The sequence below is a fragment of the Calidris pugnax genome, unplaced genomic scaffold (assembly GCF_001431845.1).
Source record: "Calidris pugnax isolate Ruff unplaced genomic scaffold, ASM143184v1 scaffold38, whole genome shotgun sequence".
Taxonomy (NCBI): domain Eukaryota; kingdom Metazoa; phylum Chordata; class Aves; order Charadriiformes; family Scolopacidae; genus Calidris; species Calidris pugnax.
In genome coordinates this window covers 16,534,497-16,678,675 of record NW_015090995.1, presented here as the reverse complement: position 1 = coordinate 16,678,675, position 144,179 = coordinate 16,534,497, and the positions used below count along the sequence as shown (strand labels likewise).

General features: G+C 37.2%; 3 long non-coding RNA genes across 5 annotated transcripts; 1 reads left to right on the top strand and 2 right to left on the bottom strand.

Annotated features, from left to right (window-relative positions):
* Positions 1 to 78,802: 78,802 nt before the first annotated feature.
* On the bottom strand, positions 78,803 to 82,038 carry LOC106895764. The gene is made up of 3 exons (XR_001413506.1): positions 81,639 to 82,038; positions 81,289 to 81,342; positions 78,803 to 78,967 (listed from the first exon to the last, which is right to left on the bottom strand). It is a non-coding gene; the product is annotated as an uncharacterized LOC106895764 (long non-coding RNA).
* A 4,375-nt stretch (positions 82,039 to 86,413) lies between these two features.
* On the top strand, positions 86,414 to 125,407 carry LOC106895758. Of its 3 annotated transcripts, none has more exons than XR_001413500.1 (8): positions 86,414 to 86,505; positions 93,394 to 93,580; positions 111,440 to 111,536; positions 113,475 to 115,442; positions 117,445 to 117,722; positions 118,371 to 119,261; positions 123,901 to 124,058; positions 124,438 to 125,407. It is a non-coding gene; the product is annotated as an uncharacterized LOC106895758 (long non-coding RNA). The 3 variants fall into 3 exon arrangements; XR_001413501.1 differs by having other exon boundaries at positions 113,475 to 117,722; positions 118,371 to 119,021; positions 119,216 to 119,261; XR_001413499.1 differs by having other exon boundaries at positions 113,475 to 117,722.
* On the bottom strand, positions 110,053 to 125,323 carry LOC106895761. Its single transcript, XR_001413504.1, has 3 exons — positions 125,236 to 125,323; positions 123,951 to 124,035; positions 110,053 to 110,175 (listed from the first exon to the last, which is right to left on the bottom strand). It is a non-coding gene; the product is annotated as an uncharacterized LOC106895761 (long non-coding RNA).
* Positions 125,408 to 144,179: the final 18,772 nt, after the last annotated feature.

Below are 144,179 nucleotides of genomic sequence, written 5' to 3'. Positions count from 1 at the left end.
AACAGATGTTCTATTCTTCTTCCACTTTATCTTCAGTGAATCAGCACTGGGAGCAGCCTGGGCAGGGGTCCCTCTGACTTCAAGGAGGACTGTTGCATCAAACACAGTTGTTAGTTGTGCACAAGCTCGGGTAATCTGATGGCTGCCAAAAGTCTGAGGATTGTCAATAAATTCTGTGTGATTCAAATCTCAAGAACTGTCAGAAAGCTTCATAGCTACAGATAATTGTTATTAGCACACTTTGGAAAATACTTTTTTTTGCGTTAGTGGATGGGCCGAGCCCAGTGGTCTGAGATTCAACAATGCCAAGTGCTGGGTGCTGCACTTAGGTCACAACAACCCCATGCAGTGCTTCAGGTTTGCGGAAGAGTGGCTGGAGAGATGCATGGTGGAAAAGGACCTGGGAGTGTTGGTCGACAGCCAGCTGAATATGAGCTTTGTCCCAAAATTGCCAATGCCACACAGCTGGCATTAAAAGCATGGCAGCTCAGACAATCTCTGTTAAGTGGGGTGGCTCTATTTTGTTCAGTGAATATTAAGTACAAGGTGGGCTTGACCATTTCTTTTAAAAGTATCACACTTTGGAGATCATGTCTGATAAAGTATAGAAAGGTCAAGGTGAGGAGTTAATCAGACAGATGTTTCTTGCCCACTTAAGTGTAGTTTGGAATTGGCTTTCTCAAAAGAAGACTTTCTTGTGTGTGAACTAAGTAAACCTGTAAGGCAAACTGCCTGAAAAGCTGAGTTTTAACAGGCTGGAACTTACTCTCTTTATGCTTGATTAATAAAAAATCAAAGCCCGGGCAGAAAGTGAGTGTTGATGATGATCACTTTGTAATGTCCGTAGAGCAAAACGAGGAAATCAGCTATCAGGATACAATATAGGGTGAGGGAACAAAAGCATCTATTTCTGTTATTGCATTGGTTCAAAGTATGACGTCTCAGCTTCTTTCTTACTTGTTTAAGACTGAATAGAGAGGACTGAAACTACTCGTAATTAAATAATAAACTTCAGAGAAATTGATATAATGCACAGAAAGGTACTGGGCATTTTAAAAATAACTAGGGTTCTTAACAGATACATTCACTTGTGAGGAGTCCTGTGTCAGTTATCTATTGAGTTGTATTTTAAATGTTAAAACTTTAATAAAAAACATAAGCCTAATTTTGATCTCCTTGCTGATGTAAAGGTACTAGGGAACACAAACCTTAAGATACAGCAAAGATGAGAAGAAAAGGTTAACTTTTGTGGCAAGGTTGTTTTGAATTGCACAAGAAATGTATAATACTTGAAAGAGGTATTTACGTGCATTGCATTTATTGAAATACTGTATCAAGATCTTTTTCTAAGAGCTCTGTTGGCACACGTGTATCTCTTCTCTGATTTCACTATTTCAATTTACAGTGACACAAGCACTCTTCATTTAATACATTCTAGATAGTACATCAAAAAAGTAATCCTCGAACCCTTAAGCCCCTAAAACCCGTAGCTATGCTGTTAATATATATGTGTGTATATATACATATATATTGGTGGTCTGGAGAGAAGTTCTTGATGAAAATAACTATAATGTTACAATTTTTTTGAGGTAGCAGTCAGTGAAATACATCCTATAAGTAGTAGTCACTGCAATAATTAATTTATATAGCTGTTCGCTAATCTGTACTTGCTTTCTGAAATTAGTTCTCCAATATGGAAAAACCTACTCTCACAGCTAGTTTGAATATTTTTTTCCATCCAGGTTCAGTGAGTGGATTGTTTTTAATTCCTCACAAATAGTTAACAGAATAAAAGGGAAAATATAAACTAAGTATGTAGGAGGAGCCCCTGTGATTTTGGAAGTTTTACAACTGTCATCACAAAACTGAACTATATTTAATGTTTTTTAACTTCCTTCTGTCATTTCTGAATCTTTGAGATAAAATCATAATGAAATAATCAGTGGACTTTTGAGGGTTTTTCTTCACCCGTATCTCCTCTTTCATTTAGCTAATTTATCATGAAAAGGGACTGACTTCACTGAGCATCTGTACCATCAAGACACTCCTAACCAGGAGTTAGCCCAAGAACTATCTGAAAGTTGAAGGCTGTTTCTCTGTTTTTTTTTTTTTTTTCTTGTAGTATTTCTCAGTTCAACGGGAACAAAAAGAAGTTATTGCTGGTACTGCACCTCAGTAGCTGACACCTGATGTATTTCTAGGAAAGCTTTAGCAGAGTTACAGTTTAACATTCTACAGCATCTTACTGAGGGTTTTTTCCAGATTAGACATTTCACACACTGGTTGTTTTCTTCTTTCAGTAGTGTATGAAACATAACAAGGCTGATTGGTATGATAGAATTATAACAAGGCTGATTGGTATGATAGAATTATCCAAATTCTTTCAAAGGAAATTTGTCCAAAAAACCCTCCAAAACAAAAACCACAAACAAAAGTCACAAGCAAAACGCCAAACAAAAAAACCCCACACAAAACCAAATTCAGTAAATAAAAAGGCCACTTCAAAAATCCAATGGAGCAGGTTGGAAAGGCTTTTCAGAAGGGACACCTGATGAGAAAAGCTGAGGAAAAAAAATCCATATATGAAGATGCAATATTAAATATATGCAAAATTTTTTCATGTTAAGTGTGTTGGCTCCCCTAAAAAATTACATATTTCTGAACTCTAAGGAATTTATCTGTACTGAATTCTTTGAAATTTGGAGTTCATCCAGAACTTCGTAGTCTTTTTGGATGTAAAACATTTGTTGGCAATACACACTCTTGCTTTGAGACCAGGAATCATTTTTACATTTGTTTACAAAAATGTATAGGAGGTTTTTATGCCAAAATCTTTCCGAAGGTCTTAGTTTAGAAATAGTGAGCTACCCTTGGGTAATAAAGTTGAACAGGTGATATTCATATGACACAGGCTGTAATGAACAGAATCAAGAGAGGAGATACCAAACACACAGACATCCCTCAGGAAGAGGTAAAAAGCAGAGCCAGGCTGCTGAACTAACACTGCAGTGTTTTTTGTTTCGTTTGTGCAACAGGAGATTGGGGGGACTTAGTGAGAGAGACTCCGCAGAGGGTTACTGATGGACTTGCTCTGAAACACCTACAGAGGTTGAAAAGTCCAAAGCTTTGCATGTATGAGCTAAAAAGAAATATTTGTTTTCTAATTTCTCAATTATTCTTTCTTAACATAAAAAGATACTATTTTCCTTTTAGAACTAATAATGCTAAGTTTTATCCCCTAGACCCAAAACCAGGTGCCAAAATCTGCAGGAGTTAAGTATATGCCTGTATGAGAGCATTCTTGGTATTTGTAACAAATGTTTTAAGGAATTAGTCTGTATAAATAAATAAAATAAAGTCCTTCTCTTCTCTTGGGGTGTCCCCCCTCACCCTGAGTGCTCTTAGAGTTTGGAGCAATAAACTGCTTTTATCCTGTGCTGCAGTTCACTCAAATTTATTTACCGTTAGGAGAAACTCTTCCCTTTACAAAATAATGAAACATAAACACAAGTTTTTGTATTAAGTGTCTTATCTCTATAGAATAGGGGTTCTTTTATTTTTACTTTGAAAAAATATTTGTTTCAAATATTATGATTATGTACTTTTAAAATTGTTCTAAAAAAGGAGTATGAGATACCAGACGTTGACTATTCCCTCTGTTGAGCTTATTTGACCCTCCTGTTCGTACAGCTGGGAAGGGCAGCCAGACTGTTACATGTGGCCAAACCCCAACTGCTCAAGATTTGAGAAATCCCTCCCTAAATTTGTCAGGTTGGGATTTCTTTCTCAAATCCTATATTCTTAGGTGGTTATAGTTAGTTGTTTCTAAAACACCCCGAATAAATTTGATCAGCCAAAACCAAGCCTGTGGTAAAGGCCATACCGCAGAAAAGTACTCTGGAAAGCTGGAGCAAAAAACCTGAACTTAAGAATATGTGGTAGATGCAAAGTTGTAGGAAATTAGGAGGTAGGAATGGGAAAGTCAAAGAGGAGTGTTGAAATAGAAAATAAATCCTGACTATAACCTGAAAATGTTTCAAAATTGTAATAAAAGTATAAAAGTAAAAGCTATCTTGTAATAAACATTCAATACAAGAAAAATTAGATATAAAAGATAAGAATATTAGTTAAAATTTAAATATTTTATAACTTTTTCCAGAGATAGTGGCAAAATATACCATTTATGATTTTTGTATCAGTGTCTAAAAGAGAAAATAAGGACTTCTGAAGTCAGTGCATTCCCAGTCATTTCTTCTAGGCTTTTGATCATGGTGTAAAAATTCAGCTTGTACTGTCTTTGTAGGATCACTTGTAGATGGCTGGCTGAGTTTCAAGTCCTTTTTCTCTTGGGAAGTCAAGTCTTTTCCAGCTTCCTAGTAATTAAGAAGAAAAAAACCAGGTTCCCACTGTGAAGGTAGAGCATATCAGCAGAATTTTTATAACGGTGGAACAGAATGATATTACAAGCTTTGGTAGGACAAAAAAATAAATTAAGTTAGTGCTTTGGTTCTTCATTAGATCGTATTCTGTAGCTACTGATTGCATTCTGGTACAGTTTTTTGTTTTTTGGGTTTTTTTTACTCTTTATTTGAGCCTTTGTATGAGAATGTGTGCATTTATATGTTAAAAGTCCACCTCTTGGAGAACAGCTTGCTTCCTGTACCTTGGCTGTATTTTACTTGAAAAGATAAATAAGTTTTTAAGCTTCTCAGTTGATCTCTAGTTTACAAGTAAGTTCTTTGTGTTCTTCAGTCTTAAAATATATATAAACTAGTTATTCTGAATTCAGTAATAGAGTACTTGACTTAAGGTGTGGTAATTCCATCTTTAGTTTATGTAATGTAATAAAAGAGGCAAAAAGACTCTCTGGACAGCAGAAGACCCCTGTGATAATTCAGAAAATACATGCTACGAGTTAATCCTCCTGTCACAAATTACTGAAGAGAATTGTGAGCCTGGAAAGAGAGTACAGGCAATCTCATATGTGACTGAACTCTCTAAAAAGAATCTCACTGTAGTGCTTTATGTGTTGTATTAGGTCCGAAATATACAGGTGGTAGTGGATTATAAATGTAGGTAGAAAGATGTGCAGCTAAGTCTCCACTGCGATGCTAATTTAAACTGCTGTCTGCAGTAATCACAGTTTGGACCAGAGGGGAAAAAAGTGTTTTCTAAAGAAGCAGTAAGAAATCCCGGAGGAATGAATATTCAATCAGGAGAATATCATGACGTGAAGGATTCTATTTATATTTGTATTGAATTCCTGCTGTGAAAGGAATTGCTACAAGTTTACAGCATCATGTAGAACTTCATGTTTCTTTAGCTGTGAAGGTGCTCAGGTATTTAGGGAGGTTTTTGTTCTCAGTTTGCCGAGAACAGTTTGCTTTGTTTGCAGTAGTTAACTTTGTCTAAAAAAGTTGGCTGTGATTTGCCAAGGAGTCTGACTAACAGCTCCCCTAGGTACAGGAGTAATTCAGACCATAGACAACTCATTTAAGAAGCCTGAAAACATTTCCCAGCCTGTTTGTAATGTTTTTACATCATCTGTATCCTCCTGTCTGAAATGTCTCCATGCCACAATGTTCAGGGTAAGTTGCTGCTTAAAAGAAAGGACTTTTTCCTTGGCTCAATTTTGACCCTTGAAGTTATGGCTCTTATGGATATGAGGTACTGTATGTACTATTTTTGAGGCATGGTCTGAAATCAAATAACCTTATTATACAGTGATCTTTTCTGAAGATTGGCTGAGAAACTTTTTTGTCATTTAGTCCAGTGTGCTGGACTGGAAATGCTCAAAATGCTCTCTAAAGTATCACGTGCATTTAAAAGTAAGGTAAACTAAACCAAAAGGAAGGGAAACATTTCCCTTCTCTGGAGTAAGAAAGCATAAAGAAACAGGCCAGAATATCATATCCAGTACGGGCAGCTACTTCACATGAAGACCAACAGCAAAGAAATAGATGGGATAAACAGAGCAAAAATGAGTGAGTTCCAGTACAGTGATTTATTTAATCTACTTGGCAGCAGGATTTGGACCTTAATATTTAAAACACCACCTCTAGTAGAACTCATTTAGAAATATAAAATAATAAATAAGCATGATAACTATTAAAGCAATAGATGTTGTCTGTAGGATAAGACATATGGATAAAGACATTCAAAGCCTATGATTGTCTTTTTTGTTTTCATAATTGTGCATGGTGCCTGTGACGTATAAAGAATTACCAAACAAAAATGAAAAAATAGCCATTGAAGTAGGAAAAATGTGTTTCTTTGGAGATGATGGCATTGTTACTAGTGAAGAGATTCATAATCTGAGTTGCCTAAGGTGTACCTTTTGCAGGTAAAGTATTGCCTTAATTTCCACCTCCTCCAGGAAAAAAAAAAAGCATGTGCTTTCTTTTCCCTGTATATGTTTCTGGAGAGGCAAAAAAGCAAAATTTAGGAATTTCATGATGGCTTTCATTCTCTCTATTCATGGATGCCTTTTCTAATGTTAGTAAAACTTTTGAGACCTTCCAAGAAAGCTGGGAGAAAGTTATATTCCCTTTTCTGTTTTGAAAATGCACATTTTTTTTTTTTATTGTGGGGTTGGTTTGTGTTTTTTTTTTTAATCACAGCAGTATCAAAATGGTTGCCTGTGTTCTTTGGGGAGTTCTTTAAGGAGACATTTTCTTTTTATGGTCAGAAAATATTTTCCAAATTTTGTGAGAAACAAAGCATTTTGAGTTATTTTTGGTTTCATTAAATCACTGTCAATTAGCCCTTGTTAATTGGGGTTTGTTTTTTTTTTTTTAGTACTGCTACCATTTTTTCCTTTTAGTGAATTTCTAATGTAAGAGCATATTGAGTAGAAAGGATCTAGAAAAAGGTCTAGACTAAAAAAAATTATAAATGCATAAACCATTACTAAGTTACTGAGGATCTTCTACTGCTTAGGAACCTTCTAATGTCTTAGAAGACTTATTCATTGCTGGTTTATATCTACTTGTTCTTTTTCCAACATGGTAATTCTTTTGGTATTTCATCCCCTAGTGTATATCGCCCTTCTGAACTTGTAGGAACCCTACCTTTGGATAGCCTTTATTTGTCTGAGATGAACAAGCCAACGATTTCTAATCCTTGCTCATTTAGTGGATTCTGTTTTCCTGACCCTGCTGTTCCAGAAGTACTTAGTTTTACCATCTGTTACTGTGGTTTTAATACTTCCCTTTTTGTACTTCAGACACCTCTTTGAGGTGTCTATATCTTAGAACAGTATTTTAAATTTCCTCAGCTGCATCCCCCTGTTCTCTTTGGTTTGAATTACAGAAGTGGAACCTTACCCGTTTCAGTTACTTACATACAGCTGAAATTCTTTTTGTTATCCCTTAAGAGAATATCTTTAAACTCTTTTTCCCATGTATTCATTCAGTGATTTGTGGTAATTGTCTCTTGCACTTATAGGTACAGAATGTTAAGATATTTAGATTATTTCAGGTAGTCATAAAAGACTTTCTTGTGGCATGAAGATCTGTAGTGTACATGAAGATGCCATACAGAAGGTTTTACTAACACTCATTTAGGTCGCTCACCAGAGCTGACTCATAAGTTTTGCTGTTTGTGAGTAATGCTGCCATCTCATACACCTGCTACTGTAGGTTTTGTGCTGTTCCACATCATTGTGCATGCTTTATGGCAGTCTGGGCACAGGATTATGTGCTAGAAACCCCAGAATCCTGAGGCATGTAATACATCTACCCCTGACTGGTTTGGATACAAATCCACGTACTTGGAGCCTTTCTAATGAAAGACCAGTGCATACATTTTTTAAAATAAGGAACAGATTTATTAGTTAATAAGCATTCAAAAACATATGCTAGCTATTATAAATGATAGCAGGAATTCAGTGTCAGAATCTGCAATGACAAACTCAATATGATGATCAAATTATGAAATATGTACAGTGTCATCCATTCAATCTTTGTTCAAAGAACTGAGCCAGGAAAGGTCCAAAGATGTTTGGAGGTCAAATGAAAAGTGTGACTTTAATAAAATCATGATATGAAAAACAAATTCTTGCTTGCTGAATAAAACATCTGCCTTCTATTTTGTGTCTGTATGTATGGCCATAGAACAGTGCTGTCTGAAGATATTTAGTACTTTTCAAAAATATAAATCCTTTCATCTTTCCAGGACTTGAGAACTCGGTTTTCCTAGGGAATGCTTATAGATCACTTAAAATTTTTGAGATGTTACTCAGTGGCTGTGATTAGATTTGCTTTTATCTGTTTAAATCAACTTAATGGTTTTTTAAGCCCTAACAGAAAAGGTTTGAAAGTTCAAATATGAACAGTTGCATGCTATCAACATCATATGCTCTTGAATATGTTAATTCTGGAGCAAATAAAAGTTAAATTAATACAGTGACTTCATCCACCTCCAAGTAATCCATGTTTAAAAGTTTTAGTAACGCCAGGTATCTTTATGCTCTCCCAGCTGCAAAAATCTTGTGAATTAAATGTGAATGACTTAATTTTGGTTTTGTTCAGTATCCTTGGGATCATGCAAGTCAATCCTTCAACAGCAGTCTAAAGCTTGTTCAGAAAGTCTTATACTGACAGAAATGGCAGGTTTTTATGGGACTACCTGATTTTACCAAAATATTTTAGGTTGACTATAGCCATCTGAGGAGCTTCACTGCAATGTCAAGCTAAATAACCATAAAGCTTTTTCCTTTGCTCATGTGTCCAGGTTTTCAGTCGTTAGGAGTGGAAGTAGGAGGAGTATATGATGATGTTGATTGACATATATAGGAGAAAATGGATTAATGTGGAGGAGAGAGACTTAAGTATAAGCTTCATAAGTTATTGAAAAGTCTTGGAAATAGAACTACCTATTCTTTTGTGTTTTTTTTTTTTTTCTTTAGAAATAATCTGTACAACTTTGAATGACAGAGATGAAGTGTCAAAATCTGATACTTCATGAAAGGAGGATGGTGAAGGAAAACAAAGAGCAATAATAGAAAATAAGAGAAAGATGTGGATTTTCTTTCCTGTCTGTTTTTGACAGATTCTTTTACTGTCATACTACATTTGCCTTCTAATAAAACAAGATACAAAAGCTGCTATTTTATAGTGTTAGGAAAAGGAGAATTGGCAGTTTTATGTCCCTCGGTGAGACAGAAAACAACACAGAGGGAGAGAGGCAGCCACCTCCTTCCTCTAAAGAGGCTCTCCTCTCCCTATCTTTCTGCCCCTCCCTCTCCCTTTCTATCTTCCCTATCTTTTCTGTGAAGTTTTTGACATCTAATCCAATTACTTTGCAGCTTGTCTTCACCATGCCTTAATTTTCCTTATAGAATGTTTGAAAGCATTGGGTTGCGTATTCTCCTTCTATGGACTGTCTAAACAGTGTCTGTGCCTCTCCCTCTTGAGGACAGTTTTGTGTCAGACACTCACAATGAATAGCAAAAGTCTGTCTTTGACAGGAATACATATACTGACCTTCAATTAAGCTGCAGGTTAAGACAATACTGGAAAATCAATAGCTCATTTTCTGTCTTTTGTGCTCAGATTTTGATGTTTACTAAGATAAAGGATGACAATGCTAAAGGCAGAACTCTTTGCGGAACATCCATTGATGTTGCCACAGGCTCAAGGGCCAGGTATGGCCTAATCTTTGCAAAGCTTCCAAACACCAATATGTCAATAGATGTCAACTGTAGCATTATATGACATCCCCTAGCTTTGAATTTTCATCAAGTAGCATTTTCCGTTCTCCCGTCTTCTGACCCAGAGATTCACAGGAAGGGTCACGAGTAATCAAAACTCAGTTCATTGGAGATTAGAGTTATAGTGAGGAAAATCTGTAGCATGAAGGCTTAAACTGTTTGCATCTAATTTTTAGGTTCAAGCCCTAACTTGCAGGTTCTGGTGCCTGTAAGTTTGATTTTTTTTTTCTTTTTTTTTTTTTTTCTTTTTTTTTTTTTTTCTTTTTTTTTTTTTTTCTTTTTTTTTTTTTTTCTTTTTTTTTTTTTTTCCTTTTACGTGTCTGTGAGAAGGGCAAGTTTTGTTTACCTATGCAATCTATGCAATCTGTGCAATATAAATCTACCCTGATAGCTGCTTCCTTATCTCAGTTCTTCCAGGATCTGTATGGACACCCAGAACGGAGAGGGGACATTGAACTCCACTTTTTGGCACATACCTATCTAGCAAAGTAACTGCTACCTCTAACTAATATTTGCCTAATTGTACACACAACAGCAATGGACTAATTAACCTGTGAGGCCAAAGTTAACGGATGAAGGAAGGAACTTGCTTACAATGACAAAAGAGAAATAATTAGCCAAAAGAGAGATAATTTTGTATACGGTAGGTGTAAATGTGTCTTAATGGACTACTTTTCATTTTGACAGATTTTGAAACAAGAAAACCTTACTTTTAATCCATTTTTTTCCAAAGGAAATACATGAAAAATTTTTATCTTGACAAGAAAACCTATTTAAATATTATGAGCATCTGTTAAAAATGCTTGTAAGAGGTAAAAGGGAAGGACATGACCCTGATGTGAACACATTCAGTCCTGGAGTTTCTCCCTATGCCGTGTCAGAAGAGCTCACATGGTGAGGCTGTCTGCCAGGGAGAGACACAGGGGGGCAGATCCAAGGAAGAAAAAGATGCAAATTGCAAGGACAAAATAGGAGGGGAGAAAGGCTAATTATATGTCTCCCTCCAACTCCCTTTCCCCATCTATTTCTATAATGACAAACTGTTTGACCTTTACTGTAGCTGGAAGTTATTGTAAATAATACACTGGATTTATCATAGATTAATTCATGTAGACAGCAAGTCAGATTTTAATAATAAGAAATTAAGGATTTGCAGAGTATCAAAATGAAAATACTTCTTGTCCTAAATATATCTAAATTTTCACCTGGAAGCTATGGTCATCAGTTCTTACTAAACCTTCACAAACTGGTAATTGCTAACAAATACTATTCAACTATAAAAGTAATATATAAAATTTGATCTTGGGACAATAGTTTAGTATGCTATGCTGTGTTGTATTGGAAACAGTGTTTGGCTTTGCCCTGGTATCTGTGTTATGCCTGCAAGTTAAACATTTGTTAGTGTGTTGACGTGGCTAGCTGGAGTGGTGTTAACTAGCTCTGACTGGCAGCCTCCAGTCCTTGACTAAAGATCTGGTAATTGTGACGTGAGACCCCGAAGCAGAGAAATGTAAAGGTCAGAAAACTTATAATGTCCCGTATAAGCTCCTGGAGGGAGGATTCCCAGGAGACTGTCTGCCTCGTAAGTAGGAGTACGGAGAGAAGTGGAATAGTTGTGTGTGAAGGAAGTGAAATGTAACCATGTTCGTGTATGTGAGTAAGAAATCTTTCGCTCATTTTGTGTTTTGTGCTGGGTCCCAGAGCACCTTTTATTTTCTTTCACATTTTTGCAGGTTAGCATCTCTTCTTTCTTCAAGTCTTTTTTTTTGTGAGCCCTGCACATCACATCCTAAAAAGAATAAAAAAGGGTACAATTCTCCCCAGGCGAGGTTTCTGCCTACCCAATAATCCCACTGACATGCTGCTTTCTGAGGCACTTGCTGTGTGAGATTTTACAGAGGCAGAGCAGCACAGGAGTGCTGGAGGCATTCTTCTAACGAGCTGTCCAGGTTACTTTCAGATTCGCTATTTTATATGCCTCCTTGATTCAGGAGAAGCCAAATACTGGGATCTCCCTACCACTCTTTTCCATGCAGATTTAGAGAGAGAAGAGCCTAGTTCTTTCCTGAACTTTTTTCAGTCTTTAGTTTTCAGTAGTAAAAGTGATAGCCCCATGCACGAGCAATGATTTTTCGTATCTTTTGTATGATGATTCCATTCCCAACAACGTACCCAAGTTCATTTTTTCCGTTACTATCTATTATCTTTTTTAAATTGAAAATAAACTCAGCTTTTCCATTGATCACAGAAAAGCAAGGAAACAAAACTAAATATATTGTTTTCTTCTTTTCCTACAAATCCTGCAGTGATGAGTAAAGTAGAAGCATCATCATGTAGGAATATGAATCCTGGCTAAAACTTTGCTTTGAGCCCTCTAACTCAATTTTTTAATTTTTACTTTGCATGTTCCTGACAGTATCTCCGCAGCTGGTAGAATCCAAATACATTTCCGAAATGGAAATGTAAGCAAGTATCTGTTTCCAATGTAGTTTAGCAGCTGCAACTCAGAAGATAATAGTAAAGTCTTATAAGGACAACTATTGAGACTATTCCTTCCTCAGCTTGATGTGATTTTATGAGAGGTTCTTCAAAATGCATTATACAATGAATTTGATATGAAACTATCACTACTTCAATTAGAACATGATTGCATAGATTAATGCTTTAATTCATCCTTTATATTGGAAGTAGATGAGCAACACAACTGGAATGTGTACTTGAAAATGGAGAAAAATGTGTATGAATTTGAATTTTCTTACTGAGAAGTTTAATGAACCAGGGAAGCAATGATTCGCTCAATAAATGGAATAAAGCTCTGGCTTCTGTAGCTATCACCTGTTACCTCACTCTTCCAGAGGAGAAAAATGAACCTGGTCTTAAGGAGGGGGATATAGAAGGAAAGGAAGGATAAAGTGAATGCAAAGTTGATGTTGGAACTAACATTGAATTTATATTGTTTCCAAGCGAAAAATAAACAGGAAAAACCCTGTCTAGTAGACTTCTGCATATATGATTCTTCATTAAAACTTTATCTACTAAAATTATAATTGAAGTTTAAAGGAGCTAAGTAGTTAATATGTTCACTATAAAATTTTAAGTCTCTTCTTCTAGTGGTTGATTATGAGCAGGTGGGGGGTTTTTTTGCAAATGTTAGTAGTGTAAAAAGCAAGTTTATTTAAAAAATTTTGAACTCCAGAGATCACAGCTAGTTCAGTAGGCATTTACTGCTGGAGACTGGGATTTTGTGGTAAATCAGATAAGTCCCACAGCAGTAAGACCTTCCAGCACAAATACTTTTGTGTGTGGATTTTACTTTCCTTTTGCAAATAGTGGTGCATAGTACTTTTAAATTAACTTTTCACAAACGTGCATGCCAATAAATTAGTCACTGAAATGTGCATGAAAATCAAACACCTCAAACGGATCTGAGCATGGCCTGGGAGAACTGATTTAATAAAATAAGCTGAATATTCTGGTTTACTGTTTTCCTCAAGAAAATTGTTACGCCATGGACAGAACCTTATACTGACAATTTTTATGAGTACGTCTGTAACTCTGAAGTGATGTCTCTGCCTGGGGGGCCTCATGTGTTCAATCATAGCTTATGGAGAGTTTTGGATTATTTTTTTTTTTTTTAAGAAGTGATCGCTTACATGTAAAAATATTTGAGCTTGAGTGAATGCAGTTGCACTCACTTGTGTGTCATTCCAAAGCCTTTGGAGTCTATCAAATGCAGGTTTCTCTGTAGCAGTGGTACAGCTGCACATCTACTCTCCAGCCCAGGCTCTGCACTGGATGAGGCTGTGAGTATTTTTACTTGGTTCGGATCATATCCACTTGGCAGAACTTATTTTGGCACAGTAACCACTTCTGAAGTCCTCTTACTTTGCATCTATCCTGAGGAAGCAAATGGCTGCCTTAGCTAAATTTGTGATAATATGTTTATGTGGTCATGCCTTTACTCCAGCTGTGTTTTGCAATCTGTGTATCTTGTACATCTTTCAGTTGTGAGGCCTCCCAGAAAAGTCTCACTGAAGTACTTTTCCCCAAGGATGAAAAGAGCTCATCACTGAAGCATGCATATTTTATTCCAGATTATTCTGCTATTTCTTTATATGTAAGGCATTTAGAAAAAATAATAGAAGATTCAATTTTTGAAAGTTTTCCTTAAAAATGATGGGATTTGTAATGATGAAATCTCAGAGTTAGCTCTGCAAATGGGATTCAAAGTACCAGTCCTTGACCAAGTCTAAGATCCCAGGCCTAATTTCTTTTTCAGAAGTCAGTTTAAGATGTCCCGTAAAACCTAAAGATAGTGTTTTAATGACACTGTAATTTGGTAGTTTATCTGACAGATCTGAGCAGTCTGACCTAGTTGAAGATGTCCTTGCTCATTGCGGGTGGGTGAACTAGATGACTTTTAAACTTTCCTTCCATCCCAAACTATTTTATGATTGTATCCCAACCGAGTTTTCACTAAATAGAATCCTTTGATGTGTCCAAATTACAGCTAGCAATGACAAAAACACAGGATTTGCCAGGACTACTCCTGGTGAAAAAAATAATCCGAAATTATGAAATGGCAAGACACAGATAATTGTTGCTTATTCCAAAACTATGTAGTAAATTTTATTTTTCTTCGTAAATGTCCAACATTTACAAATCAGCCTATTTGGAAATCCAAAAGTGAAGAAAGCATCCAGATACTTACTAAATATATTTTGGTATTTAAATATAAGCATAGCTTTGCACAGTGAATTAACAGGGTTTAAAAGTACAACTTGAAGGTGTCATTCAAATTCCTATAGAATTAGTAAGTTTAAATTTAAATAAAGTGCATAACAATTTGGAAGTATCATCAACAGCTTTGTATTTAAGGTCTAGATTTTAATTAGTTTTCCACTGAAAGTAACCATAAGAGCTCTAAATTGTACTGGTATAATATTTCACTGGAGTCTCCTTTGTGATCCAACATCTGGAAACTCCTTCCAAACCATTGCCATGTTTTCTGTATAGAGCTGAAAGAAATGGCAAAAGTCTGGAAGTGTTTATTCATACCTACTTCCTGTATCGCCTTCTGTTTGTCCCAAGCAGTTGTGTGGGATTGTAAATAAGGACAAAAGTGTGATCCTTCTATGCTGAATTTGGCAGTTATTTTATTTAAGGCTTCCATGAGTTTTTAAATAGAAAGCTTGTAGAGAGCTTCTGTTGTTCAGCCCACATGCAACTGCTTTTTAACGTTGCTCTGAAATAACAGTTGCACAGATGAATGAAAACTGGGTTAAAATTAAATCAAAGACATTGTGGATAAAATTTGTTCAAAAAACTTGTGATACTCAAGATGATATCCTTTAGTAGGAACATTGTTCTTCAGTGTTTGTCATGCAGACTCACACTTAACACTTTCAGGAGTGACCAACCAATTTGTTCTGGTACAGAAGTTTTTATCCATGATTTTAATTCATGTGTTGCTGTCTAAACTGAGATCAAATTAATACTGATGTTCTCTGACCTCTTCAATTGCACAGTTTAATTATATGCTACTCCTATTAGAATGCAACTGCCTCCCACATCTGGAGCAATGAGGCTGTAAACGGGTTGGACTCATCTGGGCAGGGCATGATGTGCCACCATGAAAATACACTTTAACTGTGGATTATACAGGACCACGCTGTCTCTTATTGAATGCTCAAAAAAAAAGACAAAATACGAAATTAGTGATTTTTGTCAAGCTTCTAAATTCTGTATGGCAGCCTAATCTGAAATTGAGAACTGGTGGGTTTGCATTTTGTTATTTGGTGTCTGATACATGCATGGTGTAATAAGGTCACACTTGCGAAGAAATTTGCTACCTTTTTAAACAGCAGTGGTGGTGTTACTGGAGGCCTCATGGATTACAATTCATAATCTTGTATCCATCTGGAATAGGTGATCGTTGTAGATCTCTTCCAACTGAAATGTGCCGTTCTGTTCCATTCTATATTCTATTCTGTTCTAATACTGTAGGTGACTGACCTGAATAATGAAAACACATTCTTGCCGCAAGTAAATCTCTTTTAAAAAGAATTAAAAAACAGCGACTGCAAATGTGGTATTTACATTTTAACGCACTGAGCGGGAAGTTGCTGAGGATGTATCTCAGAATAAATGGCAAACGTGTAAATCATCTTTGAACAAGCACTGATGGCTCCCTTGTTTCACTTTGTACTATGTCATCCGTTTAGATGTGGTGGGTTTGTTTTGTTGGAGGCATGTTACCCAATATGGTGACTGTTGCTATACTCTATAGCCATGTATTTCTGGGAATCCTGCCGAAGTAAGTTATTAGTTCAAGTCAGATTGTGTGGCTTAGTGATTTTTATTCTTTTAATGTCAACTATTGAGGTGCCAATAAGCCATGAAAAAATGATAGATCATACATGTTCTTGGCTAGAAGGTTTACTGCTGAGTTATTAAAACATACCATTCAAAGACATAGATGAAGTAGGAGTAAATACAATCTGTTTTATCAGCGAGAGGCCAGACATGGAGGCACAAACAATTATGATTATGGAAAGACCTCTGTTTGAAGAGAGACTAAAAAGAATAGGCCATAACAAATACAATAGCAAAGGGAAGTAAACAGCATGGATGACCTGATTTTGTCTGAATTTTACACTGAGTGTATATTTATGAATTAGTAGACTTCTATTCTTTAATTCCTACTGATGTGATTGAAACTATCTTCAATTCTCCTAGAATAGCTGAGCAGTAGAGATCAGCCACACATCAAAAGTACAAAGGAACAGAACTAATGAATACTTTATTTCTAGCATCAGCTGTCCTTTAAGATATTTTTGTGTGTTTTCTGTAATATCGGGATAGTAAATTTAGACTGTTTCTGTGAGATGAAACAGTAATTTTCCTTAGCCTGTGCTGTAGGAGAAATGAGTGCCATAATTCTGTAGACCAGACAGGAAAGTACTGAAGCAATAGTGACCACTAATTTGCCTGCAGTGCTTGAAATTTGGTAGAATGACAGTTAAAGGTAGTGCAGAAAGCCCTTCATGCCTGTAAGAAAAAGAAAGCATGATGGTAGGAGTTCTCATTGCATGCTGCATTTACCAGATGTTTTCCATTGTTTAAACTGTAATAAGGTGAACTTGATTTCTGAGATTCAAGATTTCGGTAGTTGATTTTGCTGAATTGTGGTGATCACAGCAAACAGTATTTGCATACTGAATCCTACCAACCTGCAAGTGTGTGGCCACCTGACCCGGAACACAGAAGCATAGAAGTTCAGTACAAAAAATGGGAGTCTGAATGACATTCTCCTGTACAAGGAGAAAAAGATTTGTACACAGTCCTTTCTTGAGTAGAATTTTTGCCAGATGGAAAGCGTATCTGGTTAAATCCTCACCTGTTAGAAACACTTCTGACAGTGTCTTTAGAACTGTACTTGTTGCTCTGCAATAAATTGCTTGATTTTTCTTTATTAAAGCTATTCTGATTTTTTTTTTTATTTATCCTTTATTGAGCTATCCTTACATGCTATTAGACGCTTTAGTGTTTGGATGTTGGGTTACTTTGTAATTCCTTTGGACAAACTCTCATACTAGATCCATGAACAGCATCTTTTGAGAAACGCAAGTGTATTCTACCAGTCCCATTTATGTATTAGTTCAGTGGTTGTCCTTATAGGCTTTGGGGTTTTATATATATATAACTGGAACACAGTTGGTGTACTTTCTGAGTACAGTCTCACCACATTGAGATTATCCTTTCCATTTTAGCTTCCTGTTTTCTGTCTTCCTGGAAAGAGGAGTAAAATAATTGTCAATAAATTTAGTCTGCAAGATAGGGTCTATTAATTGGTTAATGACAGCAGTAGTTTTATCAACATTTCATCTATACGGATATATTTGACATGTACATATGCATCTTATTTTTTAAATATATGACTAATGAATTTAATCTCCTACTGCTCTGAATAAGCAAATAAAAAAATCAAAATAAGGAACAGTGTTACAAAAATAGTGGAAAGCAGTTATCAAGATGTACTCGAAAAACAAGATGATGATTAAATTTTTCAGTTTTTTCATCTCTAGAAAATGTACTTTAGGAAAAAAATATAGCATAATTGCTGGTTTTTATGTCAGTACTGTCTGTTGCCTTACCTTATTTTCCTTAAATACACAATAACGTGTGTGTGTTTGGAAATCAATGGTATGCCTCCAGAAGACAAAGCTGTCCCCTAGAGATACTTTATATCAGTGGGCAAGGTATCTATCACACATTTACCTAAAACCTGCATGTAGTGGGAAACTATAGTTAGATATTTAGAAAACTTTCTACAACTAAACCAGCAATTTTTTTTTTTTTTTTTTGTATTCTCAGCAGAGGCAAATCACTGGTAATTATAGACAATATTGGTTTCATTTAAGATAAGCCAGTTTCAAGATGACAATCATTATATTTCAGAAAAGGGATTTTACCACTTTAAAAATTACTATCATATTTTAAACTATTTCGTCTCTAGAACTGCTTAGACATAATGAATTATTCTTGTCGCCACAATAACCTTTAAGCCACTGATTCCTAAATTCTTTGGATTACATCCCATTATCTACCATCACCACTTCTCAGACTATCATGGATCCTTATCATAAAACTTTTGATTGAAAATGTTCCAACAGGGATAAGATTTGGATTGGAATAGGCTGTCCGGGGAGGTGGTTGAGTCAGCATCTCTGGATGTGTTTAAGGGACGTTTAGATGGGGTACTGAGGGACATGGTGTAGGGGAGGACTATGTAGAGTAGGGTAGATGGTTGGACTCGATGATCCCAAGGGTCTCTTCCAACCTGAATGATTCTATGATTCTGTGGAGGCCACTTGTGGAATTCTTGTTAAGGTATTGAAAGTATAATTTGGTAACTATAGCCCCAAACTAAGAATCTTACAAATAAGAAGCTATTTGGCTAACAATGGGTTTACTTGTAGCTTTGAGGCATTTCTGAAGTGATATGCTAAACTGACTCTCTAAAGCAATTAAATTCACTTCTACAAAAAATTAAGACTCACTCTCCAGCTGTCACGGCATAACCAGAAGGAAATTACTATCATGGGAAAACTACACTCTTACACCTCCTGGGATTTTCTTCAATTATGTCACAGGGAAGGCACATTGAAATTTATGACATTTTATTCAAATTTACCTTGTTTTCTAATAATGCTTTCAAAAAATTACAATTTATTTGTGGAATTGGATTCCAAGCGCCACTGTAAATCATGTACCTCATCTATTTTTTGTACATCTGTGAATTTGTCGAGTTGCAGTGTGACAGACAACATTTGGTTGAGTTTTGTTCTAAATGTGCATCCTACTTCTTTTATAAAGGAGTGATCAGGCAAGGTGACACTGCCTGGAGAGAGGGGAGACATTGCCTTTCCTGAGCAGACACTGAGCTTTGTCTGGGGAGATGATGCCAGGCAGAAGAGACAGGGTCATAACAGCAAGCTGGGCACTCACAAAGGATCTGTAGACCACGCAGTGCAGGGAACAAGATTTCCAGGCCTCGACAACCTTCTAAATAACCTTCCTTGATCAGCAGGGATTATTAAGATTTTGCCACTATTCAGTGCTTTTGTATTTCTGCCTTATTTTTTATATTTCTGGCTTACTTAGCTATTTTGAATTTTCTCTATAAAAATAAATATTCTGATTTATTTTCTGATAAAGCCTAACTTTTGAATTTAATGCTTTTTAGTCTTTTAAAGAACAACGTGAAGACAAAACTACCTTAGAGGACTGAGTAATTTCTAGTTAAGTTGCAGCTGTTTTTATCCTCCTGATAAATATCTGTTGATAAAATATATCAAAAAGGGAGAAAGCTAATTCAAAATAGATTTAATAATTTATGATATTTTATGAAGTCATTAATATAGAAAAAAAGTGTAGAACTGAAAATTTGCATTATGTCTGTTTTTACAACACATTGAGGGTTTGGGTTGGTTTGTTGGTTTTGTTTGTTTAAGCAGCAGTAGCCTTCACAATAGTTCATTGAAAAACATTGGTAGTTCTTTTATTTTGATTCTGTTTAACTGGATCAGTAGAAATAATCAGGTTTCAAAATTTCCAGTAAGTGATACTCACACGGAAGCAGAGCTGAAGTTTTAGATGTGTGGAGTATGGTTGATCTACACCATGAGTCTCGCCTCTTCTGAAATTGGGCTCAAAAGTTCGGATTTAGTAATTTTTCAGTTTAGCTGGCTGTAGTTTGGTGTTTCTGGATCTTATTTTGCTAAATTTTCTTTCAATCATTTCCCCTTGCTACCATGGTACTGTCATACAAGAACAGCCTTTTTATAATAGAATTATAGCCTTCTGCAAAGATATTGGACAGAGGTTATATATATATATATGTATACATGTCAACGAGCTGCTTTTATATGAGACGGTAGAAAAAAAATTCAGTCTGAGTGTTTGCTCACCCATGTTCAGCAAAGAGCATATCATTTCATTGTGTTTCTCAGCTTAGAGATAGACAGGCTGTTAGCTTGGCCATGCTTTGTTCTTCGGAAGACTCTTGAATTGCCATCAGTCAAGAGAAAGATGCTCATTCACTACATCGGAATTCTTTAATATACCTGGTTTGCCTGTTTTAATCTGCTTTGCTGTGTTATGCTTGCAGCTGAACCTGCATGTAAAGAATGAGGAACTCATGAAGCTCATTATGCTTTATTCAATTTGAAAATTAAATTTTGCAATTTGAGAGTTGTAAATACTTTTGAGAAATGTTGCTTCCTGTAATGGAAAACAACAGGTTCCCACAGTGTTGTTACGAAATAAATTCATATCGTGAATCTTTAATAAGTCATTCAATCTGTTGTGCCCTTGGGCTATTGATACATGAGAATTGTACCCATATTCTGGAAAAAATGTGCAATTTGGAAATCTTTTCTTCTTTTCAAGACATGTAACAATTTGAATCTTATTAAGTTTGCTTGTAATAAACCACAGCTCTTTCAGCCTTTTCTTCTTACAATAAAGCTTCTGAAAGACGGATAGCTTTCTGTCAGATGTTTTCCACCACTAAAACTGCATGTTTGTTTCAGCATTACTGAAAAGAGAGCACAATTCCCTTTAAGTATCACACTTTCAAATATATATTTCTTATATTTTCAGTATCCTTTAGGGTTTTTGGTTGAGTTAGTAATTATCAAATGAGACTTTCAAGAAACTAGACACTGGATAGTCTCTTGCCCATGCACCTTCAAGCTATACATGAAGTATTTATTAGACGAAAGCTGAAAAAAGAAGACCACATGCCTTTTACAGAAGTCTAATGTAGAACTTAATGCATTATCTGTGGATAACAGTACAATTTGAGCCTAACAATACAGTGTACTCTTGCAGCAACTCTTTGAAAGATGCCTTTTTCTTTGTAAAAACAGCTGTATTTTTTGTGTGTTCACATGCAGTCATATTCAAGTGTGTTATATAGTAAGTGGAATTAATAGATTTAAGAAAGTACAAGTGAAGTACTAATTCTTTCAATACCTTGTATATCAAATGAGAGCTGCTATTGTTCCAGAAGTCTTCAGAATGCTTAGACTTGGAAATTAGATCATTAAATTTTATAAATTGTCTACCTGGAGCTAGAAGAAGAAAATATTCATTGGTCTTTTCTGAGATTAAAATTCTTCAGGTAGAAGTTACTCTTAAAATAACTTCTATATTTTTATTTATTCTGTGGACACTGTTCTTTTCAGAATACTCTATAAAAAAAAAAACCACACACAAAAACCAAGGAAAGCACTCTAAGCAACAAGAGCAAAGGTATGACAAGCAGAAGGATAGGTATCAGGTGATTCTAAGTCTTGCAATAATTGTATGTTGTGTAATTCACTGAAGAAGGTACAGGTGATCAGCAGTATTTCCTAGTTGTGTAGCTGGATCATGTTTTGACTTTTTTTTTTTTTTTTTTAAATTGATACTGGCATTATGGAATTCCTCAAACAGTTGCTCATACTCACTATATCATCCTTGGGCCGCTATCTTAGTATTTCTGAACTCAGAGATAAAAAGCATTATCTATATCTCAAATTTTGCACTTTTAACAAATGTTGAACATAGTTACTTTTCTTAATAAGTGGATTCAGAGGCAATTTTTGACCATCAAGGAATCCAGGATCACTTCAGAATGAAATTTGAGAAGTAAAAAAAAAGCAACATTTCGGGTAAAGGAGAATTTCCTTTGGAAGTAAATGATTGGAATGACTTCGCAGATCTTCAGGCAGAGCAATAAGAATATTACCTAGTTAGAACCTTCCATTACCTCAGAAGCAAAAAAAGCCTTAACCATAACTTTTCTTCTAACTTATACATTTTAACTTCAGCATTATGTTTGACTTCGTGCTGAACAACTTCCATTCTGTTGTATCCTATCGGCTTGCTTCTGCTGATGCCCAAAACTTTTTTTGTAAAGCCCAATGTAAGAGCAGCAGAAGACAAACCTAAATTGCTATAATTATCATTATTATGATTAATACTTGCAGTCTGAAAAGCTGTGCTTTAGGAAAGACCAGAGCAACTCTTTACCCAGATAGTGAATGAAAGAGTTCGAGTTAAGAGTACACTTAATCACTATTGTGTGACCGACCAACAAATTATCTTTGAATGGCAATAAATTAATACAGTCGATATCATATAATCTAATATAAATTTGACAAATATGGAAGAGGAAATTTAAATACTCATTTGTGCTGTATGAGACAAATTACCTCAAGGAAATTCAAAGTTTTTCTTTGGACTCTTGCTTGTCCCATCCCTACATAAGGAATATTAAGCTCTGTGTGGTATGATGAGGTGAAAGTTATTTATGACCGTTCTAATGCTTTCGTACGTTAATAACAAAAAAAAGCCTACTGGGAGGAAAATCTTTATTTTTCTTATCAGTACTATATTAATTTCCAGCGTACAAAATATAATGTGCTGCAGTTTAAACAGAACTATCCTGTTGACTGTACTCTGTTTTTGTAGGTAAAAATTTACCTATTGTATTCTTAACATCTCCAGTGGTAGAGACCCTGTGGTCTGGTTATAGAAAACCCTCTGGTTTTCTGTAGTTCAGGGCTTCGTCATTACTGTGAACAAGGTTTTCCCTTCTCTCTCACGTCTAATCCTAGTTTTTTTCACTGCAATTTAAATGCATAAACATGAAAAAACAGATTATTTCCTTCCTCTTTACAAGGGCTCCTTAATTCATAGAGAACTCGAGTCTTTCCTTTCAGCTAAATAATGCGAACTCTCTCTTCTTGTGTGTGTTTCTCTTGACCTCTTATCCATCTCATTGCTCTCTTCCATGCATCTCTTGGAACACAGCATCTGAAACTCCTATTTCAACTGAAATTCTATCCATGCTGTGTAAATAGTGATCCCTTCATATATCTTGCAAGTATTAACTCTTGTTTGTAGATCCTGGTATGATATTTGCCTTCAACAGTATCATGACATTGACTCATACTTTGGTCGCAATCTAAACCAATGCCCAGATTTTGTTCAGAAGAACTTCCACCTAATCTTTGAGTCTTTATTGTGTATTTTCAAAACTGATTAGCCCTACTTCAGAAGCTCCTTCATACACTGAAATTTGCTTTTAGAAGTGCATGTGTAGATGTATGTGAGATTACAGAAGTATGTAAGTGGAATCCCACTTAGTCAGTAGTGACTCTTGATTAAGACTAGGCATAATGCTATTAAAAATTTAGGGAGTTGCAGAGTTTCAGTGTCTTGCCCTTAGTCCAGCAAAATATTTAAAATGCTCTTAGAAGTAAGACTCTGAAATTGCATTGTCAGGCTGAATTAAGTAATTGAGGATAGAAGCAGATCCAAGACTCCTGCACAAGAAACTGAATTCTTGCTCCATGCAAGAAATTGTTGGGGTTTTTGGGTTGCTTTTTTGTTGGTTTTGTTGTTTGGTTTTGGTTGTGGTTTTTTTTTTTTTTTGAAGACAGCATGGGAGGAAAGTATTGGTTAAGTTTGTACTTAATTGTGCAGGTTAAGTTTACATAAAAGTTTTGGTTTATTTGTGCAAACTAAGTTTCAAGCTAGCAGTTGACTATTGTGAGCAGGGAATATGAGTAAGGTATAAACTGCAGAGAAAGAACCTTTGTGTAAGGAGGATGGGCTGGAATCATCTCAATGGCTGTGCCTCAGCATCTCAGCTTCTGACTTCTACACAAGAGTTCTGTTTGTCGTACACTAACAAGCTGAAATCTTCCACTGGGGGCGAATGCTTATATGGAGTCACATTAACTTATGCAGCTATTCACTATGTAAATTGGGGCAAGTTGCTATGGTAACCTGCTGCATAAACCAGCTCTCCCTGCAAGCCGCACAGGCCTGTCGGATGTTGAACCCCGTGGTGTTTGGGATCTGCTTTGATCCCAAGGAGCCAGTGTCAGGAATGTGGAGAAGAGAACAATACTGCATAACCTTCCTCTTCTGTCTGTAATCGGTGAGCATTTTTCCTTTATGCTATGAAACCCACAACCTGCTCTTCCTCTAAAGGGAAAACACTGGCCACGTGTTTATTTTTAATGTTTTTTTTAGTCTTACATGGAAAATAAGGCACATGATAACCTGTGACAATTAACTGTGACCTTCAGTGCTTTGTAATCAGATAAATCTTTATCATTTTTTTCTAGTGAAGAATTGTTTTTTGATTTGCATTAGTCTTTCACTGCAATAACAGAAGTCAAGTTTTCCTAAATTTCTCTAGAAAATACATTTTTGACATATTTGAGACAGAGTGAGCGGACTGTGCTAGTAGTCGAATATTATATAAAAGGCTCTGGAATGGTCAAAAACACAGCAATGCTGTTAAAGCACAAATGCTACATCATTCACATCTTGCTGTTTAAGAGGAGCAATGTTTATAGAAAGGCTTAAGGCTTAGAGCTAGAGTAGTACAAAATATAAAACAAAGCAAGCAACAAAACCACCTGATGAATTGGTACAGGGATTACCTTCATGATACTCTTTTTTCTTTCCAGTCTGTATGCTAATAGCCTTTACTGCACAGACAGCGGTTTTCATTGAATTTCTAGTACAACCTGGGGGTTGCTTCATTTTCAACCAAACTGCTAAGTTTTCTTGTTAACTCATACATAGACAAACCTATCCTCATTTGCAGAGTCCTCTCAACAAATGATGTGCTTTTCTGAAGTGTGCTCATCCCTTTAAGGTCTCACTGGACAGCCCCTCGGTAGGTTTGAAGTGATTTCAACAATCACTGAATTTCACTGAATTTCACTGAATTTCTAGAGTTGGAAGGGACCATAGAGATCATCTAGTCCAACTCCCCTGCTGAAGCAGGATTGCCCAGAGCTAGAGCACGTTACTCAGGACTGCATCCAGGCGGGTTTTGAAAATCTCCAAAGAAGGGGACTCCACAACCTCCCTGGGCAGCCTGTTCCAGGGTTCTGTCACCCTCACCGTGAAGAAGTTTCTCCTCATATTTGAGTGGAACCTCTTATGTTCCAACTTGTGCCCGTTGCCCCTCGTCCTCTCAGTGGGAACCACTGAAAAGAGTCTGGCTCCCTCCTCCTTCAACCCTCCCTTGAGATACTTGTAGGCGTTGATAAGGTCTCCCCTCAGCCTTCTCTTCTCCAGACTAAAGAGTCCCAGCTCTCTCAGTCTCTCCTCATAAGGGAGATGCTCCAATCCCTGAATCATCTTTGTAGCCCTACGCTGGACTCTTTCTAGTAGTTCCCTGTCCCTCTTGAACTGGGGAGCCCAGAACTGGACACAGTACTCCAGTTGTGGCCTCACCAGTGCAGAGTAGAGGGGGAGAATGACTTCCCTTGACCTGCTGGCTACACTCTTCCCTATACAACCCAAGATACCATTGGCCTTCCTGGCCGCAAGAGCACACTGTTTACTCATTGTCATTTTACTGTCCACCAGGACCCCTAGATCTTTCTCTTCAGTAGTTGCCTCTAGCGGGTCCACCCCTAACCTGTACTGGTGCCTGACATTCTTCTTCCCCAGGTGCAGGACCCTACACTTTTCCCTGTTGAACCTCATGAGGTTCTTCTTTGCCCAGCCCTCCAGCCTGTCCAAGTCTCGCTGGATGGCAGCACAGCCCTCCGGGGTGTCAGCCACTCCTCCCAGTTTGGTATCATCAGCAAACTTGCTGAGGATACACTCTGTCCCCTCGTCCAGGTCACTGATGAATATATTAAACAGCACGGGTCCAAGTATTGACCCCTGGGGGACTCCACTGGTTACAGGCTTCCAACTTGAACCTGCTCCATTAATAATTACCCTTTGGGTCCTGTCACACAGCCAGTTCTCAATCCACCTCACTGTCCCCTCATCCAGCCCATACTGCCTCAGTTTCCCAATGAGGATGTTATGGGAGACAGTGTCAAAAGCCTTGCTGAAGTCAAGGTAGATGACATCTGCTGCCCTCCCCTCATCCAACCAACCGGTTATGGCATCATAGAAGGCTATCAGATTGGTCATACATGATTTACCCTTGGTAAACCCGTGTTGCCCACTTCCAATAACCCCCCACTCTTCAACTTGTTTGGAGATGACATCTAGTATGAGTCTCTCCATCACCTTCCCAGGGACAGAGGTGAGACTAACTGGTCTGTAGTTCCCAGGGTCCTCCTTCTTGCCCTTTTTGAAGACTGGAGTGATGTTGGCCTTCCTCCAGTCCTCAGGCACCTCTCCTGTTCTCCACGACTTCTCAAAGATGATCGAGAGTGGTCCAGCGATAACGTCTGCCAGCTCCCTCAGCACTCGTGGGTGCAACCCATCAGGCCCCATGGACTTATGAATGTCCAGTTTGGCCAAGTGGTCCCGAACCTGGCCCTCCTCTACTAGAGGAAAAATTTCCTCTCTCCATACCATCCCCCTTGCCTCTAAGGCCACAGATTCATGAGGGGCAGTCCTAACAGTGAAGACTGAAGAAAAGAAGGCATTCAGCAACTCTGCTTTCTCCGTGTCTTCCACTACTAGGGTGCCCACCTCATCCATCAGTGGGCCCACATTATCCCTCACCTTTCTCTTGCTGTTAACATACTGAAAAAACCCCTTTTTGTTATTGTTAATATTGGTGGCCAAGCTGAGCTCCACTTGAGCCTTGGCCCTTCTAATTTTCCCCCTGCATATCCTCACCGCTTCATGGTATTTCTCCTTATCTGCCAGGCCCTTTTTCCAAAGATTATAAGCCTTCTTTTTGTTCCTGAGTTCCAGCCGAAGCTCTCTATTTAGCCAGGCTGGTCTTCTTCCCTTCCTGCTTGATTTTAGGGACTTGGGAATAGCTTTATCTTGCGCCTTTAAGAGTGCCTCCTTGAAGAATGACCAGCTTTCCTGGGCACCCTTGCCCTCGAGGACCATCTCCCAAGGGACACCCCCAATCATGCTCCTGAAGAGGCCAAAGTCTGCCCTTCGGAAGTCCAGGGTGGCAGTCCTGCTGGCCCCCCGCCTTGCTTCAGTGAGAATTGAAAATTTTATCATTTCATGATCACTTTGTCCAAGACGGCCTCCAACGTTTACATCCCCCACAAGACCTTCCGAGTTAACTATCAGCAGGTCCAGTAGGGCACTTTCCCTGGTCGGTTCCCTCACCAGTTGCGTTAGGAAGTTGTCTTCCACGCATTCCAAGAATCTCCAGGACTGTTGCCTCTCTGCTGTGTTATATTGCCAGCAGATATCAGGGAAATTGAAGTCCCCCATGAGTACAAGGGAGAGTGATCGTGAGGCTTCTGTCACCTGCCTATAGAATACTTCATCAGTCTTTATATCCTGGTTTGGGGGTCTATAACAAACTCCCACCAATCTTACTGGGAATACAGGCTTAGAAAGGCCTTCCTCTGCTGAGTCTCGTTCTTTAAATTTATCAAGCTTAATTTAAAATGAATGTATTATTTGCTTTGTTGTGTTTTGCTCCTCTCCTCCTTCCCTTACCCCATGAGAAGGCTGCTTCAGAATCTCATCCTTCTGGGAGTTATAAACCAGTTTCTTGTTTGTAGTCTAAATTTCTTTTTTGTTTTAATGCTGATGTGACAACGCTATCAGCTTTAACAGTTTCCACCCCACCCACACCCGCAGTGGTTGCTATTGCTAACGTATTTGTAAGTAACAATTGCTTAGTCAATAAATAAACTTTGTTGTGTATTTAAACTGATGCTTAAAGTAATGCTGGAACCCAGGATGCCAACAAATTTTAGCTTGATTTCCCAGCAATAATTTAGCTTAAGTCCTGCAGCTCTGGTGAAAGTAAGAATGTGCTTGGACATTTACGTACAGGTCCATTCCTTTAAGACAGTAGGAGATAAACTGCTCATTAGAGGTCTTGAACATAGCACGACCATTTCTTCTTCTTTCCATTCCTACTTCTCCATCCCAGTTCTATTGGCAGCCTTTAGAAACAATCCAAGACTCCAAGCAGAGTCAAGGCATGTATATAAAATATATATGAGAAACATCACAAGAAGATGCCTAAGAAGAACTGTGGCTCCTATGGTTTGGACAAGACAAGAGAGACCCTCAGGGTTGACTGTAGATCTCAGTATAGGTGCATGATTGTTCTTTCCTTTCTATGTGTGTATAGTTATTGTTCAAAAACAAAGATGTCACACTGGACAAAAGTTGAGAACCTGGTATATGTTATAATGTATTCTCAATGCAGTAATTTTGAGAGAAAACTCAAATCACGTGATCAAAAGTTACTATTTTTCTGTCAATTTGATGCAGAAAGCGTTTAAAAAGAATTTGCTCATTTAATTCATAACAACATGCTGAACCCAAAAGTTAATAGATCGAGGCAGAATAACTTCTGGTTTGTAAATATCTTCACTGACTTGAAGACAATTATACGGACTATTATACATTTTTCTGGTCTTAAAAGGATATCTGAAAAATAGTTCAGACTATACAGTTCAGTGTAACCTTCAGTAGTAAGTGACTGCTGCCTTAGTTGCCATTGTATGTAGTGTTTTTCCATTTTCTGGAAAGGATTGGAATATTACAATTTGCAGCATTAAGCTGAACACGGTTAAAGGCCAAGTGAGTGACAAATGCATCTGGAAATATTTGAAGTGTGCCATCTTTTTCACAAGGACACTTGAAAGAAAATAGCTTTGAAAAGAAAAACAGATAAACTTTGGAACATTCACTTCTTTAATCAGAAGAAATGGACTATATTTAATAAACAAAAATTGTCATCTAGTGGCATAAACAAAAAATAATGTCTAGTTGTTCCAGGACACTGTGCTAGTAAATAGTTTCATTTCACTGTATATAACAGTTCATTTATACACCATCATGTAGCATTTTCTTTACATTTACTACGTTTGATGTTCAAAGAGATGTATTTCTTGTTCAGCAAGGCAAGATCTTTTAGACTCATCTAAAACAAGTGAATTTTAGGGAATAGAAAAATTTTTTAAAATTCAAAACTAGCCTGATTTCACTTCATTTTCAATGAGATGTAGTCTTCTGTAGCCATAAATCAAAGCTAGTTACCATCTCTCAGGATCTGATATTTAAATGATAACTGAGAATATGAGTCTTCAAGGGTCGCATATCCACAGATAGATGTAGACGTAACTGTAGCTATATAGTTATGTCATCAGGTAAAAGTTTGGAGTTTAAATACATTTAAAAATATCTGATCCTTGGAAAAGTAATTATTTTCCAGAGTGATTTGTGTATAATGTGAGGCACACAGAGGTATCTGTGAGTTTGTTGGTTTGCTGCTGATTATTTTTCTTTGAAAAGAGCTTGCCTTAAGTCTCAACTCAAGGAAAATGAAGAAGACCTGGTTTGGAACTGAGCGGTTACAGTATCTTGGAAACCTGGTCAAAGAATTTTCTATATTTTATTTTTCTAACTATAAATCATCTTTATATTTTAGCAGTGAATAACAATACTCTTTAATATACTCAGAAGACAAAAATGAAAATGAAGACTTATTTTCACCTTTCAGTTGAAGTTCAGTAACTAGTTTGCTTTTGGAAAAATCTTTTATCCTTATAGTTATTAGTAGTTAATACTTTATTCAATAACTTGTTTGGCACTGTCGACATGAAAAGCAAAAGGATGCCTTCCTTAACTCAGGAATCCAGTCTTTTTCTGCAGACTAGAAGTTCTTTAGAAGGAATATTTCTATAGAGCCTCATAAATATTCAACTTCTGTTTTTTCAGCTATACGTACAACAATAGTTTTCTGAACTGCTACATTGCATAAATAAGAATATTTTTAAATTAAAACCAAATATGTTGGACACAGGTCTTCCAGCCTTAGGTAGACATCATTCACGTTATGATAGTTACAACTTAATTGTTCTCTTGGCGCAGCAGGGAAGAGACAGGAGAGGCCAGCATTTCACCCTTATGGGGTTGTCTTCAGCAAGGACAGCAGAGAGAACAAAGCACACTGATATATTTGCATTAAAAGTACATTTAACAAACTGTAGGAAAGAAGCAGGTAAAGAATATTTGAATACTTTTACAACCTGATAGTCATTATTTCCAACTTAAATCTCCAGCATCTGATTAAATAGCAGCACTGATTCCATTAAATACGTGTGTGGAATGAGCACACATTTTTAACGTTATGTTCCAGAAATAATTTTCATTAGAAAGAAGGCAAACTTTTGTATCGCGTATAAACTTTTATTTTTCTTTCTTTTGTTCTGAATTTTAATTGGATATTGTTTCTATGAAAGTTATTTCTGTCATGATATGTGCACTTTTGGACAAGGAAAATGTGTCTTCCCACCATTGCTGTCTAAAAGCACAAGGCTTATTGAAACATTTGAATGCACTTCATGAGAAGGATCCTGTTAGGGATCTGCTTTCTCCTTTGTAAAAAGTATTGTTTATTATATTATTAACAACTTATCTTTATTATTGTTTTTTTCACAATAGTAGAAAGTAGTACTTAAATTTTGCTTTTTAACATCAAATGCCACCTCACTCTAAGTTGATATTTTTTTATTCGTTACTTGTATGTCTGATTTTGTTTTATAACAAAATAGGCATCTGAGACTATGTCTTTTTCGATAAGAAAAAAACCCATAAAATATAGATACAAAAAACTGTGTATAACAAACTTTGCCCAAAACTTGGGCAGCTTAAGAGGCTAGATTGTACAAAAATGGGAGGATGCTTTTTTCAGCTTACTTCCCTACTGTAATTTGTAGTTAAGAGTTGGAGTATAAGGAGCGAAGCAGGGAGGCATAAGAGAAGAGTTCAGGGAGGAAAACTAAAAGAGAAAAAACAAAACAGATAAAAGAGGTAAATGCTGAAATGTGTATTATTTCCTTCTGTATATGCTTAATTATATTAACAGTAAGGTTTTAACTTTTTCTCTCAAAAAAGTAATGGACTTTATTCTGTAGTCTGCTATATTAGTTTTATGTGAGGGTGACTTTATTACAGCTTTTGAAATCAGAAACCTCAATTCTATATGGATATCACAAAGCATAGTCTGCATCCACTTTGTGTGAAATCCTGACCCAGTGAAATCGATGGCAAAATTCCCATTGACTTCAAAGGGGGTTGGATTTCACACCCAATCTCCTCTTTCTTTTTTCTTCAGCCTCTCTGCTTTTGCTAAATGGGATCTCTTTTCCCAGATGGACCTTTTAATGCTATGCACAATGATCATTTCAACTTTCTTTTATAAAACGGTGAAAGTCTTCTAAGGAAAATTCTGTCTTTTCTTCTTTTGTTTCTTTTTAGTACAGTACTGACCTCCTCCACAGTAAGGCCAGAGTGCTATCCCCTGATCTGTTGTCTTAACAGTATTTTGTCTCTTTTTTTTTTTTTTAACTCCCAATTTAACAAGGCATGGTTTTCAGAAGTTCACGTGTTAAATATAATTTGGCTGTATATCTAGGGAGCACAGGTTTTAGATAACTGTGTTCCACAATGAATGTTTATATCCACATACAGTCAATTAGACAAACAGCAAAACTGTAAATATATTTTATAACAAATTCTCACCTTACTCATAAGCTCAATTCTGCTCTTTTTTAATTATGTCATGTTACTTTCTTTATACTTCTTTGAGAAATAAACCAAAACTCTTTGTTTACATACTCTTAAACATTTGACCACTAGTGTTATTTTTGGTACTCCATTTATAGGCTGAATTCCCCATTCTTGACGAAGACCACCACCACATTTGCAAGCATTGTGGGTCCTTAATCAACAGATATATGCAGATCTATTAACTGCATATCTAATGTTTAATCTTCGCTGTACTGCCACAACTGAAATACGATGGATAGAGGCTTAGCAACTTCGTCCACCAGTTCCTCAGGACCCCTGGATGCATTTCAACATGCCCCATGGTTTTGTGCACCTTCAGGTTCCTTTAGACAGTCTTGAACCTGACCATCTCCTACAGTGGGTAGTTCTTCATTCTGCCAGTCACTGCCTTTGCCTTCTGCAACTTAGGTGGTGCGGCTGGAGCACTTAATGATGAAGACTGAGACAAAAAAGTCATTGAGTAGCTCAGCCTTCTCTATATCCCAGGTGACCAGGTCTCCCATTTCCTTCTGGAGAGGGCTCACATTTTCCCTAGTGTTCCTGTTATCACTGACATACCTGTAGAAGCTTCTCTTGTTGCCTTTGACATCCCCAGACTGATTTAATTCTATCAGGCCTTTAGCTTTTCTAACCTAATCCATGGCTGCTCAGATAACTTCTCTGTATTCCTCCCAGGCTACCTCTCCTTGCTTCCGCCCTTTGTAGGCTTCCGTTTTGTATTTCAGTCTGTCTGGGAGCTCATTCTTCATCCATGCAGGCCTCCTGGTGTTTTTGCCTGACTTCCTCTTTGTTGGGAGGCATCGCTCCTGAGCTTGGAGGAGCTTCCCTGGGCCCCTCTGCCTTCTAGGGCTTTATCCCGTGGGACTCTGCCAAGCAGATTCCTTGAGGAGGCCAAAGTTTGCTCTTCTAAAATCCAGGGTAGGTAGTGAGCTCGCTGTGCGCCCTCCATGCTGCCCTAAGGATCTTGGACTCCACCAATGCATGGTCACTGCAACCAACGCTGCCCTTGAGCTTCACATCTCTACTTCCTGTTCTTTATTCCCCATGCTATAGAGTTCTTGTTCTTTATTCCCCATGTCTGCAGAGAGTCATTAAAGTTGGACCCTCGATAAAGCTGATTTACTGGCTGGAGCGGCTGATATTCCTTTGTGCTGCACTCCAGGTGCTCTCCTGCTGACCTGTGGTCCTTGTGCAGGCTCTGGGCATCTATTGCTGGCACTGGCATCAAACTGGTAGGAGTAGGACAGATTGAGGTTCCCCTCCCTTGGCAAATCTAGTATGAAGCCCTCTTCATGAGCTTGCAAGCCTCTGACTGAAGATGCTTTTCCCCTTCTCTGACAGATGGACCCCAGTAGACCTGGTTTCTCAAAGCCAGTCTTACAGTCTAAGTAGCCAAACCCTTGGCTGTGGCACCAGTCCTATAGTCATTTGTTGATTTGCCAGATATGACTGGCCCTTTCAAACCCGCTCCCTTTGACCAGGAGGATTATGTTGTGATACCTGTGTTCCAGATTCCCTGACCATCGCTCCCAGGGCTCTGTAATCCTTCTGGAGACTCCTCAGACTGTTCTGGTGGTGTCACTGGTGCCCATGGGAAACAACAGCTGTACGAGGCTTGGTAGTCTCTTGGTGCCATCCCTGATACGTGTCCCCGGCAAGCAGCACACCTTGAGAGAGCACATCAGAACTCTGCCTTTGCCTGTTTATTCAAAGTCATTAACTCTAAACCTTTCCCTTTTTGTACCAAGCTTTTTTTTTTGCATCAGAAGCGCACTTACTAAATAGCTTAAGAAAATACGTGGATAACTCGGATAGTAATTTGAATGCATTTATGGAAGACTGACTTTAATGGGAGTAGATGCTGAACCCTATTATGTAAAGCCTGCTGGTGTCTGTATGGACATGAAGCTCTTAATCATGCAGCTGATAATAGTCCCAAGCTCATCTTTCTGCAATGTTTCCATTCTGCTAGCTATTAAACTTCCTTGAGTTACAGAAAAAAATCTTCTCTAATACACCTCTAAATAGTAGCATCATGGTTTGTCATTTGGCTCTGCATTACCCCAATTTGTTGGGGAATTTCCTCATTGGTTTGGTGGGATTTAGTTTTTTTGTTTTGTTTCATTTACTAGCTATATATGAAGATTATCTCATTTACTGTTACTTTCTCCATTTCTTTTTGTGTTCCCTTCACTTACTTTCAGGCATCTGTATGTCCTTTTCTACTAGTACAATGAAAGCATCACCACAAATGTTAACAATCACAATTTATAACCTTTGCAGCTATCCAATACAAAAATCTGTGCCACAGGCCTGACTGTTAAAAATTCAGATACTCTGATGAAATCAAGAATGTAATGAGATTGTACATAAACCAGTAATGTTCTTAAAATGCCATAGATAAAACAGTGTGGTTTTTTAAAGTTATAGTGTACTTTAAATTATAAGGTATATATATGTTCCTGCAGTTAAATATTATAACTAATTTGCAGTAGGGTTTACAAACAAAAATGTTTTAAAAGAATAGTCTTAATATTGCTTGTGACAGATAAACAGAGTTTGAAGAATGCTTGAATTAGTGCAGACTACCTATACTTTCTATTTTTATTTTGTTTCTATCTTTGAAACCATATGCTCTTCTAAAATTGTCACAGACACGTGCAGAACCATAGCTAGAGGTTAGGTAAGACTTTCTGATAACATTAGCCTTTTTTTTTTTCCGCTTTTTTACAGTTCTCTTGGATTAAAAAGTTTTGTATCTTCTGGTAAGATAATGGTTAAGTGCTATGTATTCCTTCAGCAGGATTTTCATTTTTTTTCTCATTTTGGTTTTAAAAGTTACCTAGCTTATGGGATAGGAGCTATATACTTGCCACAGTTTCGTAGTAATTATGATCACACTGTAATAATTTATTAAATAATGAATGGAATAGCTTACAAGTTTTTGCCATGGCATTCTTAAGTTCTGTATCAAAGTTGCATTCTTTGGAATGGAAGGGATTTGTGAGTATTTCATCCTACTGCTTTAGTTTTTCTACTAATACAAGTAGTTGAACATATTCACCCATTTCTACTATTCTTGAAATATCTGATCCTGTGCAAAGGAATTTTTTTTAGTAGTCAGAAGTGGGACTCAAAGGCTGAATGGGCCTGTTCAGAATGACTAATCAACTGTAGTCAGTAATAACAGTGAGTCAGTAGAAAAGGAGTCTGAAATATCTTAAATAATTTTGACCATCCTTGGAAGCAAAACAACCAGAGATTGTACTACTATTATTTACTTATTTACCATACCTATCTTTGTATGATTTTTATTTTGTTTTAGATACTTCGGGCTTACTAGTGCAAAATTACTAGTAAGTGTGTTAGAAGTATAAGACACATAAATACCTTCATAATAAATTCTATCAAAGGTTGCTTTCTAAAGTAGTTACATTTGCAGTTTGATGGCACTGTAATTGCTGCTGTCTCTAAAACAAAATTACTTTCCTTAGCTGTAAAAAGTCACACACTCTAGAAAAATTCTTAGATAAGAACAAAAATTTACAGATTTATGACCTCACAAGGAATGCTTCTGAAGTGTATCTGGCCCAATGATTCTGTACTTCATAAAATACAAGTTTTAGACAATAAAAGATTCTAAAATTAGATACAAGAGTTCGTAGGAATTCAGACTAGCTGGATTTAACTAGAACGCTATCTATTTCTACTGTGTGTTTAGGGAAATGTTAAAGTTGACCTTTTGCTATCTAGCATGAAAGCATTTACAACTCCATTAAATTGAGGGTGTGTGTTTCAACTAGTCTCTGGCTTTCTCTGAGACATCTAATTTTACCAGCGTTTACTTCAGTTGGAAATAAAAATAGTTGTATCAGTAAACTAGATACATGAGTTAATGTGTCCAGATTATGAAACATGTTTTCTGTTTTTTGAATTTTTAATGGGTGAGACTCTGCTGCAGCCCTGAAGCATGGCACAGAGCAAGGATTGCAGACATAAAGTTAGCAAAACTGTCCTCACTCACTGGCCCTATAGATTTGTGCTCACATTTTGAAAATGATCATGTTTTTCTTTCTGAAGATTTTCTAGTAATAAATGGAAGTTGGCCACTATTTTATCAGTTTACCAGTGTTCCAAATATTTATTTCTTTGCTTCCAAAATACATAAAGTAGGCTGTTATGAAACATTTCCCCTTCGGGTTTATTTTTAGTTTTCAAGTAATAAAAAAAAAAAAGTTGCAATTTAAATGTATTGTGATTTAACAATACTGCAATGAACTGAATGAAAGACACTAGTTCCATGGCAGTTGTTTTCTTTTTCCTGCAAACTTAATAAAACATTGGGACAAATTAAGAATTAAACTGTATACTTAAATTCAGATTAGCTTCAGATATTGGTGGACTGCTGTTCGCTGAGGAAATAGTTTTCGTAGTTGTCTAAAGGATAGGATGATACAAATTAAATCAAAGTACTGTCGATCACATTTGCTTACTGTTTGGTAGGGAAATTGCAGTTGCCACAATATCTGACAGAAATCGTTTGATGTTTTATAGAAAACTATTTTGATATTAAAAGTTTGTATTGATTTCTGCAGTTCATATTAGCATTTCAATTTAAAGTCTGTCATGGTGTGAAAATTATGCATAAAACTAACAAAGACTGGAAGGATTAACAGTCAAGTGGAGAGAGTCTTTTCATGTACTACATGGACAGGCTTGATAGTCTTCCACAACATTTCCCTCTTGACCAAGTCTATAATCCTCTTCCAGAGTTTGACTCAAGTGAAATGTAAGGAGCTTCATGTCTTCATCTGCTGTCCTCAGGGAAGGTATTTTTTCTGTTTCATTGTTTCCCTCAAAAAGATGAAGTGAGGAATGAGGAAAAAAAGGAGGCCAAATGATTTCAAAGGTCAAACAAAAGAAGAACGTTAGGAATTCTCCTGTGAAACTTTTTGAAGTTAATCATGAAGTTGGTTTGACATCTGCAACAGTTTCTCTGACATTTAGATGAGCTTTTCACTTATATGTTAAGTGAGTAAGTTCTGGTTTATTTTATAACATTCCATATGTTTGTCATCTGAACACATTTTGAATAGTGTCATTAATGACTATTTTTCTCTAAGTCTTTCAGCAGTTAGTCAAATCATGTTTTTTTAAATAAGTGTTAGGAGTGATTTTTCAAATAGTTAAATATAGCATCTATGTAGCAGGCTATATTAAATTCTTTGATATTAAATTCTTTGGTAAAAAAACATAGGTTGTAGGCTTTTATGCCAAATCAAGTAGCTACATTTTTCATAGCTAAATAACATCAGTCAGATGTGCTGCAGGCTATAGTGTGTATAGAGTACAACAGAAGCTAGATAAAATTTATCTGTGTTATTTTTATGTCTTTTTGAAAGACAGCCTGACTTAAGGATTTTACTAATGTAGATTACCCTACTGACTCCTGTGAGTGTTGTACTCTGATACCATTTTGTGTAGTTTAAGTGAAATACAGTTATAGAACTTCCAATTTTACTCTAAAGGAGTATTCTGTATGGAATTCTGCTATGTAGAAATGGGATGATTTTACACAAAATGTGTGTCCTGCTAATGGAACCCTCTTGATATTAATTTCTAAGTGAAGAATGTGTATTGATTTATCCATTGATGTAGGTTTGAAACTGGAATTTGCTAGGAAGGCTTAAAATTAAGATGATGACACAGAAATCACTGTTATGCAGGTAAAAAGAAGTCAGTGCTCTCAAATGGGAAACACTGGAGTGAAACATGAACTTCCACAAAGTAAAGCACCCCGGTTTTATGATTACCTTTGATTTTCTGATTTTTGGTATCAGTTCCTCTGTAAGTTTTCAGAAATCTTGAATTTCTGAAAAGATGAGTGTTTTCTAGTGTTTGTTTAGTCATCTTTACGTTCCAAGAGCTGATTATTCCATCTCCTAGAAGTTTTGTTTTGGAAAAGAAAAATGTATCCCGAATTGCCTGGTGACAACTTGGTGAAGATAACACGTTACTCTTGCATAAATTGACCTTTAGGTATTTCCTGATGTGCTTAGTCTTTTGCAAGAATGTTATTCTACTAAAGCTGTTGATGTTTATTCTTTTAAATAGAGTTTAATTACCATATAAATTTTTCAGTTAACAGAGGAAACTGTTTCCATTTATCTCTATACATAACGCTCTGTAGCCAATTAACATCCTGACTTTGGGGCTCTAGTTAAGCAAGGGCATTCTACAGGGTCATCCCCCTCACATAACACCAAGGTCTTCTGTCCACATACAACTTCAACAAAAACATGCAACAACGTTGTTAAACAAAAGCTAATTATAAAGGTGAACAATGAGTTGCCTACAGCACACCATGTGCTGAAGTAGTCATTTAACAAAAGGAAATTATGCAGATTTCCAGTGATTATGAAAATATAATTTAAGCAGTATTACATGCTCTCAGAATCCCCTGAAATCTGATGCCAATGCAAATACATGAGTGAAAAAAATTAGGAAATTTTCTGAGAGTGGCTCCCGTAGACCTCATATATACATTTCAGTTGATAAAATCTGTGCATGACTGAATAATACAGTTACAAATTAGGAAAAAGCGAATGAATTTGCATTTATGTTTTTTCCTTTCCCTGTCCTTTTTTTTTGGCATGAGAGTGCCAAAATTCTTTATTCTATTCTTTGCTCCACTCAAACTTCTTCTCAGCAGTATTTCCTTTGGAAGACAAAACATTTAAATCAACCCTTCTAAGTGCATGATTCTGCAGATGCTTTTGAACTAAAGCTAATACAGCTATATGTCTCTAATTTTGGAGGTCGTTTATCCCTCAAAGAAGTATTTGTTCAAGCTACATACTGTTTCAATCTCATAACATGCAAGCTACCACAAAAACCAGCAGTGGCTAAATCACAGAGTTTTCCATGGGTCCCATGTGACTGAATCATTAAAGCTCCTTCTGTCTGTAAAAACTGAGGAGTGAGTATAGTTGCTTGCAATATCTGGATACAAGAAAAGAGATAATAGTCTTTTGTTGTCTTTTGTCCCTTTCAAACGTCTAATCAGGAGGTGGTGGGGTTTTTTTTAACATAACTTCACAGCATAAAGCATTTCATCTTCAGAACTGTCCTGAAGGGTAGATTTGTGACAGAGCAGAGACATATATTTTTATTAGTTAGTGATGTGTATCTGTGGAAGAGGCTACTAGAAGTCTCCAAGGTTGAAATTCTTCATGTATCCAGTTATGTGAAGGCAGAATTTGGTTTACTCTGTTGCAAGTTTACAGCCTTGAAAAAATAAAATAACTATTGCAAATGAGGACACAACTCAACCTTCCTTTAAAAAGCACAATCCTATGTGAATCTCATAAGCTAATTTTTAAAAAGTTATGTTACTTGATACTGCAATTAGAAATAGCTTTTTAAAACTGGCTTGAAGGGAACTGTAGTTTTTAATCATTTGAACACAGAAGGAAGTCTACTGCAGTCACCTGGGGCACCAGGAGAAAAATCTCTACTACAAAGTTCTCTCTTTCTTTTTGGTATTGTATATCTAATTGTCTATCTAAATTGCAATAAGGACCTCAAAGCGTAGGTTACACTTATTTCCAGTTAATAACATTTGAAGATAAGAGAACATTTTCCCCTTAGTGCACCACAAAAACAAAACTCAGACTGAAATTGTTCTTTTAAAATTAATGCAGTTAAATGAGATTTTGTAAAGGGTAAAGCAACGTATTTATGATAATACATGCAAAACAAATCACTTGCCTGTGATTTAATTGGTACATTCATGAGACAGTTTGCTTCAAACCATTTGTTACACAGTTATTTTAGCCTTGTGTCCTAGGGAAACAATATTCGTGTGATAGCGCTCTCTGTCTGGTCTCACTTGTTCCCTTCAGTAAATGTTGAATCTCTTGGCCAATTTCAACTAGATTTGACAAAGGGACAGGAGTCCCAAAGGTAATTAAGTTCCTACAAATTTCGTGACAAATAGTGTATGGGGGATGAGGGACAACTCAGATTTCTACTTTGCTGAAAAACACCACAAGACAGTTTCTGGTTTTATCCACTCAGTGCTTCCAGCAGGCTGGCTGGTACAGAAAGACGATGTGAGGTGCTGCAAATAAAATGAGGGGCTCTGTGGGGTATAGACAGAACTGGATCAAAACAGAAGGGCCATAGAAAATACTAACGATGAAGGGATGGACAACAACTGTTTTACAGTGGGCACAAAGAGCAATTTAGATTGTGTGAAGTAGGAGAAAAAATAATCTACCAAACGGGCTACTTTAATTCTTGCAATGATTTAAGATTTGTTAACAATTTTCAGATTATTTGAGTTGGTGGGTAAAAGAAAATGGAAAACTTTGTGTTTTCAGAAGGCAGGACATAGTAGCGGACTGAATGTAATTTCACAGTGATGATGATAAAGTTGTATATTTGAGATGGAAAATATCAGGAGGCAAAAAGTCCTCAAATATTTGTTTGAGTTTAATAGGTTATTTTACCAGTGAGTGTCCTTATTATGCTCAATTAAGAAAATGAATTATTTTTTTTAACATTCTGTAACCGAAGTGTTAAATGTAAGTAGAATTTCCTTCCCCGTGTGTGTAAATTAAATCTTTCTCGCAACAATTTGTACGAAAATCTTCACAGCCTGAAGTAGCCACAACGTTTTTAATAGAAGTGCTATTTGTGACAAAAGGTAATTTTGGAGACTTCACAACTTTTTGTGAGAATGTGGCCATTTTGATGACAGAGAAGTATGAAAATGATAGGTATGTGTAAATATATGTATATATTTTCATGGGACAGGCAAGTAAAACTATACAAAGTTGCATACACTACTCAAAAAAAAAAAAAAAGCCACCAAACAAAGCTTTCCTTAAAACATAAGTAGCTTCTGTGAAGTATTCATCAAAATGTGTACATGGAAGATAATTTTTTTAATGCAGTTTAAAGTTATATGAACTCTTAAAATAACTCCCAAGCTGTAAAAGTAAAAATCCCCAAGTTGTTTTTTTTAATTATTTTTTGATTTATTAAAATTCATACTCTTAGTCCTTGTCCTGGCAGAATATTAATTACGCAGTAGCTTAGTTATCTGCAATAGGTCTTGCAGATTAATACATTCTTTCCATGTATTTCCCTTATTCCTTCCTTTCAATTGTCAGTATTCAGTGCAGAAAGCGTAACAGAAAGTTGTATTTGAAGTTAAAAACAAAGCAAAACAAAAAAACTTCAAGCCTCTGGCTAACTATAAAGAACCAACTGGGATCAAGATTAAAGATAGAAGTGGCAAAAAATACACAAAACTGTTCTAAACCTCTAGGTGTTTTGAGGGATAGAACACAAAATGTTCGTATAGATAAGGGAGTCCTAATGAAAGAACAGAAATTTGATCACTCCTGAATTTTATCATGACATTGTCTGGAGTAAGAACTAAGGATCAAGAAATAGGACAGCCTTCAGCAGAGGTAGTCTGGCAGGGCCGTCTGCTTTGTTCATCAGCAAACAATACACTGGGAAAAGGCAAAAAGGAGTTGTGTCATAAGTAGCTGAACCTGATACCGTAAATTGGATAGACATTTGGGAATGTCTTTGGAGTGATTCAACTAGGGAAAAAGCAGGCAAACTCAGGAAATGTACTTCAGTAGGTAAAGTCATAAAAATACTTCAACATTGCAGACTACTTAAATACAAATTGGGCAGAAAGGTGATGTTTATTCTTAAATGTACAAGAAAGCTAGCAGTGAATACTGAGTGTTTGATGTAAATCAATTTCATTAGAATAAAGAAATAATAAAAGCCATAATAGGCTGTAAACATTTGAGAAGCCATAAGTTTACAACTTCAATTCATGCATTATATCTCTTGAATATGAATTTTTCATATTGTGGTTTAGTTTTCCACTAACTCAGTGGTAGCTAAAAATGATTGACTTTTTTTTTTGTGACCTATGTAAAATTCTGGAATCTGTTGTTTGGATTCAGCAATCTACAGAAAATTGCCTAAGATGTCCGTAGAATATGTATGTATGCTTTATAGGGCCAAGTCCTACAGTTTAACAATTTTGATAAAAACAGACTTTGTTGCAAGCCATTTAGTGAAGGAGACTTCTTTGTAATTGAAGCCACAGTAACTGGATCATTTAAAGATCATAGTTATATTGGTAGCTGAAAAAATATTTCTATTTTAGACTAATGATGAAATGCAGAAATATGTGGGAGGTCATGGACTGTACAGTAATGACAAAAGTTTTGTCTGGGTCATCTAATTGATTAAAGAAAGAATGGAAAATAATGTTTCTTGTATTCACTATAAAATTATCTACTCTGGTATGTTATAGTCTACCTGGATCAAGAAGAGTGGACCTACCATGTAGGTATTACTCCAGATTTTGGCAATATATTGATAAAAATATTTTAAATGTTTGAGGGAAAACATTTAAATCCATATTATCGTTTCAAAATAATTATTAATTGCACATATCCTCGCAATGTTCCAATTAAAAGTTTCTATACCAGATATTACTGTAAGCATGTAACCTTTTTAATGATCTCTAACTAAAAGGGCAGCAGTTTTATAGGTCTTCTTGCTTTAGAATGGTACATTTGCTTTCCTTTGTCTGCATATTGGACAGACAACTAAAGATATTTTTTTTTCCGTAATAAAGCAAATTGAGCTTCTCTAAGCTTTGAATTGCAGGAAAAAATATTCTGAAGTGTAATCTTATCTGTATCCACGGAAACCAGTTGCCTCACTGGAGAATATTCTGCATTCCATTCAATAGACTTGTATACCATAAAAGAAAAAAAGAAAAATGGTTTGGACGGAATCATTATCCTCAAGAAAACAGTCAGAGGTTACTGTAAAGATGTTTGTTGTTAAAAAGTATTTAGCCTAACAGACCTTCATGAGTTTGCTCTGGATACCTAATCAAGGTGGCTCTGGCCCATCCAGACTAAATGGTTTTACTGTGGGTCTAAACCAACTTCTAATAAATAGTAGAGACCATGGGACTCTACCATTCGCCCGTGTGTAGGGTTGAGGAAGTTTTCTCTGAGACTTCATAAGCATGTCTGTTGGAAGCTGCTGGATGAAAGCTCTAGTCCTAAATTGATAATACTAAGAATTTTTCTTCTTGTTGTTTGGGTGGGTGTTGATGTCTGTATTTAAAAGGGTATGATTCAGCGAAAGAATTCATGCATTTCTGTAGAGCTTTAGTGTATGTTCCTCGTCTGTATTTGGAACAGCGAGGGAAGTGAAAACTATTTTCCATAAATTATTTCCCACTCTGAAAAACTGAAATGCCTTGTTAAAAACTGTCTAATATTGTCGTCCTCCTTTTCTGTCTATATAAGAAAGCACTTGCAAAGTATATTGAGAACTTTCTGAAAGTATGAAGTGTCTTCCTGTCAAGGCGATGGAAAAGAGGTGGTGTCTGAGGAAGCTAAAACTGAAAGTTTCAGAAGGACTTGCTGGGGAGGGCAGCAGTTGGTGCACCAGCAGTGGCACAAGGAGAGAAGTGCCTGAACTTCTGGAAGGGATGCTTAACAACTGGAAACTAAAATTGGCAAGCTCAGAATAGGAGTTGAAAAAATTAGCTCTGAAATTCCTTAGGGATCTGTGGAATTATTCAGCTTTGCCTGATTTTCCCTGGTATCTTTATAAAATGAACAGGGGAAAAAAAAAAAAAGAAAAAACTATTCTCCATACAACGGGAAAAAATTTATTTAATGGTTCTTCTTTATGTCTTTGTGAAAGAGGTAGCATTGAAGAAAAGCAATTATAATACTGAATAGTTTATAATATTATAAAAACACAAGGCATAGAACAAGTAGGAGAACATTATAGGAGAATTTCCCAGAGTACTCTGCTAAGAATGTCATGCCCTTCTTTAATTTGATAATGGTCCTGGCATAAATTGAAAATGGGTCCCAGGGTTTTGAGTGGGATGAGATAAATTGGAAAATTAGGAGTTAAAAGGGTGAGGTTAGGGTGGGTTTTGTTTGGTTGTTGTGTTTTTTTTTAAAGTGACAGGAAAAAACTTATCCAGTATCATTCCTGCTGATGAAGTGTTAACTAATTGACATAACCTGACTCAGATTAGTAGTGACTAGAAATGGATGAAATTCAATCTTGTACTATTTCATACCCTCAAAATACAGTGCTATCAACTTAATACCTCATTTATACACAGTTAAAATAGCAAACTGCATTTCTATAGTTTTGCTCCTCTGAATGGGTCATTGAAACATAGACCTCCATCTTTATAAAGCTGTAGAAGGTTCTGCTGCTTTGAGTTTCTGGAGCAGTCTCTGCAAAGAGCTCTCCAAGGAGCTGATAACATTTTAAAGCATGGCTTTTTGGCGCATGAGTTCAGAAAGACCCGACTGTACTGTGAAATGGGATTTCACATCTCCTTGACCAAGTCTGTCGGTGAATGTTAGTAAAACTCTTGGGATTCATCTTCAGAGGCTGAATAGTGAATAAGCTTGACTAGAGAAACTTTTTAGTTTTCCAAATTTTGAAAAACAAAGATTATACAACCTGTCTCGTACTGAGCATCTTACGATCCACAGTCACTTCGGAAACAAAATCTTCACTATGTCTCAATCTCGGTTCATGTAGGTTGTTGCTACCATCTAGAATAAGGATTTACTTTATATGTTTTAACAGACCTCATGATACCCCTGTAGCAGAATTCCAGTGTTTAGAGAATTGTAATTTTTTAGAACCTTATAACTAGAAAGGATTTCCAAATAATTTTTCAGAGAATATTCTCATTTCATTAATCGACTATCTGTTTCAAAAAAGAAATAATATAGGCATGATTTTCTTTTGATACTTGGTCTACATTCAGTTTCAACAGATCAGTGCTTTTATTTCAGGCCAGTATTAATGTTCTCACTCTGATGTAGTTTAACTTCTTGGGGTTTCTGATGTGGCCACATGCGATGTCTATAGAGGATTCCCTTTGAACATTTTTGTGTCCATTCATTTCAAAGAGAAACATCAGTAGCATTTATTTCATCAATTAGAGATTAATATTGACTGAAATCAAGAAAGGTGTTTTTTAAAAAATACATCAAACATTTGACTTATTTTAAAATTAGTTTTACAATTTTCACAGAACTCTTTAACCATGTTATCATTCCAGTGGCTTTTGTCTTCTCTTTTATTATTAACTAAATACTTTTTATTAGTGCCTCTGTGATTTTTATACTGAAATAAAATAATTGATCAGTGTATGAATTAAGTAACTAAAATGTCTTTTTTTAATAGGAAATGTACAAAGCACTTAAATTTACAGTCTGCTTTTCATACAGTAGTCAAACAATTTAGGCAGAATTCATAGATCTGTGTCCTGATTAGTATCTGCAATCGAATAAGTCAATCTATTAGCCACATTATTCAGCGTATTTCAGTATCTGGAGATCTTAATAGTAAAAACTAGGTGACAGCATCTTCTTTCTAAGTATTAATGGATAGATTTGCAGACATAGTATACCTAAAATAGGGAACAAAATGAAATCAAATCTTGATTGCATTTTTTATGTTTCTGAAGGAATGGAATGCACTATCTCATGGTTTGTTCCATTTCATCTCAAGTAATTTATAGTGCTGACATAAAACATAGATTGTCAAAGCTGCATTATACAGTTTTATAATTATGCAAATTCCACTCTGCAATTTAAGTCAGATAATGACCCCTGAGAATGGTAAGTTTGTATAAAGCAACACTACAGGTTTTCTGTAACTACTAAAATGCAGCTTTGAGCGTTAAAAAATGTTCTTTCAGTACATTTTCCAGTTAGGCATCTGTTTAACCCCAGCTAAACAGGCCTTTCTCTGAGTGTATGTTAGCAATGCTGCTGTTACATTCTTGCTCCACAGAATCGAAGCAGTTGTCCAGCTCTTGCCATGCGATCTGTGACAACACTTGCTCTTTGCATCTCTCCTTTTGTGGTGCTGAGCTGAGAGAGAAAATCAAAAAAGGCAACTGTGAAATACTGTAAAGGGGTGAGTTAGGCTTTATAACCTTACACCTGACTCCAGGAGCAACGTGTTCTCTCTTTATAGAAAGATGTGTAGAATGTGAACAGAAATAAAAAGAAGAATTGTGTATAGATTGAGAAGTGCAGAAACAGGAGCTCTGTTGGTTCAACCAGATACCTGCTAGCACTAGAGAACTGAGAGCTAAGCTGCAGGTGGCATTGCTTGCTGATCTCCAGCCAAAGGCATGATGCTTTAAACAAGAAAAAATAACTGCAAGGTACTGTTGGGGATAGCTCCCTATGTTCAATTCACATGCTTCTAACAATGTATTTTGGACAAATAATGACTGTAGTTAGACCAGCGTAGTCTAGAGACACTTGTTGATTTTAAGAAGTAAAATGACAAATGGTTCCAAGTATGAGTTTAGTTGCTGCAACATGTTGTCATGGAAATTTCTTTTCTTGCTGTATGCTCACTTTATAATATCTGTGTAGTTTACATGGAGAAACAAGACCCAATACCAAGGCTGAATGCACCATTCAGACTCTGTTCCTAAGGTTGCCTAGGGTTGTGCTCAGGACAAAAGGACAAACAGAAGAGGTTACCTCCAGTGGTGCTTCTGTCAGTCCACACCTTTGTGTGGTTTGTGCTGTCATTGTCAAGTTTTCCCACAGTACAGGAAGGCATGTGACCTTAAGAGAAATTATCTTCAGATGCTTCTTCAGCACATTACATGGGACAGTGGCTTTTGGTAGTAGAGTGATGGAGTGACCTCTGCAACTTTTTGCACTGATTGATTTTCAGTCTCACTGCTCCAGCACTTTACCTGAGTGTACCAATTGATCTGTGACTATACAGTGCTGAAGAGCATTTCATTTTCAAAGTTAATAAACTTGGCGTTAAAAGAAAAAAGGAATGAGAAAAAATCAAGCTTAAAATATTTCTGAAACAGACATTGGTGATGATAGAAAGAAAATTGTTACTACTATTTGGCTGACATTAATTTAATGTGTATTGATTTCAGTGTATTTTTTTTCTGTTGAGGTATCTCAAATAGTTTTGCCTAAGACTTTCCCTTTTAAATCATGACAGAGGCTTAATAAAAGCACTAAACTCTCTAAATCTTGGAGATACATATTCTCAAGGCTGCAAGTAAAAAATAAGGTACTTGATACAGTAGTTTGGGAAAGCAGAAGTTTTTATTACTTCATTTAGCTGAATATCATAAAAGAGTATATCTCGCCATAAAACAGAACATGTCATCCTCAAACACTCCGGAAGAATAACGTAACTGTGCAGCTTTCAGCCAAGTAGGGTTTGGGTTTCTGTTGTCTTGTGTTTTTGGGGGAGTTTGGTTGGGTGTTTTTTGGAGAAAAGTGCATGTCTCTTCATCGCCACTTGGCTTGTCCAAGGCAAGCTGACGTCTGACAACTGCTCCTCTCTGTTACATTCTTTCGAAGTCTAATTTTAATTTATTTTTTTTTTATTTGGTAAATTGTCTGAAAGAACTTGGACAGGTTGAAGCCAATAAAAATGTTTTTGATATGGAGGTAAATTTATAACAAAGACTGACGCAGTTAGTAATCTGTAAATTAAACTCAGTTTCTAAAAGCTAAAATACCCTTGTCACTTAAATTGACTTACTCAAAGGCAATTTAAGAAAGAGAAACATACCTTTCCTTATGCTACCTTGCTTCTGTATTCAGAAATGTTCACTTTTACTTCAAGTTTCCTTCATAACTTTATGCATGAATGTGAAAGTTACCATTAAAATCCTGAATTCCCACTCCCAAGGAAGAATTATTGAAAGCAATGAAGGATGTGTTCTTAAATTATACCCTGAAATATTGGAGTCTGAGAGAGAAGTTAAATTTATTTTTTAATGCCATTTCAAAAAACGCACTCTGTTTATCATGAGTCATTTTCTGGTAAGCCCTAAAGTATGGATATTATACTTTAATATCATTTTCCGTAACATTAAATTTGCAATGGAGAAAGGCACTAGGTCTGATTCATCATTTCATTACACTGCTCAGATTTCCTTGACTTCAACAGAGTAAATTGGAGTAAGATAAAGGATAATCTGGGTTCTCTTCTCTTGCATTTTCTCTGGTTAGCTTTTTTTTTTCTTTTCATTCCAGAATTTCTTATGTTCTAATTTGAGTGAAATCATCAATGTACCAGTTTTAAATGTTAGGGTTTTTTCCATTAAAAACACCCACTGCAAATCATCTGGATTCAATGGAAGCAAACTGCAATTGAAAAGCTTCTGATACAGCTTTAGAAAAGACTTTAAAGCAATATGATTTTGTGATAACGTAATTGTGATTCAAGAAGCACTTAGTGCTCATTTGAATGAAAGAAAGCTAAAAGAGGCATAAACACAAAGAATAAAACACGTTTACCTATTTCTGTCCAATGATTTTCTCAGACTGCTGGTTAAGTTTCCCTTACTGGGCATTCATCTGACTTCTTTGGATCTCTGTGCTTTTAATGTTAAGGGGGCTGGAGAGATTCTAACTCTGGTTTTTAAGCATATTTTGGGTGATGATTAACAGCCAATCCAAATGCTACACACACCTTTTTTTCCTGTCCTATGCATAATTCACTTCTTCAGCAATAGCTGATGGCTAAAAAAAAGTATATAGACTAAAGTTTCAAAGTAATTATTTCAGATCACATAAGATATGTGCTGATCTAAAACAAACAAAAAACCCCACAACCCAATAATTCTTTGCTATCTGCTGTCTTCCTTGTTGTCCTTCAACTCTGGATAGAAGACTTTATAATCTATCTAGACTTTGATTCTTGAAGCGTATTGAGATCAGCAAGAGTCTTGGGTCACTGCCAGACTTGTAGCTCCTCAATTTTTATTGCTTGGTTTCCAGAGTGGAATCCAAACCCAGTTCAGCTTCTGTCAACGCGTGGAAAGATTACAAAACTCAAAGAGCTGTAATTTCTACATAGGAAATAGGGAGCTGCCTTATCCCAAGGATGTGCTGTTAAATCTTGCCCTTGGAAGCTTAAGCATGGTGGATTCAGTGTCCTCTCCAGCCTGGAGCTCTTCCTGTCAACAAAGTATGCTGATTAGGATCATTCCCATTCTTTCCCTTCCAGAGAAGGGTAGAAATATCAGAGATTATCATACAGAACAAGAACAAAAAAACAACAAAAGCCCAGAAAAAAACCAACGCTGTACACAAGAGAAGTCCAGAGATTATCATACAGAACAAGAACAAAAAAACAACAAACAAACAAAAAAAGCCCAGAAAAAAAAACAACGCCGTACACAAGAGAAGTATTAATAAGTATTCTCTACTTTAGAGTTATTTCTGTTGTCTGGTAAAAGCAATTGTGCTCTCACTCTGGCTGGCTGACTAATAAATGTTGAGAGAATGCTGTCTTCCAGTCCATCCCGCAGTCACTTGTATAAGCCACATACTTAACAGTGCAGGAAAGAAATAATGCTGTAGACAGTTATTAAACCTGGAGTTTGTATTAAAGCTGGAGCTTATAAATTATGTATAATCTCCCCAGATTATCACAGCTCAGTCCTCAGAATATAACGTGAACCAGTGTCATGATACTTCATACCTTCCTGTAACTTGGAATCCAAATTACTCTCTGAGTAAAACAAAGATTACTAGAAATACAACTTAAATTCTTACAATAGCAGTCTCTCGCTAGGAATCAAGACTTTCAAAACCACTTTTTTTCTCCTTACCTAAAATATGAATAAACAGCAAGTAAATACAGTCATAAGAACGGCAGCCCAAACTCAAGTGTTCTCAGAAAAGAGCTTGAAACTTAGCTAAGTACTAAGAATCATTCTTGGTTTACTTCTTGGCTTCTTTTTGACCGAAACAGTAACAGATGGGAGCAGCGTGCTGAGAGAGGGCACAGGCAATACCTGCCATTTTTACTATATACAGTGCATTTGCGCAAAGAGTACCACAATATTATCTATGCTATCTTAGGTGCAGCATTGAAAAGACCTGAATATACATTCCACACATTACTCTCAGTGTAGCTTCTAAAAACTAACAGCCTATAGGTTGTTCAGTGAGGACGCCAAGACAAAAGGGAGATGGTATTCACAATGGAGAGATCTCTGGACAGGGAAGTGTGACAGTGGAAGTGTTTTCTGTATTGATATTCAAGAATATCAGAGATGCTGTAGGTCCAACATAAGCACGTGGCCTTCGAGGCACTGTAGTCCGTGGTGTTTCCCTGTGGTTTTCTGGGTAGTATGTTTGGCTGATAGCGTCAGAATTTTTTCTAAATTTATGACCTTGTAGAGATTGTTATTATTTTGGCTAATTACTCTTTGTTAACCTTCTGGGACTATTTCTTTGTATGAAATTCTTTTCATGATAGATTGTCCTTTCCTTTATAAATAGCTGCACTTGAATGTATTCAGAGCAGTGCCTTGAAGCTGTTCTGTATCTTTCTCATGAAGCAATAGTGGACACGTTTAGTTTTATGGAATAAATAGGAGGCTTTTAAGATTCAAAACTGGCATTGATGTATTGTTAGTGGTTGGTCAAAACTTTTAAACTAGCCTTGATACTAATATAGAAAGGAGTCTTGACACTACTGGTGGCTAACCCTTTTTCCTTGGAGGGACTTATATATGTATTTTCGACTCTGAAGCTGCAATCTTTGAGGTTCCATATATAAAAAATGCTATACAATAATAGCTACCATCATTTCTGTGTAAAGATCAGTTTTTTTTTTAATGCTTACTGAAACTACTGTAGCTCTTTTTAGGCATCTAAAGGCAGAAACTATTTCCTAAGACAACCTAATGGAATCATGATGCTGTTCATGAACTGTGTTCTCGTCTCCTGGGAATGATTTGCTGTTTTGTAGCAGAAATGGTTATTGTAGGACAGTGGCTGCAAAGTACTGCGTGCCACAACCTGCATTTTTAACAGCTGGTCAGCTTATGGATCCCCCATTGCATTTTCTCCCTTTTCTTTTGTAATAGAACTTTCAAGCAGTTAAAACTTTTTATGGGAGCAGCTGAGATCATAAACTGTGCCTGATGAATAGGCTGGTAACAGCTCTCATCTTAGAGAGGGAAAATTAATGCACTAAGGTCAAATGATGTGGATAAAAATATAAAGAAAAATCAGAATAGATGGAACATAAGGATTTCTTGATCTGATTTCTCCTCTTTGTCTGATGGATTAAGGATCTCTTTGTTTCACCTACTTGGTGCAAGAGAAGGTTGCCTTTTGCATTATGGAGCTGACTATGGGCTATTTTAAGAGCTGCGTTCCAAAGCTGTTAATTGACTGCTCTATGTTGGATGCACTTCTCTAGGTACCATTTGGATAGGATAATGTTTTATGCCAAACAGTCACTCAAGTAAAGTAGGCATTCATTGGATGCACGTGCAAAATTATTCAAGCACTTGAATAACAGAATGGGTTAAGAGTTGATTGGGACCTCAAATATACATCTTAAGCATTCAATAGTATGAACATATGACGTTGACATCACCCAACACAGTGAATAGTCAAAAGGTTACTGTAAGTACAGCCTTATTATAATTTTCTGAGGCTTGCTCATTACTCAACAATGATTGTGACTTTATGTGAAGAGCAAAGTATTGAATTAAATTAAGCTTAAGTACCTAATTTTAATGCAGTCTTCATGTATTTTTATTATTACTGAATTCAGCCCAATAATCAATCCTACAACAAAGCATATGTGCCTACTGTTCAAAAAGTGAACCAAAAGGGGAAAAAAAAAAAAACCCTATCTTGTGCTTTAATAGCAGAATTCTTCATAAGCAAAAGCTTTTTGAAAAACTTTTATGTGGCATCAGTAGAATATGAAATTGCATGTTAATGCACCTATTCAGTAGACCTAGTTAAACCAGCCACCCAGTATCCATAACCAGCCGCATTCTTTCCTTTTCTTCTTTCTCCCCATATGGTTCTTGGTCTTTCTTCTATTGCTATTATTTTGGATCACAAATTCTCTCTGTTGTTCTTGTGGGAAATAAAGACCTTTCTATCCGATACCCTTTATGTAACACGCTGCTCAGAGAAACTGTTTAAAAAAAAATTTAAGAAATTAAGTAGGTAGGAAAACATGATTAATGATGTAGTTTGAAGGGGGGTGATAGGAATATTTTTGCTCTTCTGTATGATTAGGAGATGAAATTTCAACAGGCACTTCATATTTTTAAAACACAGATCCTAACTGTTTTAAAGCTTATCATCTAAAATCTGTCAGTAAACTAAGTATGCCTGGTAGGCACACATTTTCATTAGATGCATGCTAATTTTCAATATTAATTTTTCATGTTACTAATTACAATGCTAGTCGAAAAATAGGCATCTGATTCACCATAACTAATAATGTAAGATTTGTAATTTATTATTGTGTATTGGAGGAACATAAAACTGGAATTTTTCTTCTCATTTCAGTAAGTGTTAGGTCAGGCTCTACCTGAAAACTCGCCTTTGATTTTTAGGCTAAACTTCATGTCTCATCTGAAGGTCAGCAAATCCTGAAACTCTTTACATAGGCTTCATTGATTCAACATGTGCTCACTACTTGCTATTCAAGCTTATCCTGCTGTGCTGATGAATTAACAAACCATAGGGGTTAATGGTTATCCTAATTTTCTTCTCTTAGAAATTTAATTTCCTGCCAATTAATATGTGCTGATACTCCCACTATTTTTCCAAAGTTGGGGATAACAGCCAACCACTCTTAATGTAGTATTTAATGACCGTGTTTTTCAACATTTAGGAATTGTATCTTGTTCTCTATTTTATACGGTTTTTACTGAAAATACCTGACCAGTGACAAATTCAACAGATTACTATTGCTGGTATTCTTGCAGTCCTGGAATCTGAGTGCAGGCAACATGACACTGTATGGACATTCACCATTGAAGAACACACATTTTTTCCCCCCAGTCACATTACCTGAGCTCTAAAAAGTGGAATAAGTGTATCAATAACCTTCTAAAGCAGTTAAACTATCTTTAAATTATTTTAAACATGTTTTTTATTTCCTTTTCTATCTTCAAAGTAATTATGTGTTATTTTCTGTCAGAGCAAAAAATTAGGTATTAAACATAGCTTCTTTTAAAATGCATTTAAAAGTGGAATAGTCTCATGTGTTTAGATTTCAGTTATGCTTTACAAGTCTTAGATGATTATGGGTAGCCTCCCTTCCAGACTTGAAGGAAGGAAGCATGAGGCCCTTCTCCTCCTAGAAAGCTACGTAAGTCCTACAGATGCTGCTGGTGTGTTGTAAGGCAGAGGGAAATGGGATCCTCCTGCAATAGTCTTCAACAGGTGCTGAATGTCTGCACCATTTATACAAGTTCTTTGGGGCTCTGGGTATTAAGAGACAGCTTTAAAATGAAGCTGTTAATCTCTCATTCTATACCTAGTTTTTCCCAGACACGGAGCTACTCTGCTTATGAGAAATTAGAAAAGTAACTTCACAAACATTTTCAAGGCATTCCGATGAGACAGATGAGAATCATTTAAAAGTTTTTGCTGTTCCAATTAGGAATCCTAAGTATAAGTATTCTTCTATGATGAATGCGTGGACTGAACACGGACAGCTTAATCACCTCCTGGCACCTTTGTGTTTGGATATTTTGGGCTTTTTAATAAAGATTTTTGGGGCATTAGCCAGAGAAGCTGATGGTTTAAATATCTGAGAAAATAATTTTTTTTAAAAATGGAGCTGGGCTCTGATGCAGGATTAGCTAGCAAGAGTCTTACACTTAGAAATTATGTTAGTCTGGATACATTTTCAAAAACTTGGTCTTAAGTCTATTTTACAAATTTGGTTTTTGAGTTCTGTTGTCATGAGGATAGGTCTTCTGAGTTCTTTCCTGATGAGAAGTTTAAAGTAGAAGAGTGAAAATTGTTAGAAAAAGATTATGATGCTCTTTAAAACAATACTTGTCTTTTAAATGGTCTAGAGATGAAAACTTAAATTTGTTCTTTATTCTATCGGAACACATTCACTTGTTCAATAGAAAATAGAATGTAGCAAACTTATATCCAGCTTACAAAGCATACTCATCAATACCTCTACTAGCAACATAATCTGAAAAGTAATTCACTTATTGGCACATTTAGCACTCTCTATTTTACGCATCACTTTGTCAAGCCTGATTGGAATCAAACCCGTCAAACAGTCAAATTTGGTAATTCTAACAAGCAATAGTTTCTGGTTACTCAGTTATCAGAACAGGGCCCTCCCTGAGCCCACTGCAAGGTGGATCAATGCAATTATCATTCACTGACATATGGTGAGGAGCTATGAGTATTTTCACATGAACTAAATTGAATGGGACACAAATCATTGACTTATGTCAAGGAAACCAGAGACAGCACCTGAAATGCAGCAAATTTCAGAGGGGGCTGACAGGCGGTGAGGGAGGAAAACAGAACTGCGTGTTGGTGATGCTATTCTGGACAGAAATCACTCAACCCCAGTGCTGCTTAATATTTGCTCTGTCACCCAGAGCAAGTTCAGTAGCGCAGTGTGGTCTGCTTCCTGTGTGTCTGCTTTATTTATGCAAGTGTTTGCTTGCTCATTTTCATATTCTTTCCGGAGGGTAAATGCCCTTATTCTGTTTAACAAGTACGTTTGGTTAAATGTAATCAAGAATGCTAACTGCTGCTGGCAATCGAAAAATAGCAAGAGTTTAAATAGTCAAAATGCTGTCCACGCTCTTGCCAGCCTCAACAGTAAAGATAACAGTTTAAAAGGACTGGAAATCTCACTTTTTTGGTTTTGGGTTTGTTTTTTTTTTTCTCCTCCCTCTTTCTCCCCTCCCACAACATAGACTGTCATTTTATGAAAAATTGATACTGACTTAATTTGAATACTGGAAATCTTGTTTCAGCTCATTAAGCCCATATTTGTAGATGAAGAGGAAGTGTGGTTCAATGTGTTTAGATCAGCCTCATTGGTACATAAAGAGATAGTAGCACCATCTAACTTCAAGAGCTTTTGATGCCTAAACCAGAAACTAATCTCCTTAAGCCTCCAATGAAATTCATGAGGAGAGAGAGAGATTTCTCCAGAGGGCAATTCAGAGTAAGAATTGAACTCGGATGCTTTGAATTGGACTCCTCCAGAAAACATCCTCTTTCTACTTTTAGGAATATAGTGTGTGACCAGCTTTTTAACTTAGGCACTTTAGCTAGGTGGATGAGAGACCATAAGAGCTATCCTATAGTTCCATGATGATTTGGAAGAGGACAGACTTTTTCTTCCTAAATAGTGAATTCTTTGCAAAATATAATTTACCTGTCTTGAAACAGTTCATGGATATGAGTAAAATTCACAAAATAAATGTAATTCTGGAGCTAGGTTGAGTGTAGGAAAGTACGATTTCCTGGTGAGGGGTGGTTATGCTTTTATAATTAGTGTATCATACTTTTAGAAATACTAATTGAGTAGGCTATGAATGTGCAAAGGTTATGTATTCTCACAAAAGAAATGCAACAATGATAGAGATGTATTTGTATGCTGTTAAATGTATTTGTCACCTTGTTTAAGCAAATGTTTGAAATAGATTTGCAAGTTGCCTTGAGTGTTATGGGTTTGTTCAGATGCACACTTGCTGAATTTCATATGATGTATTATTTAATTTTTATAAGACCTCATTTCAGTAGCTAGTTTAATAAAGTTTAATTCCGCAAGCCATTTTGTTTGACCAATATGCTTTTAATGTAAACCATTGACTGTCTTGAGATAGGCACCACAGTAGGGAAGTTACAATATGCAGAGCATACAGGGAAAGACATTTCAGCTTGACAAAGGGTTCAGATAAGCTTGATCCAGGTTTTGAGCAGTTGGAATCGATGAACTGGGGAGAGAGAAGAAACTCCCAGTAAAACTCAGAGTTTCTTCTAGCCTAGCAGGACCCCCTGACTGCTTTCTGCCAGTCCAGTTCTTCAGGAAGAATGGAAAACAACAACAACATAAAGCAGCTGCTTAAGGATTCACTTCAGTGCTTTTTGAGTTTTCTCCCTCTTTTGCTTCTCTTGCCATTGTCAAAACTACCTTACTCTTTCTGTTACCCCAGGCCTGGCGCTCTCTTTCCATAGAGCATTTCTTTCTAAATGCCTTTTGGCTTTTACTCAAGTCTCCATCCATCACAGCCTCATTCTGAAAAGCTTTAAAGAGAGCAGCTCTGGTGGAAACTCTGGAGAAACAAGACAGCTTTCAGGCCTTTCATGTTCTGACTGGACAAGCAGAGAATGGAGAAGTGGACTTAGGAGAGTACACAACAAGTTTATATTCAGTAGAGAACAAATACTCAACGGCCATTCTCATCCGGTCTCTCCTTCAGCTGACAGGAAAAAGATGGCTCATAACCATCTTTTGCTTCCATTTTTGCTGTGTTTCAGAGGCTGTTGTGGCCTGTGGTAAGAAAGCACCCTCAAAGACTGCAGCCTCTGGGTTAAGCTCTTACTAGCTGGTGTGGTAACTCCCACCATGTTCCTGTGAGGTAGTTTGGGGAATAGAGTTGCTGTGGTGCTTATCTAACAGTTCTGTTCTAATCTGAAGATGATTTTTTCTCAGAGGCATACTGAATGTGTATTCATTAGCTGTCTAAAAAAAGCTCTGGTGAAATGGGGATTATAGTAACAAAAAATTTGGGCAGCAAATACTTTCAAAAGTTACTAAGAATTACTGAATTCCAACTGCGCCCCTATGCATTTTGCCTCTTATTCCTCTACCTAGATTTGGTTTCGTCGATAATGTTTCAGTTGCATTTTTTTCCTAAATGTGTTTTCAGAAACTTATAGCACAAAGACAGAAGTGTCTTATCCTATAGCATATAAGAGATGCTTATTCTGTTTAGATAAAAAATAGGAGTCTGTCTACGGATAGGTTTAACCATATCCATCTCTTTTCAAGTCCTAACCTCGTTAGTGATAGCTAATACCTTAGCCAAGAGTTTCCTTTAGTGATTGTCAATTTCTTTTTAGTTACTGATGGGTTTGTTTCTAATAAGTTTACAGTATCGTAGTGGTCTTCTGCTGTATCTGCTATACCTGAATATACCTGTTTTTTTTGTTTCTGTAGATAATAGGTTCTACCTTCTGTTTTTCTGCACCTCGCTTGTCTTCTCTCATTAGAAAAAAATTACAGTTTCTGTCTGTTGAAAAGCTTGTGTATTTTTGTGCTCTCAGGTATAGAACAGATTACTGAATTTAGTAAATTGTAAAATTTCTTGGCTACCCACTTTGAGCTCACAATGGACATTCTTTCAATTTCACATTAACATGTAATTAATCAAATTAAAATTCAGTAGACCTCTGCAGATAACTTTTCAAGGATGAAGCTTAAAAATAACGTTATTCAGAATATTTCTGTGATTTGAAAATCTGTCCACACATACAAATAAATCAAGGTTATAACACTGATATTTCTCAGACGGGAAGAGCCTTTTTTGAGTTTAAGCCTGCCATACATAGTTTTACCAGTAAGTAGTAGGGTTAAAACTAATTTGGATATTGGCACATTGCACAGCAGTCGCTGGAGCACAATTAACTCTTAGCAAGCTAATCTTTAAGGAACAGATTTTTTTTGCCTTCTTATATATAAGAAGCTGTTACTCAAGCATTATTGTATGATTAATATATTTCAAGACTTAAATAACTTCTAAAGTAACAAGGCAAAGAGAGTACCAAGTAGCATCATATTCATATTCAGTATTCATACATTGTATCAGATAATTATTAGGAGACTTTCTGTTCAAATTCAAATACTTTCAAAAGTGACTTTAATAAGGCTTATACAAAATTAAGTTTGGAAGGACAGAAAAGGTATTCAGGTCAAATCCAAACATGAATTAGAAATGACTGATTTATAAAGAACTGAATTTCAGAGTACTTTTACAGTATGGGAATTCCTAGCTAGAGAATCCATGTAATAAGGACTTCCTTACTGCGTCTTTTCTACTCTGTTCCCAAGAAAAAACAGTTGTAGAGCTTGTGAAAACAATCTTTTAAAATTGAGTAAATGAGGAGAAGGATGTGTGCAGACTTAATATTGTCATAAACGATTTATCTTCCTTTAGATCAAGGGTCATCACTTTGACTGAGCATGGATAAAGATGTCTTAATGTAGGGTACAAAGCTTTGCAGTGAAATATGAATGAAACTATGATGCTTGCATTAAAGAAAGGGAAGCCTATTTATATATACATACTTCTTTTTTTTTTCTAGTTCAGTGGACGAGTTTGTCAGTACCATGCAGAACGTGTAAACCTGGTGAGTAAGTTACCTGTAATTGTATGTAATTGAACTTTAGATACAGTGGTCAGTACACTGTAAAGCTCACAGTAACCACATACAAAACAATGAAGGTTAAATTCTGCCCTTAAATAATATTTTTTAGCTTCCCCAAAGCCATTCATGTCTTAAATGGCAGAACGTTGCTAGGAGTCTTTAAGTATCTGTCTTGAAAGCTTTGTGAAGGTATTGGAAGGACATTGAGAGGAAAAACAATTGGTCCAGAGAGCATTCAGATAAAACCAGGTCTTATCTCTTCTGTTGTACAGAGAAAAACAATTTAACAATTGAGAACTTTCTCTTCCCTCAAGGATCTTGCAGACTGCTCACTCCAATCCTGCCTTCAGCTGCTGTTCTGCTATCCGTTTATTCTCTCTAGCACCACTTAAAAAAAGGTGAACGTGGACCAGGAAGTAGCATGTGCTGAGAACATGAACTGTTGCTAGAAACTGCAGCTGAAAAAGAAGGGAGGAAAGGGAGTTCAGGAACTTGGAGGGCTGAAATGCTCCTGCAGCCTTTCTGTCCATTCATACATAGCTATGTCTTGCACAGATTGGAATAGAAAGCAGATTAATGGACAGATCCTACCCTAGTGATTATTCTTTTTAACAGACTGGTTCACCACTAGCAAAATACTCTTTTTTCCCCCTTGCATTTTTATCTTCAGTCTTACTTATTTTTGCAGCACACAGACTTACCACTTAAATAGGACTCATTTTTTCCATAAAAATAACTCTTTCCAATATGTTTAATTTCTGTTACTTTATTAAGCCATTTTTAAGAATTAAATTAAAAACTGAAGTCAGATATTTTTTGCAGAGCCATACTTGAGCAAGTAGCTACAGCAAGATTAAGCAAATACGCAGGTACTACAAAGCAAGTCCTGCAGCTATGAATCTGTGTGTGGTATAATATCATTTCACTTGTATCGAAGAACATGCAAGTGTCTGGTTATCCCCAAATGGGGCATGGGGAGCAAAGTTATATTGATTGTGTGCCAGCCAAGTCACTGAGGGCTGCATTATCTCAATCAACAGAAGTATTAGTAATCCTGATTTTTGAAAGCAGTAGGAATGTTTGCTCCAATAGATACTAAGATATTATAATGGTAACTATATTGTAAACCACGTAGATTGGAAATAATTAAATTTAGCATATATACGTTTTATTCCCTACATTGTTCTCTAAATAAAACTACAGTGTTCAAGACAGTTGTCTAGGCCAAAAAGGAGAAAGGAACGCAGGAATAAAACAGGATGAAGGATAAACAAACGGGAAAAAGGTAGTAAACACAAGTTATGATTTAAAAGGTTTGTGCAATTGCTTAGGAGGAGAAGAAATAGAACAGGGATATCAGTAGTGAATAGAGTAAGTAAAAAGGAAGGTTCTTCAAAAAAAAGTAGTGTTTGGGTTAAAAATAGCATTGTAAAACCTGTGTAAGGAATAACATCTATGCCAGGATTTGAAATAAAGAAGCTGTTTCCAGCCCTTGTGAAACAGAAGGATTGCCAGCTAGAACTGGGAAGGATGAGAAGAAACGTTTACTAGAAGTACACCATGTGCAATCACCTAGCCTAGCTGACATCAATCCTGGAGTCACAGGAGAGCTAACTGGGTAGTCCTGGACCACAATTAATATCAGCATTAACAAGAAAACAGGGTTGCATAAGAGAATGAGGTTATAAAATTGCCCCAGTAGTGGATAAGGTGAAAATCACAACCTGGGAATCGTATATCAACTAGATTGGTATTGATTCCAAATAAAATAAAGGAACAATTGAGTTAGGGCTTTAAGGACAACTAATTATTACAATGCTGATTCTTACGTTACTTGTCTGGTTTTGCGGAATTTGCCTTTTAAAACTTTATTTTCTGTATATGTCTGTTCTGAGAGGCTTGCAGATCTGGTCAGTACAGGCAGTCAGTATTATAATACCTGGATTTCTCCAGCTTCTTTGTGATTGAAAACTCGCATTACATGGAATAACAGGGTATGTTGCATATTAAATTTAAAAGTGACTGCTGCATAGAAGACAAATTTAAGTTGCTAATGGGTAGAAAAGAAAGTACCGGGCTGTTACTGAGCAATTAATATTTGCTGGAGACATACAGAGAATATGCGGAGTCATATATGTGAAGTTTGCAAATGATACAGCATTTCTAGGGCAAGAAATGGTGAGAAGGATGGGATACTAATGCGGAGCAAGGAGTGGATCCAGTTGATGACCTGATTGAAGAGGCTGCTCAGTAGCAGCCATGCAAGTGGAGTGTATTCAGTGCATCAACCCATCCTCCCTCAGGGCAGAAGTTACTAATCTCTTACTCCTTTCTTTCAGTACATCTAGTCTTAAGAATAACCTGGAGCACTTAATTAAATGGTCACAATTGAATACTGATATGCATAATGATATGCATTTCAAAATGAAGACCACATGCTGTGCTTACAAAGTTGGAGTTCTTGTGTAGAAATATAGTAAGTTAAAAAGGTTTTTAATGGTCCTTGTGAGTAGGTATACTATTGAAATTCATTTCAGAGTTAACTCAAGAAATACACCCCAAAAATGAACACCTTAAAAAAGAAAAAGAAAATTTAGGTAATGAAAAGTGTTGTTTTTTTTTTTTCCTGGCTGTGCTAAAACTACCACAGTTCAAAAGGAATATTAACATGATCAAGTGGGATTAAAGGAAACTTGCAAAATGTATCCAGAATTTGGAATATCAAGCCTATTGGCACAAAGGGCAGCCTTATCCAAGAGGAAGTTGAGAGAAGATTTGTTCTCTCTTTGTAAGTGCTTCTGCATGGATGCATTTAAATAGTGAGGCATGAAGATCCCTCTGCCCAAAGGCTAACTGAAGTTAGGGAAATCCATTGCTGAATTAGGATGTGATTTCCTAGCAGTCTGAAAGATGATGTGAAGATGCGATTTCTTATAATTCAGAATCCTTTATGTGAGTTGGAGCAGTTTTCGAAGATGTGTATGATTTAATTCAGCTTTTCAGAAGAAATCTTCAGCCTGTTTATAGTGAGGAATCATCCTAAACCTTTCATGTGGTCTACTGCATGTGACACATTGGTTTTGCTCTAAACACTCTCATAACGCTTAGTTTTACAAAAGCGTACCATTTATTAGTCTCATGCTTCAGAGCCATTTAGTTATCCAACCAATCAGAAATTAAGTTTTGTTTCCCCTTCCACAGGAATATCACTTTTCCATGACTTGCTAGATTTTCTCCTTTCTGAAACATTCGGGGATTTTTCCAAGATAGGATGATAAACTGCAGGTGCTACAGGGAGGTATTAGGTAGAATTGCTGCTCAGCTTGACTGATACCCTTGTCCCTCCTGCTCAGGGTAGAGCAAGCCTTTCTTCAGCTGTCTCTTTGGTAAGATAAATATATAAAGCTCCTTAAGATCTGCAACTCAGGCTGATTTTCCAATTTTGGGATTATTCCTTTCTTCTTCAGTGTGTGGTAGAGCTCACCAGCTCAATCATCTGTGTATCTCACTCAACAAATTTCCTGCCATTGGGGAGATACTGGGTGTCAATGGTCTGTTGGGCTTTTTTTCTGTTCTCACTGTCAGTGTGTTTTGGAGAATTTTCTGAGAATTCAGAATTTCTGAGTAATTGAAATTGCTGTTTATTTGTGTGAAGTCAAACGATACAGAAGGATATATGATGTACATGCACTTGACTTCAAAAGTCTCAAAAGCCTGTTTGAGAATATTTAGCTAATACCTGTGTTCCAGTTAGGTACCTAGTCTACAAAACTTGTCTGGAAGGGATGTGTAGTCAGTAAATGTGTTCTCTGGAGGACAGTTCAGCCCACCTATTTTAAGAATGAATTAATTATCTTCGGATAACTGATGGTGCAATAAATTGATATTTTAGAATTAGACTATATTCCTTACTTTCTGGTGGCTAAAATGAGGTGAACTGGATACTACATACTGTGATATAAAGCCTAATACTATTTTTTTTCTAATGACATATTGCTGACTTAACATTGGGCTACAGACAAGTGATAGACAACATTTTTGATTTAGACTTTTCAGGAACTGCAGAGTTACCATAGCTCTATCATTATATTAGCAGTTGCCACATAATTTTGGCAACACGCATAAAGTAAGTGTTACAATAGCTCTGTAGTTATTAAATGGGAAAATGAAAATGTGTTTGTTCAGCAACATCATTACTCATAAATGCTTCCTTTGTTGTGTAGTATTATCTACTGTATTTTTTTCTTAAAATGAATAATATTTAAGATCAAAACAATTATGCCAAATGTAGAAAGTAATTGTACAATATACTTGGGCACAAGATTTATAGTAGATAATAAGAACATGATGAAAATACAATTACACATCAAATTTGTTTTGATGTATATGCTTTTGTGCGATAAAGATGCTTTAATTCAAGCCTTCTTTATCTGTTGTTTTGGGTTTGGTCGGCTTTGTTTTTACTGTCCATTACTATAAGGATAGTCTAAATTAAAGAAATGACAGGTATGAACTGCAGTCCAGCTTTTGGTCAGAATTATTTCATCCCCATAATAAGTGGAGCATAATATGCTATGTGTCTGCTGCTATAAATTGGAAGACCTAACCCTCAGGTTTGGCTGATACTTTTGTTTATTTGGGGTTTTATTATAAGATACTCGTGCTGTGGAATTGAACCACCATGAATAGTGAAGTCCCCTTCCAGAACTGTGGTGAGAAATTGTAGTGAAGAGACAGTCCGAGGTATGAAGGGTTAGGATTAATGACTTGAGTACTGGTTTCCTATCTTGTTATTTATGGAACAATCTGCAAATGAACATTTAAAAGCACCGTGATTCTGAGAGTTCACTATGCGATAAAATCATGTAGCATATGCAGCATTCACTCCTCTGGAGTCTTGTCCTGTTACAGCTTCCATGTGGAGTTCTTTGGCATAGATTTCCAAATGGCATTAGAGGGAGGGTGGGGGAAGTTTAATGTTCAGATCGTGTGCTCAGCATGGTCAGAGTCATCTATAGAAAGAAAAAAATGTCTTGGAAGGAAAAGATGTCTAATATTCCTAAGAATAAGTTTCTCTTTTGCTGCATAAAGCTATGTATGTTTGAGGGTGGAGAGGAGGAAGGGCTACCCATTAACTGACCTTATCACAATTGCTATTTCTAGCATGTGCAATTAGATTTCTCATTAAAAAATGGAGAATTTTCTTATATTTTACTTCAAAATATTAATAAAAATTTTTAATTAAGTAATCTGATCTAGGGGTGCATGTAAAAATCTATATTACAAATTGAATTAATGTAGCTTTTACTATCATGGCTTGCTTCTTGATCGTGGTGTAGTCTATGAGCTGCTGGAATATGATATAAGACCAAGAAGCAGTTAACCCCATCATCACATTATATGACAAGTTTCTGTGCATTCCAAAACGTGATTTTGCTGCACCTGCCTAACACCGCTTCATTAGCCTCTGTTCTGATTTTTTGTACTAACCATTTACTGCTTCATTTTCACTGGGAAATCATAAACAAGGGATAAACTGTGAGTGTGTAACTGTCAGCTTGTTTTCATGCGCAGCAGAGGTACAGGTTGAGTATGCACTTGAGCTTTTCCATTTTTTTCTGCTCTCTCCTGCTATCAGAGTTAAAATAGCTGTACTCCAATTCTGAGCTTGAACTTCCTGTTAAAAAAGTAAAAGTGACTGCCAGGAAGAAGAACTAACTTACTGGATGTCAGAGGTCCCTTGATGGTGCTAAACTTTAATGGAGGATGAGCTACCTCTATTTTTCCATGCTGAGATGCCTACCTATTTTGTCTGCTCAGACTGACAGGTCTGAAAATGAATGATTTTTCCTCAGTCATGATGGATACCATTTCTGGACATATTGTAGCATAATGGACAAATAACTTCTCTTAAAGACTTGTCATATAATTTGAAGGAAAAAAAATTGTACCCCTGAGACAGACATTTCTATCTATATCCTCTGGGAATAATGAGACCTTAGAGCAGAGTCTAAGGCTAAGAGTTGGTTCAAAATACTATGATGTGATGTGCCCTTATCTTCTTTTACAGATAAGACAGGCAGACTGTTTCTTGCACAGAAAATCAAAGAGGAGGCTGTAAAATCATAGGAAATAAAAAATGACAACTGAAATCTCTCCTTTACTTTAAAAAAATATTTCTTCCAGAAAATCTTTTTTTTTTTTTTTTCCTTTCCTTATTCCTTGGTGACACCCACTTACCTGAACTGCAGTGACCATAGCTGAATCCCAAATGATTCATCTAAATATGGAAAATACAAACTTCCATATTTAATTCCAAATATGTGTGGTCTTAGAAAGACCCCTTGAAAATAACCCCAGCCACTTGCTAGTTAACCATAAGAACACAGAACTGGAAACCACTAAGTCCCCCACACTCCCAAGCGTAGCGGAGAGATATTGAGGACAAAGAGAGCCCTGCAGTGTGGTATACTGATATACTCCCTCCCTTATAAGCCCCTTGAGGTTGTCTTGGAAGCAGCTAGTACAGACGTTGGGACCCTTACTTAGCATGAAGAGTTTGTGAAGAACGTGGTGGGAGGTCTGAAACTACTGCAGGACATGGTCAGACAGTGATTTCCTTGTATGATTTTTTCATAGATGGTAAAAGCCCTGCTGGGGGAGGATGTCAGGGGCTGTTACAAGCCACAGTCCTTAATATCTTGATGCTTTCCATAGAGAAAAGGACAGTTTAGCAAACAGTTTAGAAAAGGCCAAAAATAGACTCAGGGAAGATGCGATGTAAGAAGGAAATAAAAAAAAAAATAAAGAAGATGGGCACCTGTCAAATCTCATTAAGTACATCAAATATTAATCAGAGCAAAGGATGTACTTTTATTTTAAATCTGAATAGTAATACGCATGGAAAACATTATACTATAAAGCATGTAATCAGTATTTGGGTGCATGATACTTGTGCATGACAATCTGTATTTCTACCTGTTTACTTTACAAATTACTATGTGGAACCAATTAATTGGTTTTTGTTCGTTAACAAGAGAGTACTGGATATTTCTTAGTCTCACAAGGTTTCACAATTGCTTATTAGCAAAGCCTCATCCTTTTAAGAATAGAGAAAGATGGCTGTTTGACGTGCTTCGTTCGTTGGCAGCAAGTAGCAGTCGCCTTCCGTGGGCGATGGAACAGAGAGGTGTCTGCAGCTGGGTGACAGGCTGCAGGCACAGGGAGACTTGTGCCTGTAAATCTGTACAGAGTGCCATCAAGTTGTGAGTAGTTTTTTTACTTGGCAAGTACATTGCATTACCCAAACAACAAAAAAAAGTCAACTAAAATGCCAGAAAGACACTTTAAAATTTGAAAAGAAACATACACAAAACTGTTAGGGATTTTTAAATTTTGAAATAACATTTCATCTAGAAAGATGCCGAAAACTAAATAGCACATTTTAAGGTTAAAATATAGCTAAAAACAAAGTTTCATTTGACTCAAAACAACATCTGTTGTTTGTTCTAAGCAAACTAGAAAAAGATTGACCCAGAATTGATTAAAAATTGTAGATTCTCACCATGCCAAAAACTAATAGCATTTTTTTTCACATATCTAGTGAAGTATTTCTTAACATTGTATATTAAAAGATTTGATTTGTATGTGAAAGCATATTAAAAATTCCCTGTTGCTGTTCATGAGGAAAAATATGGTTTGCAGCCCCTAATCAGTTCATATATGTCATTTCTCTGGAGGAAATATTATTTACTGGAAAAGTGTCTCTGATGAGCAGACTGTAATTAATAAAATATATTAGTGTCTGTTTTGTTTTAAGTATAGATAGACCAGACTTACAGGATGGACCTGTTTCTTGTATGGAAGTTGTGAGTGGTCCTGTCACAGAAAACTGTATTCTGTGTTTGATTCAACTCACAAACTTTTACACCTTTTCACAGAAAAAAAAGATAGGAAAAAAGTGAAAAAATTGTAGGTTTTGCTTCACTCACTATTTGGTCAAAATACCTCTTCATTTGAATGAGCTTCTGGCCTGATAGGAAAAAGGAATTGTGAGTGAATTATGTACAGCGTCTTCCAGCCAAGGACCATGGTTACCTAGGGTGTATAAATACTTCCGTGCCTAAATGTTCCTAGAGTATGTTTTCTACTGCATTAACTGGGATGCAGAAAAGGTAAGGCCAGAGTTTTCAAATTTTGCTGCCTAGTTGCAGAAAATTCAACTGTGGCTGGGTACCTGGAGTGCTGCAAGTGCATGGTAAATGCGTAATTCAAGTACTTCATTTAAAGGCTATTTGAAGGCTTATAAAACTTAGTGCTAAGTGTCTTTAGAAGGGGATACGCTGAGAATTAAAGCTCTTAAATTTCAGCTTTTATTGTTGCTTCTTAAATTACAGTGGAATTGCAGTCCACAAATTAAATCATTGACCACGACCCTCATTAAAAGTCAATATTTATGGAAATGACTGCATTTTGGGATCTGAGAAAGTGAAGCATTTCTCTATACACAGAAGAGGCAATGACTATTTCTATGGCATACACAGTAATATTTTAATAACACCACTGAGGCACTCAATTATAACTCCAGTGTCTTGTAAGTCTCTTAAAAATATTTTAATTTTATTCCCTTTTCATCATAAAGGAATCATGCTGGAAAAAACATTCTACAACTGTAAACAGAAGTATTAAGCTTAAATAAATCTGTTTATACAATAAATTCTTTTGAGCTTCTAGTAGCTAAAATGAGTTAACAAAAATGCAAACCAATTCTGATGGAGGACAAAAAACCAACTGACCGTGGTTGCTCTGGTAACAAATTGCCTTTCTGTGTGAGTGTGTGTAGGCATGCATGAATATGAGACAGATAGCTGTATATAGCTCATAGCTAGCTGCGTATTTGTACACGTCCATTTACGTGTGCATCATTCCCTCAGATTCCTTCCCATGTTATATTACCCATGGATCTATCTTTTTTTTTTTCCTTTTAAATTTCATTAATCAGCCTTGTAAATGGAATACTTCCCTTGAGTGACATTTTTATGTTAAAATTATATTATATTTGATTTGAAAAGCAACCTAATTAAGGTAGGCTTCCTGTAAGCTATTTAAGTCTCACCTCCCAGTGGAATCACGGAACATTTACAAAAATAATGAATTACATCTTATATAATCTTTATTGCTACTTTTTAGAATGAATAATATATTCAGTTTGGGTTGAAATAACATATCCCTAAGGTACAATTCGTTTCCACAAATTAGATTGGTCCCACACATACAAGATTATTAAGCATGAAGAAGAAAGTTACTGGGTTCCGTGTGCCCCCTAGGAATAGTATTTCTTCCTTCACATCTAAGCTTTAAACATAGCCTGATTCAAGACAAATCTGGTAAACAGTTAAAAGAATGGTGCGGTTCCTTGGGCTTACATATTAACCTTTTTAAAAAATTTCCTCCTTTTTAGTTTTGAATACATGATTGGTATGTGCAGCTCAAAATGAAGCACAAAAGAACAGAGATATTACCATGATTCTCCATTTTTGTAGGTTCTGGATGTAGTTTTAGTTCTCTTTGTAGCTTGACCCATCTTTTAGTTGATGAAAAAAAACTCAGTGTGATTCACTCTGATTGTCAAGGAAGGGTTGTGTTATTATTTCTAGACAAAAATGTGGTTACACCAGTAGTATGAAGTGGGGTGAAACACATTCAGCACAGAGTTACCATTAAATAATTTATGAATCTGATAGTTCCTCTGGAGAAGGCTTGAATAACACGTTATGTGATGAATCATGGAAAATTATTTGCAAATGATGGAACAGAAAGATTTCTAAAAATCATTGCCTAAGACAGTCATGTGGCTCTCAGTGTGTTCTCTTCATAATTGCATTAAATAATCATTTGGCTTTTTGCATGAAGGTAGAGGTATATATTTGTTCCAAGTCACTTTAATAGGTTGAGAAAAACAAAATACTGCTGCTCAGAGTTAAAACCTGCACTCCAAGTTACCTTTTAAAAACACAGCTTCATTTACTGTTTATACTTAATAAGGAAACTATTAAAATCAGATCTTAGGTCATACAGTATTTCCTGTCATATCTGTTCATTCTGTTAAAGCGTATTTGTTGATGTAGTAAAAATACAATACAGTTATTTTTGAAGTGGGTTAGTAAATATATTTAAAAGCCCTGTTGAATGGAACCTGAAAAGTATTTTTGAAAAGAAAATGAATGTGAAAACAATGCTGCTTTAACTCTTTTTTCCTGAGAATTTTCACCTTTCTTATTATTAAATGTCTATTTAGACTAGTTTCCCCAATTTATATTAGCTTGTATTCTGCTAGTACCTAGTGGAATTCAGCTACCAAGTATCCATTCATCCAATCTGTTCAGTGCTGTAAGTAGTTTTTCCTGGTCTGTTTTTCACCAAGGTCAAAAACGTATGGACTTTAGGTCTTAGACAGATTTCTACTCGTATAGTTAAGATTATCCAAAGGAGCGTTTCATACAATATCATAATGATCAGGATATCAGACATCCCAGAAAGTTCCAGCTGTTAATACAGTAACATTTGGAAAAACCTGATGCAGAGGATGGCTAGAATTTTAAACTGCATTTTCATCTAGCCACACTTAGACCTAGCTTAAATGATACAACTTGTAAGAGCTGGGAAGATCTGTCCTATGTAAAATCTTGTATTGTTGCTGCCATCCAAGCTAGGAAGAGGAGATTTTAAGAGGTAAATGAGGTAAAGCTACTGCTATCAGCTCATTAGAAATTTTAGCATTTTTACAGATCAGTAGTACTAGACGCTCATTGCTCGCTCCTTTATCTGCACTGTAGACTTCAGAAGAGTTGGCTGGAAGGTGGAGGTAGGGATTTCTCTCACAAAGGTGAAGATATAAGGAGGTCCATCTCCCAGAGCTGCCCAGGGAAAGAGATGTTCTCTACTTGGTGTTTTGGAGAACACTTAACAGTAGTATCACAGGTCTTCAATTGAAAAAGGTGTAGAAAGGGAAAAGGAAGATTAAAAAAAGTGAGAAATAAGCTTTTGAGGAACAGTGTCTCACATTGTCCTGTAATAGGATTTGTATACCAAGGAAGCCTGTATCAATTCTTTGATAAATAAAAGGATTTTAACTCAGTGGTCAGACCCTAGGTATTTGCCTATTTAATGCAGTAATATATTAAACTTGGCCTATAGTATGTGGGCATGCATATAGAACAACAGGATGAATTACACCTCTCTTCTTTCCATGACTGAATACATATTTGCTTCTCCTTTGCTTTTTCTTTAAGGAGAAAAGTTGATAGCTTCTTACCATATCTGAGGGGCTGTTTTATTTAATGATGAAGAGCAGATGTTGATTTAAGAAAAGGCTGGTTTGTTTTAAGAAAAACTCAATGTATTGAAACAGTGAATCACCCCCAGGAAATTGCTGCCATTCAACCCAGCCACAGCTGGAACTAATTTCAGGTACCTCGTGTGGTGGGGGATCGCTGGTGCGGGGGAGAGATGAGGCTGGCTGTAGTGGTCGAGGGCTCCAAGGAAACCTCTCCAGGTACAGTCAAACTACAGTATCATAAAGCATGTTCTGAACTGTATGCAGTTCTGACTCAGAAGCAGAAAGTACCTCAGTGACAGAATGTATGTATTTATTGCTATATTTCCAGCCAGGTGTTTTTTCATATGCTGCAGGTGCGTAAAATGTGAAAACTCTGTGTATTGCTAATATAAATTTGTCCTTTAAGAGATAGCATCAGGTCATGGTGCCTCTCCTCTAGATTATTCTGTGTCTGAAGTAATTTTGCTACAGCACACCAGTCCTAATGCTACTGGAAATTGCTCTGCCCCAGACGAGACAGGTGAAGTGCTCTGCCGTGTAGACCAGCTGGATGATAGGTGTGGAGCAGGGATCCCGAATGTTTGGCACTCGTTGGTTAACATGTATGAGTTTACCTCTCTCTCTGCGTGAATTCCTTAAGAAGGCCATTGGTATAATCTTACTGGTTTGTTTGGATTTTCATGATTTGGACTTTGCTTCCAGGCAGACTCTTTGCAAAGTCATCTTGTTTGGAATTGCTCTGGTTTAGGTTCTGGGCTATGATTAAGGCAATGAGTCCTTTTCCTAAACTTCTTGCGATGATGCAAAGTAATTTGTAATTTGTGTTTGTTGTTTAATTCCTTGGTCTCATAATGTTTTCCTTGTCCAGGATGATTCATCTATGGCAGGTGCCTATTTCTCATTATCATCAACTGTGAATTCAACATCTGTGCTGCTTGTGTCATGCCAAAATCTCTGTGATTTAAAATTGCCAGTGGTGTCACCACAGGTCTGGGAAAGTGAGATGTGCAAAGACCACAGTCTGGTCGCTATTGAAGGAACACTAATCTGTGTTGACCATGAATATCATTTATTTGTCAAAGATTTAGAAAAAGAGAAGGAGTGAGGAAAGGGAGAACAGACAGAGAGAGAATATTTTTTTAAAAGGTGATAGATGTTTTGGTCCCTGGATCCTAACTCTTTGAAAATCCAAAAAAAAAACAACCCACCAAATGGGATCCACAATGCTGATTCTGTCTACTAGCTCACTTTGATTCCTCTCCCTGAGTTCTGATTGGCATTTGAATTGAAGACTCACAGTTATGCTATATATCACATATATATGGTTATTATATATATTATATATATAGTGATTATATATATATTATATATAAATCCTGTTTCCACTGAGGCCAGGGGAACTCTTCCGCTGACTTCAATGGCATTACGTTTTTCACCGTTAATCTGTGCAGGTGACAAACAGACCACAGTTTATACATGATATGACACTATTCCATAGTTACCAGAATGCCTCTGAATCAACCACAATTTCATGCACTCTGTTGTACCTTGGCCTGCTAGGAACTTGCTCACAAAGACTCAGCAGTGAAAAAAAAAAGCTCACCTACTGTAACAGGTGTTTGTTATCTGATACCCTTTCTGCACTGAATTTATAGAAATTACAGGGTCCTGTTCATTGCATGTCATTTACAAATCCAAGGCCTGCTTTTTCTTTCCTTAATGAGATCAAAGATAATAAAGCTACCTGATTGTTTTAAATCAGTGTTATAGAGAGGGAAAAATACCATTCACAAAATGTTTTTAGTTAATAATATCCTTTTTATTTGTCTTAAAGAACAGATTTAACTGGCTTAACAGTAGCTTCTACCTGAAAAAAACTTGGAATTTTTATATTTTGGAGGAGTTGTATTCACTTCTGCTTCTACAACTTAGCAATTACAAAATGGGGAAAGAATTCTCTTTTTTTTTTAGCTCTCAAATTTTTGAAATATTCCAGAGCAGGAACAAAAAGTAAGTGCAATATATATGTATTATAGGAGAGTATATCAAGGGTCTGGTTCTTTCTGTTGTATTCTGGGCATGTGCCAATTATACTGAAATAACTTCTGTTGCTTTTCTGATGTATTCAAGACACATTCATTCTTTATTCTGTCTGAATCGTTCAGTTTCAAAGGTTGAATGCCATTACTGCTTGGTTTGGGGTGTTGGGAATTTATTTTGTTGGGGGTTTTAAACTTTTTTTTTTCTTTTAATTGCATTCACTACTATGCAATAATAATTTCTGGGGAAGGAGGAATGGGCTCTAGCCTACTCAAAGCAAAGTCCTAAGTAAGGATGTATTTAGAAATCTGAGAAACCCTTTCAAATGAAATCATATACATAATAAGAAGGAAAACTTTATCTTAGAGAAAATCCTCTGCCTCACTCTTCACCATGTAATACTTGAAAAAGCCTGGTTATTAAAAAGGATGCATTACATAAACTCAGTGTTGTTAAAGTGAGTGCACTTGAGCCTCTGTTTACTGCTATTTAAAGTGACTCACTATAGTTGACTCTCAGTGAAGTTTGTGTCACCCTTCCTCACTATTTTTCTTTCTTTCCAGTCCTGTCCCTAATGATTTCTTCAAGAAAGCTGATAGATCAATGTGAAGGCTTCTTCCTATTATTTTTATTCACGCATCTCACACGCTCCTTTCCCATGTTGTGTGAGCTTGTCCTGCTCGCTGTCATAGAAGCCAAATAGTCCCTTATACTTCAGGGATGTCTCTGGCCTTAAAACATCATTCTGCCCATTCAGTCCAGGTTATTCATAATATGCAGAGCAGTCGATGTAGCACAGTAACTTCTTAGAAAGTAAGCCAAATCTGTTCCAATTCCAGCATCTAGGTAATGTGTCCTGGCTTTATCAGTAGCGCAATATTCAAAATTCAGCCAAGCCGTATGTTGTTGCTGCACATAGTATTTTGCATCAAATGTAATGTGTGAACCTACTCAATAACAATGTCTCATGAAGAAGAATGCATGCCAAAGGCTGGCTTTTATTGCAGTCAGTGTGACAGCTGAGGTGATAGGTTGGTTTTTTTCCCTTCTATCTGATGTCCATGATTCCAGTAGCTTTGTCTTTTAATGACAGTACCTAATGGCCTAATGCTTTTCTTTCAGTCAGTAAATATACTGAACAAATTGCATAGAGCAACGAGGGATACATTGGTTAAAATGTGGGATCACCTCCAGAAATGACTCCGAGTTAAATGGCAAAATATCTATGACTCTGTCTGAAGCCCTACAAAAGGATTCATTTTAGCTTCTTTTTTTGTATGGAAAGAAGTATGCTATTGATGGAGTTACGTGCTTACTAGTCTTTTTGCTTATTTGCCCATTTTATATTTAAAAGTAAGTGATAACGTTGAAATCAGTTTGTAAAGCTTTACGTCGGAAGTGCACAGTAGGGAAGTGTCTGCTTTGCAAGGCAGTTTGAATTTGCTTTGTTGTCAAGCAGCAAGAAAACTGCAAAGCCAGTGCAGAGTGAGCAATGGTCTAACCCAAAAAGAGTTCTCTTGGTTATTATAAGGACAGTCATTGAACCAACAGTTGTGCGGTAATCTCCTCGTGTGGCAATAAGCAGCCTCATTTATCATTAGCTTAACAGTTTTAAAAATTATGCTGACTAAATCAAGATATGAAAATTTATATCATAGCTAAATAAAGAAAGTTTGGCAAAAATCAGTGCTAAATGTTCATGTGATTTCTACAATTGTCACATGAATTATCACTCTGATATGCATTACTATAGCCATATAAATGAGTTCACCAAGATTTATAGCAAACCTAATCTGTGTTCTGCTTGTAATTCATGAAGAGGAACAATCACATTCGCTCTGTCTTAGAATGAGAAATCTGCATTTGCGAATTTTCACTGACTCTGCCTTTTAAAGTTTATTACTCCCTTCCATATATTCTTTCTGCCTGTAATATTAAGCTGTAGGAGGATAAAATTTAGCTAAAAGAATATTTAAAATAGAGCTGTGCTATCTGTTTTGTTTGAAGGATGTTTCTGAGTGAAAGAAAATTAAGAAAGAACATCCGAGCTTGGAATTTAATGGCTATACTTCCAGTACTGGAAATGAGTATAGATTCCAAGTCCAAATCTCCGTAATGCCTATAGTTCCTCCATGGTCTATTATATGAAGACATAAAAGGCAGTCTTGTAGTCCTCTTCTATTTTAGAAGCAAATTGTACCATGTAAATGGCATAATAAGCTGCCTGGATGAACGTCCCAGGCTCTCTTAAGTCTGTAAATAAATGGTGTGTTTCTAGAAGATATGCAAGGTGCTGCTCTGAGTGCTGCAGGGGGATTTGTTCCTAACAAAGTGCTTGAATACCTGAAGCAGAGTCAGTGCTTGAAAACTATAAGGTTATTTCAAATACTACCACTTGTAGTCTAAATTAATCTAAATCAAGTTATACTTAATGTATATTCAGATTCTATTTAATTGATGTCTTCTCCACTGGGTAAAGGTCTTGCAAGACCTTGAATATTTTCTACCACCTTGTGGAGAGACAAATCATGTCACTTTCTGTCAATTTTGGAAGCAAATAAATTGGTAGTAAACTGTTGGATAATTTCACAAGAGTTGAACAGCAATTATAATCAGACCTATTTGCAAAAAACTCTACTCTTGTGCTTTTTAAAAAGTGTGGTTTGAAATCTGCAACTTCACAGAATCCTGTCATGAAGCTGTTAGGTTTTTTGAAAATACTATTATTGTTGTAATGAAAACTACCGAATTTTATGTCATGGTATGCTTGACTCTGGAACAAGAATGTGCTCAAAAAAGCCTGTATGATTGGGGGACTTCCTATGCATGGAGACGTGAGAGGAGGGGATTTTTAATCTACTTTTTTTCTAAACTGATAGAAAAGAATAGTGCAGTGTGTCTTCTACTTAAAGGCTGAGATGTGGTCCTATCAGCTTTGTGAGAGATGAGACTATGGACCATCTGTCAGGGCAGAGATTTCTTTAATACGTCATGTATGAGCTATGGAGAAATAATACCCAAGTGGTTATTTTATCGATCACTCTGATGCCCAACCTGTCTCTGGGCTGAGATCCCCTGCCTTCAGACTTTTCCTTGCTGTAGATAGTGCTAACATGAAGATTGAGCTTGTGTTTCTCAGTTTATAACAGGTATGGCACTGAATTTATTAGATAGCTGACTACTCTGCAGCTGCTGGAATATACTCACGAAACTCAAGCAACACAAAGGAACACGTTATTCAATAACATATTTCAGAATTCTCCTGCAAGCTGTTCCCACGTCAGAAATTCAACAACTAAACCTGTCACTGACACCACTAAGACCAAGGTCTAGACTGGCCGTGGGTATTTTTGCCATGAAGTTCACCTATTCATCATTACTGTTTTTCATTAATGACAGCCTGATGATTGTTTCCAGAATTCCAGTTCCATATGCACAGCTGTCAGATGTGAACTCTGTCAACAGCATGTCAGAATGGCACAGGCAGGAAACCAGAAGTAGACAGGCCCAGCCATACTTCAGTACCAAGCCATCAGAGAGGTCAGAGTGGGCCTTTTCAGTTTTATTCAATAACATATTTCAGAATTCTCCTGCAAGCTGTTCCCACGTCAGAAATTCAACAACTAAACCTGTCACTGACACCACTAAGACCAAGGTCTAGACTGGCCGTGGGTATTTTTGCCATGAAGTTCACCTATTCATCATTACTGTTTTTCATTAATGACAGCCTGATGATTGTTTCCAGAATTCCAGTTCCATATGCACAGCTGTCAGATGTGAACTCTGTCAACAGCATGTCAGAATGGCACAGGCAGGAAACCAGAAGTAGACAGGCCCAGCCATACTTCAGTACCAAGCCATCAGAGATGTCAGAGTGGGCCTTTTCAATTACACATACAAAGATTTACGTCACATCAGGACTTTTCAGACAGGCTTTAGACACAGTTGTGCCTCTTGCTTCAGCTTTTCTTTTGGGTATTTTCCTATGCAATGATGACTGCAAATAAATTGTTCTTTTTGTTAGAGCATATGATTCAAATGTGTCATTCCGTAGGGTGTACATCTCTAGCTGGAAAGGTGCCAATTTTACAGTCAGTCTTTTACAACATATTTGAGCATCCAAATAGTATGAAGTGCTTAGAAGTAGTCTTTTGTGAAAAATTTTTGTGATTTATAGGGCAAAACCCATGAAAACATTAGAAAAAAAATCAAAACGTGGGGATATAAAAATGGGAAACAAATTCCAACATTGCTAGAAAAGTAAGAGATAGCTGCAAGGACTCATTTTTTCTAAAATCACTCTAGACATATTTAAGGAGTCTCACATTCAGCATCATCAAACTTCCAGCACCCACAGAAGATGTAATAACTTAAGATGTACTGGTGACCTGTATGACATCATGACATACTGCCCCTCCTTCCCATCCAGTTGATTCATTCCAAAATAGTAATCAGAATTGATTACCACACCCCCACCAAGCTCTAATGTAGGACCAACTACTTGATATAACAGAGAGGTAAATAAATACTGGTTGTGTCTTCCAAAACAATTCCCTTTCCTGTCATGCTTCCCAACAGATTGTTTCATTATGAAAATTTAATCATTGTGTAAAACTTTAAGATTCTTATATTTCCACAGAAAAAATTAAGGCTGTAGTTTCTTGCCTAAATCCTTCTTTCTCCTATATATATTTCATTGCATTGGTATTGTAGTACAGGTAATTAGAATCCCACTGAATTTTTGTAATAAATTAAAGTACTTCCTACAGCATACAGGGACATTTTAGCGCAAGAGATTTGTTTGGCAAAACAGGGTAGAGGTGGTCAATAGCTTTGACATCATTAGTCCTAAATTGTCATCAGCACTTGGACAATTGGGCTGCTTTCACCAGTTCCTTGTTTATGGTCTAACAGCTCTGGTGCTTTGAAGCAGTTGGTGACCGTATGACACAGTAACCTCCAGAGAGGCCTGGAACTGTCACTTGTAACACAGTGACATGGTTTTTTCTGTTAAGATGTGCAACTTTATAGTTAATGGAAAGCTTCTAGAAAGGGGGAGTTATGCATACATTATCCACAAATTACAACTTGGGCTGTTCTGTCTGGACACTTGGGAAGAATGCACTTTTACATCTCTCTGCCTTTCTTTGCATCCAGGAGTAAAACCATCATATGTGAATAATCCACAGATAGCACAAACGCCAGCTGATGAAAGTCCAAAAGAGTCCTTATTTCATTAAATAGTGAAACTTAAACACAATGGACAATTGCACTTTTTTTCTTTTTGAAGTTCAGATGTGAAAGGGAAACTGCAAGATGCAAACTAGCTTTTTTTTTTAGAACCATGTATCTGAGACTGAACTATTGAAATTAGTGTATGATAAACTTCCTGCAGAACCCGACTTCTTGCTGCATTCTGTCCCAAGTACATCTCTACAAGGCAACTCCCTAACATGACACGGCCACGGTCAGATAGTTTCCACCTCTTCTCTGTGTTTTAGGTTCATTGAATATTCCTTTCTACCTCTTTGAAGTAAATGTTCAAAAGCTATGCACCGAGTCTAGAGGGCAGGGACTTACCTTGGATAAAGGTGCAGAGCACTCCTCAGCTATTAATTGTGTCTGAGTATGCCTGAGTGCTGCTCTGTACAATACAAAGTGGTGGAAATTGCCCAAAGTGGAATCCATTTTCATAGGTAATAACACTGCGTAGGTTACAGGAACTGCGTAACAGGAGACAGTCAACTATGTGCTGGGGAATGAAATAATCCTAGTGTATAAAAACATGTATAGTTTTGTGATTAGCACTGTTTTCAACTAGCTGTGTTAATTATCCTGACCACTTCATATATTTATCATTTCAAATTTAAGAATAATTATTGGGTTTAATTTCTATTCTCTACAACGTTTGATACTTACTGTGTGGTTCTTCAGCTTACTTCTTTAAAAACTGAATGTCTTGGCAGTGGTCTCATATATTCAGGTGATTCAACATCGCAGTAGTTAACCCTATATAAAAAGAGGCTGTGTGTATATGAATGAATCTCTTTGGCATCCATATAAACAACTGTCGCGTAACGCTAGCCCCTTGCAGACCTTGCTGGGCAGAGTACAAAGATGAGGGATGTGTGTAGCCGTGAGGAACCGTAGAGCCTTGATGCAGCCATCCATGTATTTTAGGCTGTTGACTGCGTACATGGAAAGTCTGATTTTCAGAGGATGTTCACGAAATAACACTAAAGTTGTCATGAACGTAGTTTCAGACTCGGATGCAAACCTGTTGGCATCTTATACAGAGGGAGATAAGAGGGACCCATTGGCAGCCCAGGGGAACTTGCTTTATGCCTTTGTAATGACACAAATAAGCTCTGCATCATCTAGCATGGCATATCATTCATCGAGGGAAGTGTTGGAAGTGATCTGTGACTGCCTTTTGTCAAGCAAAAATGTGTGATCCTGATTTCTTCTTCCTATGCTTATTAGCAATGAAAGCTGTACATTGACCCTTATTAATCCTGATGGCATGGTACTAACCTATCTTGCAGTATTGTAATGGCATTATATCTGCTATTCTGCTGTGCATTCCCACTGTCTTTGTGCAGGATTTTAGGAAGATGGCATTGAGGTATTGTTGACATACCTGCATATCTGGAAACACCAGTATTTTTCTTAGTGCAGCTCCTGCTTCAACTCACCATATTCATATGGTGAAACTACTGTAGCTTGATGAACAGACACAAGCAGGGAACAGATATAAGAGGGGAAAGGTGACATAAAAAACGTCATTAAGAGCAGTTACTTTTGACTTTCTTAAGAAAAGAAAACAAAAACTACTGCAGCATTATTGTGATGGTGAATTATTAAGATAATACATTATCTTCATTTATTACAGCCTAAAAGTACTTCAGTGGAAGCAGCAAAATCCAAACAACTTCAAATGAAAATCAAAGTGTTATTGCAAATCATGAGACTGTGAAGGGAAAAAATAACTACAGAGGCAATAAACTCTGTTATTGTTTGTGCTGTAAGAGCTTTCTCTAATTTCTTGGGCTAACAAACAATCCCATCTAATTACAGAAACATTTTTCTTGATTAGGCTTGGCTAGTCCTTGTTTGCATCTTACTGTGTTTCACGAACAGATGAACTAAGAGTTCTTGATTGTGTGACAGTCTTGGACAACTGTTGCTACAAATTTGCATTTAAAAAAAAATATCTGAATGCAGTTCAGTAACCTCTGTTTGTACCTTTCCAGGGTATCAAATATCCCACTGCACCCCTTTGGGGAAAGCCCTGCATAGAGTGGTGTTTCCCATGCAGCGGTCTCATTCCTCTCATACCTTCACCAGCAGCCACTAGTGGGTCCTCAAAGCCTGAAGCGTTGCTTTGCTGCGCTGGGTGACCCGAGTAGGGATGGCTGCTGTCAGTTCTCCAAAGAAAATCAGTCCAAACCAAGAGGGGCCCTCTGCTTTACCGCTGCGGGGTTTTCTTCCCATCTCTAAAAATTTCCCCTTAAAAAACAAACAAACAAAAAACAAACTGAAAAAACCCACAAAAACCAAACCAAAAAAACAACAACAAAAAAATCTATTGAAACCTGCAAGTCAAACTATTGGAATATGCCAGTTTTAACAACTAGTATGTCAATGACTCTTTTGTTTTCCTTTAAAAGTCTAACAAAAAGCGTCTCCTCTTTAACTGAAAATTACTCAGAGGAAAAGTCTCAAAACAAGCTTTAGATTAACACGGAAGGAATTAGAGCTTCATTACATTAAAACTTATTTTTTCTCACACATAGAATATCTAGTTTAACAGTTGCTGAGACCTGAACTGTATTAGAGTGTTAACTTAAATATTATATTCTCCACAGTAACATGATAGTTGAACTGGACAGGAAAAATACACTATTAAAGGAATCTTCTATAACTTACCTTGATTTTAGTCTCATCTAGATGAGTTTTGCCATTAATTACACCCAAAAGTCTACAATTCAATTATACAGAATACTCAAAAAATGGTCTGTTTCATTCAAAAACTTTTTTTTTCCTTCTTGCCAGGAATTGGAAACCTGCTTTAAGTCTGATGGTGGTTTAAAGAGTAAGAATTTTTCAGTTGATCAATGACGTTATATTGTATAGAAAGACAACAGTTTTGCTAAAGCTAGCACTGTTTCAGTGGAACTCATTAGAAACTTTCTAGCTAAAAGTATTTTTTCTTTGGGAAACTCAATGTATCTGAGTGAACCTAATCAGTTATGTTGTACTTTGGTAATAACAGACTGCTCAGGCCCAGCATATGCTCAATGACCGAGAACAGAGGAAGAAATTTGGGATTTCAGCTTTGCCACCTGAATGAGGTGAAGTTGAGTCATTGAACATTGGCTCATAGTGAGACTACAAATCACAAGGATCTCTAAAGCAGATCCTATCAGTGCTGAGCAATGCATGCCTGTCAGTAGGGTGTCACATCACCATGAAAATAACAGTAGCTAACAGGAAACAGTAATTATTCTTTCCTAAATAAATTTCTTTTTTCAAATTCAATAAAATCCATGTATATCCCCTTCAGAAAGTGTTGTAATAAAATTTTCTGTACTGTAAATAAAAACAAAAACATAACACATCAAAATACCATTTTCTGGTTTCAGAGAACACATTCCTCTCAAAAAAAAAAGAAAACAGGCAAGAGTGCTGAAGAAGCATTCCATACAGCAGGTGAACAGTTCACTTGCAAATCGCAATTGCAGTGATAATAGTGAGATATGATTACAGACAAAGGCAGTAAGAGTCATTTAATGGCATTTCAGTTTTCTAGCTATGTTTATCAGGATTATCTTGAGTTAAATTAATCCAGCATTTATTAATAACTTTTCCCCTTTTTTCTAATTTAAAAGAAAATACATCTTATGCAAATACCTAGACTATTTTTTAAGATGCGTGGCAGTCTAGGCTCTATGCTTTATCACAGTGACACCTAAAAACACTTTTAAATGAAGCTTCTATCAGTGTATTTAATTCTAAATTCCATTTTTAAGTCAAAGTGATTCATTTATTTTTCCTCTACTGCCCTTTCTGAACTGTGATGAAGTATGTCAAGTATCCCATGACCATGGGAACTTGTGCAGCACAGAAAATAGCATGCCTGCACCTGAAAGGACAAATTAATGCCAAAATTATAAATTGCTTCCCAAGCATGAAGATAACACGGATAGCAGCTCTGGATGAAACAAACTCTGATCTTGCTCATGTTCCTCATGGTGCCTGCCATGGTAAGAGCAATCACCTAATTGAAAAAGCACAGCGTTAATAGCTAGGTTATTTGACCTCAATTTTCAGTTCAGCTAACAACTTTTAGTATGGGTTACGGCAAGTAGCTGTGTGTCAGTTTTCCCAGGATAAAAATGGGTATTCCCCCTCGCACTGGAAATACTGTGAAGACAGTACATTTGAATTCTGAGTCAAGATGACAGATAACATTTTGCGTTCAACTTAGAAATGTAGCTGTCAGTAAAGGATGGTTAAAAATCTCTTGTGCTACTGCAGCGTGCCATTTGCAGCATACTGCTCTTCTGCTAGCACAAAATTTGATATTTGTCAATAAGTTTTATTCAGTGTAAGTACGTGTACCTGATACTACATTTGTATGCATATATGGACACATATGCAGTGTTTATTTTAATTTTTATAGACTGTATTTTTACATGGGCAGGTTATGTACATATATGATTTTTTAGTTCAAGTCTAATAGTTTCTCTACAGCTAGATGAAACTACGTCTTGTTACATGATCATAGTGTCAGTTCAGCAGTCAGTCTAAGCAATAGTAGTACTTACATAGTAAACGGTGTACTGAGGGGAAGTGCTTTAGTGTGCAGGTGCCTCTGAACTCTGTTGAGAAATAAATAATCATCAGTACTTGACTTTGCCATAGCCTTCCCTGAAGAGACACAACAACTCATTTAAATGGTTTATCCCAGTACCATGTTTAAACTTCCTAGACCAGCTTCCAAAACTTCCCACACAGTCAGTGGGAAGACATTAATACAAAAAAAGCTTAAAACACACACACAAAATTGAGAAACACACCAAAAAAACCCCACAACAAGCACAATATAAGATGTCTGCTTAGGAGCAGCTGGATTCCTTTTAATGTCGCTACACAGTTTCCCTGAGGAAGCACTCACCCTCCATGCAGCATTTCAGGAGCCTTCATTTCCAAGTTAGGTATTTTCCAGATACCACTAAGATTATCTTTCCCATTTAATACAATGTCTTTTCAATGATGTGATCATTTCTGTAGTTTCCTGTTTGTAACAAGCAAGTAATGGTATGGTTTAGTGATGGTGATGCTTCTTGTTTGTTGTGCGGATGTCTGTTTTTGTCAGTTAGGTTGACGGTTGGACAAGATGATCTTTGAGGTCCCTTTCAACCTAGAAGATTCTGTGATTCAGTGATATTTACTGCAAAGGAGGATTTTGAGGCTAAGTACCATGGTGTACAGAAAATTATGACGCTTTGAAGCCAACATGAATGTCCAGCTCAGAGGGAAATTTTTCTCCCTTCCTCTCTTACTAGTCAATAAGAGGCACCTGTAAGTACTTACAAACAGGTGAGATATCTAAAGTATAACAAGATAATGATCAGAAGTAGGAATCACCTGGCAAGCTAGTCCAAACTGCTGGTTTGGTTATTTCGAGGTACATAATTTTCCAGTGAGTAAGAGCTGAGAGGCATTCTCCATGCCTGTGAGTGGGGCAGGACAGAACCCATCAGGATGCGTATTTCAGGTAATGTTCTATGGCAGCGGCTGCTTTTAGAAGGGAAAATGTGCTAGTATGCAGAAAGAATTAATAAGATAAAGCCTGAATAAATAGGATCAATGTCAAATTTGTTCCCTGTGTTATAACCATGCATTGTAGGCAAGAAGCTGATGGTCTGTCTGGTGGTCAGAAATGAAGTTCTGGCAAAGGATTAAGAGCTCTGTTTAAAACAGGCTGAGATGCAGCTCAAAAGTAGGTGCATGTGATTAGATTATCAAACAGGCAAAATAGAAGAAAATCAGTCTAGAGCAGAGAAAGCAGCTAATAAGGATAATTAAATTTAAAAATGAAAATGGTTGCAGACAAAGCAGAGAGGAGAATGGGAACGAAAGACAGAGTCTTCTGGAAGCCCATAGGGAAATATGGAGACATAATGAACAATGAAAAAGAGAAAAAGGAAAAGGGGGGGGTGGTTGGAGAGAGAAGAAAGATAATCACAGAAAGACAAAAAAAAAACTTAAAAAAAGAGACAATGAAGATACTGAAGACATCTTCCAGGTTGTGACAAGATACTGAGTCAGCCTGTGTCCTGAAGAGGAGCTGTCAGCAACAGTTTTAAACTGGGAAAACAGAAAGGTTTTACATCTCCATGCAATTATACCTTAGGATACTAGTTGCAATAGAGTAGAGAACTCTACATTGAGAATGCAGATTTGCCATATGAAAAATAACGCAATCTGAGTCAAATTCCTTCTCCCTGTTGGATTGTATTTCCTGAAAATAGACAAGAAATTCTTCTTAATATTAAAAGACTCGGTGATATACTAAATTAAATTAAAGGAATCCTCTTGATTCCGTGGTTTGGACATTGAGCAGAGGGGTTTTTCCACATTTGGCTCAGAATGCAAAAATCTTAAAATGTAAATGCCTTGGTGAAAACCTCGAAATTGCTGTGGGAGCCTTTTTAATTATTTTTTTTTTCAACTAATAATTCACAAAAAAATAAGCAGGTTTCAGTTAGTTCCTTGCTTTACCTCGTTGTGGGGTGGATTTTTTAATGTTCTCAGAGTTTCCTCTGTGGACTAGCTATGGACAATTTACTTTTCCTGATGTCATTAATTATGAGTAACTCAGTTTATAAAATATACGTAGAAGCCATCAGCAATCTGTCATTTTGAATCTGTAGCAAAGTCCCTCATGCTCCTTGAAGAATATGGGTCCAAATTAATCCTCAGTAATTTTATGGTGTATACTTCACTGAGGTTTGATGCACTAGACAACAGGACTTACTTAGGCCCAGTCACTTTTTATGAGGTTTCTGTACAACATTCAGTAACTTCACTGAAGGCAATGATGCAACACCAAAACTGTGGTGTCTAGGAGAGAAAAACAAAATCAGGCAATTGAATGTAAATCTCACTGAAAAACATGTTAGTGGATCCCTCCTCTTTCCCAAATGCCCATCTTTTGCTGGCACTGAAATACTCAACAGATGTTCGTCGTACAGCTCCTTGTGAATCAGGATCGTGATGTCACTTCTTTCCTTTGGAAACATTTGTTCCAATTTTACACATCTGAGAGTAGCGTAAGTTGACAGTAGTGATATCACACAGGAGTTGAGCATTGTAAGCCAAGAGCTAAACAGGTCAGTGAACTTCAGATCCTGCTGGGAAGAGCGTGGCGGGTATCAATGGAGATGGTATTACTGCCTCGTAACCTTGGCAAATTAGCCTCTGGATTTTGAATAGGGCAGCGCCTCTATTAGTACAACAGGGACTTACACCCTTCAGATTTTTTCCTTAACTTTTTATATGGCTCTTCTTAAGATCAAAATGCACACCGAGAAGTGTATTGTAACAAGAATGAACAGACTATGTATCAACTTACTGCTCTTATTTCTAGACTTGAACAGAAAAGAAAATGGTTCTTGAGGCCGTGGGGATTTGAGTCGGGTGGAATGCTAGTGTCGAGAGCAAGTAAAATATTTTGTTCCCTCAGCCATTTGAAGGAAAACCTAAAGAAAGTGCCTGCAGGCTAAAACATCTTCTTTTCCTCAGTTTCCAACAAGGGAAAAATGGGAAATAGCAGGTAGCCAAGAGTAAGTTAGAATATAAATAGTCCACCAAGCTCTTACTTTAATTACAGATGTATATTCTACATGAAAGCTATAGCAAAACCACACAGCACAGAGACTCAGAAACGATACAGATGGGCTTTGTCATTATCTGTACCATGGCTGGATCCTACCATGTCTACTACAAAGACGCTTTTACAGTATTTTCTTTCAAATTACACTTATCCACCTCTGCCATAATCTGAGAGTTTCCAGGCTCTTAACTGGCTAAAAGTGCATTATTTTTTTCTTATGGACTACTGTTGAGCACTTCCTAAATACAGCAGGCTTTAAATATTATGTATAAAGTTATTACATAGTATAATAGTCTTGTTTCTAAAAGTGCTTTCTCTTTTTTGAGAACTTAAATGAGCTTCTTAAGCAGGTGTAAAGTTTGGATGTTAATCTTACAATTTCATGTTGGCAAAGCAGGTTAGATCTCAGAATAGCAAGCAAAACTAATACTTCAATAACATAGAAAGCAGTTAGCGCAGACGTGAACATTTTTCATAATAAACCTTGTGGATTTTAAGGCAAAAAATAATTTTTTATTCCTTCATCTCCCAAGCAACTTGAACCATGCAGCTAAAAATTACTCATTTATCTCAACTATTCCCAAAGTTTAATTATTTTGGTGCTTTTGGTCATTTTCTTGAGGCTTTTGGTCTGAATCTGACTTCTGTCTCCGAGTTTAAAATTCCACCTCAACGTGGTTATATAAATGCCTTTTTTTTGTTTGCATTTACAATATCTAAAACATCATTGTCTCTTTTCACTTTTGTGCTACTGGTCTTATGTAAGTACACAAGTTCATTTACAAGTTAAAGATGATTATAATATGTATTAAACTGATAGATCTCTTACTGCATTTCACTGCTGCTTCAGCTGTACAGCTGCAGTTGTTAAGGGGATCATGTAATCAGGGATGAGATCTCTGAAAAGGAAGAGAGACAGTAATTCATTAGAGTAGATGATTTTAATGTAAAGACCCCAAACACTGATGATTTTTTAAAAGCAAAGCAGCATAGCAATACCAAACTACTATAAAAATCCACAGTACTTTTGAGTAGTCTCTTTTTACATTTATTTTTGGTGAAGATTCCTGGTCCCATTTCATTCTTCTCTTTCATTTTCTTCTGAATGAAGCTGGTACTTCACTTGTTTTTAGTCCACCTGCTAACTGTTGCTTTTGCACAATTTCTTTCTGAATATTTTCAATATATCTGTCTTGAACAAATCTTTGAAATGAAAATGTTTATTTTATCCCAGGATAGAAACTTTTCTCTGTTGGATGCTTTCATTTGACCTACCGTCCCCTGAAGTTCTAACACATTTTGACAATTGTTCTAATTCCTATCTCAAAAAAAAAATAGATATTATTTCACTGTGATTGACAGTGGAAACTCTGCAGTTCATTTCAGAGCTGCAGGTAATTAGTCAGTCAGTGTGCTTCAGTTAGATGGCAGAATTTAGTACTATTTCGTGAGCTACCCAGTCGTAAGGGCATGACAACAATGTGTCATTTGCCAAGGACTGCAAAATGAAAGCTTTCCATTTAGAATGGTATAAGAAAAAACTTCTACAATAAGCTCTGTTTTTAATACTGGATCACCTCTGAAACTGCTATCAAACTGTGCTTTGACCACATCAGGGGAGCATTTGATTAACTACCAACAAGAAAGAATCCAGTGAACAATGAGACATCAAAGACGACAGCTTTCTGACAGCATTTATTGAGCAGTGATTAATGAATGACATAAATGAAGAATGTATAACCTCCAGTATATTTAAGAGAGCTAATCAAGTATCATGAGGTGAAGTTCAAAAGAGTCATTAACTGGTAAAAATAAAGAGAAGCAACTAAAAAATATGATTAAAATTTCACATTTCCTCTGGTTTAAAAAAAATCAATTGTATAGGGTGACAACTAATATTCATATTGCAACTTTCTGTTGTAAAAAGAAAGATCTTAGTTTAATTTGGGGGAAAGATTGATGTTGATTTCAATAAGCATTGCAGTAACACTTAAAATACTGTCTATGCCTTAATAAAAAAGTCCTTATTTACTGTCTTTTTTTTTTTGTAGCTAGTCACTGTTGAATTTTCAATGGGAAAACTGAAGAGTTCAAGGAAGAGCAGAAATACTAGAAACATCAGTGACCTGTAATAAAGGAAGAGGTAATTGAATATTATTACCACTTAATCAGGTTTTTTTGTGCCCTTGGTTTATGTCACCTGTAACTAATGACCCATATGTGTCCGTAGCATATTTCACTGCAATCAGATGGAACGTTCAGACCACTGCTAATCCTCTAGTTGGATGATACGTCTCTCACGCACTGCAAAATCCCATTTGTACTAGTGTCAAAGTGTGATGTTGTGGTCAGAAGCTCAAAACTGAGAAAAGTAAAACTTTGGCCAGTTTGTGCTGCTTTCCTCCTGGCAGCTGCTTGATGCTGGCTCTCCCCTTCCAGCATGTGTTCCTCACCACTCTACAAGGTGCTCTGCTATAAATGAACACGTGCTCCCTGCATGGCTCCTTCCTTCCGTATTTCATACTGCATAAACTGCCTCCAGCTGAAGGGAGCCAGGTCCAGTGTTGGAGACCCTTACATGCAGACAGGAACCTAGTGGAATTCACAGTTCTGAATTAGGTACATAAGCTTCTTTTTCCATGGAGGAAGAGCTGGAAACACACTGGGATCGAAGCCAGCATGTTAAATGGTAGGCTGAGGATTCTGCATAAACAATAGCATGTGCTGGGCACCAAGGTTTGTCTCAGTCTTAACCAATTTCTTAAAACTGAACAAGGCACCCATCCACCATTGGAATGAGGCACAAACAGTACTTTTCTCACAAAAGGGGGCCACCAGGAGCCCTCTGCTCCCTTTTGCAATAGCACAAAAATGAGGACAGTCGTTGGGATTAGAAGCGATCAGATTCAGCTCCCTCCTCTGCCTACAGGGATTGTTAAATCTCTCAGAAGAGTCCTAATTAGTGTGCTATGAAGTATTCTGTGGAAGAATGCTCTTGGTCGCTCCTGATGTTATTGCACTTGGCATTAAATAATTAAATCTTTCCTGGAGAAAAGATGCAAGGGAGAGGCGGGGGACAGAAGGGGGAGGGCGAGTGAGTGCACCAACATGACTTTTAAGCATAATGTCTGAGAAATTCAGACTTATATTCTCATTCCTATAAATACACCAACATTTCACGCTACATAGTCACTGAAGGACAAAACAGGCACTTACCCATCCCAAGTAGCTCCCGATCTAGTAGACATGTCAAATTTTCTTTTAATTAAATGTTAAGAGATTTTTGGGAGATTCACAGAAAATCTGTTTTTGTGGATGCTGGTAGCACATCTTTCCTGCAGGGAGGGTCAGACACTGTCACCGAGCAGAAAGGCATTGGTGTCCCTGAGAAGGTGGATGTGGAGATAAATCCTTTCAGCTAGGATGCTGAAGAGTCCAAGGCATCTAGGTGGGAGAGATTTACATACATGATCTTGATGCTTCTGAAGTGAAAGTTTAGCGTGTGATAAGGCAGACATGTGGCTGAAGTATTTAATTTGATTAGAAAGCTGTAAGACAGAGGCTTGTGTGAGTGCTCCTGAGTGTTGTTTTTCTGACTTGGGACATGAAAACAGATGGAAAAGAGCTGCTCTATTCTATGTCAATCATGTTTGTGACTGAATGCCCTATATAGTTCTACTGATACAGCTACTTAAAACCGTAAAATTGTATTGTTCGGGGGGTGGGAGGGTGGTGTGTTCTGTTGTGAATCAGATTTTCTTTCTGACTTCAGTGCTGGGTAGTAATATTTTTTTGTGCATCCTTCTACATATAAAACACACTAGAAAGATGTGCTTGGGATATGACATCTTTGGTGACAATTGTTTAATTCTATCTGTTGTCTGCGTAGGTAGTAGCCTAAGCATATATAGTTTTCAGAAACTGCATATTGAGGCAGTGATGAACACATTCAGTAATTGAATAAATGTTATTTCTGGGCTTTTTGTAATGCTTTAATAATACAAAGTGATATCTGAAGTTAATATTTTTCTGTGTGCGATGTAAGATGTAACATAGTAATAAGAAGTTATCTTGTATTACTCCAAGACGGTAAGCTTTCTGCATTTATCAAAAGATCTTTACTCGAGAATTCTAGCATTGCCTTAGTCAGGCTAAAAGCAACATTTCACTGCTTTTAAACCCAGGAAAAGGCAGTTATAATTAGTAATGTTAACTGAAGGCTTTCAAAGACTGTTACAATCTGAGAAGCCTTCAAGGGTTAGGAAGGGCAAGGTCAGACTTCCCAGTGTTATGATCCTATTAGTACAGAGCACTTAAGCTAATCTGTGCTGTGTTAAGACTAAGTTAACACCAGTGCTCAGAAATGGTGTTGGAAGTTCAATAGGCAGCACTTTAGAGTTGATGTAACCTTGGAGCTTCTGCACGGCACAGAAATCCTCCCTGGCACTGACTGATACACTTGTCTTATTAAGTGCTCTGGCTGCAGGTGCACCATCATTGTTTTGAAGAGAACTTGCTGTACAGCAGCTTTAATAATGCTGTTTGTGGCTAAATAGTCAAAATACCAAATATGCTCTCTCCTTCTGGCCCGGCTGTGTCTGGAAATCTAAGTCCATGCATCTTGCTGGACTCATATATACAGATTTATATTTGAACACAATAATGTTCTCAATTTGGTGGTACAGTCTTCAGTCCCGCATTATCCCAAAGGAGGATTCATTTCAGTGATGAAGGAAATTATCTCTGTATATAGTTTTTTCTGATATTCCTGTGACTCAAAGGGACATTGTAAGTGCAAAATAGAAAATTAATATTTTGATCTAAAGTGACAAATACCAAGGAAAGTTATTGAACTCATATTCATCTGAATCCTGGCAAAACCTCTGGTGTCTTATGGCATATTCTCTGTCTTCAGCCATGTTGCAGAAACTAGATGGCACTGCAAAGATTTACATTTTGCAGTGTCTTTATCTGTGATGCTGCATGAAATTCAACTGTAGTTAGATTATGAAGGCACACTCTTCCACGCTCACAGGGAATAGAAGAATACAAAGCTTCTGAACTTGAATGAGTTTAAATCCTTCCAGTCTCAATACTGCAACATCCCTTTACTTTTAGAAGTTCGTATTGTGGTAAAGAGGTTATCTTTAACTGAAATTAGCATTTGTTACTCAGTGTGGTCATTGTGGAATTTACTGTCTTTGGGTTTTACTAGCTGTATCTCTCTTTCATGTCAAGATGCACGTAGAGATACGAATGAGCAGCCTCATTGCTGCCTGCTTGTCAGACCGGGGTCACCACCCTTCTGCCTGTGTTAAAGGCGTGCTCTTTGACTCCGATATTTCTCCAGGCCCTCACATACGTTACAGGTTTGTTCTGTGCAGGCTGTCTAAGGAAACGCCCGTCACAGCAAACGGCTGCCTCATCTCAACACTTTGAGACTCTCAATAGCTTTTCAATATCCGCCCGTCTTGAGAACTGCCATGTGCAGTTTCTCAGATATCTCTGGGAAGCTGGTCTTCCGTATTTCCTAATGCCTGTAGCAACTCCGTCCTGGCATTGCTTTAGTGTTGCCTCCTGGCTCTGAGGTGAGCAAGAAACTGCATCTCATGCTCATCAGAATTGTGCTTTCCTGTCTACCTCTTTCTAATTATTCATTGGCCTTTTTTAATTGAACTGCAGGATGTTTACATCAATGATCATTCCTATTCCATCATACTTTGACTATGATAGAAAAATAAAAAAAACTATGGAAAAACAGCTTGTAAGTGAATTTTGAAAACAAAGTGATAACAAAAATATTTCTTGCTGTTTACCCCATCTTAAATAAAAAAGTACCAATTAAACCATGAAATTTGCTTAATAAGCTAGTCACATATGTAAAGTTCAGTTATGCTGATGTTTGTTAATAATCAGGAGATTATTAGAATACAGCAGATTTTAAACACAATGTCAGTGACTCACTGAGCCATAAAATGGAGTATGTCAAGCCCTGGGCATGCTCTCTGCTTCCGCTGCTCTCCTGTCTAGTGTGCATGAATCCAAACCCTGGACTCTTGGGCCAGTGGGTTGCTGAGTGGGAGCAGGATGTTAGGTAAAAATCTGCAATTTATACTCGTCCATAGCCTGGCTGCTCAGGCCTCTTGGCTCTATTCATTTTTTTGATTCTGCAGTAATCCAAGTACCTTTTTTTTTTTCCTCCAGGATCTCCAATCTTACTGCACTAGTTTTTCTTCTGGATTTCAAGAGTATATTACTCTTTCACAGATTTTTCTTCTATTACTTCACTTGTTCTACTGCTGCTTATTTCCGTAGAGAATTAACCTCAGCTAAGAAATTTCCCTAGAAGTGCCAGGGGCTTGAGAAAAGTCTATCTCTTTGCTCCCCTAAATTGGATGGCACAATCTATGTCTATAAAGCCACCACGTGAGAGAAAAATTAAGCTTGATATTGCATAAAAAACCGTATCAGTTTGTCTTCATTTTATCTTTTATCCTGCATTAGTAGTTTCATGGCATCTTTCAAGAAGGACCATTTATCTCAGCAAAAGTGACAGGTGTTTGCTAGAGAAGTAATGATACACAACTCACTTTTCCTCTCCTAAAACCACTTCTTTTCCACTGAAAGTTCAAGGTTCTGCTTTTTCTACTTGTGTAAGCGTAAGGAGTTACACCAGCAGAAATCTCCCTGCCTATTGCAGGGGGGTTGGAACCAGGTGATCTTTAGGTCCCTTCCAACTTAAAACCATTTTCTGATTCTATGACCTATGCTTGCATAATACAGGGTCTTCTGCCAACACAGCCTGTGGCCATGGTCATATCAAAGCACGGGATTTCTGGTTTTGACAAAAGCAGCACATTCCTCATTACGTTGCTGGCACTTTTGCAACAGTTTCCTCTGTTACCAGTATAGGACATTCTTTTCAAGTTTTGTTCTGCTGCTTCACCTGGTGCTGACATATACACGTGTCTATTCAAATCTCATTCCTACCAATCTTCTTACTTCTATTACAAGTCTTTCCAAGGACACTTGGGCAATATCCTGAACTGAGCAAATTAAATTGCATTAATATATGAGCATTGTTAAATGCATTATATACCAGCCCTGAGATACCACCAGTTTTATAGAACTTGCCCTCCAGAATACAGTAACAACAACCTGCTAAATATGTAACTCTCCCTACCCAGATTGTTGCCTACAGCAGGTATGCTTGTCTTTTCCTTCTGCAGTTGCCATTTTCCATCTAAACACTGAACTCTCAGCTGCATTCTTCTTTTGTCATAATTTTATGCTGAAAACATGGAGACTTCTGGAGAACAGTTACTCAAATAGTAGTAAAAGGCAATGCATGAGTCCTGCCTTCTGCATGGCTATTTCATTTACCTATGACATTCTCAAGCTTGCTGGAGTATCTTTAAGAAAGTAAGCTAACTTAATTGCAAAGTCAATGTTAAATGAATTTATAAGTCATGCACACTTTGCACAAGTATCTTCTTCCATGAACTTTAATTGTCATCTTAACTCAGCTTTCTCCTAAAGGGCTTTGAGAGTGATAATCTGATTCTCTCATCTAGTTTCACAAGTTACAGAGAAACAGAGATGATTAACTACTGGCCTGGAGCACAGAATCCTTCAAATGCATAATAGTATTTTAGGAGTCTTAAAATATAGTAAGCTCAGTGCTTTCTTTTTAAAAATACATTCAAGGTGTATACCTGAAAAATATGCTGCATAATGAAAAGAGATATGAAGTGACAGTATTGAGAATAACTTATAAGGATGACTTTTGCCCTTCAACTCCTGCTCTATACTGAGCATTTCTTTCACATATTACTTTCCAAGTAGATTCTGGTACCAATAAATAATGTGTCTTTGAAATGGCTAGAAGTAAAGAAAGTTCTGCGCCTAGGAATGAAGAACACTTTTTTACAGAATCCTTTCCACCCTCCAGACTTATTCTGGAAGCAATCTTCAACTACAGTGAATAACCCACTCAAATTCGAATGGGCAATCAGTCGTAAGCTTGTCTGAATGCCCAAGGGGGCTGATACGCTCCTTAGTTATATGAAGGAGAGAGTATTAAATAGAAAAATTCAAGAAGCTTTTCATTTAATGTGACTGTGATAGTAACAGCAGTAAAGTATCTTAGTCTGCTGCTGTATACTTGATAAGGTACACGTGCAAAGTCCAGAAATTTGTGTGACACACTTAAGTGTGTTTTCTGTCACCTGCCTCAGTGACCTCGCAGCCTGGGAAGGTACAGGAACTTGGGGTAAGCTCAGAGCCCAAGAGAAGCAGATTTGAACATTTCCTGGGAAGATCCTAAGAACATGAGCATTGGTGGCTCTGCACACTTGGTGCAGAGCAACTGAGAAGTGGCAAAGAGAAGGTCTATATAAGGAGGAGTTTTCCTGTCAAACGAAATTCTGTTCCAGAGGTGCTTCCCCATTTCAGAGCAACCCATTGCTGTAGCGACACCCTTAAAACTCAGTAAAGCCACTGTATGGCTAAAAAGGCTTACGAATTCAGTCTGAGCATTAGCTCTAGTAGAGAAAAAGCTGGATCTTGTACAGCGTATGTCATGGTTTAGGCCAGCTTGGCCAATGGCAAGATGACAGATGCTTTACCCCAGCTCTTCCTCAAAGGAGGAGAAAAAGAGAGATAAAGAGATCTATGAGCTTAGAAAAAACTAATCTACTGTAATGAAATAATAAAACAAAAAAAACCCAGAAATAGATACAGTATATATAAAAATATACAAAACCATGTCAAGCTTCCAGGAAGACATACCAGCATGCACTGGGAAAGTTCCAGACTGGTCTCAGTGATGAATGAGAACTGAATTCCAGAACTCACTGATGGGGATCAAAGCAGAGAAACTCACAGGACCCTCCTCACTGAAGAAGAGCCCTTGAAGAGGAACCCACCTAATGCCCTTTGACCCCTCAGCTCTTATACTGAGCATAGAAGATGGGATGGAACACCCTATTGGTCAGTTTGGGTCACCTGACCTGTCCACATCTCCCCACAGGTGTGACCCATCAGCTGACCCTGGCTCCCAAACCAACAAGGATAAGCAAGAGCCTCTCTCACTGAACAGAAAGCCGGCTTTGCTCCGCGACAGACCAGGATAGCCAAGATGCTGAACAAGCCACCACTGGAAGAATTTTATTTAAAATTTTGGTAGATTCTCTATCAGCAACTTAAAAACCAAAAAGGTAAGATTTTAGTTTTCTTTGAAATGCCCTAGTGAAGTGGGAATTAATTCAAGACAGTATGTTGGTTTGAGTGGAGCAGGAGGCTCTTAGACATCATAATCATCGTTCTCTCTGCATTTAAGAACTTTGAACCTTGACTCTTACGCATTCTTGAATGTGTTGCCCTTCCCTGTCAGCTGCCGTACAGCTGTCAGTAGGAGTACAAGTTGAAAGGGACTAAATTGTCTTGTGGCCAGAGCTGTGTGCTAGGAGAATAACGAAAAGGGAGCTTGTATTTTATCACATGAAGGAAGTCCTCTGTTTCTGGCCTCCTGGACAATAAACTGAAATAGTACCCCATTAATTGTTGTATTGAGAAAGATTTCCTTTCCTGGAGTTCTAATGTAGTTCTAGTAACAGTTGGGGTGGTTGTACAGGTTTCCTCTTCTTTTGTGATAAGGAATGTGTTTCTTTGATATTGGTGGAGGGACATGATTCTCTTAAGTTTCTGCGGGTCAGCTTTACATTTTTATTTTGACATTCAAATTATAATGTCATTTATGTGCCAGAATTATTCTTACCAATGCCAAAACCTGCCTACAAACTCAGTATCTATTTTCAGATATGCATATTTGAGATGCTATGCTGTTAACACTATTGAAGTTCATGTTGCTTTAAAAAAAAGTCTACTGTACTTGTATCTATCTCTCTTACAGCCTTTTCTTGGTAGTAGAGAATACTATAAATGATAGCTGAAACTGGTAATTAGACAAGACTTCCCTTTTTTGTCCTGCTTTTCTTGCTGTAATGCGTTTTGTCTGTTTACTGGCTTGAGGTCCTTCCCCCCTGTGAGACTTATCTTTTTAATGGCAGTCATTTTTAACACGCACAATTTTTCTGTAAGCATGACATTCACTATCTCTATAATAACAATCATTTGGCTTATGATTTAAACCATTACAGCAGTGTACCATGCTGTGAGACTCAAATGCTGGCTTCGCTTTTACATTTGTTTACTTTCCTATCAGCATGTTGACAGTTCATAACTCTTGGCTACTTCCACATTGACTGCAATTTCTGTCTAGCTCTAGTGGAAATAAAGACAACTGCTTTTTTTGGATTACTTGCCGAAGTATGTGGTAAAGGCTTGGTAAACTCCTAGGAAGGTACTGAACTAGGTAATCATTCTAACATGGCATGAATTTGCTAGTGAAGCATGAAATAGGTGTAGCCTCATTTTTTTAAAACATAACAGGGGTTGGAACTCTATGATCTTTAAGGTCCCTTCCAACCTGAACCATTCTATGATTCTGTATCTGAAGTGTAATAGACACAGATCAACAAAAACCGTTTAACAACATAAATATGAGATGGGATATATATTAACTACTAAACTAATGTGCTGACTTCTGCCCGACCCTTTTTTTTTTTCCTTGCTCCACCCCTCCTCTCTCCCCCCATGAAGAATATTGCTCCATTTAAGGGCTGCTTCTTTACTTGCACATTTGGCCATGATGCTCTTTGAGAGTGAAGAAAACAGAAGGGTCTGTTTTAGAGGAGATGGTTTTATTTGGATCAGTGGAATTTATTTTGATTATCTAATGGGTCTATGGAGACCTCTTCTCCCTGCAGACATCTTACCGATTTGCCCACTCTTCAGTTTTCCAACTACATCTCTGTAGCCAGCCCAGCCAGGAGGAGCATGAGAGTGCATCGCTATGAAAACTCATCTTAGTGCAAATGAACTCTGGAAACTTAGCACAAAGAACTCTTCAATATGAGTAAATGACTAGGGGTTTGGTTTCTAAGAGGTTTATACCTTGGATAAATTGAGTGGAGTTTTTTATAGCTGTTTCTCAAGTCATACCTCTGCCATAAGATTCTCAGCCACATTTTGAGTCCTGTCCTATTTCAAAGAAAAGATCTAAAGAATTTTTTACATGGAAAGGAATTATTTTTCAAAGATATCCAACCTGAGGTGTACATACGTTTAACTTGGGCAATGTTTTAAGAGGCAGACAGTTTCTGGTCTGCATATTTTAATCTTAATGAGCATTTCTTTATAAAATACACTCTAGTATTCTGGTCTTCAATACATGCAAGTGTAAGTGTTAGTATAGCTCATTTATATATTTAAGTAAATGATATATTTATACTACATATAGTATAGATCAACAGTAGAATGTGTTATATGAAAAGTTACACTTATTTAATAAAATCTCATTTTCTAGGCTTTAATACTTATGAACTGGGGAGTTTATACTTTCAGATACTATTAATGACTTAGGAGTATGTTATGCCGTACACGGGTACAGTGTTACGCAGTTGCATAGTTATACCACAAGTTTGTCTTGATTATATTTAAGCTTCAGGAATTGTGTGATGGAAATTTCTGAGTGGCTAGAGTTGTAGTGTATTTTTTGCATATGGCAAGTATTGTTCCTAATGAATGGGTGTGTAACCTGTATCTTTTTTGGGTAGGACTGCAGGAGCCAGGGGGTGGATTTCATTTGCGTCTGCTTTTTGCTGTATGATCTCCTGTATACCTTGAGGGTACCATGCCCATTCTTGATTTCTGGAGGTGAAAGTGTTTGTTTTGTTTTGTTTTGTTTTCCCAGTTTCTTAACTTTTTTCTGGAGGTGAAAGTGTTTGTTTGTTTGTTTGTTTGTTTTTTCCCAGTTTCTTAACTTCCTTATTAGTGTTTCAGTGAAGCTGTACGGTATAAAGTAATGACATCTTCTAGAGAATATAAAATTTAAAATTTTGGATCATGCTACTACAGAAATATTTCTGAACTCTGCTTTTCATTTATCTTGCATTCTAGCATCTGAATTCGTAATCTTGTAAAAGTAAGTGGGTAGGAGGAGGGTAGGGGAGAAGCTATTCTTGAAACAGTCTTCTTCCATTTGGAGTTTGCCTTTCGTTTTTGTCTTGAAATTAAAATTGATGGACAGAGAATAATTTGTGTTAATGCAGCTGTTATTCAGTTTGAAAGATGACTAACAGGAAGATAGTGCTCTTAGCTGGGGAACAAAGGGTGACAAACGTTATTCTGCACATCAAGTTTTTCCGACACTGCCTCTGAAGTACACGGTACATTTGCTTAAAAAAAAAAAAAAAAAGGAAAAAAGAGCATTTCAACCAGTACAGTGTCAATATGCTAGAACAGTCTCCTAAACCTCTTGTCATCTGTGATAAGGACATCAATAATAGTCATTGTCAACCTTCATTAAGCTCAGATCTTCCATTTTTATGTCCCTCAGGATGTTTTTCATTGATATTTTCCCTGGAAAGAGAAAAGGACCTACATCAAGCTAGTGCATAAAGCTTGATTCCTTTCCTCAGGGCTCTTATTACAAAAGAAACAAATTATTTTACTTACTCTTTTTCTGTTTGTTTTTTTTTTTTTAATTATTATTGTTGGCTGGTTTTTGGTTGGTTGGTTTTTTTGAGTTCCTCTAGGGTGATTAACCTATTTCTAGATGCACAAGAACCCTTGTTAATCAATGCAATAAAGTCTAAGAAAGGGGGAATGTTCCACTTCCAAACAAATAAAAATGAAGATGTCAAGAAAATTAGATCCATGCTTCTCCTTCTACAGGGATTTGTATCATAGCTGATATTCCTTAGTTTATGCATGTCTAGAGTTAGTTTTTTAGATTTTCCTTAGCTCTTGCAGGTTGAGCCACCACTGACCAGCACCACGTAAGTTCTTCAAGTTTTTTTCAGAAAAGACAACCAGAAAGATAAAATTCCTGACTCTGGATTGAGTTTGAAGCCTTTTCAAGCATGGGAGGAAGGTAGTTTGGAGAAGAGACGTTGATATGTTGAAAACCAAGTGACTTTACTCACTATTTGACTTTTACTGAAGTAAAAGTCACTATTTGACTTTTGCTGAAGAGAAGCAAATTATTTGTAAATCCATTCAACGTTACATTCTTTTCAGTGCTCTCAGCAGTTCTTTCCAATGGGAGGAAAAAATATAGCATGTCAGAGGAGGAGGGCTCACACATTCAATACTGCTACAATTAACAAGCAATTGTATGTATTGTACCGGAAATTTTAGGAGTCCATGACTTGAGTTCTTGCTCCTCTTCAAATTTTTTCCATAATATTTCCATATAATAATATTTTCTCAGACCTTGTTAGAGATTTTGGCTAGAAATAGAGAAATATTCTCACACAAAAAAGAAAAGAAAACTTGTCTCAAAAATACTTGTAAGAGCAAGCAGACTTTCATGAGGCTGCAAAGAATTGAAACCAGGTATTAGGTCCAAAAAACACTTCTCATATTTTATGTTAATGTCTAATTCTTTATCTAAAATTCAGAATATCAAGCCATTTTATGGAGCTGTTTTCTCATCCCTTTCACGTACAAATAAAATCGTACAATTTAACACTCAGCTCTGCAAAGTCACTCCGAGAACAGAAGAGTTCTCATAACTGGCAATTTTATAATCCAGGAAGCATTTAAGCATTTTGGTGCCAGCCCTGCAGACCTCTGTGTATGGAACTGCACAAGTTCTAGCTTGTAAATTATTATTTAGATGTTCTGTAACTTTTACTAAAGATTTGGTGGTGTTACACTGACAGTATTGTCTCTACCTGCCCAAAAGTTGAGCACGTTTAGTAAAAAACAAATTACAGCACAAAATAGGTCTATTACAAAATCCCTTTCACTGAATATAATTTTCTGCTTTCAACTAGATCTACCAAAAAATCATCCTTTTTTCCCTGTAACTGGTCTAGCTAAGTTCAATTGCATGTTCAGTTAACAATCCAGCTGGTAGTAAAGCTTGTTAAAGAACTGAATATACTTCCAGCCTGGTTATAAATAAGTCTACTCACAATTCTCATAATCTGAAATGAGTTTCCAACAAATCTAGACTGACCAATTTCAAATGTGAAAAGCTGTAAAGTCTACATAATCTTCATTATGACTGGGAGGTATCTGAGATGCTGTGATCATATTTTTGATATGGCTAAGAATCTGATGAACAGAAAGACATCCCTGCTCAATGTTGGACCTGGGGTACATGAAATAGTAAGTCTTTCAAAATATTTATCAGTGGAGTTCCAGGTATTAGTTAATTTCTTTGCTTGTTTGTGAGGTTTTTCTGATTCTTTTTTTCTTGTATTGCATTTTGATCAGCCAGTCCCACTTGAAGTTTCATTAGTGCAGTGTTTGCAGTGTTCTTTCTCTAGTGTCACTTCTAAGAGACTCTTCAGGTGGCGAATGTACTCATCATCCTTCCTTTGTCAGTGTTACGAGACTTCATTACAGTGTGCAGGCACTTAAAAGGGCAGTGCCTACTGCGTGAAAGACCTGTGCAGCTTATGAAAGAAGATATCCTATAGTGTCATTATGAGTTGTCAATGCAATTGTAGCTAAGGCCATTCCCACAACATATCTAATTCTGTTCCCCTCTGACCCCTTTCATGCCAGAAAATGGTAGAATTGTGCAGTTGTGTCTTTGAAAAGTGGCATAGAGCCTGGCACAATAGATTCCTTATAATATCATACAGCATATTGAGCCAGACCTACAGAGATTTTGAAAGAGATGAAATTAAGCTGATCATCATATGGGAGAGTTAAGACTTATCTTCAGCCTTACACATAAAACATGGGTGTGTTTTTTCCCCATTGAAAGCCACTCTATAAAATGACGCGTGAAATGATCATGAAAGTCAGCGCTGGCCTGAAAATGTACCATATTTTTTAAAGTAGTTCAAATCCAAGGCTTCTGTGTGAGCCTTGGTAACACTACAGTACTGTCTGACACAAATCCACCAAAGGGACCGTGCTCTGTGAAGCAACTTAAATGTCTCTGGCATCCGAAGTAGCATAATGCGCTGAGTTTCTTGTGTGTGTGAGAAAATTGAAAAGACTGTTTTTCTCTAATATGGGTTACGACTGACAGACAAATTATGGTTTTCTCCTAAAGTGGACTGGAACCGGTGTGACACAGCCCTTTCTTATCCCCAGCCTAGACGCACAAGTTACATTAGCTATCTGACCCACGTGTCGGTGGGAAGGTGGTCACATCTTCCAGCTATTGCAGAGAAGGGATGGAGGAGCTGCAGGATCCTGCTGGTGTAGTGTAGGGATGACAGACATGCGTGTGAATCTTGAATTTATATGCAGGTAAGCACTTTGCTTCCTCACCTCACTTTTACACTTCGCTAAATCCAGATTTAGTGCCTGATTTTCTTCTTGTTACATAGTTGCGAGGGCACATAGTCTAGAAAATCTTGAATTGATTTACCCTTTTTTCCTCTACCTTCCCCATTTTAAAGCTATAGTTCCTGGGAGAAGGCACAGGAATCTGAAAGCAAAGTTATGTTCACCTCTTGGCTTTCTGTTGTAAGCACAATACTCGGAGTGTTTTCGCCATATTAATGTGTAGCTCATAATTGTTAATATTGCCAGTGATTTACTGATGAGCCTCTTAACTTTAAGCAATGCTGTGACTCAATCCCTTTCCCTGTAGCATTAAGAACTAATTTGACAGTTGCTACAGGCAAAGCTGCAAGATGACTCAGATTGTCAAATGTCCTTTGTCCTCACAAATGCAAAATCCTCCAGCCAAGTTTCAAATGCAATTCCATTTTATTCTAATTTATTGTTCATTTCTCTTCTTGACATAGCAGCTCCCTAACAAGTCCGTACATCATTACTTAAATGCTTGCTCACAAAGGACTGTTGTCAATCACTGGCACAGAACATCAAGCAGAAAGAATGTCTGATCAAACACATTTTGAAAGGTCTGCCACAACAACAGAAAAGCTGAATCAAACTGGGGGGAAGGGAAGGGCTAAACAAGACTTATTTTTATCAAGCAGATGAGATTATTTTAAATAGGCCTAAGACTCTGAGAATCGTGTGGAATTAATTCATTTCTAGATATTTCTTAGACTGCACATTTTTTTAAGCATTGATGATAATGGAAGTGGTGTATAAAATACTAATACCAATGGGCGCAGCAAAAATGAACCATCAGACCTTCCTGGGGCTGAAAAGAACCTTGGAGTCAGCCTGAAAATTACTAAAAATAAAATGAGAAATGATTGCTCTGAGGGTATATCACTCCTGGGTCATCTGTATTAACAGTAGTAAGAGCATTTAAATAATCATAATTTTTTCATGCATCTTCTTGAGTCAAAATCTTGATGTTATTTGTTTTAAAATACCCACAATAAGAGAACATCTGTGGTTCTGTTATACAAACAATATGTTTGCTTTTAATTTATTCTAAGATATAATTGTTCTTTACATATTGGATCAAAACCTCCATCAGCTCAAGAGGTAAACTACACAAAGGAATTGATCAATTTTAAATTCAGAATCCTAAAATAGATTTTTCGGTTTGTGTACCTCAATGAAAGTAATTAGATTTTTTTTTTTCCCTAATCTGAGAGGAATTTAACAACAGTGTATAGCCTTGAACTTCCTCTGATCTCTGCACTGTAGCTGCATACAAATCAATAACACTTTTCACTTACAAGAGTTTATGTCCTTGTCAGCTCAGAATTCTGGTCACTCAGGGCTGTCAGCTGAAGGTGAGCTTGGCACATCTCTCTGGATTTGTTTATCACTCCTGATGGGGCAGGGAATGGAACTGGGAGGAAAATAGCAACGGTTATGATTCTCTACCAACGCTCCTTCACCCCAAATCTTAAAAAGAACCAAGTCTTTCTCACAAATGGTAAAATGTTGCAATCCCTGAGGAATTTCTGGTATGACATTCCTCGAGAATGTCTCGCTGGGCTGGGCAGCAGGAACTGAAAGCCTGTGGCTTTCAGCTGTACTGAACAGGATTCTTGCTCTGGGCACTGAGGCAGGAGACTAAAAGGAAAATCAGTCTATGGTTATTTAATATAGCAATAACTCACACGCATAAAGAGATAATGATATATGGATAGTGTTATTCTATCTCTAAGTTTCATATGCCTCACTGTGAAATTGCCTTTTAAGTTGCTTTAATGTAATTCCCTATGTTGGGGTTTTTTTTTAAGTAAACTAAAAAACCCGCCCCCTTCATTGTGTGAAACTGCAATATTCCCATGATCCACTATTTGGCTTTACACACACTTTTTTTTTTTATGAATTGAAAAGTTGAAATAAAATCATTGTGTATGGCTAAACAAAATGACATAAAGCACGTGAATATTCTTGACGTAAAGTTACAGGAAAGCTGGCCAGGGAAGTGCCATTAGTCTCAGAAGAGCTGAGCAGTTTATGAGACCAGCCTGCTGTGTGTGTCCTAAACTACAGCTGAGAGGAGATCCACTGTTTGGAACAGGTCCTCTCTTCTCCCTTCCTTGAGTATTTGTTGGGGCTCCTTGGGGTTGTTTGTTTCCATCTGGTGATCTGGAGCATCACATTCTCTGCTAAGAAAGTGGACATAGTGTCCAATCCCAGCCATGACAATCATAAATGACAATAAATTATTGTAATTATTATTATTATTATTAATAATAATCTTATTCTGAGAACCAGCTACTAGAGGTGAAGAGACTATTGCTCCAAGTGAATTCTTACTAAGCACGGAGAAAACCAAGTCCTGGTCTCAGTGGCAGGGTCTGGAGATCCTGCTGTGACCGCAGCCCAGACCAGTGCTGTAACATGGGTCATCATGGAGTAAATAATGATATAAAGATGCTAAAACCTTTTTGGGAAACTCTGTGAAACCTTTGCAATAGCTTCATCTAGAAACTGGTAGTGTAGTTAACAGCAAAGGGATTTGTAGCTTTAGTGGCACTGGAATTCATCCATGATAGAGTTTAGTATCTGAAAAGGTAATGGAGAAATAAGCTACCTTTATGTAAGGGCTGAACTCAAGCTTCAGTTTAGAGATCAGAACCCAGAGGAACAATAATAAGTACCATTTGGTTTGAACAGAAAATACAACCTATATTAACAGTGGGTAAAATTGAGCAGCATCAGCTGAAAAGGGAGCAAAAAGAAGTGCCAGTGTTAAGTAATGTATAGTTTGATTTATATTGGATGAGAAAATTGCTGGTAGGTTTATTTTATTGAAAAATTAAGTAACAATCAGTAGACTTTTTATAAAAGTACAGATTGCTTTTGAGTTAACAAACCATAAAACTGATTCAGTGCTACAAAAGTGGATAACCATTGTTTTATTCTTTTCTCAGTTTTCTTTTGGTGATTGCATGAATCACTACTGTGTCATAAACTAAGGTCTTAAAAATGAGCTTGAGACAATAAAAAGAAAAGCCTTAAAATATTTTCATAGGATTAAAAGATTGTTTGATTTACTTCTAGTTCATCTGAACTTGGTTGTATTGACAAGGTCAATATTTAAGTCATTTTTTCATACCATTATAGTAACTGGCTGGGGAAAAGATAGCGATTTCTTTCGTTATACCTTGAGCGTAGAATGGATTGAGTTGTAGAAGGGAACCTTTTTGTAAAGTGATCATCTCTGAACAGCCAGAGTTAGGTTCCAGGTTGGGGAAATCCATACAAAGGAACAATTCACAATTTGTAATACCACCAAACACTTATTGCTGGGGTATTTATCTTTTTTCAGTGGGAATCAAGGAATCCATAAAACTCTTCATAAACAAACAAACTGTTCAAATTGCAATTAAAAAAGCTTCTGAACTAGATAAGGTTGTTGAATGGTCTTACAAACTACGTATTGATATTCTGTAAGTCCAGAATGTCTAGAAAGCATCAGAAATACTGTATGTGCAGGCAAAAGCCTTTGAACACCTATTTGTACAGGAAATCCTGTGAAAGCTTAAATACAAAAAAAGTATCCAGTATCATTGGCATTACCCAAGCTGCTTTTCCTCCCATTTACCATTTCTAACCCCTTTGATATTCTTCCTTCTATAGAATGAAAACTAAAACTTCTTTCAGTCAGGAACCTGAGGGCTGCTCTGTGTGTTACCCAGAAACAGCATTCATCAAGAACTCCAATAATTTCAACAGAAAAGATCTGGCAAAATGATTAATTCTGTTAAGAAACAAGAATCTCAGCAAATGGTCAGACTAAAATGTAGCTGTTAGCATCAAACACTGCATGGACTGTTTGAGAATAAATGGGTTTACTTAGCACGTATTCCTCACCTCTTGGAAACTAAGAAGAAAAAGCAGCAATTCTGTTAAAACCCAACTCTTCCATCTTGATTCCGAGTACTCTAAAAAAACCACATTCCCTAACCTGATTGACTTTGATCAAGAGCTCTTTCAATGTCACAGAAATAGATTTCATTGGTTTTGACAGCCTGGCTTGATGCTAAGCTTGTATCAAAAACCTACCAACAGGAAAAAGACTACCGAATTGAACATAATGGTCATATTTGGGGCTTCTGCTGTGCGGGTCTCTGTGGTGGATGTGATTTCCTCTATTTTGACCCCAAGAAGCTTGTATAGCAGCTCATTTAAAGTTCATGTCTCCAAAAGGAAAATAGTGGAAATACAAAAAGCGAAATGATCAACTGCACTTTTATTTTGAGTAGCCCTCTCACGGTCTGTGAGCTCTGCGGGGAACAGGAGATGGGAAATCAGTGTTGCCCTCAAAACTGAAGAAACATTTTTCTAACATAATATACATGAAGCACTTCAGCATTCCCACTCTCTGTAAATGGCTGAAAGACAGTAAGTGCAAAATCTAACCATGTGGCCAGCTCTTCTAAATCTCTGACCTCTTCAAGCTTCTCTTTTCCTATACACTTAGCATTATGTGGCCTCCTAAGGGTCTGTGAAAAATACATCTATCAGACACTTTCACATCTTCTGAGAATATTCCCGTTTTTCTAAAGAAGTTTGGATCAAGGGTTTAATCAAAACAATACACTGAATTAGTATTTTCATACTGGCCACTCTGAAAGTCCAGTCCTGGACATACATATTTCTGCATCATTTTCTTTTCCTATACGGTTATTGAAAAGCCCCATAGAACCAGTTTAACACCTCACGTGAAGCCCTCATCATTCCCCACACTCCTATTTTCCTCTTTGGAGTCAGTCAGCAGTATCTAGCAGTGCAAACTTGCGGAAGGAAATACGCTGATTCCTTCCTGTACCTGGACTGAGTATTTCCTATAGAAAGCCGAAGAAGGGCTATAGTCCTTCTTTTTCTTCTTCCCCAAAGTCTGGTCAATGCTAAGTTCATAGCTGTAGTAAATAAATGTTGTATCTGTACCCAGCCTCTCTGTGCTCACAGTTCGTTTGGTGGCAACATCCCCCGAGTGTCTGATACCGAGAGGTGTCTCCACGGCAGAGGGGGAGCACTGGGAACAGAACAACTAACGGGCAAAATCCCCTTTTGCCTCCCACTCCTCCCACCCTCATTAAACAATCCTGGTTTGGAAACAGACAAACAAACCCAAAGCTATAACCTCTATGAAGCTGTAGCAACATCTTAAAACTTCACCATTTATTCACGTCTGCTGGGTAATGTTTATACTAGAGTTTGCTCAAATTTTTGCCGAAGAAGCAGAACAAAGTTGTACTTTTATCCTTAGCTGTGACTTTTTGAGAGCATGACTCAGGCGTGGAAGAGAACTTGTGTTTAATATTCCACTTTGGTGATGATGTGTGCAAATCTGTTCCCTTAACACCTTTTTGAATTATTTTATTTTTCCAGTTTGTACAGATGTAAAACTTTTCATGTGGGATGTGGTTCAATTAGAGTAGAGAGAGAGAGTTAATTGTTTAAAAATAATTTTAAATGCTGTTATTTGTTACAAATAACTTGAATTATAAACAGCAAAATTAAGCTTGGTACTAATTTCTCTTGTGTTCCTCCCAGTTGGCAAAAATAGAAAATGGCTAGTCAGCTTTCCCATTGTTTACATAGTTTTGAGTTTTTAATTAACATAATCTGCTTATTGCAATGTAGCTGCTAATTGCAGCCAGTTGAAGTAGAGGGGTACAAATTGCTGTGTTTATGTGGTAGAAAAAGGAGCCAAATAATTAGGGAAACTGTTTCCCATATAGAAAATGATAATATTTTCTTTCTTTACATGGAAACATAAATAAATCTGTGACCAACTGTTTAGACACCATTTAAAAAGCACTGTAGCAAAGCAAAGAACTTCAATACATTCAAATTGGTTCATTTCTCCATCAACTTGATGCCACGCATTTTTCTGTTTAATGAAAACGAAGCTTGTGTTAAAAAGAACTCAGTGCTCAGTTTCTGAGGACTTTGGGGGATGGCGCTGCTCTTTCCCAACACAACTCTGCAGCAGAGCTCTAGAGGTGCAGCAACACCACCTCTGGACCTGCAGTATCTGAGACTGTTGGTGGAATTTCTCTGAGTCTTTACAAGGATTTGTGTAAGTCAATGTGAACATTCCAGTGCTATCATTTTAATTTGCAATTAAAATAATGCTGTTTAGGCGCTGAGTATTTCTATTTATTTTCCTCCAAACTGGAATGTTTTTAGCAGGGAAAAGAAAAAAAAATAAATAATTTTTGCAAATATTCAGATAATAGGCCTGGCTCTAACCATGCTTTACTATTGTATATAACTCTGCAGGGGTATCTTAGGCAAAGAGAACCATTAATTTTGACTTTCTCTGCAAACCTAAGCAACAGAACCAAACCTAATTACAGAACTGAGTTTTGTCCCAGCCATATAATCCACTGTGCAAATTTTACTCTTCATACTTCCACTGCAGCCAAATATGGTAAAGGTTATTAAGTATTCTAATCTCATAAAATAAAAAGGAACAAAACCGTATGCTGTTAAGATGACTAGGTTCTCTTCAAACACAGCAAGATTTACTTTATGCTAGAATGAACAATGATTAAGAAGGTTTGACTGTATTATTAGGAAACTTTAATTGCAAAAGGAGAAGCAGCTATGTATTTTGTAAAATGTAATCGAAATCATTTGCAGTAGCAAATTAAATATATTCATGAGTAAAAGTTCCAAATATTTTATCTGTTGACCTTTACCATACACTATAAAATATTAGCATTGGTGCTATTGTATAACTTTAGCAACAACAGTGCTGAAATGTGTGGGCCTGATTCTGATTTCACTTGATGTAATTCATCTGAACTCTAGAGTCAACTCTTGATTGGCAATGCTGATGGCTAATTGGAATCATGCCTTATGGCTCAAAGATTGCCCTTATGCCCACAATAATACTAATTCCTGAAATTAATAAAAAGGACAATGGTTATTGATCTATTTCAAATTACACACTCTGTGTGCTTTTCTAGGCTTGGCATCTGAGTCAGGGAAATGGATGATGAATTGATGGTAGATTAAATGGCTCCCTATAAGTAAGATTTTTTTTCTTTGAGTCTTCCAAATCATGGTTACTCATGAAATCTCTATTTATTTTAATTTTCTCTAAAATAGTGCCACATATGTTTATCAAGTTTCCGTAGCAGGTAGAGTAGACAACATGTTTATTGTCCTAAGACGCATCTAAACACATTTTTTCTATAAAAAAATTTTTGGACATGTGCCACAAAGGGAATATTTAAGCAGGACATAAAGTTTTATACCCTGATAATTTGTTTTTTAAATTAAACTCTAGGATGAAAGCAATCTCAACTGAAACTAAGATGCTGTATATCTGTCTTAATAGCAAGCTAAAATCTGGACCTTTATAAATTTTTAAGGTTAGGTATTTCCTCAATGATTTTACACCTTTTCTTTCTACAGTGTATTATGCCAAGCTCCTTAGCCCATCACACTGGAGTAGACTCATCACTTCCTTTTTCCTTTTGTGCTCATTTAGCAGCAGTACTAAGAACAGAGCGTAAGGTGTCATCTGGGTTCTCCCGTTGCGCTTCCAGACCTGGCGGGGGCCGGGCCTTGCAGCAGCAGCGGAGTGGTGACACCACACACAGGATGCAAATGGCTTCTAGTCCAGCAAATGCCTTTTAGTCTCCTGAAAAAAAATTGTTACTGCAGACTTTGGAGTTTGTGGTTCTGCCATGCTGGGGCTAAGTGAGGTCTATTTTCAGAAAACTTTTCTGTTGGCTGTTGTTGGCTCTATAGCGCTTAGCACAGTGCTGTTAATAAAGCAGCTGTCATCTGTGACAGAACACTGGTGTTTATAGTAAGATTTAACTCAGTCTGATGCTACAGAAGAATGTCCTGATGAATTGTGTTCAGTAGTTTAGGAGAAGATAATAGATCTGGAAAAAAATCCTAAAATGACCACTGATGCTGTTTCTGGGGAGAGGCAGTTCTCCTATATACAGGATATGAAGAGGGGTGATAAGAGTGCTTTTAGACAGACAATGAAACAACTCTTAAAACATCCTAATGACCTCAGAATACTTTCTAGCCCCCCTCTTTCTGGTTCTTTATGATTCTAATCTCTTTTGAGTGAAAATGCTGCAATGAAATATATTATCCCTTTTATAGAAATGACAGAGATAGAACACTTACCAAGCAATTTAAGAGACATAACTGAACCTAATCACTGCTGAAATCAAAAGAACTAAAGGGAAAATTCTTTTTTCTCTCCTTTTCCCTGGTAATGAATGTGAATACTTAGTTTTGGACTCCTTTCACCATTCTGCCTCAATAAATGAGAACAGGCAGGGAATAGATCTTTACAATGCTACACTGCTCACAGCTCAGTGCTGCTGCTTTATCCTCTGCTCCATTTCTCTAGTGTGTCACCAACTTTTTAAGTGGGTTTGCAACAGTGGTTATCAGTTGGTTCAGCTTTCAGAATAGTTCTTCTGTATCTATGCTGATGAAAAATTAAGCGTGAGGAGGAAAAAGAGCTTGTGTTTCATGTGAGTTGATATTCTGATATACAAGTCCCTTAAATTTTGTTTCATTTTTTCCTGTTTGCATAAATGGGTTTAAACATCTTGGTTTTGTCATTCAGCTTTTTGCAAAACAAATTCTTGGGACCATCCCTGCTTTTCTTCCCAAAGGTTACTCAACTAGTTAGATACAGGATCATTTAAGCAGATCAAAATTACTTGTAAATCTGTGTCAACATGATGGAACGGCTTGTGTAAGTGGAAATAAGGAGTACATAGGCTGTTTGATGAATTTTAAACCAGGCATGGGCTTTGTTAGTACTGTTAGTGCTAGAACCCTCCCATCTGGAGCAGTACTAAGAACAGAGCGTAAGGTGTCATCTGGGTTCTCCCGTTGCGCTTCCAGACCTGGCGGGGGCCGGGCCTTGCAGCAGCAGCGGAGTGGTGACACCACACACAGGATGCAAATGGCTTCTAGTCCAGCAAATGCCTTTTAGTCTCCTGAAAAAAAATTGTTACTGCAGACTTTGGAGTTTGTGGTTCTGCCATGCTGGGGCTAAGTGAGGTCTATTTTCAGAAAACTTTTCTGTTGGCTGTTGTTGGCTCTATAGCGCTTAGCACAGTGCTGTTAATAAAGCAGCTGTCATCTGTGACAGAACACTGGTGTTTATAGTAAGATTTAACTCAGTCTGATGCTACAGAAGAATGTCCTGATGAATTGTGTTCAGTAGTTTAGGAGAAGATAATAGATCTGGAAAAAAATCCTAAAATGACCACTGATGCTGTTTCTGGGGAGAGGCAGTTCTCCTATATACAGGATATGAAGAGGGGTGATAAGAGTGCTTTTAGACAGACAATGAAACAACTCTTAAAACATCCTAATGACCTCAGAATACTTTCTAGCCCCCCTCTTTCTGGTTCTTTATGATTCTAATCTCTTTTGAGTGAAAATGCTGCAATGAAATATATTATCCCTTTTATAGAAATGACAGAGATAGAACACTTACCAAGCAATTTAAGAGACATAACTGAACCTAATCACTGCTGAAATCAAAAGAACTAAAGGGAAAATTCTTTTTTCTCTCCTTTTCCCTGGTAATGAATGTGAATACTTAGTTTTGGACTCCTTTCACCATTCTGCCTCAATAAATGAGAACAGGCAGGGAATAGATCTTTACAATGCTACACTGCTCACAGCTCAGTGCTGCTGCTTTATCCTCTGCTCCATTTCTCTAGTGTGTCACCAACTTTTTAAGTGGGTTTGCAACAGTGGTTATCAGTTGGTTCAGCTTTCAGAATAGTTCTTCTGTATCTATGCTGATGAAAAATTAAGCGTGAGGAGGAAAAAGAGCTTGTGTTTCATGTGAGTTGATATTCTGATATACAAGTCCCTTAAATTTTGTTTCATTTTTTCCTGTTTGCATAAATGGGTTTAAACATCTTGGTTTTGTCATTCAGCTTTTTGCAAAACAAATTCTTGGGACCATCCCTGCTTTTCTTCCCAAAGGTTACTCAACTAGTTAGATACAGGATCATTTAAGCAGATCAAAATTACTTGTAAATCTGTGTCAACATGATGGAACGGCTTGTGTAAGTGGAAATAAGGAGTACATAGGCTGTTTGATGAATTTTAAACCAGGCATGGGCTTTGTTAGTACTGTTAGTGCTAGAACCCTCCCATCTGGTGCCCGTAAGCAGAAAGTGAAAACAAAGCGCACAAGTATGATGGTGCAATACCTGCTTCTGTTAAATTTTCTTCCTGTTGTTTCTGCTGGCCTTGTGGTGAGCGGGACACAGCCAGCAGCTCCGGCAGCACCAGAAGACAGGTGGTAAGAAGACAACAAGATGTTGCATTGATCTGTTCACAGTATTTTGTGTGCTTCAGTAACCTGTGGAAATAGGCATAAAGCATAATACTGACATTTTAGAGCAGATTAAGCAACACTTGTATAATAGACAGTACAACCCTTTAGAAGTTGGCTGGTGGGAAGGAAGCTATTTGGAGGGGTCATATGCACAATACGCTGTATTTGATTAACTGAAATTGCAAAGGAACCAGCAAATGGAACTTTTGTGGTGGTTGTGGGTTTTTTTAACATCTGAAATCAAGGGAACCATTCAGATGCTGTAATAAGATTTTTCTCAAAAGCTCAGGGGAGAAAGGAAATGGTTGCTTGATACAGTGGTATCTTTGCAATTCAGATGGATTCTAATGATGAATAGGAACATCCAGAAACACTTATTTTGTTTTATTTTCACTTTTAACACGTCTTTGTAATAAACAAGCTCTATGAATAAATACACCTGATGAAGCAGTGAAATATATTGTATGCTATTGAGAATGTTCCTCCCCCTGCAGTAGAGTAGCTGGAAAATTATTATACAACCACAGTGACATAGTTCCCCCCCATGGAGCACTTTTGCAGGAAGACAAGTTAAAAGTAAGAATAAGATAAAATGTTATTATAGGGCCATTGATCTTCTGTTACCTAAAAGGTGTCACAGCTGACAAAGTGCTAAGCTCTCCCAGCCTATGCAAAGCTCAGTACACAACAATGAAGAACAGCCTTATCAGATCTTTTCCCAACTGAAGGGGGAAGGGAGAGAAGGTGTCCTTTAGAACCAATAGGACTAAAAAAGCTGTCAGGTTCCAAAACAAAACAAAGCTTGGATGATAGTTGCAAGTGCATACTCCATGAAAATATAAATTCTACTTTAAAAAAAATTTGCTTTTAAGCATCAAATCTACTTGCCAAGTAATATCATGGACCTAGATTTTACTACCTAGTTATAAAGTCCTAATACAAAGCTTCTGGAATAGAAGTGTTGACACAAAATGATGTATAGAGATACCAGCAGCACTGCTGGAATGGTGGGATTCAGAGCTGAGAGAAAGGCTGTCATGGGAGCTTCCTACAGCCCAGTGGTACCAGTGTGCACTGGGGACACCAGACTATGCTATTCATCCCACTGTCTTTCACAGACTGGTGTGTATGAGCATAAAATCCTGATGCTGCTGTCTCATAACAATGCCATTTGCAGTGTAATTTTATTTCTATACTACTCAATGATAGTAATAATTGATTCTTGCCTCATGCAGTTTGTGTTGATCTTTTCCCTCTTTGTTTTCCTTCCCCTCCTCATCCCTTATAGGGTGAAGATCTTTCTACCACGTGTCTTTTACTACAGAGATACAGCAGGTCAGGACAATGCATACCTCAGGGCTGGGTTTCCTTCCTTGACTACTTGGGTAAGTCTCTTTGAATCAGTGCTCTGTTCTGAATAGTTTTAAAAGGTTTAGTCTGAAGCTTACATACAACACTTGTGCCACATTCAGTGGTGACAGTCTTACCAGGGTTAGAAGTAGAGCAATCCACTGACGTCAATAACTCAGAAGTAAACTGACAAATTCTATGTATTTTGACTTCTTTTGTTTGCCTACCCATGAGTCATTCAGGAACTGACTGAATATTTTCAGAAACATGCCTTATTTTCTCTAAGACAAGACTTGTTTGCAAACTCTTCTTTCTGCCACCTGGTCAGATGACTGGGTACCATTCGGTGTCATTTTAATGAAAAAGTGGAAACTACTGGCTCAAATAACTCTCCTCTTCTTTCCTCTAAACCTGTGCTTACAAAGGGGATTCTACTGAAGGAAAATGCCATAAAGGTGCCCCTGCCTACTCTCTGTTGAAGGAATTCTGCTTTAGGAAGAAGTATTGCAGTGTAATATCATAGAGCACAAAAAAAGTCCTGAAAAATGAAGAGCTTGTTTAGTCCTCCCACACTGCCCATCAGAGGCAGGATTAGCCTCCTGCATCACTCTGACACCTTTGTCCAACCCAGGCATCCTCACTGTCAGCACCTGGCAGCCTGCTGTGTTGTGAGAGCACAGCCGTGCTGTGCAGGGGTGATAAACCCAAGTGCCTGGCCAGGGCACGTGGCTGGTGGGCGCCAGGGTGGGAGCTGTGTCCTGTGAAAGGCTCAGCAAGCAGCCGTGGGACTGCTGCCCAGGGTGAGGGCATCTGGGGAGAACAGCAGTGACTGCCAGTGATTTTCATTCTGTTATCAAGAGACGGGTCCATCTCAACTTAAAACTCTCCAGTGAGAGGGATTTTCTATGGCTGCGCCAGGCAGTCTGTCACAGTGCTGAGTCCTCCTCTGTGACAGAGGCTTTGCCCCTGCCCCTCAGTGTAGGAGCCCTTGCAGAGGAACGGGCCCAGCTGCCGGGATTTAGCTGCAGTCCAAGGAACGTGGACCTCGTCTGAGGGACCATCAAGTATGATGCTACCTTTAGACTCTCGCATCAGTATTTCTAGAATTTTCCTCTGTTTTGCTTTTAAAAAGCATAGAATATGAGGAAAACATACCAAAGTATTTCTTGTGAGCACAAAATATGTGTATTTCCATTTAATGTGTGTGATCAAATGGTAGGTAAATATAAGCTAGCACCCAGCGTGCAGAAACACCCTACCCTCTATTTATTAATCTGTCTGCCAACTGAAATAAACAGCACTGGCATGTAAAGAGCATGGGAAAGAACTGTGAGGGCAGAGGTGGTGGTGAGCCCAGCATAGCGGCCGCTCTCTAGCAAAGGCATTCTACCAGCATCCTTCCAGCACCTGCTGCGTGGGCCATGCCACCCACCAGTTCGTGTTGCTTTTCATTGAGGAAATTCCCAGAAAAATAAATAGCTGGAAGGTTCTGACAACTAACCAGACATCTTTCTCACTGACTTCGTATCACTGTTGTTTGTTTATACAGCAGTTGTTGGTTTTTGCCTTCGGGAAAACAGCTCAAGGTAATATAAGCGAGTTTTCCTACAGTCTGCAAGAGGTGACATGTATCTATTATTCCATCTAGGTTGTGATTTACCTGATGTGTAGAAGCACAATGGTCAGGTTTTCATTTGCAGTAGTATTACTTAAGAACAGAAGCTAACCTTGAGCTGTTTAGACAGTATCTGTTAGAAGGTTGCATCTGAAAGAGAAATTATCCGATAAAGCTTCTAAGGCTAAAAAGCCCTAAATGAGGACCTAATACGGACCTTTGAACTTCTCAGCTGCACACAATAGCTTATAAATACCAGGGGTTACAAAACTTAAATCATATGCTTACACATTTTAATACTTATGCTAGCAAAAAAACAATCCTGTTGTTAATTACTCAACTACTCTTTCTTTGGCAGGTATAATACCAAAATACAAGATTAACTGTTATTTGTGGCCATGACTCTGTGGTAAGAACTGATGCTCAAAAGCCACATTAGGTTCTTTTATTTATGTCTCTGTGGCAGCTCATCTGAGGAAACCTGTTTGGATGTATTTTTTAAGCTATTTTAGGATCCAAGATTTTGTTTCTAGATAATAGACAAAGGAAAATGCCTTTTTGTTGGGTGATGAACATTTCCCTCTCGTGGGAAAATAAGCTTTCCTTTCCTGTGCCTGTCCCTGTTATGAAATAGAGAAGGTACCAGCCGAAGACTGTGCTGAAGTGAAATTCAGTGTGAGACCACTCCCATCACTATAAAGCATTCAAGATAGCTCAAGCCCATCTATTGCAATGGAGCCCGAGTGAAAGATGAGTTCACAGACTTTTATATTCACTCCAGCAATCTGAGTTTTTCATTTCTGTCCTCTGCGTGCAAATTGAGCAGCAAGCAAAATAAAAACTAATTAAATCATGTGATTATATATTGTTTATCCTTAGAGAATAGATTATAAAAAATGAAAATAAATTATGTGAAGATGCAGTCTGAATAATAATAAAGTAGTATAGTTTTTGGCTGCCAGTAGCCAGCTACCAGCTGAGTCAAGATGCACCCTCATCTCCTGCTTGCTGCCTTTGAACAGCAGTTATGGATTAAGTCTGACAGTGTGAAAATAAATGGGAGAGTGTAACTGAAGCCAAGCATTTATCAAGCCTGGTTGTATTCTATGCAAGGCAAGGCTGATACAATTTAATAAGATAACAGAAAACTTGACGCTGTCTTCAGGATGTCAAAACATGGATTTATGCCCTGTGCCAATGCTACTACTGTTAACTTGATGAATTTTAAGCTATTGCAGGTTTTGGGTTTAGCATCCATAAGTCAGTGGTGCAATAGGAACAGTTTTCAGATACTGAATTCAGAACTGACTGCCTGTGTGTCTGTATGGCACTAGTGTTCAAATGGTAAGTTACCATAAAATGGAGGGAAGAACTGGAGTAAGCATTGGGATAACAGGTCTTCTGTCTCATTATATGTTATACTGCACTTTTCATTCTCCAAATGCTTCGTTGCAAGAAGTTTAGGAACTAAACCTGTGTATGCAGGAAGAGAGAGACCAACAGTAAACTAACAGAACATTTGCTCTTTTTTGTTGACCTTTTGAAATTGGAGACATCTGCCATATACCCTCGTTTCTCAGTTTCTCATTAACTTTGAACTGAGCAAACCTGGGGTGCCTTAATCAACAGTAAGATTATTTTTCTATCCCTCCTGCCTTGTGAGTTTGGTGAGTTTTTGTTGAGGAACCTGGTAAACCTTCCCAGCAAAGTACATATGGGCCTGGCTGCTGCCAGGAGCATTTCTCTCCAATGAGAGAAAACTAAACAATTGCAGGTGGGTTTTTGTCCCTTCTGTGTAATAAATACTATCAAGATATCAAGTCATGAGTTAAGGTAACCTTTTGGACTACATAGAGAGAATCCCCACAGTCCCTCAATGGCTATTTATCATTCTTTTCAAGAGTGATTTTGACCCAAATGGATTGTTTTCTTGTGCTACTCTATCTTTATGCCCTAGTCCATCTTTAGCATACGCTACGGCACTATCTGTTCTTGAGAGTGCAAGGACTTTGATAAATGTACTCAGTCATCACTGCTTTTTCATACTAGGTATCTATTGATTCTTATAATATCAACTTTCATGACTTGCATCATTTGTTAAAATTTCTCCATTTAGTTTTAAAGGCCGTCTACATTGATACACAAGCAATTGAGGTTTTTCTCACTAGTTTCTTTCAGCATTCTTTACAGCTGCTTTTATCGATTGTATCTGCCTCAGTTCAGGAAGGACATGCCCCAGTTACTCCGGCTGTTCACTGAAGTACCACAGGACTGGGTCCAAAGCTTCTCCAGGGTCAGGCCTCTTCACTGAGCAGAGGGAAATGGAGTAAGTAGGTGATATTCCTGAGCCCAATTTTCAGATACCCCGTGGAATAGGAGGCTATGTTTAATATAGAGAAGTCAGTAAGTACTTTTTGTCAGAGAGGAAAGGAATGGCTTTGCCTTGATCTATTTCAGAGATGATCAAAGAACAGATTAAAAGGCCTGAAAGCTCTGTTCAGCCATCATTCATCTGTGTGCTGGATAACAGCGCTGCCACTCTCAAAGAGGTAGATGGGGAGCTCAACTCAGAGCGGCTTTTTTCCACTGTGATAATACCGTTCCCCCCACCCTTCACACGTTTTCATAACTCCATGCATAAAAGCTAATTGAATTTATCTGTAAATGAAATAGGTGTCAACTAATAGGTGTATAACTTCCATCAAATATAAGAACTGCTTTCTTGATGGGGTGAAGGCTCTTCTTCACACGTACACTGGGATGGACATAAGAGGGATAAGGAACAAGGAAGATTCTCAGTGAAATAAAATGGATGCAGTGTTGCTGCATAGCTTGTCCTGCAGCCAAACAAAAGCAGTTCAAGTCTTAAGCAGCAAAGAGCAGCCTACTGTTGGAAGCCCATCGGAGAAATTATTTGGAAGCCAGCATTACAAAGAGTAACATTCAGTCCTACCTTTATCATGTTCAAGAATAGGACAGTTGAGCAGCTATTCTTCATGCAGGCACCGCACCTTCCGTTTAGGTCATCTGTTCTTTGGTTGACTTATTGGCTTAAAGTCCTGCTAGCCCCTGATTAAAATTACTAGAACATGATCTTCCAGTACTAGTTCATATAATAAATTGCCCATAATAAAATGGTGTTTTTTACCACCAACTATTGTGCCGATTGCTTCTCTGGACTTTGATGCATAAGGCATGAGGCTATTGCTAAGATCTATTTTAATCAAAGGAAATGAAAATTTTACTATTGTTAAATGCATTTTTTTATTAATTTACAGAAATATTCCTAATTATTAAGAAGTTAGGTCAGGTCTTCCACTTTATTACTGAAGTACCAATGCCTGTTGCTGACAACCCTCTTTTCTTTGTTACATTTATGCAGGTCCCAGATGCATTTATCGTTTCATCAAAAAATTGGTTTTCCAAAACAAGTTAAAAAAGGGAACGTCACAGATACTAATTCAGTTGCGTTGCAGTGAGAGAAAGACAATAAAAACTAATGAGATTTACAATAGAAACTTTTTCATAAGTTCAGCACTGTCTCCCTGTGCATTTATTATCCTGTGGTTGGAAAAGCACTTCTCCAAAGCAGAGTTTTCACTTTTGGTGAAGAAACTTTTCCAAAAGAAATCTGTAAAAGCCGTGAGGAGACCAAAGCTGACAAAGGGTGAGGGCAGTAAGTGGTGAATAGCGGCAATGCATTTCTCCAGAAGAGAAGTGAAGTGCAGACAAACCAAGAGGCTCATCTTACTCAGTGCAGTGCAATACTTTGGCAGTAAAGAACAAGCTGAATGAGGTCTTTTTTCCCTGAATGGCACCAATTATAGTAGGATAAAAACCGAAATACATTCTATTAACAGCATTTTCTTTTCTCTTTGTAACCATATTAAAGGAGCCAAATCCTTCTAATTTGGCTTGGGCTAATCTTTATGTACTTCATTTTAGTTTAAAGGAACCCCAAGTTTGGTTCACTGGGATCATAGGCTAAACACAAAGCTGAATATAGACAGTCCACAGTTTTGAAGAAAAATTACTTAACTATATGTTGTTCTCTCTCAAATTTTTAAAAGCATATTTCTTTATTGTGTGAGAGTACTATCTATCCTGCCTGAAGTTCTTTTTTCTTTCTACACAAGATCTCTTCATAAAAAATCAATATAGTCAAAGTTATACCTCTCCTGGTAAAACTATGACAAAAGCTTTTGACAGGAAACAGGTAAGTTAAGAAACAGGAAGGCTCGGGGAGAAGTAGGAGTTGGTGGGGCTCCAGTGACGATGTCATGGAGCAGGTTCACTTGTTAACTGGTTAAAATACTCTGTATTTTCAGGTCACAGATCAGAAACCTGTAACCACCTTAGAGAACCAAGACAGGTCTTAGAAGAAACAAAGAATTCGATGAAGGATGTTGTAATGACAACGTAGTCCTGTGTGCTGTATCCAAGCCAGTGAAGGAATGAATGCAGTCTGATGCGTAATTCAGGGTAACAGTCAACATTACAGAAGTTGAATGACAAATTGGAACTGCACAGGATGGAACAGTAGCCAACACTGAACATTGTGAAGGGATCAAATATTGTATGAGATAATTATCTGAACAGTTTTCAGGTGAATATAATGCACTGTTCAACTTATTGGGAAGTCAGATAATTTAAAGAGCACATACTAGAAAAGCGCTAGTAACAACAGACTGGCAGTTAGACTTTTGTATTTGAACAGTATTAGGCTGAACTAGCACCTCACCATTTTACTGAGCACTGGCCTATTGTAAGTCACAGATAACAGTTCAGAGAAGGAAAGAAATACAAATAGTAGGATTTATAGAAAGCAAATAGTCATTTTGTCTATTAAAGGAGAGTCCAACTCTGTGCAATGGAAGAGTAAAATCAATATGCTATGACTTGTAAAGGCAATATAAAGGAAATACAGGATGAGATGAAGGTGAACTCACTACAATGATGGCTTTATTATTTTGAACACAGTAAGCAGTCTGGTGGTTTCAGCAGCAATGATGAGAAGTTTGTAAAATGTAATAAAACTCTCAAAACCCAGAGCCTTTTGTTGGATCAAAACAGAAAATTTTTGGAAAGAGAAAGTGGCAGCCATATATTGGATCATTTTCTGTTTGAGATTCCAGTACTCTCCCCTATCTTGGATCTGTGTCTTCTTTCAAGAAGAACTGGGCTATTAGTATTTCCTTCTTGGTTTAATTAATCATACAAAGAGTGATTGTGATTTCTGTTTTCTTCTTCGCAGGAATCCATGCAAATGAAGATAGGTAACCTTCCTTCTCATGATTAGCGATTTCAAAGCGATGTTCTGTCTGTTTGGGGTTTTTTCCTGCTCTGAATGCAAACCCAACAACCACATTGTGCACAGTTCAGATAATTTTACTTCACATTGACTTTTAATGGGATTTTAGTCCCAGGAACCAGATTAAAGCTGGTGCTCTACCACATGAAGCAAAGCACAGTAAGTGGGGAAACCTAAGTTCATACATATATGTTTCTTAAGATTGAAGTACCTAAATTAATAAACATCTTTAGATAAAGGAAACCAAGTAATGATGATATTGAGATCCTGAGCTACAGAGAATCACTGAATTCCACGGTTAGTCTGTATTTGAAAAGGTTATCTTCTGTTTATTCCTTTACAAAGCTGTCTGAATAATCCGGTTTTAAAGGTAGCATTCTAAATTACAGTACCAATTTTATATTTATTTAAAATTATTTCAAAATAGATTTAAACTGTAATTGCTTGGTCTTGCTTTTGAATGTCTTAATAAGAGTATTATTATTTGTTTGTACTACAGCATACAGGGGGCGGGGAATCTATTGTGCTAGTCACCGCAATAACCAGGAAGAAAAAAACATCCAAGGTTGCATACTGAATACAAACCAGTTCTTGGTATGTGCAGAATTCCAAGGAATACCTTATTTCCTAGAATGGGTACACTCTGTACACCCACAGTCTTACTTTTGCTGATTTTGTTGTGGTAACAAAAGTCTCCTAAAGTGGGACTCACAGGAAAATAACAAAAGATGCACCTGTTTGGGGCTTGTTCGTTTGGAGGAGATAAAATCCCTTTGTGTGTTTTTCAGCCAAGTGGAAGCTATGAAGAGGGAGCAAGCAGCACATAAACAAAAGGTATTTATTTCTCCCTGAAAAAGACTGTGGGTAAAACCCTGAAATGGCCTTGTATGTGTTTTTGTAGAAAGGACCTCTAGTGTGTGAAGAACAGCACAAGACCAAGAACAAATGTGTCTGTCCCTAACTCCAGTAAACAGCTGAACAAGCGGAGATCAGAAGCTAATCACTGGTGGCACTTGATGTATCAGTAGCTCATGAGAAATGACGAGTCGGAGGAAAGGCCATAAAGGCATGTGACAGTCAGGTTATCTGTGAAGTGACAGAAATGGGAAAAAAAGAAAAAAGAAAGGATACAAAGAGAGGAAAAGGGAATTGCTGCCTGCAGAAGCATTTCAGATGGCTGTCAGTAAGGTAAATCTGCAGTTGTAAAATCTGCAGAAAGATGTTGCAGATTGAAGATGAAAGCTGGGCAAAACTGCATGGATGACATATGGCCCAGATGATCAGAGAGCTTAGAGGTCCAAGCCCAGCACTGTCCAGGTGAGGGACCTCAGCAAGGAGAATGCAGGAATGATTCTCCTGGGTCCGCTTAGATCATGGCCCTGTTTCTGAGAAAGACAAGTTGCAGATTCTCCTGGAAGAGAAGCAGTATATAAGCAGGAAAGGCAAGGATGGCAATACTGACCACAGAAATACCTTGGGGACAGGGAGGGCTGAGCCAAGCTAAGCTGGAATTCTCTTGGATACCTTTTGCCACCTTCAGTTACAAGTAAGACTGCAGCCTGAATAGAAAGTCAATAGCTCTTTCTCACCTGTCCCTTTACCACATAATCTCAGAGGAAACTGTGACTCTGTAGTTCCCTAAAGAATTCCCCAACAAAATCAAGAAATACTAAACTTACCAAAGATAATGTTTCTGAAAGCTAATGGAGGGAAAAAAAAACACCCAAGCCCAAGAACAGCAAACCAGCATTTTTCACATACACTGTAAAGAAGGAGATACCCATTTCCTACCATGGTAGGTCACACTGCAGTGTTTCATCTTGGTATGAATAGATCCCTCAATAGTTAACTTCGCCAAGGGAGGATTCCGATCAATCCTCCTCACTCCAGCCATGCCGTCTTCTAAATCAATAATGGCTGATGAATACCTCTGCCAAGCCCACAACACAGACACAATGGAAATCCTGCTCTTTTACAAAGTGCCTTTGCAAGCCCTTTGGATAAGGGGTGCTTTACTGCTCCTCTGCTAAATCTCAGCAATGAAGCTGAATTCCTGATGCCGTTCTGCAGCAGCACCGCACTGCTAACCTGCACCTTTCTGCTCTTGGAGGATTTAGCAAGAGCCATTTGTATTCATTTGGAAACAAATTCAAACACACATTCTGTACAGCTTTCATCTTTAATAAAGACTTTTTTTGAGTTATACTCCGCTTTCACAACACACGCAACTTTTTTTGTCAAAATATCTTGCTGATAATTGGGTAAACCCCAAGCTATCCAAATTAGAACTGAGTGAGGGGGCTCATCTGCAAAACTGGGAAAAATTAAAAAGCTGGAAACATCAGGTGGATCTTGCAGTTCACATTTGTAAATCAAATCCCTTAATTGCACTAAAGCGCTAAAGGAGAATCACTTTTGTTAATTTTAAAGATATGATACACTTTTTTTGAGAATTCAATCCTTTTTGATTTTGTTATCTCTAGTAAAAACTATGCCTGATTATAATCTACAGCAACATTGTCCACAATTAAAAATATTTTACAGGATGCTTTTTCCAAAAAACCCAGGAATTAGTAGTAAATATCTCTTTTCAATAGCACATGAATCTACAATAATAAAATAAAACTGATGTTAGAAGTGTTGCTCACTAGACTATGCAGACAGACTTGGCAGTTATAAGTAGAGATTTATGGCTGGAAGGATGCATTCTCCTTGAAGCTGTTTGTGCAACCTACTTATCAGAAGAAAGATTTCCTGGAGATTTCTGTTAATTAGCTGGAACAAGCCATTAGCAAAACAAGCAACTAAAACTCTACGTATATAAGCTATTAGTCTTCTAGCATAGTTTATTTAAAAAAATAATTAAAAAAATATCCTAAAATTCTATAAGGGAGTGGCCAGATTCAGTAAGAACCACTTGTGCGTGGATAACAGTATTTACAGGAGTCTAGGAAAGGAAAAGTTAGCAGCCTGCCAGTAAAGATAAGGAGAGGAGGAGAAACACATGAGCCATGTTAAGGTGCTTTATGTCCCTCCCTTTTTAAGCTTCTGAAAGGCTCCACTTACTCCTGTGGCAATTAGGTGTAATCATCACTGCCGCTGATGGATTTGTATTGGGTCATCGATAAAATACAATGCAATGTTATTTTCAAAATTTTTGAATCAGATGAACTTTGAAGTTTGAAATGTAGCTATTTTACTTTGACTGTTTACTGGAGTAGCCACTGCCCCATGTGATTTGTCTATGAATTGCGAGGTGTGCTTCAGGGGCTTACATGAGGCAATGGATGTGTTTCTTCTATTAACTGTAATGAGAATTGCATGACTCATTCCTCTCACACCAGCCTAAAATGTACCCCTGCGGTTCTGTACTATGTATATTGACTTGAATGAAGCTTTGTATAATAAGATTTAAATTGTAATGAGTCATTATGTCAACCTTTTTTGCTGGTATTTTACATAGTAAGTCTACTGCATAGTGTGCAGTTGCTACTGCAGACAATCCTAGCAAGTACGGTAAGTTGGCAGTGGCTGGGTAGGAAAAAAGGAAAAAAAAAACTACTGTGAAAACTTCACAAAATCTTAGCACGACCAGTTTCAGAAGGATGATTTTTGTGAGTGTGCTTATTACAGCCATTATCATCAGTCCGAGATACACTCCTGAATCCATCACAGTTAGATATATGTCCTCATTTGCTTTTAGTGGGATGAGACAGTCTTGTTTATACAGGCTTGAGGTGAATGATGTCAAAGTATTATTTTTCATGATTGTTTAAACATTCAGACGTGCACACATGCACGCACACACAGAGAGCTCTTTTCTAATAATCCTTTTATCAGCCTGAAGCTGAAATAACTTTCTTTCTTCCCAGGATCTGTTATTGAGAGTTTCTTATTATTAACTAGATGCTGACATTGATTTCATTAAAAAATAAGTACAGTCCCAAAGAGCTTTTGGTTATTTTTTTTAATTGCATCACATGTAGAGTATAAACACAAACTGTTTTGCTCAAAACTGTACCTCTTTAATTGCTAGAATTAGAAGGATTTCTGGATCAGCATTTTCTCTAATTTTTCAGTATACATTGGTTGCATGTTACCAAGGTACCTCCGAAACCTCTAAGGCTGACTGGGGCAGAAAGATGTGTGGAAAAATTGTTTAAGTCTTCATTGTAAAGAATGCTAAAAAAACACTAGCAAAAACCTTCAGTTTTACAGTAATGAACTAATGGCTATTTTGTGCAAAATCAATGGTAGATAAGTATCTTTTATTCATCTATATATCTATAGGTCACTGATACAGGACCTAAAGATTTAACTATGTCTAAAGATAACATTTTGTGTCCAGTGACTTTTAAGAAACAAACCTTGTCAATCTACACCAAATAGTAATCAGATTCTAAGCCTAGACTGTGGCCCTTTGGTGTCAGCTTTTTAAAGACAGAGGTTAACAAAACTCTTCATGAAACAAACACACATGCTTACAAACGTCTCTCTCTCTATGAGTTTGCATTCATCTATAAAGCATTATTCTCCAACTGTTTTTTAAATTCTGGTGTTCTCTATTTAAACATCTACAGCAACTATGAACAAACGTGCTTCTCTCCTGCTCACTTCTTGTCTGAGAATTTAGAATCATCAATTAAATCTTTTAATTATAAAAGAGAACAGGTTGGGGAAGTGGGAGAAGAACCAGAAGATTGACACAGAAATGGGAAAAATAACTGAAGGTTAAAGCTTCTTATAGTCCATCACAGCAGCTCACATTACTCTTACAATCGCACTCTTGCTTCTCTTAAATACCTGAGTGTTTACAAGGTAGAGACTGGAGGCTGTAATTGAAAGCTACAGAACTGGCAAATATCAGCATCTAATAGCTGGTGTCCTTCCCCCTTCCCTCCCAGTACATACTGCCTGTGAGACGGCACTGGTGAACAAAAAACCACAAAGCTGGTATTTTATTTCCCCAACTCATCCCTAGCTGTACCTTGTCTCACCCTCCCAGCAGACTGTTAGGCGTTTTAGGACTGGTGTGCGTCTCTTTCACTGGCTGCTCTTCCTGCTCTCGTTAGTACATGAAAGTCTAATTGTGCTGGGCAGCTCTGTCTTGGCAAGCAACTTACAAATTAGACGTGAAATGGACAGGAATCTTGGAAAAGCCCAGCACCAGGTATCATTAATTCTACTCTTAGCAGGTAAGTTTTTCTCAGGTGAAGGACATGCTCTGCTTCTTACCTGAAAAGACTCTCCGTATTTTTTCTAAGCCTCCTGCCTTGTGATATCAATTACGGTAATATAGGTGAGAACATCAGTATGAAATTTAGAGACAGATAAATACAGTAGAGAACTAAAAAATTAATTTATGCTCAATCAAGTGACTCAATATCCAGCTTATTACTTCTGTTTACTTTTTTATCAGTATCTTAATTAAGGAGCAGCCAGGGAATACATACATGTTTTACTTCTCTTATAGAATTAGCTTAAAGAAAAAAACCCCACCCAAACATAGGATTGCAGACTCACCATTTTTTCGCCGAGAGGATCATAAATTATTGAAAGTTTCTTCATCTTCAGAATGCCCAGATGAACGTGCTGAAATATTCAGAGGCTAGAACCCAAGACAATATACAGGTGATTCGACAGTTCTTGATAGAAACTGAAATAAAAATCGTAAATTTACATTTTAAGTATGAGAAATGAATGTTTCTGATTTTCCCTTGTATCAACAAATCATTTAAGATACATCCATATTAAATGAAACGACATAAAGATAGCTGAAATGTGTTATCAGTCCATTTTTTGTTTTCCTTGGAAATACTTTTTCACTTTTTTCACTCTTTGCTATACTTGAAAAAGAAATACTGCTTTATGTGTACACTGGTAATTAAGTCTGGCATTCATATTTTTTCTATTACTACTTCTCTTGGTGCTTTTTTAAGAACTTTGTTTGCAAAGTTGCATACACGATGTTTTTCAACACTTGTATTGATTTTCTTTTGTCTTTTAACAGACAGCAACCTGTACACAACATGGAAAAAATAACAAGCAGCCGGTGCTCTAACAGCAAAATCAACATTCTTGTTAGTCTGATGACTATTATGAGCAAGCCAAAATCCAGCAGTACCCCATCAGAAAAAGAGTCCGTTATTTCTCAAATATCAATGACACAGGGTGAGGGGGTGTCAGGGGGTGGTGTGTACCTCTTGAACCTAAAAAGAAAGAAATATTCAAGTGGAAGCTCTTCAGCTTTTTTCCTTTCTTTAGTAGGCTTTTCAGCATACATTAGTTATTTGAATTCAGGTGCCTGTCCAAAGATGGGCTGCAAATACATTAATCCAGCAGGACATGGAAAATTAATCTTGGTCATAAATCAGTATTGTCACTATAGTCCAGATAGTCAAGATATGGGTATGCAGCTCAGCTCGCTGTGCACACGAATGACAATGTATCACAGCATTTTGTGTTTGCATGTTTCCAAGTTGAGTTGTGTGTCACACCTTTCTGCATGGTTACGTGAAATGGGTTTAGAGGTACCCGTGCATTCAGGTGGAGAGGAAGTCACCAGAATGTAGCTGAGGAGTAAGTACTAGTTGAGAGACAGTAGAGGCCTTCCAAGGTCTGATAACCTCTGGAGACTAATGAGTCTGGCTGAACTTGCAAAAATGGCTAAAACGTCAGAAGTCTGCTGAATTTGTCCAAAGCCACCAGTACACACTAGCATCAATAACTGGCCCTATCACATGGACCACATCCAAGATGGTGGTGGCTGCTGTATTCACACAAAGATGCCAATATCATATATACACACCTGAGCACCTTCTGCACTCGCCAGCAGCCGTTGGTGTCACCGTGACTCCCAGCTTTGCTCCAGCTATCTAAGCCTGACTTACCTCATGGGAGCGTCTACAAGTGAACTGTTTGGGGAGTAACCAGATGTATAGTTACCTGTAATTAATAAAAAGGCTTAATTCTACTAATAACATCAGCTTCATTATTTAAAGCTTTTATGAAGTATTAGTAGAGAGCTGTGTCTCCACCATCTTGATCCCCTACCAAGGAAAAGGGGAATTCGTAGTACTTGAACATTTTTTCTACTTGGAAAAGACAAGAGATGAGGCATTCAAACCAAGGTCTGTTACGTGGTTGCAGAGAAGACCCGTCTCACTGAAGTAACTTCATTTCCTGAACATACCCATCCATTATCCTCTACGAGCAATAAACACTTTACGATTTCTTTTTAGTAAGATCTTTATGAGCCTTCAGTTCATGTTAAGTTTAAGAGGGTCACATTCTTTTGTATTTTGACAGTGCAAAGGATTCTGATTTGTTTTTTCTTCTTTTTAAATCTTAACTGGAATCAGAAGGCTGGATCATCAGTAGATATAATGCATTATCATTAACTTCATGAAGCAATTTCTCTTGTACAGTTTTGCTAGTGCAGACATTCTAGCTTTTAGTTTAATTGAATTTGTTGAAAAATCTGTCATGACATGCTTGCTATATATGATCTTTCTACAGAAAAAGTATTTCTGTAAAATAAAATTCACTCCATGAAAAGGATTAGCACAAGGCTTGTACATCATTTAATCACATATTGAATTGGCTTCTAATAAGCAGTAGGAATGACTTAGACTGGCCTTCTGTTCATTTATGACTTTCCCATTAACATTTGCAAAGTGGGCAATGAGAAAAAAACACGTTCGTTTTAGCAAATGTTTTCATTAAATATTACCAACATTTTTCACGACTGAAAATGGACTATTCTCATCTAATCAATGAATCCAGCAAACAAATGCATTGTTGTCTGCAGTACCTTTTGTATTAGAATTCCAGTTTCTACACTTGTCCCCAAGGCTAAGAAAGAGCATGACTTTCTGTTGCCGATGTGCCGTGTTTCATCAGGTTGTGCCTCAGTATATACATGTTACATTACATCTAAGGAAATGTGACAGAAGGTAACAGCCTCTGCTGTGGTGCTGCAGTGTCAGCCTGCGCACCAGAAAGATGAGAAAATGCACTGCTGTAAGCACGCTGACTGGAAAGCAGAAAACAAACACAGGAACATCTAGTTTTCTGACAGGAAGTCAAATAATTGGAGCGCACACGCTCCTTCATTGCAAAAAACCTGTTACTGCCATGAAAATAATAACAGTTTGCTTTTCCTTTTGGTTTGGCAGCGAGTGATTATCATCTTCAGCAGAACTGAAGCAGTGAGTACATTGTATATACAGGAAGAAGTGACTGGGGCTACTGGATTTAAGACATTTTATTACTGCATGCAGTTTTATGGATTTTAAAAGTGGAATCAATTTTCTCTTTGTGAAATCTGATTGTGATAATTTTTTATTTTTTATTTTAACGAGAATGTTATTGACGTCCTTTGGCATATTTCTTGCTAATAAGACTGCCTTGGTTATTACAGTGCTACATTTCATATCTCTTTGACCACAATACAAGATGTTCCATTTACTTAAAGCTTTCCTGATGTTATCGGACCGAGAAAATTTACTTCAGCAGCCCTAAAAGCCATTCCAGGAATAAGACTTGATCCTTCACTCAATTATCTGTACACATTCCATCAAACATCTGTAAAGAGGTTAAACAAAATGTAAGGACGCCCAGGCCGTAGATTAGCCAGTAAACGTTATCTGGGAATTGACTTTTTTCTTTTCCCCTAACATAACAAAAATTAATGCCAGCAAGTCTCTTGGCTGTATCGAAACCAGGCTCACCTTCATGATTGCCCAACTGCTTTACACAATCAACTATCAGTCATTTTAATTTCACTGTATTTCAAGAAAAATGCAGAGGAGGACTCACATTTCAGATGAGGATGCAATACCAGTGTGGTCATGCAGAACAGCGTTGTCCTTAGAAGTCATTAACGCCTGGGAGAAGGGAAATAAAATTAAGTCATCTTAATTCAAAGCCCTATTTTATTTTCATTGTCATTTGGCTTTTGGTATTCATCAGCCTTACGCAACCACCATAATTAAATCCTCTCTCACTTGATAATTATTTTTCTGTAAACAAGCAAAAGTTTACCTTTAGAAATTTTTAACTGGATGGCTTCTCAAATTTCTCCAATAGACTTCTTCAATGAAATGTTTATTTGACACTGAGTAATTTGGAGTAAAAGAGAATGAGTTCCCGTACAGTCTAATGGTACTTAATGAAGGACTAGATGCTAAAGCAATTATGAAAGATGGGACACCCAGTGATGAATCTGGTGACAGAGCCCACTTCAGGGGGCATTTACAACAATTTCTAAGAAACTTTCAGCATAGCCTACAACAGAGTATTACCATCTGACACTAGTAGCTAGCTAGGTATCCCCACTTGCATTTATAAGCACACTAATGCCTATGACAGGAATTAGCATGAGGCAGGGAGCAAGAGCATAAGTGGAAATACAGTAAATAACCTTAAGGATTAAAGTGCATCAAATTCTTACAGCGAGTGGCACAGGCCTGCTGTCAGTTACGGGAACAATACCTCCGTGCCTTTCATGAAGTAGCTCTCTGTGAGGTTTCAAGGACAAAATGAAGGGGGTTTGGGTTTTTGTTGGTTTTTTTTTTTTTTTTTTTTCATCCAGTTTCTAATATACTGGCAGGAAGAAAATCCAGGCTGCAGGGATTTTTTGACCTGCAAGCTGCCTTGCTGCTGTTTTGGGATATGATGAACTACAACACTCCAGTTCCCATTTGGGGTACATATTAATAGATGCTAGACCTGAAAGAAAGGCACATGTTTGGCAAAAGAGTTCCCAAGTTTGTTCAGACTGGAAGATCTAGGCAATACGAACAAATTGTTAGCTAGTACAAGGAAAAGCAATGCAAGAGAACAATTTAAAAGAGAAAATAAGACTGCATTTAACCAATTCTTGATGCTTCCTTTGTTTTTTCTGTCATTATTTGTAAATATTACCAAGGAAAGAACCAATTTAACAATGCTATTTGTTTCTAGTAGAAGGAATTTGTGGCTTTGTGCTTTGCCCCATCCTCCCCAAACATACATCACTTTCCTGGTGATGAAGAGTAAAACTGTAATATCTGCATTCCAGGACACATCAAAAAGGAGTGGGTTTCAGTAATATTTTTACCATCTGCCATAGAAAAGTCAATTCTGACTTTGGGACATAAGGCAAATTTTTATCTAAAATCTGTCTCCTCGTTAAGTGCAACATTACCTCTGTGGAACAGATAACTTCTTTAAATCTGATAGCTCAGGAAACGTCTTTTATAATAATAATAATAAAGAAACTTTCACTATCTTAACCTCTACATTGATGCAGAGCTTATTCTAATCTGTCTTCACCTCAGGCATTAAAAGGATCTGCCAGAACATAAAATGAGTTTTTAAGAAGCTGCACTCCCCTCCCCTAGCCATGGATACTACTGTCACTAGATCCAATTGTTTCTGAGACAGAAAGCCAAAACATGTAGGAAAAAAGAGTGCATTTTTGCTTTTTTCCTATAAATCTAGTCTTTGGCTTAATTACAAAAAGACAGCTAGATTCATGCCTACACAACCTCATCCTTCATTGCCGCTTACAAACTAAAACCAGAAATGGTAGAGATCTTGGACATTGAACATACCTGCACATGAAACTAACCTACAGATTTCAGGTGCGTTACAGCACTTCAGCTATCTTCTGGAGCTGCTAGCCAAGATTTTACAAAAGGTGGCACTTACAGGTCAGACACTTCACTTTGATGGAAGAAACAAGTGGTTTTGTATCTAGCATGCTGAAATCCAGCAGATGATTTGTTGGCTCATGCTCAATTTAGACGCTTGTAGATACCAATCTTGACCGATCTGCATGCTGGACACCCATGGAAATCCAGTGTCTAGATTTGCAGACAATCCCAGTTTAAACAGGCTGATGCAGAGACAGGCTTTGTGCCTGTGGCCTCAGCACACAACAGGACAAAGCAATAATGCTCAGTGACTATGAGGAAGCTGAATGCTTGTGTCACAGACTCGATGTCTTGTTCATGTGGGTTTTGTACAGCAGATTACGCTGCTGTCAAATGAAAAGCAGCCTTATGTTTCTCAGGAGTGTTGGCAAATTGGATGGGAGAGGGTAGAAACATGTTGTCTTCCTGAATGTTGACAATGTGCCCAAGGAGCTGCTGAAGAATAGCAGGAGGATGGTTGGGAAATTCTGGTTGACTTCTCATTTGATGACAGGAGGTCCCTGGGGAGAACTGCTTTCTGTAGTTGGCTTTCTGTGAAGAAACCTTGGTAGGGGATGCGGGTGTACATTCCTGGTGAAGTAAGGAAGGACCCAGGAGGAAGGCACGTGTCCAAAGACAGCTCCTTAACAGAAAAGATTCCTTAACTACACCACCACCGTACCTCTTAAATTGAGCAGCTATTGCAGTGCCGTTATTGCAGATACAAGAGCAATCTGCCTTCACCCAAAAGGCAGAAAAAATTCCAAGTAATGCAAAGACAATGTAAAGAACACATTAAGATTTTATAACAAATTAGCCATCTGCCTGTGAATCTCATCCAAACTGTGAATTTAAAGCATATTCCATTAAAACACACTTCTTAGCAAATAACCTTTTGAACACCATTCAAAAAAGTATGCTTTCCATCAATTTTAATTTCTGTAAAAAAAAAATTACTTGGCTTGCCCTTCCCACACACAAATCACAATGCAACAAGCAAACATAATATATAAACTGTGCCTGACTCAAAGCTTGCTCTGTGTGCCCAGTAGGCACTGCAACACCTGAGGAAATGGGAGCCCAAGAACAAAATAACTACAATTTAACACATGAAGATTCACCCGGTGTCTTCCTCCTCCATTTCTTTCACGGTCTTGCACTATAGCAAGTGTCTTAATCACTTCTTGTACATATGGCCAAACATAACTGCCATTAGTAGGGCATATTTGTTCCCACGACACTGAATGACTTCAGCTCCCCGAGACGGAGACCCAGACTCTTTCAGAAGGCTACTCTATCTCTTCCACTTAGTCACGGAAACTGAAAAAGCAGAATCAGGCTTTTAGTGAGGTTATTTTTCAATTACTCTGCACTGCAACTGTAGCCTCCTCTAGGAGAAGTCTTACACAGTTTTAAACTTTGCAATGATTCTGGGATTTTTATTTTTTAACATGTGTCCATCCGTAGGAGCTTGGTTTGCCTTTCTTCAGCAGCTATAGAATGGCTTGGTTTCATTTTTATTTAAAAGTGTAAGAAATTATCCACGCCTCAAGACAAAAATGTTCAAAGGCAAGTTTTTTGATCATTTAAACATCAATACCACTGGCTGCACACATACTATTCAGAATCCTTTCAAAGAGTTGGCAGAAAGCAAAGAAAAATACTTTTCACAGTACTACTATCAATTAAGTCTCTTGCCTCCCAGAGGCAAGCTCATGCCTTTGGACTCATCCCGTCCCAAACAGATTTGGTTACAGTCAGCCTTAAACAGAAACAAGAATGTCTTCATACATTGATCTCAGTTATTTGGTTGCATAAGTTACAATTAACATTCTTAATGTAAGCATGTAGGCTATACTGGAGAATGCAGAAGCTTCACGGGGGAGAAATACCTAGTTTTTCCTCCTTAGATGTAAGGACCACTTTGCTATTTCTGGCCCTTAAACCATTGTAAACAGTTTGCCCGGGACAAATTTATTAACAGAATTCATTTACTGTCTGGGTAGGCAACAATCAGATCTGGGTATGTGCAAGGCCAATCCCAGTTAGCTTTTTTCCAGGAATGTTTTTGTTCTGTGCAGCATCTCTGCACTTAAAGGAAAAATTCAAGAGCTTCAGCAGGTATGATGGGCTAGTCCTAAAGAGATCGCGTTCCTTGATTTCACTTAGCAAAGACAGAGGAACAGGAACACCCAATATTTCCTTCTCTCATGTAAGTGGTTCCAATTCCTCCATTTCTAGAATGAGGAGATACAAAATGGAACAAGCCCTGCAAATTTATTATCTAGTATTTCATGCTCGTCCACAGAATGTCACTGCACATCTACTCTTGTTTCTTCCATTAATTTAATGATGTCCATGTCACCTCCAGGGCACCAGGTAGAAGCAGCCTAATGAAAGCTCTTCTGAACTATTTACTCACTTGTGTCTCTCGACACATCCAAACAGCCTTACAGCCCAACTGGAGCTTAGGCTCTAACTTTGAAGTTATAAGTACGTAGTCATTGTCATTTTACTACATGTGTATATAGATGTATGTTTAGTATTTCATATATATGTATGCATGTGTATATATTTTATTCAAATGCTGTCAAAATTTTAAAAAAAAATATTAACAAATATTAACACATTAAGTGCTGGAATGTCACTGTAGCACCAGGAGCATCAGGTTTAATTAGGCAGCAAAAATAGAAATTGGAATCTGGTTAATAGCTTCCAAAGCTGATCTTAATTGGCTAATTAGTTGGAGATCAAGAAATAATTTTTTTCAGACATCAGTTTAAGTGAATGCTGAATGAGTTATTCAAAATAACTTTGAAAATCAAACAATTAGACAAATAATACACAGTCAATAACATGTGATCACCAACAAATGACAAATGTATGAACAATGGAACAGTATTATTCTAGTTCTACTTAGCTGCAGAGTTCCTGTGTATCCATCAGACTAATTGTTTATTCCAGTTACTATATTCATTCAAATGTATGAGAAAGCAAACCATTGATTTACTGCCGTCAAGGACTACTTAGTGCAGCAGTTTAAACAAAGCATGGCTGTCTCCATATATAATTCATGTTTATTATAAATGTAAAGGAGAAGAAAAATGCTGCAAGAGTATGCGTAGGCTCAGCTATGTAAATTCCTGTTGTTTCTGAATGTAATAAATACAATGTTTACCTGTAGAAATAATCAAACAGAATTTTCCTGCACTGAATAGGTAATTTCCAGAAGGAGAGACGGTGTTATTAAAAGCATTCTCAAAACACTGATTGCTTCATTCTAAACTAAAGCACATCATTTGGTATTTAAAAACTGTCTGGATTTGCTGCTTTGTTCTTAATATGCTTGACACATACACCTCACAAATCTTCAAATGGATCTAAAACGTGTCCTGGATTATTTTTTGCTGGGATAGCACCCATTTAGAGAATGCACAATGGTGCAATCTTTCCCCCCTCTCTCAGAACCCTGCTCTTCCCTTATTGAGCTTGTTGTAATTCAAATAGTGTTCAGATATAAAAAGGGCATTCAGATCCTGTCACTCTCACAGACCCGACTGCAAGGCTGAGTTATATTTTGGATTTAGGCTAGTAATATATCAGTGGTTATGTCAAGTCTTCTTCAGAATTTTGAACTTGTAGTTCACTCCATTTCATTAGCTGATGTTTTCTTCTTTCCCAGCTGTGTGCACCATGTAATAGCAATGAACTCTCCCTTTCCAGGAGTCCGCAATGCCCTCACTGGATAGCCCCCCCTTCTTTCTTATCCTAATAAAAAGCAGATCACTTGGGCTTTATTCCTCAATTATATGTTCACAACGTAACTCTGACATAGGAAAAGTAAAGTTCTAGGTGCATATTTCTAATTAAAATACCTTTCCAATTACTAAGTTGAAATCGGGATCCTACTGTGCAATGGTTTATTATTAAATGTATCTGAAGAAAGCAACACAGGGCAATGCATAGCCCCCTTTTTTTCCAGTGACTTCAGCAAAACAATAGGCCCAGAACACCAAGCTATTTAGATACGGCACATCAGAGTGAATGAAAGTGTGTACAAGCCCCTTGAAGGTGTAACAACGATACTGCTTTTTAAGGTCACCATTTTCATTTCAAACTACAGCAACAGCTATTTAAAAAATAAATTTACAACCAAGAATTTGGAATTAGTACAGTATTGCAGTGTATTTACAGACATTATGTCATGTCATGTCTATTTAAAAAAAAACAAACCCAACCCCAATCTTCAACTGCAGAAACTGATTTAGACCAACCAGAAGTCATACATATTCTGGATAACAGAAATGACCAATCGCCATCCGACCACCAGCACAGATAGGCTGTATGCTTTTAGAGGCATAGTTGCTGTGTTAATTCTTGTCTGTTTCTTTGCCTGCAAGGTCTTCAAAAAATAATAAATCTGATCTTGAAATAAATAAGGTTTGAACTTCTCTTATACTTTATTATAATTCTGAGCAGATTAGACTTGGTAAGACTCTTAGCATTTTAAATCTTAAAATACAGTCTTTAAATAAGCTTGTCTTTGCTGACCTGTCACCTTTAAGTTATTTGCAGAGAACTTCGATTAAGTAGCATTAACTAAGTCTTCTCCTTAAATGATTTGAAAAATGTAACTTTAAATAGGTCATTTTTGAAAAAAAACTTCGTGCACTACTTTCCTCAAGTCTCTCCCCTACGGATTGTCTTAATAGGTAAAGCACTGTCTGCATTTGCCAGAGGTTGCAGCCTTTACTGGCAACAAAGTCAGCGTGTTCAGTTAGACAGATTCCTACAGAGACCTCAGAGCTTTCATGTGGGACCTCTGTCTCTTGGAAATGATACTGTATTTTATACAGAAAGCACCTTCCTCACTCCCACGCCTGCAATCACTGCAGAATTTGGCTTTCTGCAGAGCACACTCAAAACTCTCTGCAATCCTATTTAATCAGCAACTGAGGTACCCTCCTCAACTATGGATTGTGCTGCAAGATTCCACATTACTTTTATCATTCTTACTTGCTGCTAAGAACTTTCTGTTTCATCAAAATACATACAGGGGATTCTCTCTTGGAAAAATACTTCTTTTTCTGTATCACAACCCCAAACTCAATTTTTGTGTTTTCCAGTTATGGTTGGGATGAATACCTTGTTGCAGTCTAATAATTATGACAACAGTAATGGTATAAAATGGCTTATGTTTTCAAATCTCTTTGACGATCTACAAACACACAAGATCATTCTTACACCCACTACATGAACTTAAATAGGTCTGCAAAACTGGCCTGGTCAGCTTGTGAAGCACATCGCTTTCAAATGCTGTTTTCCAGAATGCTAGAAAAAGCTAAGGAGTAGAGTAGCATCTTAATGTTCTCACATTCTCGTTTTTGGCAGAAGCATTCAAAAAGAAATTTCTCACTTTTTTTTTCCCCCAAAAAAGCCTGGGCTGGGGACTTGAGCTTCTGTTATTTTTGTCAAGTCACTTTTCAGTAGTGAGTCACCACTGACAGCCCTCAGTCACTACTAACAAGAGCAAATATTTATGGAAGCTTTTAAAGTAGTATCTAAAATCAGGCCCCTGCTCTGACAAAACAGTGACCTAGAACTGAAAGGCTTTTGTGATATTGGTAACTCAGGATCTCCTGAGAACCACCCCTTAACAAGGCAAGACTGAATGATACACAATTTCATTAGCAAATACATTTCTCTTGCCTTTGAGAACTGCATATACAGCTAAAATTTGCCATTTCAGTTTATGTGACTGGTATATCACACTTCATTCTGTTCGGTCATGCACTGGGAAGTAACCTACAGCAAAAGCAGAGCAACTAGACTTATTTACTTACCAATAAAACCACCCGTTTTCTTGGAATGCTTACAGCTGACCTTTTTGGTCCTGTTAATTCAAGAAGGGGGTGTTACTGAGATTGTTTTAGATGCAATCATTGCTTAAACATGACATTTAGGACTTGCTTAGAGGCAAGATGCAGTAAGGCACCTTTTCCCAATCAGTGAGTAGTGTCTTACATTTCTTCCCATGCTCCTTACCCTCAGCTGTTCGTAAACACATCTCATACACAAGAACCTCTGTAGAGCATACAGCAAATTTTCAGCCTGTAGGAAGTTTGAGCATAGCACTAATAAAATCTAAACACTTATAGTCAAATCTTATTCCTGATGCTGCTAAATGGGAACTTACAGCTTAAGATAATAGGCAATTTAGCATGTAAATGTGCCCCATAAAAGCAGGATGTTGGCAGTGCAAAACTATAAATGTTAACCTTTGGGCAAGCTGTTACAAATGTGCTACAGGCTCTTGCAATTTTAATGAACTTGTTTGCACATATGAGGTTTATTTTGTACTAAACACTAGGATGCACACACCCAAAAAGAGGAACACCTTCAGAAATTCAGACCTGTTGGATTTCATCATGAAGATCTGGCGTAACAAATTTGTTAGCTAGCATTTAATTTTTATTAAATCTTGCCATCCTGAATCTATGTCCTACTTGCCTGTTACCAAAGGTTTGTACCTGCAGCAAGGATGATGGCCTTTTTACCCTCAGAAACGTGACAGAAATAAAATACACAACTCTCCTAACAGTGTTAGAGAAGCCAGAAGTATTTTATAACTACAAGGGTTTGTGGACAAGACTGATATCCTGGACAAGTACAGATGTTAATGAATGTGATTTTCCTGAGTTGTTATTTCATTATTTTTTATAAGTTCCTGGAAAGGCAGAGGATGTTGAAAATGTGAGAAATCTATAGTAATTTCAAATCTAAATCTGAGCTAATAGTTAGCTTATGAACTAGTAGGCACCTGTGACCTTTTGTTGCAAGTAATTTGGGTTTGACCAATCAATGTCTAAGCACTCTCAAAATCAGATAATCCTGCAGAGCAACCAAATTAAGTTGCTCCATTTCAGGGAAGCAAAAAACACACATTTTCAGGCATCAACACCATGCTCACGATCCAGCCTCAAAGGCGAGCATGTTTTTAGTCCAAGTCTCTCATGTTGTTTGGCTTGGGTAGGCCACCATTCCCAAGCCAAATTATTCAGAGTTACTCTTTCAAGCTAAATGTGTGAAAGATAAGTAATTTTAAAAAGATGGTATTTCATTCCTATCTGACTTCACTGCCAAATTTTCTTCACCTTATACTCTATGATTTCCTCAGCAAAATAACAAGTTTTCAGTTTGCATTCACACTGTTTAATAACATGATGTCTACTGCAACACGCATAACTAAGACCCTTTTTACTTGCTTATTTCTTCATGTAAAGAAAAGGAGCTCAAAGAACTTCCTTTTTATTAGGCTGTGAGGTTCTTTTTCCTTGGTTAACAGTCTTAGCTGCCAACAAAGCATGGATCTAGGCTGTAAAGAGAATTCATGCAGAGATAGAAAAGTACGTATCAGGTATTACTCTCCTCTCTAGTAACTCATTTGATTCCTCGTTGTGAATATATGTGTCTGTACACACGTAGGTTAACAATCTGGAGACTCATTAAGAAATAAGGCAAGAAGGAAATAAGGACTATCATAATAACTTACATTATTATAAAGCCTAAAAAGTTGTATGTACGTATTAGATGGAAAACTGAAACATGAAAGAGGGAGACTGAAAATGTAGGGAGTGTAAAGTCACTGGAAGTCTGCATTTTTAGAGGAACAGCCAGTGAAAAACATTTCTTTGACGTTATCCTTCAACATGCAGTATATACTCAATTTGGATACAAAAATATTAGAAAATATTCCACTTCACTTTTACTTACAAACAAGCTCAGAGTTTCATTATAGGTCCCCATGAGGATAGGACAACCTGCCTTTACATATCTCTTTCCCATTACGACTCTACTGAAAATTTGCTGAAGTTCTCAAAAGATTTCTGTTATGTTTTTTGCATTTCACTATAAGGAAGATCTATTAGGTCATGCTTCCTAATTCAAGCAAGCAAACAGTCAGGAGTCTTCTTCCATCCCCACCCATGTAAAGCTAAAAAGTACCCCTTAGAAAAATGAAATTTTACATTACAAGCAAGCACTGACTACCTTATAGTCAGCAAGTACAGTTTGCCTTGTGGAGTTCCATTGCTTTGCAGCATTGTTGTCCTCCAAATAAGAAAGGTTGCTCCTCTTGCAAAAAGAGCCCATCGGCTAGCACTCTCAGTTCTTCATCTGAGCTTAGCTAATAGGCTAGGAGACCTACACTGCGGGTGGGGGTACAAGTGTCTGCTGCAGACATCATCATTTTTTTTCCACAGTTAAAAACACAAGCAGATCTTTAGTTACGATGCAGATCCTTCTAACAGTAGAAACAAGCAGTATAATTGCTAGGATTCCCATAGTGTAATCCTTGATTTTTACTGGTCTCAATGATGGCACACAAAGAAGTTGAAGTCCCAAGTGGAAAATACAGTATTTTCAGATTCCTTATCTAGTTATAAAAGAACCTGCTGGCCTATGAGTTAGCCAAGGATTAACTTTCCTGTAAGCCAGATCAAACGGGTTTTAGTGTATCAGATTTGGCTGACTGGTATGCACAGACTATATTGTTTTAGCAAAAAAATATTTTTTCCCTTCAGTATAAATGCAGTACAATCAGGAGATAAGAGTGCTCTCATGTATCCATTCCAAAGGTAGCTTTTGTCTTTCTTTCATGTGGCAATAATTTTGTGATCCTGGCAGCAAAAGGTTCACTCTGAGTTGTAAAGGCCTGTAGAGATCCTAACTACATGGTCAGAGTGTCACTTTTAGCACCAGCCCGTGTGTGTGTCTATGTGGCTGACTGTCACATTCCCTAGTTGCACATGGGCTATTTCATCTGCAAAGCAGCACAGAAAATCACTTGAATTGTTCAAGTATCCCACTACTTCTAATCAGTCCACTTATTTAAACTAAGTATTTTGTATAAAATAAGATTGCAAAAGAAGACAACACAGTATTTGTATTCCCCTTCTTCCACTTGAGTTACTGGAAAGAAATTTAATAATTAAAAACTAAAACAAAACAAATACATGCTTGAGAACTGAAAATCAAAAATTCATCTTCATTTAAAAATTATTTCATAATAGTATGATTAAATTGAATGAGTGAAATTAATATTATCGTACCCTACTATGTATAAGTAGCACTCAACAAACAGATGTAAAAGATGAAATTATTTAGTTTTGAATTTTAAGACCAGAACTTGGTTGGTTGATTTTGTTGCTCTGTATTATGCCACCTTACATACTGTTAAATATATCCTTGACATTAATCTTCTGTAGAAAACAACTAGGAAAATTATTTGCATAACTGTAAAAACAAAACTCCTTCGTGTCATTAGTATTGAAAAATATTCATGTTCATTTAAACTTGGCCTATGGAATGTACAGTTCAGTGCTTTCCAGTTGGAATTTCCTAGTTCAACCTAATCAAAACTAATGGTGCAAAGGTGATTATCTGTCTTCTTCTAAGTTCAAGAATGTGATAAAACTGCTTACATTAGGAAGACAATTTATTATCTGTACGATGACAGAAGGCGGCAAAGAAAAAGTAATTTATGGGGGAGCCTTGCATGCTTATTCTATTAGTTGCAGCAGAGGTTAAAACTTCCATCCTCTTAAACTTATAGAACTGAGAAATATTGTGAATACACGAGATGGAACATGCACGATAATGTAGAAATTACAGTTCTTACTTTTGCGTAGCTGTGTTTATATAGCAGACGCAGATTTTTGTGTGTGTGTGTGTTATTCCAGTAATCTTATGTTTTATGGTACGAAGAGTTACCCTGAAGTACAGAAGGAAAATCCTTGGGGTTGCACTCTCTTTTTGAGGTTGTTGCGTATTCGATCCCTTGGGAAAAACTGCTCAGTTGCACTGTGGCTCCACTTAACGGCAAAAGACAGAATCAGGACAGGGATGTATTTCTTATTGCTCCTATTAGTCTTGTTGAAGATACTCAATGTCAACAGGACTTGAGGATAGCACAGAGCATGCAAACCCTTGGATGAATTGCGTAAGCCTTATTGCCTCTGCCTTTTCTGACTATGTTTAGTATGTCAAATAAAACAAAAACCAGAGATATTTTTCATACGCATTTTCTGAAAACATCCCAGTAATAATGGGAAAAACACTCTTCTTCATTTTCTGGTTTAGGAAATGCAGTACTTTCTTGCCATATTACATCTGTAGCAATTGCACTACACTTGCCTAAAATGTAAGGAAATTGCGACCCTAAAATACAGCAGCCTATCTTTGGCTCATATTACTGTAGTATTTATGGCTTTATCTATTTTCTCCCTACGTGCCAAAGCGTGTGTGTGTTTTTCGCCTCCAGCCTCTCTCATCTTTCTGATCCCTGAAATTCGCATGTTAAGATTCACAGGCAGATTGAGAATGATGCTTGACTGAGCTTGACTGATCTATCATTCAGATTTTGAAATTTATTAAAATTTTGTTGATTGTCTGCAAAAAATATTTTCTCAAATTTTTTTGCTACGCTAGCAGAACAAATTTGGCAAAGCCTTCAAAATCTAAGGCAGTTGTTAGCTGTGTGAGTTCTCCTCATTTACCCCAAACATCTCCATTTCTTCTTTCACCAAACATATTCATCTTTGTTTGCTATAAAGGCAGATTATTTGCACACCCAAACATAGCAGCTCTTTCATGATCTGATTATCCTAATGGTACTTTTATCTCCATTTTCGAAACATGTTAATGGTAAAATTCAGACAAAAAATAAAATACCATTAGGTATACACACGTGATACCATTAGGTATACACAAGTGCAGAAAAAAACCCCATGGCCTATACTGTAAATAGCATCTTACCCATTCGTTTTGTGATGCCAACTCCGGAATCTTATGCAACATTCGGCGAATCAGGCACTTCCACTGCTGCATGAAATGCACTATCCACAGCATCCAGTCTCACTTCAATCAAGATGCATCACCTTTCAAACCAGAAACATCACCCGATCGAATCAGATACATTAAGAACTGAATTTAATACACGGTATGTTAAATCACCCGATGACATTGACTTATGATTGTAGAATAATGCAATGACATCCTCATCTGGCTTGCCTGTATATTTAAGGAATCTTGCTTGTGTGTGGTTTCCTTACTCAAATTTTATAATTAAGAAGGTCTATGTTTTTCAACAAGACCATCAAAACTGTCTGAATTTTCAGAGCTGTAAGATCATATTCACCTAGACACATTCAGGAATATTGGTTAAAAAAAAAAAGTCAATTATTTTTCACTGTGTAACTATTTTACTGCCATAACTATTTTACTGCCAATTGTACCTCAGTGACTCCTTTTCTAATGTAACTAGTTTTTTTTTTTCCCTGAAGTGCTGATAATTGGTTGCCAAGCTTTCCTATCTACTGTTTGGTACCATTCAATCAAGTGCATTCATTCTACTATGCAAAAACCTCTGTGAGATTCTGCTTATCAGAAAAAGGGTTTCTGAATGTGTTTGGCTTCACTTTTATGGTCCTGTTTCAAGACTAGCGTCTGTCTCTAGATATCCCAGAGCAGTGATAAACACAGCCAAGGGTTGTTAATTACAAATGTTTGCTATCTTGAATGTGCTGCCACCCTATTATAACATGCTTCAGCTTCTGCATGGTCAGGTGTCTTATTTACACCCTACTGCAGTCATGTAGGGAACACTGATATTTATGGTGGCAGAAAGAAGAGTGAAAGGACACCATTACTAATACTTTTAAATATTATCTTTTCATTATTTTTAATACCTATGTACCAAAAATGTAGAAGTTTCTGATTGTAGGGTTCTCAGACAAAGATGGTTATGGCTAAGTGACAGGTGATAAGACAAAAGGAAATGGCCTCAAGTTGTGCCAGGGGAGGTTCAGGTTGGATATTAGGAAAAAATTCTTCACTGAAAGAGTTATCAGGCATTGGAATATGCTGTCCAGGGAAGTGGTTGAGGCACCATCCCTGGAGATATTCAAAAGATGAGCTGACATGGTGCTTGGGAATATGGTTTAGTGTTGTTTTGGGGGGGGTTGTTGTTTTTTTTAATGGTTGGACTAGATGATCTTAAAGGTCCCTTCCAACCTTCTGTGATTCTATGGTTGAAGCCTAGAACTGAGATAAAATTTATGGTAGTCTGGGTCACCTGAGCTTCTGGGACCTACTGGCCAACCAATGCATACAGACACTGAAAAGTATAGATTGCTTTTGCCTCAGACTCCCAAAGAGCACTACAGTTACCGAAAGGACTGTCAGACTTTGAAATTTCAGACAAGGTGGTATACCATGTCTTTTTTTTTTTCTGCCTGGTCTCTATAATGTCATTGTGTCATTTGTGTTATAAAGGAACATCAAAAATTTTACCTATATAGCTCTACACAGCCTCAACAGAATATTCACAGGTAGATAATCAGGACATACTCTGTATGCAACACTTATTTTAGCTGTACTCTCAATGAGCTCTGTGAAGAACTAATTTTATTATCATATATAACAAGTAATGAGATGATAGTTAATTTCTGGAATTCCTTAAATAGATGAAGAAATTACTTTAAAAATAAAGCAAGAGCAAAATTCACACCTGAAGTGCATCAGCTGTTTGAAGTCTGCCTAGCAGCTGATTAAAAGTGGCAAGAGGTAGTTAGCAGGGCCCCTCATGTTTCACATCGCTAGCTCCCTGGATGGTGGGTGGAAGATACCCTGTGCAAGCTTATAGGTGACAATGACCTGAATGAGTGCATTGGCCCCCTGGCTGCCCTTGGGATGGATCCTAAAAGACTGGAAAAAACATGAACTAACAGAAACCTATCAACAAGGTTCAAGAAGGGCAAATGTGAAGACAAGTACTTGGCAAATCACAACCCCAGGCAGCAGTACTGGTAGGGCATCGACTGGCCAGTAAAACATTGGAACAAGGGCCCAAAGAAGCTCTGAAATCTCCATTATTGGAGATATTCAAAAATTAAAAGGAAAAAATGTTAAGCAACCTCACCTAATTAAGCCTTACTTTTAAGGGGATAGACCCAGATGATGTTCAAAGGTCCTTTCAAACCTAAAATATTCTGTATTTCTGTGGTTCTAGAACATTGCATCCACAGACAATTTGTTTGCTTATTTCTCCATAGTCTTCCTATCAGTTACAGATTTTCCCAGTGTTTGTTTTGTTTTGTTCTTTTCTTCAAGGAAGCTGGGGTGCTGAGTTTTTATGCTGAAACTACCCTTAGAGTCTATTTCTCAAAATAAGAATCTGGTGCCAGAAACATTCTTCAAAAGACATTGACTGACTGAAATTATTCCATATTACACATTTCCAAGGAGGGTAATTCATGGCAAATATAATGCTTTCCCCCATGCTTCCTATAACCTATTTCTTCAAGATCCAAATAAATGCTGTCAGAACAACGAATAAACTGTTCTTCCAGAATGTGAGAAGTGCAATCTTTCCACATTATACTATCTCACTCTCTAAGGAGCGAAAAAGGATTTGCTTCAGTAAAGAAAGCACTCTGTTATATGACTTTCTCTTTTGTACTCTCATATCTTATGTTTCAATGGGTAAACTTTGCAAGTCAGATTTATATTCAAGTCTGAAGTTATGTTTTGTTGCAGTAAAATCAAAGGAAGCAATGACAGATTGATCTATGGAAGAACAGGTGGGAACTGAACAGACCTTATTAATCTTTTTCTCTACTTGGTGGCACTCATGTGCCTTTAATACACGGAGAGAACTTTATCTGTTCTACATAAAGTTAACCTTCAACAGGACTTAGATTTCTAAGCATCAGATGCAACTCTTTCTGAGTTAATAACTTGCACTTTTTTGATAATTTGGACATTTTTGTAACATCCTCTTGTCCTCAGTGTTCTCTGCCCAGCTGAACAACATCTAATGTGGACCCTCTTCTGAGACATCTCTTCCCACATTTTACATCTGAGACAGTGAGATGAACACCCTTTGTGAAAGAGAGGTCTCCAGAACTAAACTTTTAGGCATCTCAGTCCATTATCTAAGGCATTTTAGCAATTTTACAGCGCGTGATAAAGAATTTCATCTTCCTGTTGAAGCAATTTAATTTCAGTTTAATGCATAAAAATTAACTGAGCTAAATATAGGCTAGTTTAAGCATGACACTGAAGTCTAATGACTACAAAAGGAATGGGAGGATCCTGTGTTCAAGCACCCACTACTCTGTGTATTTTCCATTAAATTGTTCTGTGTAAAATACAAGCCATACAGTGCAGACTGATATGCCTCTGCTACCTTTCTTTAGCTGCCCATCCAAGAGACCAGAGTATATAGCCAACCTGTAAATTAGGTCAGCAACTACAAGGTTGACATTGTTACTATAGCATAAATATTAGTAAATTGCCATTATGCATGTTAGACTTTTTTTTACTTATAACTACTTAAATTTAACTAAGTTCAAAATATTACCAAGCAGTATCTTCACTGTATCACTTATTTCCTTCAAATTAGAAAGACACATTGTTATTTGTTTTCTAATTAGGCACTGAAAAACACAGTGAAATTTTGCTGGATTACACAAAACCCACACAGCCCTGTACATAAAGGCAACATTATCTTGATGGTCGACCAGCCCTCATCCTGAGAGAAAGCAAATCAGGCTGGAAGAGATGCTATGGGGATGTGGGGGCTGGGAGGAGAAATCACCCCAGACTATAGCACTACTTTGCTTTCTATACTAATCTGTTTCTTGAATTGCTTATTCCTGCATGAAAATGCTCAGGAGCAGAATGGAAACTGAAGACCTATGTAACTCACTGATTGTTGTTGTCTTTCAGAGTTTTGAAAAATGCATCAACTGGCGTTAATGCCATTAAAAGAAGTTAACAAGTTAATGTAATAAAATTTAATTATCTTGATTTGAGTGTGTCTCTAGTTTTTGCATTTACATGATGAAAGCGCTATAAGGCTCATTATCTTAAATAAACTCCTAATTTTCTACTCACAGTTGCTAAAAGTGTTGTTCCAGAATCAGCAGCACCAAAATGAACATTTCATTCACTTCCGCATGGTTACAAGCCTTCAAGCTTAAAAGCTGTAACCTTCATGCCATGATTGAAA